At 41.8% G+C, this 105,000-nt stretch overlaps 3 protein-coding genes across 5 annotated transcripts; 2 read left to right on the top strand and 1 right to left on the bottom strand.

Annotated features, from left to right (window-relative positions):
- The first annotated feature begins 9,385 nt into the window (after positions 1 to 9,385).
- kcnip1b (Kv channel interacting protein 1 b) lies at positions 9,386 to 69,981 on the top strand. 3 transcript variants are annotated; one of them, XM_017725790.1, is made up of 8 exons: positions 9,386 to 10,338; positions 54,471 to 54,595; positions 58,158 to 58,227; positions 59,433 to 59,503; positions 61,918 to 62,025; positions 63,024 to 63,128; positions 67,576 to 67,638; positions 68,728 to 69,981. In XM_017725790.1, the coding sequence occupies exons 1-8, from the start codon at positions 10,251 to 10,253 to the stop codon at positions 68,773 to 68,775; spliced, it is 678 nt and encodes a 225-aa protein (XP_017581279.1). In that variant the 5' UTR covers positions 9,386 to 10,250; the 3' UTR covers positions 68,776 to 69,981. The 3 variants fall into 3 exon arrangements, with proteins under 3 accessions (XP_017581279.1, XP_017581281.1, XP_017581280.1); XM_017725792.2 differs by lacking the exon at positions 9,386 to 10,338 and adding an exon at positions 32,473 to 32,885 and having other exon boundaries at positions 68,728 to 68,801; XM_017725791.2 differs by lacking the exon at positions 9,386 to 10,338 and adding an exon at positions 42,625 to 43,225 and having other exon boundaries at positions 68,728 to 68,801.
- A 3,045-nt stretch (positions 69,982 to 73,026) lies between these two features.
- On the top strand, positions 73,027 to 80,865 carry npm1a (nucleophosmin 1a). The gene is made up of 11 exons (XM_017725789.2): positions 73,027 to 73,145; positions 74,869 to 74,948; positions 75,092 to 75,211; positions 76,113 to 76,206; positions 77,143 to 77,243; positions 77,344 to 77,393; positions 77,477 to 77,531; positions 77,625 to 77,705; positions 79,103 to 79,234; positions 79,989 to 80,063; positions 80,236 to 80,865. The coding sequence occupies exons 1-11, from the start codon at positions 73,106 to 73,108 to the stop codon at positions 80,284 to 80,286; spliced, it is 879 nt and encodes a 292-aa protein (XP_017581278.1). The 5' UTR covers positions 73,027 to 73,105; the 3' UTR covers positions 80,287 to 80,865.
- A 7,638-nt stretch (positions 80,866 to 88,503) lies between these two features.
- tlx3b (T cell leukemia homeobox 3b) lies at positions 88,504 to 98,092 on the bottom strand. The gene is made up of 3 exons (XM_017725783.2): positions 97,425 to 98,092; positions 93,898 to 94,135; positions 88,504 to 89,391 (listed from the first exon to the last, which is right to left on the bottom strand). Exons 1-3 carry the CDS (start codon positions 97,861 to 97,863, stop codon positions 89,181 to 89,183), a joined length of 888 nt encoding a protein of 295 aa, XP_017581272.1. The 5' UTR covers positions 97,864 to 98,092; the 3' UTR covers positions 88,504 to 89,180.
- Between the last annotated feature and the right edge of the window lie 6,908 nt (positions 98,093 to 105,000).

Raw genomic sequence — 105,000 nt, 5'->3', positions numbered from 1 at the left:
TAATAATCCAATTAATAGCTCAGTCAGGATAGAATACCTTCATGATCTTCAATCAGAAGAGACGAAGTTTAGCTTATGTGTCTCCTTAGTCTGACATCATTTTAGAGCGATTAGAAACACAAGCACTGCTCACTGCTGCTCATCTCACTCTGACTGGGCTCACATGATGCTGGTTGTCATGGTAACGTCTACACTAATCGGTTCTGTACGCATATGTGTAATCTTGTGAGAAAAGCACTGAAAAGTGGCCAGTTTAGCGTTTGGATGAGGTTTTGTTTGTTTGTTTAGAGAGAAGATAAAGTGTAATGTGTCCATCCTGAGCCCAGGGCAGTGCATGACATGCTACAGGTGCAGTGCGGCAAGTTAACAACTACTTCATTCTAGGTAGGTCACTCTCTATAGTCTCAATACTGGCAAGTCCTAAAAACATGTAGTCTGAAAGAAATTATGCGAATGCATCCCTAATCAAAATTCCAGGCTGAGGCATTATGCGCATATCAAGCAGAACATGAGATAATGAACATGTCACTATATCTGAACCAACAATTACTCAAATTATAATGCTGAACCAATAATGATACGGTGCTTACAAACAATTATCTGCCCACATTGCTGATTCATAAGCCCATATCCCACCATCTGAGCTAAAAGCAGACTGAAATCTATTTCTGCTTTTAGAGAAACAAGAAGGCACCAAAGCTGAAGCTGAGTGGATGAAACTGTGTAGCGTGTAATGTGGAGTGAAAGTTTAACTGCCTGCAGTAGTTTTTGCCCTTTAATGTAATTCTAAATGTACAACAAACAGCCTCATTACATGATTAACAGTAAAAATAGCCTTGCTGTTGGCTCAGGCAGTGCAGTGAGATAGCGTGTGAGTATGTATGTGGAACTGGTTGCATATAATTAGCATTTAACATCCACATATGTGACTATATTTCAGTGGTGAACGAAGTACATAAACCATGTACCTGAGTTAAAGTAGAGATACCCAAGGTAAAATATTCCTCCAGTAAAAGTAGAAGTTCCTCCCTTTAGACCTGCATTTGAGTAAAAGTACTAAAGTATTTCCCTTCAAATGTACTTAAGTAGAAAGTAAAAGTACTAAAGAGTAATTCTGGCTCTGATGTCCTGTTATCAATTTTATAACCAGACTGGCTTCATGAACTCATTTCAGGCGAAAGTCCTCCAGCGTCTCTCTTGGTAAACCAGTCTTTTAATAGAACGTCATTAATTAGTGACGCTGACGTCTATTAAAATGATCAGAAGCACAAAACACTGAAGGTAAACAGTTTCCATCAGGGAGAACCGAGTAGCTCTGAAATCACTTTTTACACACAAGCAAAGTTTCAGTTTCAGATTTATTTACAACTTAGTTCCAAGTTTAAGTTGAATAAAAACTGGCTTTAAACTCAGGATCACAGATGAGCTCCTTTACTATGTTGATCTGTAGGCGTCTGTTCATAAACATAAACCAGCCCAAACTCATTTACTATAAAATGAAATGGTGTTTGTAGAAATTCAGAAAAAAGCCGCGTCAGTCTCGACTGCATATGTGGACATATTTCTATATTGAGCTCTATTTACACAAAGTTAGGTTAGTTCATCATTTATGTTGAACAGACTCTCCCAAAGTTTTACGCTGCTGCGCTGACGTTGAACCGCGTGCTGCACTGGGTCGGTCTGACCAACAGGTCAAAACCAGCTCTAAACAAAGTGACCGCTGGGCCCTGATTGGTGCTCTGGCTTTGCGCTTCTTTCGTTTTGACATGTTACGTTTTTATACACACAGAAACCAAAAGGAACAAGCGCTTTTTACAGTGGATGTTGTCTCAAAGCAGCTTCACAGAATTCCAGAAAAGACAAAGTTTTAACAAGAATGTAAAACTCCCAGGCAAGCAAGCCAGGGGGCGATGGTGGCAAGGAGAACCTCCCTCAGAGCTGAGAAAGAACCCTTGGGAGGAACCAGGCTCACAAGGCGGGGACCGATCCTTCTCTGGTCAGACTCCCTTCAGAGTTATTATACTACTAACATTAATAGCAGTAGTATTAGTAGTAGTAACAGCTAGGAGTCTATGAGAAACTTCACTGCAGGGTGGGCAGCTAGTCCAAGGCAGGTGGCGGTAGCTGGAGGCAGCTGGTCTGAAGCGGGTAGCAGGAGAGTTCAACAGTCAGAAGTCAGATTCACGATGTGTTCTTAGACCAAGTACATTAGAACGAATCCCACATGAGAAACAGATGATGGTGAAGGTCAAAACCCGAAAATGGCATAAGATGATTTTAAGAATGGTTGGTGAATGAGGCCCATTGAAGTTTGCAAAAATGGTCAGTGGCTGCTCTAAGCCGACCCCAATGGACTAGGATAACCAGCAAAACAGAATCTAAGGCTGAGACAATTTCCTTCCCTCTCTTCCAGGGGAAAGGAGCCAAACTGAGCATCTACCTAGCTAGACTAACTCGTGTAGTGCTCCTCACCTAATGAATCATTTCAGCCACTTGAGTACCGCATGATCTCAATTTTAATGATGATATGAGGATAGTTAGCAAAGTTGTATGGTGATATCTGGCGTCCTGGCAGTTGGCTACCTGCCTCCTTCTGCATCTGTAGCACTGGAGGAGGTGAGTAGGCATGTTTACTACAGGAATATTGAACTTTTTACGTGTTTCAGTTCAGCTGAGGTGTCTCTTTAAGAGGTGCACAGCTTTATTTGCATGGTCCCTGTGTCTGATATTTGGCTGCCGTGCTATAAATGGGAGGAAGCATCCCTGGCTGGTCTTTTAAAACACCTATTTAAATAGAGACTCTGCTCAGATGAATTTCTTCTGGGTAATTAGGCTTTGCTGAGGTGGGCATTTTGAATTGGTTCAGCAGTCAGCGCTGATCTCAGGCCATCGCAGAGCTGCTAAACTGGGATTTGAACAGCCATTAAAGTTTTACCATCGTAAATTCAGCCCGTTTTGGACACAGTCCATTACTGGAGTGTGCTAAAACAACAGAATGCTGTCAGCAAATTTGCTCTTCCTGAATTTCAGCTAAAGAGTTTGGTAGTGCTGTATAAAACTGATCTGTTATGTTGTGTTATAACTGAATTGTGTTAGATTTTTATTGTATATTAAATGTATGTAATGGATGTTTACAGTGGCAACGTTTCAGCACAGCAGTGTTTGGCCTCCTTTACTGATGGCATAGGCCATATCATGATGGGAGGGGGCAGTTCTTCTTCAGAGGCCCAGATAAATGGCTTCAAATTCAAAGAGATCCATAATCATCTCATAATATCTCTAAATTCTATATTTGTATATATTATTAGTATATTACACATACGTCATTCAGCGTGTTTCACAATCAGCAGCAGATATGGTTAAATATTTAATCAAGAGGCCATTGATTTTTACAACTACCTCATACAGACACAATCAAATGCATGTGAAATCAGTCCCAGAGCACCTGTTAACCCAGTGGAGCGCTCTACGCTATGATATCAAACCCATTAGGAAAACACAGAATGACATTAGTAAATAAAAGAGACCATCAGAAACCAGCCGTAACGTTTAATATGGGGCATCTGGTGTTTTTGGGACTTATTTAGAATTTTTAATTATTATTAAACCTGTCATTTACCATAACAGGGTAAAAAGGTCAGGGAGTATGCAATTTCCAAGACGTCTCCTTCTATTTTTGCGATCCCTCCCCAACAGCTATTAAGAATAGAGAGACTTCGAAAGTAGAATTAGATGTCTGCCAAAATTAATACATACTGACATCTACTTCCACTTTAGAAGCCTCCTTAATTGTTATTATAAATTGTGGCCACTCTATAAACGCAGCCTATCATTTGTATAATGGCCCCAGAAGGTTCAAAGTGCTTGGACCCCTATGATTGCCACGTGTGATGCATGTGGCCTGCAGAAAACTTAAAAGCACACCTGTGTGCAATCAAGTCCACAGGCACACAGGTACAAAAATATGGCTCTTCAAGGGTTTTTTAGTAAAGAAAATGGTTCTATATAGAGCCATGAACACTAAAAGAACCCTTAACCCACTCAAAGAACCCTTAAAGGGTACTTTGCGTCATGAAAGCGTTCTTCAGATTGATGGAGAATGTGCTGTGGATGGTTCTCCGCCTTGTGTTAATACTCACTAATACCCACTCTACTCACTTTTATCCACACACGTCTGAACCTCGGTGACTCTTTACATTAATCTAGCATGTGAGGCCTTCAGTTCAGCTCCTGAAGTCCTAACCAATAGGCGATTTCGCTTGGCTGCCTATTCCTAGAACACACAGACAAAAACAAGCCGGACTGGATACATTTACAGCATTTGGCTGACGCTCTTATCTGGAGCGACTTACAATTTGATCATTTTTTACACAGGGAGGCAAAGGTGGTGTTAGGAGTCTTGCCCAAGGACCCTTATTGGTATAGTGTAGGGTGCTTGCCCTGGTGGGGGATTGAACCCCAGTCTACACTGTAGAAGGCAAAGGTGTTACCCACTACACTAACCAACCACACGTTATACGTTTCCATTGGTTAGAATAATTCAAACATTTAACCCCTTTGTTTCCAACCATGAAGTGAGTGCATTACTACAGTAAAAGTAGTTCAAATACAATAATGATGATTATTATTAAATAAGAATGAGCTGAAAACTACAGACATGTGTTTTTGAGTCTCCAGAACTCACGAGGCTCTTGCTGAAGGCCTAAATTGACCCGAGTGTTCCTCATGTTTTAGCACAGTGTAAATCATGTTAGCTTTGTATTGCTGTTGATGTAAAAACAACAGGCAGACGTACACACAAACACAAACAGCGTGGTGATCACTCTTCACCACAGGGAGCTGGGGGGTGTTTTTATCTGCGCTGACCTTTCTGCCTCTGGGCATCCACTGGACATTACAAGCTTATTTAAAGCACGTTCACCGAGCGCAGTCAGTCTACATTAGTGTAACTGACCCACGGCTGCCTTCCAGAAGATCCTGCTCTATGCGGGACTCATCCGAACCTCTCTTCTTCTTCTTCTTCTTCTTCTTCCTTTCTTCTTAAACTCCTCTTCTTTTCACTTTTTCTTTCTCTCGCCCTTTTTTCTGCCTCTTCTTTCTGCTGTCTCTTTCGCTCGCATTCTTTCCTCTTTTCCCTCGCTTTCTTTTTTCACCCGTTTCGCCCTCTTTCCCTCTCACCCCTCGTTTCTCTCAGTTTTTTCTCTTTTCTTTCTTTATTGCTCTTTCTCTCTTCCCCCTTTATCTCTGTCTCCTCTCTCTCTCTCTCTCTGTCGCTCGCTCTTCTTCTTTCTTTCTCCTTCGCCTCCACTTTTCACCATTGTCTTTCATTTAAAATGAGAGAAAATCTTTTCCTTTCTTTCTCTTTTCACCTCTTTATTTCTCTATCAAAAAGTCTTTTTTTTCTTTTCTTTACTTACTTTACTCTCTCTCTCTTTCTCTCATATAATCTCCCTCTCCAATCTCTCATTCCCTTTTTTTTCCATTTTTCTCTCTTTTTTGTTATGATCTCTCTTTTGTATATTGGGGGCAGTCATGGGCTGGAGGTCAGTGAACTGGCCCTGTGTCCGGAGGGTCGCCGGTTCGATCCCCAGAGCCAACAGTCCATGACTGAAGTGCCCTTGAGCGAGACACCTAACCCCCAACTGCTCCCCGGCACCGTGGCTTGGGCTGACCACCGCTCTGGGCAAGTGTGCTCACCCCCTCTAGTGTGTGTGCTCACTAGTGTGTATGTGGTGTTTTGCTTCACGGATGAGTTAAATGCGGAGGTGGAATTTCCCCATTGTGGGATTAGAAATTGTCACTGAAATATTGTTGTTCTCTCTCTCTCTCTCCTTCTCTCTCTCTCTCTCTCTCTTTGTCTATATTGAATCATTCTGTTTGTTAGCTTTGCTGTTATATAAGAGTAATACACAGCAGTAATAAAGCGCACAGTCATATGCAGCTGTTTATCATCATCTCCTTTGTTGCTGAAGCCGCTCGGCGACTAAAACTTCATTTTGTCCTTGTTTCTGTTTTACCTCCACCGATTTCAACCTTCCACACCACTGCTTCATTTTTCATCTGCGCCCAGCAGCGTTCGCCAGGGAATTCACATCTCAGCGGCTCCAGATACTGAATATAGTTCACATTCAGGCTGATTATTATAGTTTGTGTTAATCCACCAATCAATACAAACACAAATCACTCTGTATAACTATCCCTGAAAACGATTAAGCCTGTGTTTAATTAAAATCCCTCCTCCTCCCTGGTGGGTGCGGGTTTCGTGCCTGCTCCCACACAGTGTAAAAATATATCAGACTACATGTGCCGGGTGGAGGAGAAAAGCTGCTGTAAGAAAAGCTGTTGCAGCTATTCTGAGCGGCTCTAATAGAATAACATGTTGCTGAGGAACATGAGGAACGCATCCGTGTGTGAGTCTCAGGTTTTAGGCTCTTTACATTAAATCGCTCGTTAAAAACTGTTTAAAATGCATCCTTTATTTCAAATTACGATGCACGTCATTTTAACTATGACTGTTTTTCTTACTTGAACTCATTTGACTTTACATCATTACTTTTTATGCAAGTGATAAAAGGTTAACCTCACTATTTCATTAAGAAGCTGGTTGAGCTGCGACATGTATGAAGTATTATATTCATGAATATTATACATCTCGTTACTTAAAATAAATATTTAAGCTCAAGCTACTTAAACATAAAGGACTATACGTGGGATCACATTTTATTCCTTCACTCTCAAAACCACACAACTACATATTGATTACACCATAAACATGTATAATTATAATTGTAATTAGATAATGAATAATTCATAATAGATACTGAATATTTCATAGTAGATATTGAATAATTCATAGTAGATACTAAATAGTTCTTAATAAATATTAAATAACTGATAGCCGTATAACGTATTAATATGTAATGACCCTTTGCTGATTAATGCTCCTATACGGTTAAAGTGGGCCTGAAATGACCAGCAGGGTCAGTATAACTCCCGCATACACACACAGAAATGCAGCACTAGTGTGGCGTCTATCTGCTTTATCTGTGTGTTTGTCTCCTTAAAGAACATCTTCACCCACTTTAATGTGTCTCCTTCTTCAGGCATCATCATCCTGTCCATCACAGCTGTCAGCTCCGGTCAGTCCAAACAACACTAAGACTGTCTGTCTGGTAATTATTTGTGTTTCTTTGAGAGGACAAGGAAACACAAAGAAAGAAAGAAAGAAAGAAAGAAAGAAAGAAAGAAAGAAAGAAAGAAAGACAGCTGGAGGCAGAAAAAGAGAGAAAAGGGCGGGGCAGATAGAAAGAGAGTGAAAAGTGGGGCAGATAAAGAGAGAGGAGAGAGGTAACAGAGAAATGAAGAGATGACAGAGACAGATAGAGAGAGAGAGAGAGAGAGAGAGAATTAGAAAGAGAGAGAGAGAGACAGAGAGATGCAGAGGGAGAGAGAAAGAGAGAGACAGAGAGGGGGGGAGAAAGAAAGAGAGAGAGGGAGAGAGAGAGATTGACAGAGAGAGAGAAGGAGAGAGAGAGAGAGAGAGAGAGACAGTGAGATACACAGAGAGAGAGAGACAGAGAAAGATGGAGACAGAGTGGGAGAGAGAGGGAGAAGAAAAGAAGAGAGAGAGAGAGAGAGAGAGAGACTGAGAGAAAGAGAGAGAGGAAGAGGAAGAGGAAGAGAAAGGTGAGAGAGAGAGAGAGAGAGAGTGAGAGAGAGAGAGAGAGAGAGAGAGAGAGAGTGAGAGAGAGAGAGAGAGAGAGAGACAGAGAGAGAGAGACAGAGAGAGAGAGAGAGAGAGAGAGAGAGAGAGAGAGAGAGAGAGACAGAGAGAGAGAGACAGAGAGAGAGAGAGAGACTGAGAGAAAGAGAGAGAGGAAGAGGAAGAGAAAGGTGAGAGAGAGAGAGAGAGAGTGAGAGAGAGAGAGAGAGAGAGAGAGAGAGAGAGAGAGAGAGAGAGAGAGAGAAAGAGAGAGAGAGAGAGAGAGACTGAGAGAAAGAGAGAGAGGAAGAGGAAGAGAAAGGTGAGAGAGAGAGAGAGAGAGTGAGAGAGAGAGAGAGAGAGAGAGAGAGAGTGAGAGAGAGAGAGAGAGAGAGAGAGAGAGAGAGAGAGACAGAGAGAGAGAGAGAGAGAGAGACAGAGAGAGAGAGAAAGAGAGAGAGAGAGAGAGACTGAGAGAAAGAGAGAGAGGAAGAGGAAGAGAAAGGTGAGAGAGAGAGAGAGAGTGAGAGAGAGAGAGAGAGAGAGAGAGAGAGTGAGAGAGAGAGAGAGAGAGAGAGAGAGAGAGGGAGAGAGAGAGAGAGAGAGAGAGAGGGAGAGAGAGAGAGAGAGAGAGAGCGAGAGAGAGAGAGAGAGAGAGAGAGAGAGAGAGAGAGAGAGAGAGAGAGAGAGAGAGAGAGAGAGAGAGAGAGAGAGAAATGGGGAGGATATTAATGTTTATTGTCTATAGCTTTGGTGGTAATGTAGCTCTTTGCTTTGTGAGACCATTAAAGAAGCATGTACAGGAAATATTATATTAATATTTAATGACTGTTTTATTAATGCTTCATTAATGCTTTATTAGTGGTTTATTAATACCACACTTTTTACTCAGTGGTCAGTGCATTCCTAATAACATAACATTCATAATAATACAGAACTTAACTGAACTGAGAGAGACAGAGAGAGAGAAAGGGAGAGAAAGGGAGAGAAAGGGAGAGAGAGAAAGAGAGAAAGAGAGAGAGAGACAGAGAGAGAGAGAGAGAGAGAGAGAGAGAGAGAGAGAGAGAGAGAGAGAGAGAGAGACAGAGAGAGAGAGACAGAGAGAGAGAGAGACAGAGACAGAGAGAGAGAGAGAGACAGAGAGAGGGGGGGGATTAAAAGAAAGCAAATGAAAGAGAAATAGAAAGAGTAAAGGGAGATAAAGAGTGAGAGAGAAGAAGAGAACGGACAGGACTGATGAGCAAGAGAGTGAAACTGATAAGGAGAGAGTGAGGGAGAGAGAACAAAAGAGCTTGAATGAAAGATAGAGAAGAGAGAGATGGTGAGAAAGAAGGGGCCGAAAGAGCGATAAAGAGAGAGAGAGTGAGAGATCCGGAAAGACAGCAAGAAAAAGTGAGAACACGAGAGAAAGAGAATGGAAAGAAAGAGAGAAAGAAAGAGGGAGAGGGGAGAGAGGTGCAGGACAATAAAGAGCATGAGAGAGCAAATTTAAAAGAAAAGAGAGAGACAAGAACAAGAGGGGGAAGAAGAGGAGAGGGAGGGGCGAAGAGAGATAGAGTGTGTGTGTGTGTGTGTGTGTTTGTGAGCGAGAGAGAGAGAGAGAGAGAGAGAGAGAGAGAGAGAGAGAGAGAGAGAGAGAGAGAGAGAGCGTGTTCGTATCTCTCATTCAGTGCTGCAGGAATCTATTGGAAGGAGCAGCCGGTTCTGCTGCAGCAGCTCGAAGCTTTCAGCCACTCAGCTCACAATGTCTTAGACTACATTAGACTACATTAGACTACATTAGATTACATTAGATTAGGTTACTTCAGATTACAGTTATGTCACATTTGACAGAAGAATAAAAGCCACAAGAGATTTAAAAGGTGAGTGAACATCTTAGGTGTAGAATAACCTGCAACCTCTGGCAGCAACCATCCAGCAGAGTCCAGGATATCGTCCAGCAGAGCCCAGGAGAACACCCAGCAAAGCCCAGGAGATCATCCAGACCAGACTGGTGCTCGTCTTCATGGGCACCAGACTCTTACGGAGCGGAGAGGTGCGTGAGTGTGCATGGGTCTCGAGCACGTCCTCTCCAGCCGCTCAATAATTCAACACCTCTGGCAGCCTGCAGCACACCAACTTTTCCTCTCCAGAAGAACTTTCCGTCAGCAGGCGTTCCTCCACGCTCCCTCCTCCATCTGGAGAGAGACGAGGCTTCAGACTGAGCGTGTGAGGTGTGTGTGCTTTGAGCGGGTGTGTTTGCTCATGACGGATCATCAAACAAGCCAGAAAAGCAGTGGACATTATCGACTGGACTTTAAGAGTGCACCTTCTGACCACGCGTCAGAAGAACTGAGCCAAGCTCCTGAAGAAGCCTTCCTTTTCCTAATGAAAGCCATTTGAAATAAACAGCTCCGTGGACTTTTAAGGGGAAACCGCAGCCCGTTCCATATGGGACTGCCCTCAGACTCGAACCCAGCAAAGGGTCTCCAGCAGAAGGAGGTTTCTGCAGTGTGTAGGATCTGTTAGAAGGGGGAGAGGGGGCAGCTCAACCCCCTTCACACTCACCATGGCTGGCTGTACCAGCCGCTGCAGACAGGGGGTGCTCAAGCTCATCCAGTCTTTCCAAAGACTCGTCTCAGGAACGCTGACGAAAGGTAAGACGCCTGATAAAGACGCAGAGGAATGAATGTCTGAGACTGCAGGCTTATTGTCCACTCACTGACCTCTTAAATGGCCAGGAGCTCCCGGTATGCCCACACATCCACTTCTCACTTCTATAACTTAGGAGAAAAGCCAGTTTGCACTGCTTTCCATGTTGTTACTGAATACAACTTAAAATATAAATAATTTTTATAATAATTAATTTATTAAATGTATATGTAAGTTTTATATATTATAAGAGTTGAAGTCTGAAGGATAAATCTTGATTATTAAATGTTATTATTGATATCTACTATGAACTATCCATTATCTATTATGACTTATTCAGTATCTACTATGAATTATTCAGTATCTACTATGAATTATTCCGTATCTACTATGAATTATACAGTATCTACTATGAATTATCCATTATCCACTAATTCAGTATGTATTATGACTTACTATGTAACTTGTACTAATTATTTACTAACCGCTATGAATTGTTCAGTATCTACTCTGATTTTTCCAGTATTTCCTATGAATTATGGAAGGTTTATTCTGAATTATCCAGTATCTACCATGAATTAATAAATAACTGCTTTGAACTGCTCAGTATCTATTATGAATTATTGAGCATCTATTATGAACTTTTGAGTATCTACTGTGAATTATTGTACAAGTATTATAAATTATTCAGTATCTACTTTTAATTATTTAGTGACTATTTTTAGTTATACAGTATTTTCTATTAATTCCTGAGTATGTATGAATTATTCAGTATCAACTATAAATTATTGAGTGTCTGCACTAAGTATCTACATTCAGTATCTACTTCAAATTATTCAGTATCAACTATAAATTGTTCAGTATCAGCTCTTAATTATTGGGTATCTACACCAAGTATCTACGTTCAGTGTCTACTTCAAATTATTCAGGTATCCCTATGAATTATTCATTATCTACTATGAATTATTCAGTACCTACTATGAATTGCTCAGTATCAACTATAAAATGTTCAGTATCTACTTTTAATTATCGAGTATCTACACTAAGTATCTACTATGAATTACTCAGTATCTACTATGAATGACTCATTATGTACTTTGAATTCAGTGTCTACTTTGAAAGGAATGTTTAAGCTCTTCAGTTAAAGTGAGGAATTGGAGTCTGGGCTGACATACAGACTTTTAGAGTTTAAGGGGTTAAAAAAGAAGACGATGAAACAAGAGATGGCTTAATATTTACGCCGAATATTATATTTACTCTCACATCTGCTCTGGTTTGAGGAAACTAAGATTTGCTTGTCATTGCTTGAGTATTGAATGCATGGCTCTTGCTATCTGTGAAGCTGTGAGGTTGAGTTTTTTGATCTTGTTTGATTGGTTGTTGTAGGGATAACAAATGAAAGCTGAAATCTAAACAGCTGAGATTACCCGCTGCATTACTAGCACCTCGTCCTGAATGGCATACTGGCTCACTAAATAGTGTGGAAAAACAGCACATACACCTTTAGAAGTGCACTCATTAGTGAAGTAGGCGAAGCACAGAAGTGTGAGGATTGGAACGTATCAACTATAACATACCACACACCGGAATGTTCTGAGCTCTGGAGATGTGCAGTGCTGTACTGATCCAGTCCATCAATCTAGCTCATCTTCTGCTCGTGGCATTTTCTGGAGGTTCGTGGTCATTCCGGTCTATTTTGGTTGGTTTTTACACACCTGTAGGGCTGTGTCTGCAGTAACAGTGATGAGTTCATTAATCCTTCTGTAAAGACCTCAATGGGCATGAGTGCTCCCCAATAGGCGAGTGTCCTTCACAGCAACTGAAGCCATGCTACAGTAGCCACGCTGTTAACTCTGCTTGCTGGCACTCTTAAAACAGCCAGTGAACTTTCTGCTTATCAGATATTTACCACTAAATGCAGTGATAACCTGCACCAATGCCCACAGTGTGACATTTCACGCACAGCCACATTGACTTGCCAATTAATAAGGCATTGACAAAAAAATTGTTTTATACATCCAGGTCATTCTACAGAAATGTCCACTTCTCTAGCTATCCATAGGAGTCCCTGGTGTTACTGATCGTCATTGGTGTTACACGTAATAAAGGTAACACCAAAGACATTTTTAATAAAAAACGCATTTTACAAAACGGCTGCTACAGAAAATCAAACCACATGTCACGGAAAATCCACTAAAATGTGTCATTTAATCCATTTGTATTCTATGTTTTCGGGGTTGTCTAAGAATAAAGCAGGTGACACCGGTGACGTCAGCTAAAAGCCTCATATGAGATCCTGAGCTAAAAGAAAATCTCTGAGAACCGAAAGACACAGTGGACTCACCATGAGCTTTTCTCCATAGATCCTCAGAAAACAGGTCAAAGGAAGGTGTGACGTCATCGGCGTGACTTTTATTTCGAAATAAGAGACGCAGTGACACCAGTGACTCGACTCCCGGGGACCACAACTTTGACTGAATATTGTATAATATTTATTTGGCATTTGTTTTCTTGGTCATGAATCATATATTTCATCATCATGTACAGATTATTGCAGTGAAAATGTAGTTTTCTTCAAAATATGGCCTGGAATTCAATATGATTGATTTATAAACCAACATTGCTAAATTGATGCTCAAGAAGGTGTAACTGATCAAATAGCTTACGGTTTAATTTGGAAATATAAATAAATCGTAACCCAAACATGTTTCTCGATGTACACCTGTGACACAAAACTGGACGTTTCTGTAGAATGACCCACGTTCTTGAACATTACATGGCACCACCAGCCTGTAATGTGTTCTCAGGTCTCGTTGATCATAGAACCGAGCATTCCTGCTTTTGCTTTCTTCATTTCCGAGAAAAGCACGAGCCTCCTTTCGACTCGATGCAGCTGGAATTTCCAGTTATGATCAATACACTGTTGGTTTCACCGTTATATGTATTTTCCGTCCACAGAGGCCAAGTATAGTTGAATGTTGTTAAACTGGGTCTGCAGAAAATCCAATCCAATCTAATCGAATTGACCTGGCCACAAGTGCAGTCCCGAAAACGGAAGACTGTTCGGGTTACGTGGTGGAGATATGTTTACAGTCTCGGTGTATAGGTGCCACTGAAAGGGCCAACATTGGCATCTGAACTGCAGCGAATATAAATAATGCATTAGGTCCACGTTCTGCTCCCCTGAACTCAGCGTGCAGGAGAGTTACACACGCCTGGTTGAAGCGTCATGCCATGTCTGTGGTTAATGGGAACTGAGATGTGTGATTGTGTGGGTGGACAGATGCTGTAACACACGGCAAATAAACTCGAGTCAGACTCTGATTCAGTGCCGGCATGAACGGTGTAGAGCTGCAGTTAGAAGGTTGCATAAAAGCGTGTATGTGAGACTCATGGTGAAGCATGCTGATGCATTTTTCATGTTATGTATTATCTAGCATGAGTTCATGGTGGGACACAGAGATGGTAGCTCAGTCCCAAAGGCACAGGCAGGCGCAAAGTGTGGCGGCAACTGAGCTGGAGATGGTCTGCTGGCTGTGTTGCTATGAGTGGTATAAGTAGTCACTTAGGGTCCTTAATACCCTGAGAGTACTTATATACAAATGAGTTTATATATATATATAATCCAATAACTGCAGAAAATCAGATTTTGTCGATAATCAACGTGGACTTATGTAATCAGATAATGGGGAAACTGCAGGTCTAATGACTCAGGCAGTAATCAGATTTCTGCTTTTCAACCAGCCAATAAACTCAAATCAACCAAAGACGACGTGACATAAACAGAATGTAAAACTTCATGTCGAGGCTTTTTAAAAAAAATATTGCAGCACTTTACCTGAAAATATGAACATACTTCATCTAGAAAATGATGAATACTTAAATCCTTCATTTACTGAAGCATGTAGTCGGTTTCTACGTCGCTCCAAAACTCTATCTATCTATCTATCTATCTATCTATCTATCTATCTATCTATCTATCTATCTATCTATCTATCTATCTCACTACTTGTCTATCTATCTATCTATCTATCTATCTATCTATCTATCTATCTATCTATCTATCTATCTATCTATCTCACTACTTGTCTATCTATCTATCTATCTATCTATCTATCTATCTATCTATCTATCTATCTATCTATCTATCTATCTATCTATCTCACTACTTGTCTATCTATCTATCTATCTATCTATCTATCTATCTATCTATCTATCTATCTATCTATCTATCTATCTATCTATCTCACTGCTTGTCTATCTATCTATCTATCTATCTATCTGTCTGTCTGTCTGTCTGTCTGTCTGTCTGTCTGTCTATCTATCTATCTATCTATCTATCTATCTATCTATCTATCTATCTATCTGTCTATCTATCTATCTATCTATCTATCTATCTATCTATCTATCTATCTATCTATCTATCTATCTATCTATCTGTCTATCTGTCTATCTATTGATCTATCTATCTATCTATCTATCTATCTATCTATCTATCTATCTATCTATCTATCTATCTATCTATCTATCTATCTATCTATCTATCTATCCTTCTCTCAGCTGTATTTCTGTCCTGCTATGCGGTCTTTATGGCTACTATTGCTGTTCCGAATGGCTTCGTTCTGCAGAGGTTAGTTCAGACGCGTCAGGAGCAGAAACATAATGGAGCATGAATCCCACTCTACACTACTTACATCACACAGTGCATGTGTATTTAGACCTGTTTGGGGACCGAGTGTCCTCAGGATGTAGAAATCATTTTGTTGTTCATCTATCAGGAACCCAAAAAACAGGCTAATCGTTTGCTAGTGTGTGTGTGGCTACTGGCTTTAAACAAAGTGAGAAATCTTCTGAATGAAATAAAAGACCATGATTTTAACGTAAATTTGAATGGGATGGTTTTGTTCTAACACTAAAAAAGAGGACAAGGAGAGGGACAACTGCCACTGAAAGGCAGTCACACTGGGTGCCAACATTCAACACAGTGATGATCTCTTTAACACATGAAACTCACAGACACCCAGATCTTTTTCCTAAATGTACAAAACCAAAACCTTGTCACATTTTTAAAGGAGTTTTTTATTATGTACTTTAAAATATAAGTGATTTTAAAACATTGAATTTGGTGTTGTAGCAGAGTGTCCATGTCTGTCTGATTCAAGTTCAGTTTAATGCTTTCTATGACAGACATTTATATTATTTATTATTTTTTTTTTATCACATTTATTTCTTGTTTTAGGACAAAACATCATTTTCTTTGCATCACACATTAAGCCTTAAGGTCAGGGCTAAATATTTCACCCAGTGCAGAGGTCAGTTTTAAGCATAAGCTATTACTTTAAGTGTCCTTTAGTTAGACAGCAGCTACTGTAATAAACTGTCCCGGCAGGTCAGTGTGGCTGGTCAGTCTAAAGACTATATTAGGTTTAGTTTTATATCAGAAATGGGACCCTAATGAGCTGCAATGTCTTATATTGGGAGAAAGAAGAAAAAGAAAAGATTTAAGAATGAATGACATTAATGTTGATGTTGTAATTAAGAGCTCAGTTCAAATATTCACTATTTAATGACCTTAAAATACTTTAATACTTAAAAATATTAAGACAGTCAGACTTTTTAATGAGCTGTAAGATGACAGGCAGAGTTGCAGCAACGTTTTCGTGTTTCAGAAACTTTTATAAACTTTATAAACTGCAGCGGCACGACAAACCTGATTGGTCCTCTTGTGTGCATTCGAAGTGCTGATTGGCTCATACATAGAACCTTACAGAACTAAATGAATTACAGAATAGAAATAACAACCATTTGTCTCTGTGTTTGCACACTGTGGAATTGGACCTCTGCATTTAGCCCATCCGTGCAGTGAAACACCCACATACATGCACGCTAGGGGGCAGTGAGCTCACTTGCCCAGAGCAGTGGGCAGCCCTATCCGCAACACCCGGGGAGCAACTGGGGGTTAGGTGTCTTGCCCAAGGGCACTTCAGTCATAGACTGTCAGCCAAGGGGATCGAGCCGGCGACCTCCAGCCCACGACTGCCCTCCAGTTAGAGTTTGGCATTGGGGATAGAACCTGATTGTTTTCTAGATGAAGAGTCAAAAAATGCACACAACTTAGAAACACCTCACATAACGTTATGACAACCTTATCACAGAATTAGAATGGGAATAACTCAATTTTGACAAAAACCTCAGAGCCATATAAATCCAAGAGCTTGAAACGTCTATAAACAGTCACGGGTTGTCACAGGCTACGTTCACATTACCAGGCTGAAGTGTCACCAATCCGATTTTTTGCCCTAATGTGACTCAGATCTGATGTTTTCAGGGCTGTGTGGACGCAAATCTGATCTTTTCGAATCTGAACTTTAATGTGACGCTCAGATCGGAATTCACGTGCTTGTTTTCCACTGCGCGTGACCATCATTCAGAGTTACTCTGGCAGCAGCGCTGAACAGCCGGTAAAGCCTGTAAACGGTGGAAAAGCAGCTCATCTCACCTTCTTCTCCTCCGTCTGGCTCTAATAATGAAGCTGAGAGGTGATCAGAGTTAATGATCTTCTCAGCGAAGCTCGTTCTGCTCGTTAGTTTCTGCTGACGATGCAGTGATTCAGTCACGTGACGTTACTGAGTCGGAGGAGCTCATGAGGGTCAGTTCAGGACAGCGGTTCATCACATTAATGACGGATTTGAATCACTTACCCAAACGAGTGTGAACCAGCGTGTCAGAGAGATCAGATTTGGGCAAAAAATTGGATTTGGGTGCCTGTAATGTGAGTGTAGCCTTAAGGTCCTCAACATTATGGCCCCACATTTGATTTGGACTTCTGCATTTTTATAGCCAGCGTGTTGTTTGCTGTATGTTTTTGTGCTTGGCCATGAGCAGCATGAGCTGCAACCATGACAACAGATTCTCAACACATCTATACAACACAGACAGTGGAGCTGGCCCGAATGGTGTGAATAGGCCTGATGTCTTTCCTTCTGCCGCATCGATATGCGGGCACAATTAAGCGTTGTGCTTTTGTTCGCGGAGCTGCAGAGTCAGTGCACGGCGTGTATGTTTGGCTGTGGGCTGCGTTAGAGTGAGAGTGAGGCTCGCTCTGTTATTCCACTCATGGATAGGAAAACCTCTGGAGGCAGATGAAGAAAAAGCGCTTGACATTTAAAAAAAGTAGAAGTGGGATCGATCCTGCCTGCTCAGCAGTGGGTGCTAATCCACTTCTCCTTCACTCTCGGGGCAAAGCTCTGTAAAAAACCTGGAGCACTTTTACCCCCCAGCTTGGGAGGTGCAGGTATGAGTGTGGCGAGTGTATAAATTGTATAAAGTGTATAAATTAACATGTTTTCATGTAGTCGACTTGGTTAGGCAAATTTGGCACTAATCAGTTTGGATTAGCTTTATTATGGGTGGGTGGGGTGATGTGCAGTAATGTCCACCACGCCAGTAATGTTTATGGACTGCAAGCTCCCTCATCAATAAAGATCCCAATGCTTTTAACAGCTGTACAGTGAAGCATAGAAAAAAATCTGGTTTTCTTAATCCTGTGCTATAAAATATCCCATAGAAATTATTCCAGGTTATAATAACCCTGTGCTATAAAAGAAGCTATAGAAATAATCCCAGGTTACATTAATCCCATGCCATAAAATGTACTGTAGAAATAATCCCAGGTTATAGTAATCCCATGCTATGAAATATACTGTAGAAATAATCCCAGTTTATATTAATCCCATATTATAAAACAAACTGTAGAAATAATACCAGGTTATATTAATCCTACGCTATACAATGTACTGTAGAAATAATACCATTCTATATTGATCCCTTGCTTTAAAATATACTGAAATAATCCCAGGTTATATTAATCCCTTACTAAAAAATGTACTGTACAAATAATCCCAGGTTATATTAACCCCATTCTAAAAAGTGTCCTGTGGACAACAATCTTAGGTTATCTTAATCCCATGCTTAAATGTACACACACACACACACACACACAGATGCAGTGACTCAGTGTTTGTGCTTGCCCTGGAGGACGCTGCCGCTGCTCCAGTCAGAATGGATTTTAAGCCGACCTTAAATCCGACCTGATGTGGAATCAGCTCCTTTAATCCAGACCTGATCTCAAAACTTCATGCTGTGAAAAATGAGATCTTCTCAGTTTTTAGATGTAATGTTGATGGTAACACTTTCTTTGAGGCCTGCATTCATAGTTATGACTGTGCTTATATCTATATTTATCTCAGTAACAATGCTTTGCATGCTTATAAATTCTAATAAGGCATGAATAATTGAAATCAGTTAATATGTTGTATTATATATTAATATGTATATGACTTATTGTAAAAATGATCATTATCCAATACAACGCCCTCTAAAAGGCTATAACCTGTACGTAACCACACTCTTCAAAAAGATGGTTCTTTAGTAAAGGCAATGGTTCTGTTTAGTGAGAATTTATTAATGAATCATTTATTTACAACTAAGTTACTTAAAATACTTTCCTTGAATCCCTCAGTGATGGAAATCGAAATGTTTATAATGTCTTTATATATAAACACATTTATTATATTGTAAGTGCTTATTAGTCATGCACAAGCCATGTTGTTGGAGCTGAAGCATCATTAGAGTTTATGAATATGCTCATAAAACATTCTTACCAAGTTACAAAGAGTTACAGGAGGGACTATTTTGCCTCACAACACCCTGCATGTATCCCTCCACCAAGACTGGATTTAAATACATGTTTTGGGCCAAAACTGTCATTAAACAGCGCCTCAGTCACCAGGCAGTGAATTCAGAACCACCTCATGTAGGAACTTTCTGTGAGCAGCTTTTAGAGGTGGACGTCTGGTTCCTATCACCACCACTGTGAACGGTTCTGACTCGGTAAGTTTCTCTAGAACGGAGCGTTTCACACCGAACCGCTCTGAATGACTTTGTTTACATCTTCAAGAGATGAGAAAGAGAATTCTGCTGAATTTCTGCAGAATTAAATGATTAAGATGTAAACAAAGTCATTCAGAATTCTTTACAGTGGTGGTGATAGGAACCAGACGTCCGCCTCTACAAGCTCCCTCACAGAAAGCTACTACAGGGAATGGCTATGAATACTGATACTTTGTTTTATGATAGATTTCAGAAGGTTCTGGCCTGAAATGTATTTATATTAAGATTCTATATTATATGTATATATTAAAACATCAATTCATGGTGAAGGGATACATGCAGGGTGTTGTGAGGTGAAATAGTCCCCAAAGAAAAACGTATATATTCACTATTTTAGCATCAACATAAAATGTAGTATTTTTGGTTTTTAGGACAGGCTATATTTGTGCTGTATGGCAAAATCATAATATGCAGCCTGTAGTGTTAAAGTGGAATTCCACCAATTTTCAGAATTTGGTGGCATAATTAAATGGGATGTAAACAAATTCGTTCAGAGCAGTTCGGTGTGAAACGTTCTGTTCTAGAGAAACTTACCAAGTCAGATCTGTTCACAGTGGTGTTGATAGGAACCAGACGTCCACCTTTAAAAGCTCCTTCACAGAAAGTTACTACATGAAACGGTTATGAATTCTTATTATGCACACATTTGATGGAACTGTTCCTTTAAACTTCGGGCGGCCTGGTCTGTTCACAGAGCTCAGCCAAAATATCACCTTTCTTCTCTTTCTTCCTCCGTCTGCTTCTCCATTCCTCTCCCTTCACCCTCACTCCTTCCCTGCTTTCCTCACAGAGGACACGCGTGTGACCCCACCTGGAGAGGAAGAGGGAGGAGGGGTGGACGAAAGAAGAGAAAGAGGACAGAGATACAGGAAGAGGAAAGAGGAGGAAGGAGAGACGGAGGAGAGAGAGAGAGAAAGAGACATGCAGAACAGGAAGGAAAAGGAGAGAGAGAGATACAAAAAAGGAAAGAGAAGGATAAAGAGAGAAAAGAGATATAAATAATTAGATTACAGAGATGGAGAGAGAGAGGAAATAGAAGAAGAGAGGGATACAAAAAAGGAAAAGACAAGGAGAAAGAGGGGAAAGATACAGAGAAAAGAAGAGAAAAACTGATACAAAAAAGCAACAGAGAGGAATGGAAAGAAAGAAAGAAAGAAAGAAAGAAAGAAAGAAAGAAAGAAAGAAAGAAAGAAAGAAAGAAAGAAAGAAAGAAAGAAAGAAGATAGAGAGGGAGAATGCATCAATAAAATGTCAATTAAAAAAAGACCAATTCAGTTTCTGTTCCAGCCAAGATTTTACTGCATGTCTTAACAGTTTTGGGTTTTTTTTAGATATTTTGGGTCAATTTCTGTTACAATTGCAATTCTGAAGTATTCACATGTGACAGTCACACATGCCTTATTTTCAGGAGACCCTGGGCCCCTCAGATATGCCACTATTTCACTTGTAAGTTAATTAAGTGACCCTTATTAGTCACAACGGGGAAATTTCACCTCCGCATTTACCACATACACACTAGTGAACGCGCACACACACACACACACACACACACACACACACACACACACACACACACACACACACACACACTAGGGGGCAGTGAGCATACTTGCCCGGAGCGGTAGGCAGCCCTATCCGCAGCACCCGGGGAGCAGTTGGGGGTTAGGTGTCTTGCTCAAGGACTGTCAGCACTGGGGATCGAACCAGCGACCTTCCGGTCACAGGGCCAGTTCCCTAATCTCCAGCCCACGACTACGACGACGAATCTACGTGGCCAAATCGTAAGGCAAATTATTCAGTAACTGCATGAAGTCAAAGTACATTTTAATTTATTTATTTGTTTGTTTGTTTGTTTGTTAAAGTTTCGCTCAAATGAACAGAACAGAAGTTTAGAGCCCAGATTTGGGGAAAAACGGGTCGACTTTCAGTAGAAAAACAAACTTCAGCTTCTTTTATTATAAGGGTTTAAAATGACATCACCGTCTATTAGACTGGAGAGAAGAGCTACAGCCTCACACGACGCCCAGCTTCTGAACGGAGCTTATGGAATATGAATGTTATGAGGAACATGAAGTGCGTTTTGGAGCCACCGGTGGTCCCGAGGAGTTGAAGAGGCTACACTGGGCATTTAAATGGAGATAAACACAGGATCTGAACTGTTTTCTGAACTGGATTACTGACTAGACTGTGTCCTGCTGTCGCTGTTCTAAAGGCGCAGTAACGAAAGAAGCCTGTTTAATAGCAAGAGATGAAAAGAAGTTGGACAGTAGTCCCGGGGGACGAGGGGGGGGGGGGGGGGGGGGTAAAATACAATAAAAATGTGAAAATCCAACCTTCACATCTCTTAAAAATGTAACTGCGCTCAGAAGATGCAGTGCAGTGGATGGTGAGTGTAGCTGATGGTTGCCCAGCCTGCGGTGCTTTATTTTGGACGTGGTGGGTTTGAGGTTTCTCCAGGAGAACGCAGCTTTACATGAGCGTGTAGCCACGGTTACCATGGAAACCGTCATTAGCAACAAACCTTTAATTGGCTTTTTTAACAGAGAGATGATGAGGAGAAAGGAAAAGAGAGCCGTGCTGTAAGAAGTAGCTGCTGCTGTTTCTCTCTTGGTCCCAGAGGACATTCAGGTGTGATACGACGCCCCCCCAACACACACAGACACAGACACACACACACACACACACACACACAATCACACAGGACACACCGGCTGTCCTTTTAAGGGTCACTCACGCACATCGGCACACACTTGGTTGCGCTTTGTTCAGAAACAACTGGACTGCACTCTCGTCCTCCACCATGTGGGCCCCTCCCCTCACAGACCCAGCTATTCTCCCCTGTCACCTTTACCACAATGCACCACATGCTGCACGTGCACATTCAGGCGCCCCCCCCACCTGCAGTAAGAAACAGCCTGAGCTGATCTCTGTGCACCCTCATGTGTACGGCTGCGCTCATTAAAGGGCCCATATCCTACATTATATTTTATTTTACGTTTTATTTTTTACAGTTTATTACTTTTATGTGTGTTTAGTGCTAAAATGCATTTTAGCTGTTGTGGTCTGGAGGTTGGGGAACCAGCCCTGTGACCGGAAGGTTGCCGGTTCGATCCCCTGAGCCAACAGGATGTGAATGAGGTGCCCTTGAGCAAGACACCTAACCCACAACTGCTCCCTGGGCACTGTGGATAGGGCAAGTGTGCTCACTGCCCCCTAGTGTGCCACTGCACGGATGGGTTAGGTTGCGGATCTGAAATTTCCCCACTGTGGGACTAACAAGGGTCGTCTAATCTTAAAACAGGTCGTGGAAGTTTTCCCACCCGTTCACATTCGCATCCCTGTGTTTCCCCACCCGCCACTGGGGGACATGTTGGGGACGGCCCCTGTATTCCACTATTTTCCGCTATTTTGTATACTGTATGAATACTGAAGTGTACAGAATACTGAAGTGTACGGAGTACTGAGGTTATGGAATGCTGAAGTGTACGGAATACTGAAGTGTACGGAGTACTGAGGTTATGGAATGCTGAAGTGTACGGAATACTGAAGTGTACGGAGTACTGAGGTTATGGAATGCTGAAGTGTACGGAATACTGAAGTGTACGGAATACTGAAGTGTACGGAGTACTGAGGTTATGGAATGCTGAAGTGTACGGAATACTGAAGTGTACGGAATACTGAAGTGTACGGAGTACTGAGGTTATGGAATGCTGAAGTGTACGGAATACTGAAGTGTACGGAGTACTGAGGTTATGGAATGCTGAAGTGTACGGAATACTGAAGTGTACAGAGTACTGAGGTTATGGAATGCTGAAGTGTATGGAATGCTGAAGTGTACGGAATACTGAAGTGTACGGAGTACTGAGGTTATGGAATGCTGAAGTGTACGGAATGCTGAAGTGTACGGAATACTGAAGTGTACGGAGTACTGAGGTTATGGAATACTGAAGTGTACGGAATACTGTGCTCTTATGTTAGTCTGTGTTCTTTTAACATCCAGAGAACCGATAATACAAGTAAAACAAGCTAAACGCTAAATGCTAAGACAGACTAACAGAACTGATTTCCTCTTATAAGACGTCATGTTTATTTTTACCACATGTTGTTTGTTCTCCACAGACACAACAGACATCTACGCGACTCACCATGCTAACGTCTGTCACGTCCATGTGCTAACACCAGGTTTGCTGGTGAGCATAGCATCACCCCCTGCTTTAAGCTCCGCCTCCACGAGGTGCCAAATTAGCCTGGAAACTTCACACTCGGTTTGTTCCCAAAGGCGTAGGAGTGAGTTTGACGTTGAGGCGACACATTTGCTACTATGAATCTGCCACTGAAGTCACAGAGCTGAATAGCTGCTTGAAAACAATCCCGAAGAGACTCAAGAGGCTTAAACTGAGCATATTGTACTGTTTGTGTTTACTGAGCGGAGAAGCTGGCACTGAACAGGACAGAGACACTCGAAGAAGCGCGTACTTGTGTTCTCTGATGAAGCTGAAGTCAGCTTGTTGTTGTTGTTCTAATTTTCCTGTTCCACCTTAAATCGTGCACCAGGATATAACTGCTGCATCACTTAAAGTGGAACAGGCATGCAAACAAGAATGCCCAAGCTAATGGCGATGCCAATGATGGTTTTATTATATATATATATGGCATTCTGCTGAAATGAGACAACAAAACAATCTACATTACGATTAACACTGAGAGGTTCTGACATTACAAGACTGAGACCAGACTAACGTTGACATTAGACTGTGAGGCTGCGTCCCAAACCACACACCTTGAAACTTTACATACTGTGTGTGTGTGTGTGTGTGTGTGTATTAGGCAAAAAAAAAATTTTGTAGCTAACTACAGATTTTTGTAGCTAATAGTTGTAGCGCCTACAAATGTTTCTGTAGCCTCAGGCAATCCAAAAAGATATGAACTATAGACTGTAGCCCATCGACTGGGCTGGTGGCACCTGTGCAATCCTGACTGACCCCCGGACAGTTAGAGCAAGCGGTCACACGTTGATCACCCCTTACTAGCAGGCTTAGCTCAGGGGTCGCCACCAAAATGTAAAGAAGAGCCGTTTTGTCTGCTTTTCTCGCATCTCAGTCAGGAGGCTTTTCTGAGAAAACAGCTCAATAGTTTCTTGTAAAATGTCTCTCAACGTTCGTCTTCTTTGTGAGTTTTTTAGTGTTTGACAGTCTCTCAGAAGTCCATTGGTCCCCAAATGATCAAAGTTCATCTTAAAAAGTGCTCAGGACTAAAGGGTGGATTAGAGTTATACATCAGCTCCAGCGTTTAAGGCTATTTACTGTAAAAACGGTGTTTTACCTCAAAATCGAACTCTGCTGTGGATCCGCATCGGAGCAGTAATCCATCCATCCATCCATCCATCCATCCATCCATCCATCCATCCATCCATCCATCCATCCATCCATCCATTTTCCAAGCCGCTTCTCCCTCAGGGTTGCAGGGAGGTGCTGGAGCCTTTTCCCGATCTGGAATGATTGACTTTGCCTTTTATCAGCCCAATTTTGGTTGGATAGCACACCTTTGTGTAAGTTTGATTGTTGGTGTCACTTTGCTGTGATCTTTTTGTAGCTTTTCAGTTGTTTCTCTCTGGCGCGTGATTAAATGCAGTGTCTTGTTCACACTTTCAGTTGGGCTTGTTTGGTGTGTCAGGTGGAGATTCACAAACGTTCCTACAATCGCGCTTTGGAAGTAGCTAAAAGGTTCTGCACTAGCTACTAACTAACTACTACTACTAGCTTTTGGGACAGCAGCTCACTACTGATTCTTCAGTAGCTATCTCGACCCTGCCAACACAAAACACAGCATGAAATGGGGAGGTTGTCTGATTTGCTGGCAAACCTTGTTGTTGTGCTTTCAAAATCATTTTTTCCCCTTGAAGCATCATTTTGTTTGGGGTGGGGGGCACAAATGCAGCTGTTTCCAATCCCACCTTGTTCCTACACCAATGGTTCCCACCTTAATAATTCTATGCCCACATTTAGCCTGGCATCTGTTCCCGTTCCTAACACCAAACATGCCGTGACTGATCAACTGTCTTTGGGGAAAACAGATGGAAACTCTGCAAACTTTAGCAGCTTTAACACATCAGTTAAGAGACTGTACGCAGGAGAGCAGCTGAGGCCAGATGTTAAGCGCAGTGCAGGCGCTGCAGTGGAGATGCTGGATCACACTATGATCACACGCCGTCTGGCTGGAAGTGGTTCTCTCTCTCATTGCCGCGTGTCTCTGTATACTCACTTCATACTATATTCTAACCTAATGTCTTCTCTCTCTCTCTCTCTCTCTCTCTCTCTCTCTCTCTCTCTCTAATGGTAACAGATCGGAGCTGACAGTGCACATCCCCACTTTTAATTTTTAAATCACTTCTCCTCCCTTTTTACGTAATCTCCTTCCTCCTGGTTATTTTTATCTCCTGCATCTCTCCCCCCATTTCTGCCATTGCTCGCCCCTCTGCCTCGCTCTTCATCCCTCCTTCTTTTTCACCACTGTTGCCCTTTTCTCTTTGACTCTCAGTCTCATTTTAACATCGCTCTCTCTCTCCATCTCTCTCTCTCTCACTTCTCTCTCTCTCTCCCTGTATCTCTCTGTCTCTCTCTCTCTCTCTCTCTCTCTCTGTCTCTCTCTCTCTCTCTCTCTCTCTGTCTCTCTCTCTCTCTCTCTCTCCAACTCTCTCTCTCACTTCTCTCTCTCTCTCTCTGTTTCTGTCTCTCTCTCTTTCTCTCTCTCTCCATCTCTCTCTCTCTCTCTTTCTATATATTGTCGCTGTCCAATGAAAACCAGGTATCTCCATTTTTGTTGATTACATCATTTCAACACACCAGCTGCCCTTTACATTGTGTAAAAATTTCATGATGAATGAAAAACAACCATAAAACGGAAAAAAACAATATATATTATACATATATAGTGCTAATACAAGCAGAAACCAGTTATTTGTAAACTCCGACTTGCATTACATTAAATACAGTTAAAGACAGAAGCATGACATCATGATATTTGATGTTTTATCTTATTAATGTTTCTGTTTCTTGTAAATATACGCTCATTCTAAATGTGTTGCCAGAATCTCGTTCAAAGACATTAGGACAGGACAGGACAAGACAGGGCCCGTACCCTTTTTTTCCCCATTGCATCGCTGTCCCTTTAAAATAAAGCACCTAATAAATATTTGGGGGCTGAAAACATCAATCGATTTAGCTTGGACTGAAAAAGACATCATCTTGAAGGAAGCATGTGTCACTCCAAAATGTATATTTATCTTTCAGCATTAACAGTGTCTTCGCAGGTGTGCAGGTTAGTGACAAACACACCCTCCCCCAATACCATGACAGACCCTGGCATTTAAACTTTACACTGGTAACAATCTGCAGCTTCTTTGGGCCAGAGAACAAGGCGTCCATCATATCTGTGAACAGTCTGAAAAGTGGAATCGTCAGACCACGCTATACATTTCGACTGTACATCAGGCCACTTCAGGTGAGCTCTAGCCTAGAGAACTCAGCGGTGTTGCTGATATATGGTTTCCGCTGAGTGTGGTACAGTACTTGCGTTAGCGGATGCAGTGATGAACTGTGTTTATTGAACAGTTTGTCAAAGTAATCCTGAGTCCATGTGGTGACGTGTCCACCACAAGAGCATGCCGGCCTTTAACGGAGTGGTGTAAAGAACGCTGCCACTGGACTTTGGATTGGTTTTTCAGGGGTTGGCCTAGAACCCTTAGTTTCAGTGAAGGGAAATCTTAGTGACTCAGCACCAAGACATTTTGAACAATTGTACACTTGCATTTTTTTGGGAGAACAGTTTGGGGAAGAACCTTTGCTGTTCCAGCATGACTGAGCCCCAGTGCACAAAGCAGCTGCATAAAGGCCTGGCAGGATGAGTTTGGTGTGGAAGAACTTGACTGGCCCTCACAGAGTCCTGACCTCCTTTGAGATGAACTAGAACGGAGATTGTGAGCCAGACCCTCTCGTCCAACATCATTATGAGCACAGCAGTGGGACCGCGATCTACAGCCGTGGAGGAAATGCGGAAGATAATGTGGGAAATGCTGCTCCCTGCTGGTTTTCTTCTAGAATGGAGTAGTTATTATTGAGGCTTTTTATATATATATATGTATATCAGGCATAACATTATGACCACCTCCTTGTTTCTACGCTCATTGTCCACTTTATCAGCTCCACTGACCGTATAGTTTCACCCTGTAGCTCTACAGTTACAGACTGTAGTCCATCTGTTTCTCTGATACTCTGTCACCCTGTTCTTCAGTGCTCAGGACCCCCATGGACCCTCACAGAGCAAGTATTATTTGTGTGGTGGATCATTCTCAGCATTGCAGTAATACTGATGTGGTGGTGATGTCAGTATGTGTTGCGCTGGTGCGAGTGGATCAGACACATTTACTGTCCACTCTATTAAACATTCCTACCTCATTGGTCCAACTTGTAGATGTAAAGTTTGTGTTGGTCATCCTCTAGTCCTTCATCAGTGGTGACAAGACGCTGTCGGCTGGATATTTTTGGTTGGTGGACTATTCTCAGTCCAGCAGTGACACAGAGGTGTTTAAAAACACCAGCAGCCCTACTGTGTCTGATCCACTCAGACCAGTGCAACATCAGTGTTACTGCAGTGCTGAGAATGACCCACCACCCAAACAGTACCTGCTCTGTGAGGGTCCATGGGGGTCCTGACCACTGAAGAACAGGGTAACAGAGTATCAGAGAAACAGATGGACTTCAGTCTGTAACTGTAGAACTACAAAGTGCAGCTATACGGTCAGTGGAGCTGATAAGATGGACAATGGAAATTGTCTTCATCATCTCATTCCCATGCCTTACTAAGTCGTGGCCATGCATTATTTTTATTCATACAGGATGTCACCAGCGGGGCTCTGTAAGTTCCTACATTCTTCAGAGATCAGATTCATGCCAGCCAGTTAAAAGACACAGACGTTTTCACTTTCTTGTCATATCTGTCTTTAACCAGCAGAGGGCAGCACACCTCTACCGTTCATCTACATCTTCTGCAAATGCACGCAAACCCAAATGAAGAACATACAGTAAGTGCCGTGTTCTCATGATGGACTATTCAGAATGACACGACTGCTAGGTCTGCTTATCCCTCCTTCAACCTAAAAGCTATAAAGACTTTCACAAAAGCTGCTTTAACCGTCCATTACATTAATAACACCCACCTTGTTCTTCCACTAACTGGCCACTTTATTGGAAACACCTGTCTTGTACTTACACTAACTGGCCACTTTATTAGAAAGGCTTACCTTGTTCTTCCACTAACTGGTCACTTTATTGGAAACACCTGTCTTGTGCTTCCACTAACTGGCCACTTTATTAGAAACACCTGTCTTGTGCTTCCACTAACTGGTCACTTTATTGGAAACACCTGTCTTGTGCTTCCACTAACTGGCCACTTTATTAGAAACACCTGTCTTGTGCTTCCACTAACTGGTCACTTTATTGGAAACACCTGTCTTGTTCTTCCACTAACTGGTCACTTTATTGGAAACACCTGTCTTGTGCTTCCACTAACTGGCCACTTTATTAGAAACACCTGTCTTGTGCTTCCACTAACTGGTCACTTTATTGGAAACACCTGTCTTGTTCTTCCACTAACTGGTCACTTTATTGGAAACACCTGTCTTGTGCTTATACTAACAGGCCACTTTATTAGTAATGCCTACCTTGTTCTTTCATTTACCGGCCACTTTATTAGAAACACCTACCTTGTGATTCCATTGGCCATTTTACTTCCATTCACTCTCCAGTTTATTGGAAACCCTTACCTTGTACATCTACTCACTGGCCACTTTATCCGAAACCTTTACTTTGTTCTTAAACTACTCACTGGACACTTCATTGGAAAAGCCGACCTTGTACGTCCACTCACTCAAGAGCATCTCGTGGTCAGAAACTGACGCTGATGAAGGGCTGGGTGATGGCTAACACAAAATGTGCATCAACAGATGAGTCTCTACCTGCACACTGTCAAAGTGGAGCTACAAGAGAGGAGTTTCTGATAAAGTGGCGGAGAAATTTAATCCAGGGCTAGAGTTGCTGGATCCGCTGTGTAAAACGTTGCTTTAGAAACATTGCCTAACGTTTTTTTTTTTTCTGGGAAAAGAACATGTTGTACCACAGTTATAGAACAAAATGAAAGAGCTGCTGTGGGCGCAAAACAGCCTGCAGCTCAAGCCGCGTGGACAGAAGCAGAATGAAAGCGAGTTCAACCCACAGCAGCGGAGTTCATTAGAGCACGGCCTTTTGGAAGCACACAAAGAATCAGAGAACAGAAGCTGAGATAGCTGAGCTCAACTTAGCGCAGCAGAGTCTGTTCTGGAACAGTACGATCTCCTCTAGATCACACTGTGTATTTTCATTTATCCATCCATCCATCCATCCATCCATTTTCCAAGCCGCTTCTCCGTCAGGGTCGCGGGGTATTTTCATTTAGTACGTTTTTATTTTGAATGTCATTTTAATTCACTTGTTTTAATTAAGGAGTTGCTTTAAAGAATTTATTTGGGCTCTATATTATTTGTAGGCTAAAAACCCTTTGTTTATTTGACTGGCATATTTATAGATAGATAGATATTAAAGCTATGTAATGTTTGTGGATTTGGAGACCTCTCTGGTGGAAATATGTAACTGCACTTAACGTGCAAAAATCGTTTTGTAGCGTGGGTTGTGCTTCGGGCCCCCTTCCCCGAGCGGATGAATATGATGACTGAAAGAGAATTCAAAGAGAACTTAGTCAAAACTTGGTGAAGGACGCTTCTGCTGCAACAGAAAAGGTTCTTCCCCAAACTGTTCTCCAGAATGAAATGGAAGTGTACAATTGTCTAAAATGTCTTGGTGCTGAGTCATGAAGATTTCTCTTCACTGGAGCTAAGGGTTCTAGGCCAACCTCTGAACAACCAATCCAAAGTCCAGTGGCAGCGTTCTTTACGCCACTCCGTTTGACAAACTGCTCAATAAACACAGTTCATCGCTGCATCCGCTAATGCAAGCACAGCGGAGTCAAACTGAGTTGAATTGAGTTGAATTTGTTCAGACTAAGTCGAGGCAAGTAAAGCTGAGTTGAGTTGCTGCGACCAGTTGATTTGAACTAAATCGAGTCGAATTCATTTGAACTATGTGGAGTTCAGTTGAGTCAAACTGAGTTGAGAGGAGACAACGTGAGTTAAATTCCTTTGAACTGAACTGAGTTGAGCTGAGCTTACATTTACATTTATGGCATTTTGGCTGACGCTCTTATCCAGAGCGACTTACAGTTTGGTCATTTTTACACAGATAGGCGAAGGTGGTGTTAGGAGTCTTGCCCAAGGACTCTTATTGGTATAGTGTAGGGTGTTTACCCAGGTGGGGGATTGAACCCCAGTCTACAGCGTAGAAAGCAGAGGTGTTACCCACTACACTAACCAACCACTCAGTTCACTTGAGCTTAAAACGTCTGAGCGGAACTGAGTTTATTTCATTTGAACAAAGTGGAGCTGAGCCAAACTAAGCTCAGTTGAATTAAATTCCTTTAAACTGAACTGAGCTGATTTGGGCTGAGATGATTTGAGTTTAGTTGAGTTAAACTGAACTATGTGGAGTTCAGTTGAGTCAAACTGAGTTGAGTTGAGCTGGGAAACAGGACAAAGATCCTACTCTATCATCCTCACTTCTAATCAGCTCTCTACCCGTTCTGTTCTCTCTGTCTGGGTCCAGCCACATCATGCTCATCCCCTTCCAGCTGATTCTTGGCCCTCGAAAGCTCTCTCTGCTGAATCGGCTCTGACATGCTGGATGGAGTTTCCTCCTAGAAACTGAGCTGAATGGGTGTTTCACTGTCAGCGGAGACAGTTCCAGCTCAGCGTGTGGCTGAGTGGCCTGAATAGATAATTCACATTCACATGCACTTTAATCTGCACCGCTTTCATTTACAATTCAAAACTCTCAAACTTTATAACCAGGAGCAAGTCTGAGCTTTACAACTGTACTACGAGTTGTCATGCCAATGAAGAACTCCACGCTGAGTTGAAATTGGATCGAGATATGCCTGTGAGCCACTGGAGACTGATCTCAAATCCCAGTTTAATTTTATTAATATTGATACTGCTGAGAGAGCAGTTCAGTGATAACTGGACTCAATGTAGGCCACACAAGAAGAGCTACGCTTGAGTCTGAAGGTCTGAGCTCTAATACTCAAAAATCAATGTTTCATTTAAAACAGTGTAACAAAAGAGCAACAAATGTTAAAATATAAATAAATATAAAGCAGGAGTATATTTTAATAAGTTGAAATTGAAATGGATACTTTTCTAGCTGGTCATAATATGTTCTGAAAATAATCTCGTCCAAACTGTTTCTGATAAAGTGGCCAGTGAGTAGAAGCACAAGATATGTATTTCCAATTAAGTGGCCAGTGAGTAGAAGCATAAGGTAGCTGTTTCCAATAAAGTGGCCAGTGAGTAGAAGCACAAGATATGTGTTTCCAATAAAGTGGCCAGTGAGTAGAAGCATAAGGTAGCTGTTTCCAATAAAGTGGCCAGTGAGTAGAAGCACAAGATATGTGTTTCCAATAAAGTGGCCAGTGAGTAGAAGCACAAGATATGTGTTTCCAATAAAGTGGCCAGTGAGTAGAAGCATAAGGTAGCTGTTTCCAATAAACTGGCCGGTGAGTAGAAGCACAAGATATGTGTTTCCAATAAAGTGGCCAGTGAGTAGAAGCACAAGATATGTGTTTCCAATAAAGTGGCCAGTGAGTAGAAGCATAAGGTAGCTGTTTCCAATAAACTGGCCGGTGAGTAGAAGCACAAGATATGTGTTTCCAATAAAGTGGCCAGTGAGTAGAAGCATAAGGTAGCTGTTTCCAATAAAGTGGCCGGTGAGTAGAAGCACAAGATATGTGTTTCCAATAAAGTGGCCAGTGAGTAGCTGTACAGTGTAGCTGTTTAAGTGGCCAACAAGACAAATAGACCTAAATGACAGAATATGTCAAGCCTGCGTTCCTTCATTAGTGTTTCTTAATCCATTGGCTATACAACCTCCATCCTTTTCCTTCTGCCAATCACTTTACTCCTTCCACCCTCTCTCTCTCTCTCGCTCTCCTTCTCTCTCTCTCTCTCTCTCCTCTTTCATAAAGCTCAGAGAGACAGGAACCACCTCCAGAATCCATATGATAGACAGAAAGACAGGCTGCAGGAGAGAATCTTCGGTAAAGAGAGGTTACAGATAAAAGGGAGAGTGTAAGGGCATCGCGAGAGAGCGAGGAACAAAGCAGCACTCAGAGAAAGAGAGTTGTGATCAGAGTGCAGGGAAGCAAAAAGGTTTCTTCAAAGAGAGCAAGAAACAGGTGAAAGAGAGAGAGAGCGGGAGAGAGAGAGAGAGAGAGAGAGAGAGCGGAAAGTAGGAGTCAGATGCAACAAGGACGAAGCTACAGTGAGAGAACAACCTGAAAAGACTGAAAGTTACCATCGCAGAGGACAAAAAGAAGCAGAATCAAGTTTGACCAGTGGTCAAGATGGGCGTAGTGCTGGGGACGTTTTCCATACAGCCCAAACAGGTGAACTACAGGAGAGGTATGGAGAACATTATGGAAGAACTATTATATTTTCTCATAGCTTCATTAGTGCTTTTAGTCTGAACTGGCATTTTATCTCTATGCAAAAAAAAAATCAATGGACTTTCCAAATGAATAAAAAAGTAGCTTATATAAAGTCTCAGACACGTTGATGCTCCCAGGTCCACCCATTGGCTTCTAATGCTGACCTAAACGCTCATGTTTTACATTTGTAAGATTTTACAGTTATTATCATCACCATATGATGCTGGTTGTGAAGGATCTGTTTATGATGGTTGAGCTGCTTTAGGAAGATGTGCAGTGTTTCTGGAAGCTCACTGGTGAATAGGATGTCTATGGGAGTCACAGGTGTACAGTTGTGTTAGTAGCTATATTAGAGGTCTCTGTCAGCAGCAGAGCCGCCAGCTTGTTAATGTAACTAATATTTACAGTACTCCCACACTCTTAAAAAGATGGTTCTTCAAGGGTTCTTTAGTAAAGACAATGGTTCTGTATAGAACCGTGAACACTCAAAGAAACATTTGCATGTTTCAAGAATTCTTCGCATGGTGAAAATGGTTCTTGAGATAATTGGAGAATGTGTTGTGTACATAGAACCTTTTGAAAAGGGTTCTGCTACTGTTACAACGCCAAGCTTAGAACCATGTACGTCGCTTTCTCAGCATGCAAAGAACACTTTGAGCATGCAAATGGTTCTTTAAGCGTTCATTGGTCAATATAGAAGCACTGTCTTTACTAAACGCCACTTGAGAAACCATTTTTTGAAGAGTTCACTGTCGTGTATCTACAGTAATGGCATATTGTACTGTATTCTGTATATTGGAAGCATAAATATCCACATTTTTTAAATATTATATGAATGTACACACATGTTGGGGAATTAACAAGTTAAACCAGCTTCGTTTTAGAGACACTCAACAATAATGTTATGCTGTGTTGGTGGTAGATGGACGACAGCAAAGCAGATCTTTCATTGATTACAGTATAGCCATGATGCTAATGCTAGTGGCGACATTCCATACACCCCAGCCGTAAGTGGAAGTTGCCATTAAAAGCTCAAATTTCACAACTTTTGCCATCAACCGCAGCCGTGAAATAAACCAGATCTGGACTTTTTTGGGAGTCGCCGTTGCCAAACATCTCATTGTTGAATTCCAGTTTAACCTATTACTACACAGCAAAAATGAAGACCACAGAGCATCATTATGCCTTTTCCCACCTTAATTATAGTGGCTTCATGCCAATTAATATAGTATATTAATTATAAAACCCTCTTCTAACAATCATTCATTTTGGACAGTAATGCCATCCCCATGCCAACGTCATGCCGCCGTCTATCACACACAGCTATTGTGCTATACAATGACATGTGACAAAAAAACAAACAGTTAATGAACTCCCAAATGAATATTCATGCTTTATTTTATGGCAGCACAGGTTGCGTAAGCCAGCTAACTAGGCTAATGTTAACTAGCTTTACCACCGTTTAAGGATACGCTTGCAGCATTTACCCTGGTTCATAGATTCATGCACCTCAGTCGCTCTTTTATATATATCGCTGCTGTCGGATCAAAACCTCTTATCTCTGAATTGGTCACTTTACAGGAGAAAGAAGAAACCTACTGCAGTTTTAATGAAAGTCAATGGAACCAGACGTCTTTCCATGTCATTTTGGGCCATTTCTTTGGGTCTGTTTACCATGGAAGTTACCCACAATGTAAAGGGAAACAGGTCCTTTGAAATTAGGTCAAAAACTGAAAAATGACCAAAATGGAGATACAGGGTTTTCTTCTGACAGCAGTGAGATTTTTGAGACTTCACTAGATTGCCGTGAAGATGATGATCCTTTGGTGCTTCAAAACGTTGGTGCCTAGTTTTACAGCAAAGCTGATGATACAGCATGATTACGGCACTGTTAGAGTAGCCATACCATAAGGTATTTGATACAATGTAATCTGCCTGTACTGTAAATACTTTCCCAGAATTCAGCACAGAATTCTGTATAAGACTATAAACCACACTTAAAGTATCATGCTGGCTTCAATACAGCACGTTATTGTCAAAACGACAGAAATTCTTTACAGCGTCGCTGAATTTTCTGGCATGTGGCAATCCATGCCTGATCCTTTTCTCCGTGCAATGCATTGTGGGTTACAAAAGAGCCTCGTGGCAGCTTCCTCCGAAAGTATGAACGCAACCAGCCCCAAGCTGTTCTTTAATGAAGAGAGACGGGATAGAACGTAGGCGATCCTGGAACTAGGAGGAGGGGGTGGAGGAGGAGAAGGAGGGATGAAGCTGCATGTAAGCGATAAGATGAAAAGATAAAGAAGAGAGGGAAGAAGAGAGAGCGAGATAGAGATAGAGAAAGAGGAGGCATCGAATCTGGGGAAAAGCATCTGTTTGGCAACACTGCTTGTGCCTTGATGTTTAATTAAGAGTGCCTGTATGCAAAGTAGCCGTGTCGTATTCAAAGTTGCCGTGGCTGATAGGCCGGATGTAGGCTTTGCTATGTGGGTATGCTTTGCGCTCGGAGGTGCTACTCCCACTGCTGACTAATACAAAAGTAGGCAAACAGGCGTACCGGCCTGCGCTCACATGTTTGTGCACACTCTCACTCCCACAGAGCGCGAAAGATAGAGAAAAAGAAAGAGGGAGAGACCTGAAACGCGGGTATAGAGCCAAGAGGATTTGGAGTTCCGGGCATCAAGACAGAAAGTGCGTTTGAAGTCTTGGCTAAAATCCCCAGGAGTTCCTTCCTGACTGGAGGAGACGCAGCCTGTACATAAGCGCATGTCTCTCTTTCTCCATCTCTCTTATGCAACAGTGCTCAAAAGGGCCCACGGAGAGGTAGCAGAGGTGGCAGACGGCCGTCTTGCAGGGCTGAGGCGATGAACGCTCGGGGGGCTTCTCCTGACTCAATCAGCCAGCATCGAATTTTGTGGCGTACATTAAATTAAGCAGAGAAAACATTAAAACTGACCCCGGGTGTAGAGGTATTAGTTCCAGTCTTGCATAGCAACACCTGGTTTCACTAATGAGTTCTCTTCCTTAATGAAGAACAGAACCTAATTAGTCCAAACAGGTGCTGTGATGCATGATTGAAGAATCGGAGTGGAGAAGCCCTAACCAACCAGGCCTATCTGTGCCTTTACGTGACGATCCTTCAGAGATGCTGTGGTTGGTGTGGGTGTAGCGTAGCTCTATGCAGCTGACTGGGGTTCATTTATCTGCCAGGGCAGGCACACCAATAAGAGTCCATGGGCAAAACTCCCAATGCTACACTTGCCTACCTCTTATTAATAACTAAATAATCTCAATGTGTATGCTTTATGCAAGACTCTGAGAAAGAACCTTGAAGCAGCAAGACTTTACCTTAAGTGGTTATATCTCAAGGAAGGACTTGCTAAGTGCCCAGAGGTTAAGGATCTAGTGGTTCCAAACCAAGGTGAAGAGGTATTCTTGTTGTTCTTGTTGCCACTGGAAGCAAGTGTATTGATCTCAGTTGAATAGCCCTGTGATATAACTTCAGAAAGTTATGGACCAGGCAAGTACACTGCGGAAGAGAAATGCTTTTTAGCTGTTGTGAAAGAGGTCTGACTAGGTCTGTCTGATCGAGATTCAGTATCAGATGATGGGTTTCTGTCCAGTAAGAGATGGAAAGCAAGACATGATAAGGAAAACAGAAGTATATCAAGGTGTCATCAACACAGCCATGGCAGGAGAAGCAAATCCTAGTAGCTTCAGGGAGAACAAAAAAAAAAAACAGGGAGAACAAAAGTGGGCCAAGAACTGATCCCTGGGGGACACCAATAGTGAGGATATGGGAAGCGAGAGAGAACCTTTCCAGGCTAACTGGTGAGAGAGAGCATTGCTGCTAAAGATTGAATGTGATGACACAAGCATCTGGTGCTTCACAGTGTCAAAGGCAGCCAACAGTTCAGGAATAAAATTTCAAATTTATTTTGGAAGTCTCTTTTAACACCACATTTATCGTATATAACAATTTGGTTATGTCCATCAGCTTGAAGGTAAAGTTTACACCACTGTGAGTTGCACACTCCCAGAAAAAACAGTACTAAACTGTCACTGGGGTCGTACCCCTTTCGTCACCGGGGTCGTACCCTCAATGATACATCCTAAGTACCTTTAGGAAGGAAAAACATAGTTGTACCAAAATCTGCTGAAAATATGTTTTTGCATAACTGCCAGTATTCGGATTTCTGCTTTTAGCTGCATCTTGCGACAACAGGTCTAACTTATTTCCGGTACCACCATCTGTTTTCACACATGTGCAAACTGAGAAATCCGAAAGAAATCAGACTAAGCGTTTACATGCACTGAAATCTGATTATTGATCTTTTTATCAGATTTCCTAATCAGATTTCTCGACCTTACTCTGATATAAGAAATCGGAGTATTCTGTTCACATAACCGTTTGAATAATCAGTTACTTGCAGAAATCGGATTATGATCGGATTATTGAGTGCATGTCAACACACTCACTGTTTTGTTTAAAACATTAGGTTATGAAAAGGTACAAATAGACACCTTTCACATGGGAAACATTTCAGGTACACATTTGGACCTTCAGACCACTGTTGTACTTTGACGGTACATTTACACTGTAAAATGTACATATAAAGTACCTTTATTTATGACAGCATAAGAGAACGGAATTGCACATGACAACTGCAAAACTGACTGAGAAATTTTCACATCTAAGGTAAGAAATAAAAAGTTCAAGTTCTTAATTGAATCATTCATGTGTGTTTTTTTAGGTTTAAATTCTATTAAGCTTTGTTCTAGAGTCTGAGTACAGTAGCAAGTTAGTCTTGACCAAATTGCAAATTGCTAGCCAGTCCACATTTCACTCAAGTGCAAACACAATCCCAGTTGCTAACTCAAGCCCCCATTTCTGCAGTTCTCTTTATTAGAAACACATGCTTTCTAATTACTGAGCGCTTTATGAGGACCACCTACCTTAGATCTATTATATCTGTATATCCAGAGCCTGTCAGCCTCTGCTGACCAGTAATGAAGGTCTAGAGGACACTTGTGCATCATCCGATGGGCTACACTCTTTCACTGTATATCAGCAAAACAGGATTTATAATAAAGTAAAACTATTCCTATTGGCAGTATTGTATATGGACAGGGTTGAGAAGAATCAACTCCTTTAAAGTGCCATAAAGTGGACACTGGCATCTCCTTGCATAGTTTGCAGCTGGTAGGGGGCACTATTGCCCAACTGAATGTGAGATAAACCAAAGGGAAGTGGGCTTTGTGTTGAAGTTGGCAGTGTGGGATTTCCTGGCGATGTCTTGGCTTGGTTTAAGGGTCAGTTGTGCTGGGTTTGCTGAATGTGAGGCAGGATAGTTACATAACTGCTCATTACCATCTTCACACTCGACAGGCCTGTGATGTGTGAGTCTTTATCTTTTATTATTTATGAGGTTATGTAGCCCCTGCTTTGAATAGCACCACAAGAACTTCATGTACGACCCACGGTTTCTTATGCGTCCCACCCTCAGCTCCCATTTATTCCTCTCTCTGTATCTCTCTTTCTCTTTATAATGGGAGAAGCTTCTGCATGGGACCCCAGCGGCTGCACTAATGAGGGTGAATCCGAGTTGAACTAAAGGAGGTCAAGATAAATGTGTGCATGCAAGCAGAATACAAAGAACATATGCACTCAACACAGGAACAATTGCATTCTTGGGAGATGTATTTGCATTGCAAGCAAGCAACATTTATTTATGTAGCGCTTTTTACAACAGGTGTTGGCACAAAGCAGCTTTACAGAAAAATCAGCATTACAGAAAGAAAATCCCGGTTCGAGCCACCATGAGCGTCGCCAGCGGCGACAGAGGCAAGGCAAGGAAAAACTCCCTAAGAGCAGGAGGAAGAAACCTTCAGAGGAACCGAGACTCAGAAGGAGAACCCGTCCTCCTCTGGTCGACACCGGATAGCAAACAGCCTTATTATAAAATGTTAAAGTATTATAGTACAAAGTGGGAAAAACAGGTGGGCACTGGTTAATTTGATTGGTTTATGATTAGCAGCGGCACCAGGAGCATCTGAGGGTGTGGACTGCACAGTACTGTACAGCAAGAAGCTCAGTGGTGGTCAAGCTGGTCCAGAAGGCTGGTGAGCAGTGGCACCTGATAAAGGCAGAAGAGGCAGCAGCGTCAGACTTAAAGACTGAGGCTGTGTCTGAATCCTGAACATTAACAGGAAGGTTATTCCAGAGCTGGGGGGCTTTGTATGAGAAACGCTCTCCCCCTGTTGTATCTTTATTAATTCTAGGTAGCAGTAGTGAGCAGCACCTTGTGATCTAAGTAGGCGTGATGGTTCATAGTGGGAGAGGTCACTCAGGTACTGAGGGGCGAGCCCGTTTAGAGCTTTAATGGTCAGTAATAGGATTTTATAATCAATGTGAAATTTAACTGGTAACCAGTGCAGGGTTGATAAAACTGATATGGTCAAACTTTTTGGTTCCTGTGAGACTCTGGCTGCAGCGTTCTGGACCAGCTGAAGCTTGTTAAGGCTTTTGCTGGGACATCCAGACAGCAGGGCATTACAGTGATCCAGCCTTGAGGTCATAAATGCATGACCTAGTTTTTGTGCGTCCTGTAGAGATCATGCATTTCTTAATTTAGCGATATACATTGCAGGTTAAGTATTGCAAAGAACTTTCCATGCATGCACTGAAGACCCCAGGGATCAGCCACATGCAGCTCTTTTACTTCCCTTGTTGTGGCTCCACAGCAGACTTAGATTTTTACGTAAAAATAAAATAAACTTCTTTACAGTAAAATAAAGCTCTGCTGATCGTTCAACACATTTTTAACCCTAATTGGTCTTAAACTCTGGAGTTAATGTAGAACTCCTAATTCACCCTGAAGATTGATGTACAGAATGCTGGTCACCATAGCAACACAGACTACAATCTGGCCTAGCTAGTAGCTAATGAAACGGCAAAGAGAGAGATTTAAGATGAACATTGATCATTCGGAGACTAATGGACTTGTTTGCGTTTACAATCACTCCATTGAAAAGTTTCCTGCCGGAGATGCGAGAAAAGTGGCTAAAGCCTAAAGCAGAGCAATTTTGTTTGGTACATCAGCACGTAGTGTAACAATTTGCAGTCAAGATGGTAAAATTGACATAGGGACAAATCCCAAGGTGGTCTGATTTTTGTTGAAAGGACAAAACCGCTCTTCTTAGCGTTTGGGTTGTGACTCCTGCACTAAGCAGAGATGGGTAGTCAAGTCACAACTCGGCTTGAACTCATGCTTAAATGACTCTTGGCTCAACTCAAGACATAGACTCCTAAAATCTTTCATTTGCAACCTTTGCAAATTTTTCCTGCTGCGAAAATAATCCACACCTCACTACAAGGACTAGAATGATTTTAACCCCTTACCATTCAGTAACTACAAGGACATCAGTGCAAACTGGCTGAGCTACTCTTGGGTTATAGAAGCGTGTAATAAAAGTTCTATGTCATTTCTTCCATTCAATATGACCACTAAGGCTTTCGTTACATAGAAGCTTAATCAACTAAACATAGTCATTTTTTTCATTATTTGATGTGTTTATTTACTTTTCCATTCTTTTCAGGAGACTCAATTTAATTTTCTCAAAGAATCTGAAGCCACGCCTCCAAAGTTCAGTCTTAGAAGCTGGTTGATGATTCTCTGAAGCAATCAAACCCATTCAGTGGTGCTGAGGTCTGGACTCTGGGGCGGTCAGTCCATCGTTCAGCTTCTTTGTTTGATGTGTCCGTCTCCTTTTCTCAGCTACACGTCCTTTCAGACCCACAGCGCTGAGTGGTCTTCTCACAGTGGAAGGATGGGCAGAAACACCTGTGGATGTTTTCAGATCTGAAGCAGCTTGATCTTCTCCTCTCTCTCAGAGATCAAAGCTTTCAGTGCTGTTTATCTGATGGGGACAGCTTTGGTGTCTAGCAGGTCTTCCAAGTGGTTGTTAGGAGACACTTTTTCACTGGAGCTTTGAATCATTTTTTGAGCACTTTTAGAAATGCTTTTTCAGGTTTTCATTTATTTTACTTTGAGTTTCTCCTTCTTCAATCAAGTAGATTGTCTTATGTCTAATTTCCTCAGAAATAACTAATGAAAATTGTACCTTGTACTAAATGGCTGCTTTGAGTGACGAAGGGTGGTCCTGACTCCTGCACAGTACTGTACACTGCTGAGGTGTGTTTTGCAGCGTGCAGCAGTTCAGCAGTAATGTGGTGTCCATGTTGGGCTGCCCTGATATATGCACAGCATTCAACATGACTCATTCCTCAGAGAGAGAGAGAGAGAGAGAGAGAGAGAGAGAGAGAGAGAGAGAGAGAGAGAGAGAGAGAGAGAGAGAAAGAAAGAGAAAGAGAGAGAGAGAAAGATAGAGAGAGAAAGAGAGAGAGAGAGAGAGAGAGAGGGAGAGAGAGAGAGAAAGAAAGAGAAAGAGAGAGAGAGAGAGAGAGAGAGAGACAGAAAGAGAAAGAGAGAGAGAGAGAGAGAGAGAGAGAGAGAAGAGATGAGATGAAATTCTGTGGTGTGTGTCGGAGCGATTCATCCTCACACACTGCACTGCTTCACTGCTCTGAGACCACCAGCACAGCAACACTTAGAGAGAGAGGGGGGGGGGGGCGATGGAGAGAGAGATAGGGTGAGAGAGAGATGGTCAGAGATGAGAAAAACAGTAAGAGAGAGAGATAGGGTGGGAGAGAGAGAGATAAATAGAGAGAGAGAAAATGAGAGACAGAGATAAATAGAGAGAGGGGGCGATGGAGAGAGAGATAAAGACAGAGAGAGAGATAAAGAGACAGGGGGCAATGTAGAGAGATAGGGTGAAAGAGAGGGGGCGATGGAGAGAGAGATAAAGTGAGAGAGAGAGATAAATGGAGAGGGGGCGATGGAGAGAGAGAGGGTGAGAGAGAGGGAGATGGTCAGAGATGAGAGATACGGTGGGAGAGAGAGATAGAGAGAGAGATAAAAAGAGAGAGATAGGATGAGAGAGAGAGATAAAGAGAGAGAGATAGGATGAGAGAGAGAGATAAAGAGAGAGAGGGTGAGAGAGCGATAGGGTGAGAGAGATAGAGAGAGAGAGAGAGAGAGAGAGAGAGAGAGAGAGAGAAAGATAGGTAGAGAAAGATACGATGAGAGAGAGATACAGTGAGAGAGAGAGAGAGAGAGAGAGATAAAGAGAGAGAAAGAGAGAGAGAGAAAGAGAGAGAGGGTGACAGAGTGATAGGGTGAGAGAGATAAAGAGAGAGAGAGAGAGAGAAAGATAGGTAGAGAAAGATACGATGAGAGAGAGATACAGTGAGAGAGAGAGTGCTAGAGAGGCTGGTAGGAAGAAACAGAGAAAAGAGAGAGAGAGAGCAATAGGCAGAGAGACATTGAGAGAGATAGGCACAGAGAGACAGAAAAAAGTGAGTGAGAAAGAGAAGGAACAGAGAGAGAGAGAGAGAGAAAAAGAGAAATGGAAAGAGAGAGTCAGTGTAAGAGATATCAGAAAGAGAGCGAATGACAGAGAGAAAGGGAGACAGAGTGAACAACAGAGAAAGAGAAGGAGAGAGAGGCAGGGAAAGATAGGGGTGCAGAGAGAGGGATAGAGAAAGAGGGGAGAGCGCAAGGGAGAAAGAAAGACAGTGATAGAGGGAGAGAGGAAGAGAGGCTGCAAGGAGTAAACAAATGGAGAGAAGAAGATAAAGGAGAGAGGAACATTGAGAGAGAAAGCAAGAGGAGATTAAGAAGAGGAGGTGGGGACTAGAGCGAAAGAAATGGCAGAGGGAGAGAGAGATAAAGAGAGAGGGGCATAGAAGGAGAGCAATGAAGAGGAGGAGATAAAATTGAGGGTGAGGGAGAAAGAATTAAAAGCAAGATATAGATAGCGAGGGGAGGAAAGAAAGAGAAGAGGGGAAGATGAGCAGACGGCAGAGAGAAATAAAGATAGTGAGGTAAAGGGGGAGAAGGAGTGGGAGATAGAGAGAGAGAGGGAGAGAGAGAGACTTGTGGGAGGAGCGTTTTCATGGGAGGAAAAATTTTGCGCTGTTTTCATTCATTCACAACTCAGCAGAGAGAAAGAGAGAAAGAGAGAGAGAGAGAGAGAGAGAGAGAGAGGGAGAGAGGTGAGCTCATAAACGTGGGAATTACTCAGAGAGAACATAGACCAGACTGATAGAGAGAGAGAGAGAGACAGGGAGAGAGAGAGACAGAGAGCAAGAGGTGGACAGGCACAGTGGACAGTTTGTGGTGGACGCTGTCAACATGGGCGCAGTTGTGGGCACCCTGACCATGCAGACCAAACAGAGACAACCATCCAGAGGTACGTCAACAGTGTGGAGGATGCATGGCGGCGTGACTCCCACCCACCCACACGGCGAAGCTCAAGTTGGATTCTTAATCACCGCCTTCTTATTTGAATAATTCAAATTTTCCAGGCCACCTTAAATGATGCAGTACTTAACTCCCATTTAAGGTGGACCGGAAAATTTGAATAAGAAGCCAACTTCAGCGCCGTGTAGCTGGACGACAGCTGGACAAAGGGAGCACTGAGCGAGCTCAGAACAATAGCTGCGTGCAGTTTCACGCACAATAGTGATCACAGTTGTGTTGAATGGAATAACAAACCGTGATAGGCTGAATAGTGAAGTTGCACGCGATGCCGTTTCGATGGTGCAGCAGCCCTGTGTCAATTAAGCGGTCGTGGAGGGTGTGTTAACCTTAGCGCGTGTGTGTGTGTTTTGGTGCGTACGTGAGCTGAAGGTTTAACACTCTGCTCACATATCGTCCCTCTCCCTGTCCACATGCTCTGTGGCACGGTTGTCATGGAGACAGGTTTGTGAGGGCTCTGTGAGGAGGGCTGTGTTAATATGGAGTGATTGAGGGAGTGCGCCGTCTGATGAAGACCACTGTGACGCTGCTAATCAGAGATTTAGTTACTGATGCACGCATGGCACTTGAAGCAAATGCAACAGTTGGCATAACAATCAGGGCTGCCTCTTAACATCGTTGTTAAGGCCACTTATTGGCTACTCTGAATGGAAACGGGTTCGATATCTTTAATTAATATTACCGAATGAACTGTTTTTTCTCTAGAACTCTGTTGGCTCTCTGTTGCGACTCTACGTTGAGCTGCTAGTGAGCAATGTCATAAAAAGGCCAGCACACCTGCAGCTTCACTGGCATCTGAAAGTGCTTTGATAAAATTAGCATTTAAACACAATGTTGACTTGTGTGCTCACGCCAAAAAACGGGGATGAAAGGGTTGAAAGGGGCCAGTAAGTGAGGTGTTTCCAATGAAGTGGCCAGTGAGTGAGAGCACAGAATTGAGTGGAAGTCCAAAGTGAATGCTCCCAGTAAAGTGGCCATTGCATGGAAGTACGGAGTAGGGTATTTCCCATAAAGTGGCCAGTCACTAGAAGTTCAAGGTAGGTGTTTCTAATAATGTGGTGAGTAGAAGTATAAGGTAGGTGTTTGTAATAAAGTGGCCAGTCAGTAGAAGTACAAGGTATATGTTTCTAATAAAGTGGCCAGTGAGTGGAAGTACAAGGCAGGTGTTTCTAATAAAGTGGCCAGTCAGTAGAAGTACAAGATATATGTTTCTAATAAAGTGGCCAGTGAGTGGAAGCACAAGGAAGGTGTTTGTAATAAAGTGGCCAGTCAGCAGAAGTACAAGGTAGGTGTTTCCATTAAATTGGCCAGGGAGCGGAAGTACAAGGTACATGTTTCCAATAAATTGGCCAACGAGTGGAGGTACAAGGCAGTGAGTGGATCGTGAGTGAGCCACTTTAATCTGCAGTAGCAATCAACGATCTGCCAGTAATGCTGCTTGTCTAACAGCTGCTCATGAATATGTATGATGCTCTTTGAGCGTGAGCTTCTTCGGTTGCGATCAGCAGCTCCCTGGCCTGCATCCGGCATCCCTGGATGTGATGACCTTTAGAGGAGTAGTTCAGTGATGGATCGAATCCACACGTTTTCCAAATTTTTCACTCTTACCTCAAATATAGTGAGCCAAGACGTGACGGTGTCTGTGGTTTGCTTGTTTTCACACTGGAGCTACAAGCCTAACAGGTATTGGAAGTGTGTAGCTACCAAATAGCGTCAAACTGCACATCTAAGTCATTGCATATGTATCCCGAACCATGTTCAGTGTCTCTAACAGACATCTGTAAACATGGTCTGAAGTATGTTGGATTACTATTTAGAGAAAGGAGAAAATTGAATATCCAACTTTGATGCAGTAAAAAAGGAAGGAGGGATCTCCAGTAAGATCTCCAGTAATTGCTGGACAGTTTTAAAAAATGACTGACCTTGACGAATGCAAGCAACAGCCAACCATAGTTTGTGCAACAGGGCTTTTAAAGCAACTATTCTGGTTATCTTAGCCTCAGAAATGCCTGTTGGCCAGTCAGCACATATGTACTAAGCCGCTTATCCTCATGGGTTAACCCACCACATACATGCACACTAGTACACACACACTAGGGGGCAGTGAGCGCACTTGCCCGGAGCAGTGGGCAGCCGTATCCACAGCACCCGGGGAGCAGTTGGGGGTTAGATGCCCTGCTCAAGTGTACTTCAGTCATATACTGTCGGTGTGACTTGGTCACAAGGCTGGCTCCCTAACCTCCAGCCCATGACTGCCCCTGACATTCACACCTTGGGGCCAATTTAGCGATCTTCAATTTGCTTGACTGCATGTCTTTGGACTGTGGGACCCTGGTAGCCCAGCCGGGGAATCAAACCCAGGCCACAGTCTACGCCAATCAACATTCTGTTTTCAGTGTAAACCAATTCAAAATTCCCAAAATACCCCCAGCCAAATAGCACTTTGTTGATTAGCTAATTAACACATCCTTTAGAGAGAACACTTTTGAACTTACTGCCAATGTCAGAGCACGAGGTATTTGTTTGCTGAGTTTAACATATTGGGGAAAAAATATATATAAATTATGAATTATGTTTTTTTCCCAATGTATTCAGCAAATAAACAGTAATTGCGAGCTAAAATGTGCAGAAGTATGTTCTTGTGGAGGATGTGTTAGCTTATTATCACTTAGAAAATTAACAAAAGGTGATGAATAAATGAATATGCCACTTATTTCTGGCACATCAGCTACAAAACATCTAATCAACAAACCAAATATTATAAAAAATGTGTCAATTCTTGCCCTGCTCTAGCACAAATGGATGGTTTCAGTCTGAAGCCTGATGTACTCAGAGTGAATTCATGCTGCCCTGATATCTGCTGGGATTGCAGCGTTTCTGGCTGAAAAATTCATCTCAGTATGTGGTCCCTTATCACAGGTCAGTGGCAGATAATCTATAACAGAAATAACAGAGGCCTAGAGAAACTGTAACTGTATAGCTTGCTAAGAAAAGCTACAGAGGTTGTGAGCTCTCTCTCTCTCTCTCTCTCTCTCTCTCTCTCTCTTTCTCTCTCTCTCTCTCTCTCTCTCTCTCTCTCTCTCTCTCTCTATCTCTATCTCACTGTAAATAAATGAGTCAGACAGTAATCAGATAATGGGGAAACTCCAGGTCTACATGAGTCAGACAGTAATCAGATAATGGGGAAACTCCAGGTCTACAGGAGTCAGACAGTAATCAGATAATGGGGAAACTCCAGGTCTACATGAGTCAGACAGTAATCAGATAATGGAGAAACTCCAGGTCTACATGAGTCAGACAGTAATCAGATAATGGGGAAACTCCAGGTCTACAGGAGTCAGACAGTAATCAGATAATGGGAAACTCCAGATCTACATGAGTCAGACAGTAATCAGATAATGGAGAAACTCCAGGTCTACATGAGTCAGACAGTAATCAGATAATGGAGAAACTCCAGGTCTACATGAGTCAGACAGTAATCAGATAATGGGGAAACTTCAGGTCTACATGAGTCAGACAGTAATCAGATAATGGGGAAACTCCAGGTCTACAGGAGTAAGACAGTAATCAGATAATGGGGAAACTCCAGGTCTACATGAGTCAGACAGTAATCAGATAATGGGGAAACTCCAGGTCTACATGAGTCAGACAGTAATCAGATAATGGGGAAACTCCAGGTCTACATGAGTCAGACAGTAATCAGATACTGGGGAAACTCCAGGTCTACATGAGTCAGACAGTAATCAGATAATGGGGAAACTCCAGGTCTACATGAGTCAGACAGTAATCAGATAATGGGGAAACTCCAGGTCTACAGGAGTCAGACAGTAATCAGATAATGGGGAAACTCCAGGTCTACATGAGTTAGACAGTAATCAGATAATGGGGAAACTCCAGGTCTACATGAGTCAGACAGTAATCAGATAATGGGGAAACTCCAGGTCTACAGGAGTCAGACAGTAATCAGATAATGGGGAAACTCCAGGTCTACAGGAGTAAGACAGTAATCAGATTTCTGCTTTGCGACCAACCAGTAAACTCAGAGAAGACGATGTGACGTAAACAAAACATGCAACTCGTCGTTGTGCTGTGGCTTTCTTTAAAAAACAACGAGCGTTTTTACATGCACTCAATAATTTGAACATAATCAGATTTCTGCAGTTATCTGATTATTCAAATGGTCGTGTAAACACCATACTATCTGATTTCTTAGATCAGAGTAAGGTCTAGAAATCTGATAAAGAGGCTGGATTTTAGTTCAGTAATCAGATTTATCAGTGCTGTAAACTCTCACTCTGATTTCTTTCTGAGCACAGATGAGAAATAAACAAGTTGCCGGGAGACGCAGCAAAACACTTTTGGAGTGACGCTGAAACCAAGTACATGCTTGACGAAAGGAGGGATTTCAATATTCTTTATTTTCTAGATTATCTATTCAATATTCATATTTTCAGGCAAAGTGGTGTGAAGTTTGAGTTCACATTACTTTTTCGTCACATCTTCTACTGTGAATTTCTTGCAAAGCAGAAATCTGATTACTGTCTGACTCATGTAGCCCTGGAGTTTCCCCATTTTCTGATTACTCAAGTGCATGTAAACTGTTGATTGGATTACAGAGAAAATCTGATTTTCAGTAGTTATCAGACTATTAAGTGCATGTTGCTGGAGCAGAGTGAGACTGAGTGCTGCGTCCTCCACACCAGTGGGCAGATCTCCTCAGATCTCCTCACTCCTCACTCCCCTGTGGGTGTCCGCAGCAGCAGCGGCACTCCCTTGGCTGCACTGTTTCTCCTTTCAGTCCTCAGCCAGCCTTGATCTTCTCCACCGTTTCACCACTGGGTTCACTATTCCCCTCAAGACCACTTGGGGGCGATCCCACCACATACACATTAGTGAATACACACACACACTAGGGGCACACTTGCCTGGAGCGGTGGGCAGCCCTATCCACGGCACCTGGGGAGCAATTGGGGGTTAGGTGTCTTGCTCAAGGACTTGGGATCAAACCGGCGACCTTCCGGTTACAGGGCCAGTTCCCTAACCTCCAGCCCACGACTGCCCCCACTTGGACGGCTTGATGTTTAGACCTCAAATGCAAAATGAACATTATAACGATGAAGATTTGATGACAATTAGGGATGCATTGGTACCGGTTTTTCAGAGTCAGTGCAAGTACCCTTCAACTCCTGCTGTGTTCTGCTCCACCAGGCTCCACTCCAGCTAAATTTTTCATCCTGCCTCCCTCTGTCAGCTCCTCCACAGAACCAGGGGAAAACCAGTTCTCTCCCCCTCACACTTTCATGTGTTCAGATGGAATTCTCACTCACTTCCTCTCACCTCACTGTGTCTACGATCGGCACTTTTTTCTGGCACCTCCTTCACGTTCTTCACCTCTTCTTCCCCTCCTCCCTTTTTCATTATCTCTGTCTCTCAGTTTCCCCGAAGTGGTAATGAGAGGGATGGGGATAATTAACTGCTTTAACTCTAGCTAACAGTGTGAGGAGCGCCGGTGTTTGTTTTGTGGGGGTTTTCCACTCCAGGGAGAGATTTTCTGGAAGATTTCTCTGCCAGATCTTAAAAAGCTGAGCTGAGATTGTACTGCAGGAGAATGGCTAAGATGCTGTTGTTTTGGACCAATTTGACTTTATGGATTTGTTATTGCACTATAAACATATGACCCTTATTAGTCCCACAATGGGATAATTTCACCTCCACAATCTAATCCATCCGTGCAGTGAAACACCACATACACACTAGTGAAGACAATAGTGAAGACACATGCTAGGGGCAGTGAGCACACTTGCCCGGAGTGGTGGGCAGCCCTAACCGCAGTGCCTGGGCAACAGTTGGGAGTTAGTTGGGCCTTGTATACGGGCACCTCAATCATGTACTGCCACCTCAGGGATTGAGTCAGTGACCTTCCTTAACCTCCAGCCCACAACTGCGCCCCAATAGCAGATGTCCTATGTTTTTGCATTGTAGGCTGACCATTCAGGAATTTTCCCCTGTTGCTGTTCTGGAAAATAAAGGTGCTTTCACACTTACTTTCCACACTTCGCCTCGGGGGAATCACTGTTACCATTTTGAAGGTCATTCTGACTCTCAGAAGGATTGAGAGATTCTACCAGCAGCTCCTCAAACCTTTGATCTGACTCTATGGAGGGAGTCTACAATAAGGATGTGTATAAAAATCAAATAGTAAATTATGATATGCTAATTAGTGGGCAGTGCACTACTTGCATACTATGTTTTAGTTAGATCTGTTGAAAGGAACTAGCGAGGTGCTCAAGACGGCACAGTTTAGCTTCCGCTATAAGCAGTTTATGGACATCAACATCCACCAGCTTATCAACTGGTACTACATGAGATTTTTGCAGGATCTGCCAAAGATCACAATCAGTGATGTTTATCACATCATCCAGATAACTTTTGTTATCTTGACATCATTTATTATTTCAAGATAACACGTTTCTTATCTCAAGATACCAAGATGATGCTCTAATTCACTCCTTCTTTTAAGATGACAACTTTGCTACTGTGAGATCACAAGATAATTAACTCATTGTCTAAGATGACAACTTTATCTTGAGATCACAAGATAATTAACTTGTCATTTCAAGATGATAACTTTATCTCAAAATCACAAGATAATTAACTTGTTATTTATACAAGATAACACTTTTCATCTTGAGATCACAAGATAATAAACTTGTCTTTTCAAGATAACTTGAGATCACTTGTTATGTCAAGATAACCACTTTGTTATCTCAAGATACCAAGATAATTTACTTATTTCAAAACAACTTTGTTCTCTTATTTCAAAACAACTTTGTTCATCTCAAGATAACAAGGTAACTCAGATTGTTATCTCAAGATAACAAGATAACTCATTTCAAGATAAAACTTTATCTTGAGGTCACAAGAAAATTAACTTATCATCTCAAGATGACAACAAGATAACTTGTTGTTTCAAGATAACAACTTTGTTGTCTTAAGATAACAAGACAATTAACTCATCATCTCAAGATAACAATCCAGAAATTTAGAGCTACCTCATGGCTTCTCTGGACTTCTTTATCCTTCAGCAAATCGTTTTAGTGTAACTGTCCAACGGAAACCATGTATCTACATTTAAAATTTTCTATATCATTTTAACATCGTTTCATGATGAATGGACTAATATAGATGCTCTAAAATCACTGAAATGAAAACGTTTTACATTAACTTACATTAAAGGCAAGAGAGGTTTTACCTTTTCCTGTTTTGAAGATACTTGTTTTTCTTTGGACAGTGATGATATGCATAATGCAGATGCAGACGTTAGGAGGGTGGAGGAGGACTGGGGCAAATCACATAGGTTAACCTGCTTTGCATCACTTCTGAACATAAATAATTCTGCCAAAGTTTTTTTTGCAATCATCTTGAAAAGAGTGCCGCTCTTACACAGTTTGCAACTTTGTGAACTGCCCATGCTGCAGTTGGTCTCGCAGTGGGACGACTCACACAGATCGGCGAGATATGACACTTCTAATGAACACGGATCAGTGAGGAGCATCAGCCGTACTGATGTGGAACTTAGGCAAACGCCTGCAGTGCCATTTCTCGTTAGTGACTCATGCGCATGTTTGATTCCCAGCTGTTTGTGCGATTATTTACTTCGCCCTCCTGTCTGACTGTATATCTCGTGGGCGGATGAAGTGTTTCCATGGAGACAGCTGAGAACGGTGAGACGTGAATAGGGGGGTTACGAACAAAGGCAAACAGAACGAGAAAGAAACGAAAACAATGTCGAAGAGGAACAGAACGATCTTGGACTCTGGCACCAAGGAACAGATGAGGCTTAGGAGGATCTGTGTGCTGTGGAGAAAGGGATGGGGAAGCCTCCCTCACACCGAGCCCTTGATGTTGGAAGCCACTTGTGTGGAATGGTTTAGTGTTTTGCTTTCTTAATCCAGATTATCATAAACCTGACAGCTTGAAACGTATTAGCATTAGACATGATCAGCCTGGCTTTCATGCTGCCAACATTATTAATCTGCAACATCTTCCTCATTATTAAGCCCTGTTCACAGTCCAGAGCCCTTGGGAGAAGAGCTGGGGTGAAGGACAAGCAACTACTTAATATTCCTTCCTTAAACTGACTAAACTCTAAAAATAACTGTGGAAAGAAAGGATCTTTGGAGCATTGCCTTGGAACAAGGATGCAGAATTCCTAGTCCTAGAGTCCTAGAGGGCTGGTGTCCAGCACAGTTTGGTGATTTACTTACTAAGACATACCTGATTGCATGTATCTGTTGATTGGCAGCTTTACTGGGTGTGTTTAAATAGGTAGAACTCCAAACTATGCTGGACCCTCCAGCACCAGAGTTGTGCACCTCTGCCTTAAAACATCAGCTTGTGGTTCCTTCAAGAGGCTTTCAGCAGATTGTTATTTAAAAATAAGTGTAAAGGTCTATATCAACTTTTCCTTAGATCTTAGAACCAGGCCAAGAACCATTTAGTATCCTTTCTTATTAAGAGTGTGCTCATCATATCTATTAAAGCATTACATTCAGTAGTATTTGAATTGTATTCTGTCTACAAGAGCATTGCCCCCAGGTAGTTTTGTAAAGAAATGTGTGTGCAGTTCCTGAATGAGTGTCACTAAGGGGGTCAAAACTCCCTAAAAGATCCACCGAGAGGAACCCTTATGCAAATAGAAAAAAAATCCCTAAAATATGTTAGGAGCTGGAAGCTGGAGTGTTTTTGCAACAGGACTTTTGACTGGTTGTTGCAAATTAATCTGGAACTCTATCCAGCCAAAGCATTTTCAGATCTTACAGGGACTTTTTCTGTTTGAGTCTTAGGCTCCTCTCATGGTTCTTCCTCTGCTTTAAGGGACTTTTCCCGTTAAGGTCTTGGTTCTTATCAGCGGTTCTTGCTCCCGCTTTTAGGGACTTTTTCTATTAAAGTCTTAGATTCCTCTCAATGGCTCTTTCTCCTGTTTTTGGGGACTTTTTCCATTTGAGTCTTAGTTCCTCTCATGGTTCTTCCTCTGCTTTTACAGACTTTTTTCATTTAAGTCTTAGGTTCCTCTCATGGTTCTTCCTCTGCTTTTACGGACTTTTTTTCATTTAAGTCTTAGGTTCCTCTCAGTGGTTCTACATCCTGCTTGTAGGGACTTTTTCTATTTAAGTCTTGATTCTTCTCAGTGGTTCTTGCTCCTGCTTTTAGGGACTTTTATCAGTTTGAGTCTTGGTTCCTCTCAGTAGTTCTTCCTCCTCCTTTTAGGGTTTTTTCTATTAAATTCTTGGTTCTTCTCAGTGGCTCTTCCTAATAATTCTAGTTTTTAATGCAGGAAGAGCACCAGATCAAAGCATTTACTGATTACAGAAATCTAAGAATGGAAACGTATTGTTTTATTGTTCCCCCCTAATAAAACCCACTTCCAGCCCTCTGACCACCATGGACTCTGACCACAGCTGAAGGCAGAATTGCAAGTTTAAGTGGGAGAGAGTGAGAAAGAAAGAGACAGAGAACCAAAGATAGTGACTAGTGTTCTAACTAGCCATCACTGCTCACGTGTCGTATTGAATGAGATGTGACTCACTGCTAATCACACGTTGTCTTTCTGCATGATGTCAGTCTAGTCACAGCTGAGCTAAAACAGTGGCCTGTAAATGAGGTGGATGTCTAAGGAACAGTTTGCTGATATATAATTTAGACAACCGCATCCTTTAGTCCAAATGGCAAGCTATGGTATTCGTAGAGTCCTTAAATTCTCTATAATTTAAATCTAATTGACCCTTATTGGTCCCACAACAGGGAACTTTCACCTCCACCTTTAACCCATCCGTGAAGTGAAACACCACATACACTCTAGTGAGCACACACACACTAGGGGGCAGTGAGCACACTTGCCTGGAGTGGTAGGCAGCCCATTCTGCAGCGCCCGGGGAGCAGTTGGGGGTTAGGTGTCTTGCTCAAGGACACCTCAGTCATGTGCTGTCGGCTCTGGGGATTGAACCAGCGACCTTCCGTTCATGAGGCTGGTTCCCTAACTTCCAGCCCACGACTGCCCCAATCTTGCTATAATCTGGAGCTACGATGCTAATATGCCTGACAAACAGAAGCTCAGACTGCGCTAATTAGCATCAAACTACACACTTGCCTCAAACTGCATCGGGCTGTTATTCACATAGACTTGCTTCTGTGGCCTCTGACACTGTATGATATGCTGTAACAGCGCATTTTATCACAGATGAGTGGCAGTAGCGTCTCGTGTGCTCCGAACAAGAGCAGTGAATGAGAGCCTTCCGGTTCACTTACCACCTCACTTCCATTTGATTTATTAATAGAAGATATTGGATGTAAATGCATTACGGATCATTGCAAATACTTAAAGTACCAAGTCCTCAGAGAGTGAGAAAATAGAAGTCCAGTATAGTAAAAAAAAGATGCATCAATAATCGTTTTATAATCGCATCTCAGAATTGTAATCGAATCGAATTGTGAGGTGCCAAGAGATTCCGACCCCTAATAAACCTGGACAATAGTAAGTCACAGTGCTAAAAGCAATGATAGCATCTTAAAGTATGAATTCCACCCATCCTTCGGTCCATGCTTTTTTCAGTCTTTGGGGAAAATTTGAAGGTTTACTGTTTAAATTTCAGTCCTACAGAAATGTCTCGCTCCTACCTTGCTCCTCTGTAACCCATCATCTTAGCGCAGCTGACACAGCTAGAGTTGCACCTGCGGGGCACGCATGGGGGGGGGGCATGTGAGATATTGGAGTCATTCAAGGTTCTTTTCCACTCTGGCTTTATGAAGTTAAATATTCTGCTGCCGTCCTGCTTCGCCCTGAGCAGAATATGCTGCTTTTCTGATGAAAAGCTGTCGGCTCGCTCCAGGCTGCCACCGAGGAGCCATCAGCTTCTCCCGGCCTGCATGTAATTGAAATTTTCCAGCTTCTATCGGAACATATGCTCACGTCTGTACGGGGAAATTCTTTTTTTTTTTTTTTTACGAGTTTTCTCTACTTTTTACTGCTTTAACTTTCACCTGTGGCCCTCAACAGTAATGTACAGTAATCAGTACAACTCCCAACAGACCAATTAACCCACTACAGCACTCAGCCTCAGCCATTAAACTACTGCCTCTCTCTCCTTCTCTCTCTCTCTCTCTCTCTCTCTCTACAGATAAGGTGGACGATGAGTTGGAGATGACCATGGTGTGTCATCGTCCTGAGGGCCTGGATCAGCTCGAGGCTCAGACCAATTTCACCAAACAAGAACTCCAAGTCCTCTACCGCGGCTTCAAAAACGTACGCACGGCTGAGCACATCAGCAGACTCCACTCGAGTGAACTGATCACTGACCACCATCCCTGTCAAACACGTTTTAAAATGAGGTTTATTGAAGCTTTCATATCCACACTGACTCCATAAAGGGCAGCCTCACTATTTACTTATTAATCTTAAAGCTTATTAACTGGTATCTGCAGTACTATTACTATAAATTATTCATTTAGGCGACGTTGAATTATTTAGTATTTAGTATGAGACCAGCGTGTAAATGTTGTAGTTTTGAGAGAGTGGAGCTGTATTGTGGACACTTACCCTGTTCACCTTTCTCTGAAATTCCAAGCAAACGTAGGTCAGGCTATCAAAAGGTGCTTAGGTCATAATTAAATTCAACTCACTGGCCACTGCATTAGAAACACCTACCTCAGACTTCCGCTGGAAGAAGCATAAAGTTGGTGTTTCTAATAAAGTGGCCAGTTAGTAGAAGTACAAGATAGTTGTTTCTAATAAAGTGGCCAGTTAGTAGAAGTACAAGATAGGTGTTTCTAATAAAGTGGCCAGTTAATAGAAGTACAAGATAGGTGTTTCTAATAAACTGGCCAGTTAGTAGAAGTACAAGGTAGGTGTTTCTAATAAAGTGGCCAGTTAATAGAAGTACAAGATAGGTGTTTCTAATAAAGTGGCCAGTTAATAGAAGTACAAGATAGGTGTTTCTAATAAAGTGGCCAGTTAGTAGAAGTACAAGATAGGTGTTTCTAATAAAGTGGCCAGTTAATAGAAGTACAAGATAGGTGTTTCTAATAAACTGGCCAGTTAGTAGAAGTACAAGGTAGGTGTTTCTAATAAAGTGGCCAGTTAGTAGAAGTACAAGATAGGTGTTTCTAATAAAGTGGCCAGTTAATAGAAGTACAAGATAGGTGTTTCTAATAAAGTGGCCAGTTAATAGAAGTACAAGATAGGTGTTTCTAATAAAGTGGCCAGTTAATAGAAGTACAAGATAGGTGTTTCTAATAAACTGGCCAGTTAGTAGAAGTACAAGGTAGGTGTTTCTAATAAAGTGGCCAGTTAATAGAAGTACAAGATAGGTGTTTCTAATAAAGTGGCCAGTTAATAGAAGTACAAGATAGGTGTTTCTAATAAAGTGGCCAGTTAGTAGAAGTACAAGATAGGTGTTTCTAATAAAGTGGCCAGTTAGTAGAAGTACAAGATAGGTGTTTCTAATAAAGTGGCCAGTTAATAGAAGTACAAGATAGGTGTTTCTAATAAAGTGGCCAGTTAATAGAAGTACAAGATAGGTGTTTCTAATAAACTGGCCAGTTAGTAGAAGTACAAGGTAGGTGTTTCTAATAAAGTGGCCAGTTAATAGAAGTACAAGATAGGTGTTTCTAATAAAGTGGCCAGTTAATAGAAGTACAAGATAGGTGTTTCTAATAAAGTGGCCAGTTAGTAGAAGTACAAGATAGGTGTTTCTAATAAAGTGGCCAGTTAATAGAAGTACAAGATAGGTGTTTCTAATAAAGTGGCCAGTTAGTAGAAGTACAAGATAGGTGTTTCTAATAAAGTGGCCAGTTAATAGAAGTACAAGATAGGTGTTTCTAATAAAGTGGCCAGTTAGTAGAAGTACAAGATAGGTGTTTCTAATAAAGTGGCCAGTTAATAGAAGTACAAGATAGGTGTTTCTAATAAACTGGCCAGTTAGTAGAAGTACAAGGTAGGTGTTTCTAATAAAGTGGCCAGTTAGTAGAAGTACAAGATACGTGTTTCTAATAAAGTGGCCAGTTAATAGAAGTACAAGATAGGTGTTTCTAATAAAGTGGCCAGTTAATAGAAGTACAAGATAGGTGTTTCTAATAAAGTGGCCAGTTAATAGAAGTACAAGATAGGTGTTTCTAATAAACTGGCCAGTTAGTAGAAGTACAAGGTAGGTGTTTCTAATAAAGTGGCCAGTTAATAGAAGTACAAGATAGGTGTTTCTAATAAAGTGGCCAGTTAATAGAAGTACAAGATAGGTGTTTCTAATAAAGTGGCCAGTTAGTAGAAGTACAAGATAGGTGTTTCTAATAAAGTGGCCAGTTAGTAGAAGTACAAGATAGGTGTTTCTAATAAAGTGGCCAGTTAATAGAAGTACAAGATAGGTGTTTCTAATAAACTGGCCAGTTAGTAGAAGTACAAGGTAGGTGTTTCTAATAAAGTGGCCAGTTAGTAGAAGTACAAGATAGGTGTTTCTAATAAAGTGGCCAGTTAATAGAAGTACAAGATAGGTGTTTCTAATAAAGTGGCCAGTTAGTAGAAGTACAAGATAGGTGTTTCTAATAAAGTGGCCAGTTAATAGAAGTACAAGATAGGTGTTTCTAATAAAGTGGCCAGTTAATAGAAGTACAAGATAGGTGTTTCTAATAAACTGGCCAGTTAGTAGAAGTACAAGGTAGGTGTTTCTAATAAAGTGGCCAGTTAGTAGGGTGGTCAGTGACTGTATATATCATAGTGTATAAATCATATTTTGTCTCTGTTTGATATTTAGGCACTGATTCTGCTCGTGTTCCTCTCTGTGTATGTTTCTAATCTGTCTGCTCTAGCCTGCAGCAATAGGCACTCAGCCTGCCATATGTTATAACGCCAACAATTACACGCTGTAATGCGCGCACTCACACTGACACATATGGCTGCTGGCACCCCCCCCCCTCACAAACACACACACACACACACACACACACACACACACACACACACACACACACATACACACACACACACACACACAGACTGATGCATGTTTGCCATCAAAAGTGCAATAAATCACTTCTATTACTTCTTTGATTTCATCATATAGTGTTCATTTTCACTCCATCTTCTTGTAATTTCATGTTTATAAGCCACTTTTCCTAGATGTGCAGTACCATACATAAATATGCTTATTATTATTATTATTATTATTATTATTATTATTATTCAGAACTCATATTTATGCCTTAAATCTTTTAAACATATCATTTCTAATCACTCATATTCAGTTTGTAAGTGTTTTGGTTCATTGTTATTTTTGATTGTTTTATGGCTCATTTGTTTATCACCATGGTCTCGTTCCAATTGTCTTTTAATTTTAACCTTAATATAACTTTCGCATAGTTGTATTCACCAAAAACAATAATAAAAATGAAAATAAGTTATGATTTAGACCCTTTTCTAATCTCTCTTGATCTGTTAGAATTAAACAGGCTGTTTTTTGTTACGGTGCCTTCAAAGGGCCCGTTTCCAAGGTCAACGTACAGCGTTTGTGGGGACTTAAATACGAAGTACATTCATAATTAATTTTTACATTAATATTATCCTTAGAATGCAACGGGCTGTTTTGTTACTGCACCTTTAAGACAAATAAATAAATACTGTATGTAAATAAATACATAAATAAATAAATAAGATAAACGCAAATGATCTGATTGGCTGAGTGGGCGGGGCTTAGAATGAGAGTAACTCGGGTTTACATGCTATGGGCTCTTTCATCCTTAGTGATTCGACCACTTTTGCAAATGTCTTCAAAGTTTAAATCAATAATTGAATTGAACTGAACGGTTTGTCTCCACAGGAGTGTCCCAGCGGAGTGGTGAACGAGGAGACGTTTAAACACATCTACGCCCAGTTTTTCCCTCATGGTGGTGCGTCCTCCTCGTTTCTTACTCAGAAATGCCTTGGTATTGCTTTGTATGAATGTCACCTTTGTAAGCATCAATAAACACATTCATAGCATGTTATAATGCATTCATAAGGCATTATAAACAGGGCTATAAGTATTTATAAAAATGCATTACACGTTACAGCCATGCTTATTATGCATTATAAATTGTTACCATAATGCATTATAAGTACTCAAACATTATAAGAGCTCATAAGCTGTATTAGTCCGCTCTAAGTAAAGTGAAGTGTACTGGACTAAAGCCTCCTCCAGGGTTAAGAGTGAAGTATTTACTGAAGGATTTACTGAAACACTAAAACACAATGAAGCTCATTACAGGCTTCAGATGTCAGAGTTTAAATTAGAGCTGCCATCAGTTTTACCCAATGTGGGAAAGTCAATGTTCACCACTGTTAATGTGCACCACCGTTAGCCTGGCACTGACTTAACACTGCATATCCAATAGAACAGCAGCAGAAATCAGCACTACTGTACTGTAGTGTAGGGTTACAGAGTGAAGGGTTCTAGTGCTTGATGTTAGAACCAGGGAAGGAATATATTACAATGACAGGCCTCTACTGTCTCGCCTCTTACTCTCCAGGCCATCAATCCACAGTAACTTCATGATCAGTGTGATGTCAGAAGGGGTTCAGGGGAGGGGCTGATGGGTACTCGGTTTGGTGTGATGTAATGTAGTGTAGCATTTAAAGTGACAGCACTGGGTAAGAAAAGCTCACTGTAGCAGTGATTCTAGGCTGGGCGGCCAGTTGGAGCATCTGAATGTTCAGGACTGAAGCCCTGAAGATGCAGCTCTAACAGCTCCAGCACTGAGAAATAAAACACTGGAAATCTCAGTAAATAAACTCTGTATTAGTCTTTAATTTACACTCTCCAAGCTGGGACTGACTTCTTTGGCACTGACAGTATAACATGCCATTAACCCTACTTATAATGCATTATGTTAACAATTCATAGTGTATAATAAACGTGGCTATGAAGTCTAATCCAGTATCATTCATTTTTATAAAGATTTATAGCCATGTTAATAATGCCACATGAATGCGTTATAACATGTTATAAATGTGTTTCTAGATGCTTACAAACGTGACATTCATAGAAAGTGTTCCCAATGCCTCTTGTACTGAGTATAAATCATGATTCTCACAGTTTCTCATGTGTTTGTTACAGATGCCAGCACGTACGCACACTATCTGTTCAGAGCTTTCGACACCACAAACAACGGCTCCATAAAGTTTGAGGTAGGGGTCCACATAGACCATCCCGGTCCACTGTTTACACTCCATCTGCATGTCCACTTCTGTGGGAACGAGCTGAGGTCAACATGATTGAAGGCAAATTTATCAATGTCACAGTTTTTCTTTACACCAGCTGCTCAGCATCTCATGATAAATGGACAGTGATTTGGGACTGCTAGGGCTGGACCTTAAGTTCGGGCTATAAATCAAATCAAATCAAATTTATTTGTAGCGCATTTTACCACGGATGTTGTCGCAAAGCAGCTTCACAGAATTCCAGAAAAGACAGAGTTTTAACAAGAAGAGTTTAAAAGAAATGTGAATGTAAATTTTAAATGTGAAAATTCGGTCAAAAAATGAGCGAGAAAACACTCTTTGATAAGATGAGCTAATTATTGCTAGCACCCTTATGGCCCTCTAGTAGTATGTGCTAACGGTGATTCCTCTTTTTTTCCATTCTAGATTAAATCAAGAACATTCGAAGCTTGTAAAAGACATTTCATGTTTTATCTGAAGTTTTTAACAAATATGAACACATATTTGAGCTTGTATGTGTCAGTTTACAGTCACTCTTTCAGGCTCCTGACGTAGAGCTGCTGCCGCTGTTTTCCATTCCTAACAACTAACCGGAACCTGCTTAGCCTACAGCTCTAAATATCTAGAGCTTCCAGCTGGACTAGAGAGATGTTCTCACAAAGTTGGCCCCTCTGTAAATCAAAATATTTCACAGTTTCATGATAAATGGACAGCGGTGAACTGTGTCTATTAGAGCTGGGCCTTTGGTTCAGGTTGCTAATGTCAAAACTTGGCCAAAAACCAGGGAAAAACACCTTTACAACAATGGGAATTTCCATTAGCGCCCTTATTGGACTCTAATAGTATGTTTGTGCTAAGCTAACAGTGATTCACAGAAACATTTTTTAACAGTTTTAGATTTAATGTAGACATTCAAAACTTGTAAAACCCATTAACATACATTTGAGCTTGTATGTATCAGTATTAGTATCTGACATAGAGCTGCTGTTTTCCATTCCTAACAACTAACCGGAACCTGCTTAGTCTACAGCTCGTGTTCACAGTCAGTGATGTATCTAGAGCTTCTAGCGGGACTAGAGAGACATTCTCACAAAGTTGGCCCCTCTCGAAATCAAAATATTTAACGTTTCATGATGAATGGACAGTAGTGAACCATGAATATTAAGAGCTGTACCCTCAGTTCAGGCTGCTAATGTCAAAACTTGGCCAAAAACCAGGGAAAAACACCTTTACAATAATGGGAATTTCCATTAGCGCCCTTATTGGACTCTAATAGTATGTTTGTGCTAAGCTAACAGTGATTCACAAAAATAAAAATTTTTAGTAGTTCTAGATTAAACACAGACATCTGAAGCTTGTGAAAGACATCATCGTTTGTCTGAGCTTGTTTCTATCCGTTTTACAGCAATTCTTTCTCCTTTACAGGAGAAGAAATAAACATACTTTACTTTCAATGTAAGTCAATGGAACCAGAAGTTTTTCCAAGTCGCTTTGGGCCGTTTCTTATAGTCCATTCATCATGAAATTTACATACAATCTACTAGGTAACAGGTACTTTTAATGTCAAAAACTGAAAAACGTCAAAAGTAGAGGTACGAGGTTTTCCTCCGGCAACAGTGATGTGTTCAAAGTTCTTGTATGTATCAGTCCTGACATAGATCATAGAGTTTTCCATTCCTAACAACTAACTGGAGCCTGCTTAGACTACAACTCACTTTCGCAGTCAGTGATGTATCTAGAACTTCCAATAGCCCAAAAGTGACATTTTTGTCTCACAAAGTTGGTCCCAAACATTGTTGACTGGTTTTTCTTTGTCAGTTCCTCGTTATGTTGGAGGTTAATCTAACATGTAAGGTCTTCAGTCCAGCTCCTGAAGTCCTAACCAATGGTGGAGCTCACCAGCTGTATCTACCACAGAGAGAACGATCCTGTGTGGACAATTTACATTGGCCATTTTAAGATTTTAAGCCTTTTGTTTCCAGCCAAAGTTTAGCAATTAAATGGGAGTTTTACTACATTACTTGCCAGGTTCAATTACAGCAGCATAATGATTATATTCGTTAATTATATTAAATGAACTCAAAACATAGAAGCTCAGAAACCATTAGGCCTTCTCTGAAACCTCTTGACTTTGATATGACCAGGTGATGAGTCATTCTGGAGCATTTCCATTGCTCCATTCATCATGAAGTGTCCACACAATCTGAAGGACAGCTGATATTTGAAATAAATTAATAAATAAAATTAAAAATGAAAAGTTGCAAGGTTTTTCTATGACATGATGATGTTTTTTCTTGTTCTAATATGTTACAGTTTTGGCGTCAGATGATTTTCCTGTAGCAGGGAATATTTCGTTATAATTGTCTCTATGCCGTGTTTAGGAGTTTGTAATGGGGCTGTCCACTCTCCTGCGAGGAACGGTCAGAGAGAAGCTGGAATGGACCTTTCATCTGTACGACATCAACAGAGACGGGTTCATCAGCAAAGAGGCGAGTGTGAGGCTTCAGGCCGAACGCGGTGTTGAGAAAGTGGTTAATGATATAACCGTAAAACTATAAATGAAACAGTTAAACCAAAAACTTGTGATAACTAATTAAGATAGTAATTAAGAGCCGGTCAAAATTGAGAAATCAATCCATCATTAACGGCTGTTCTGATCTGTTCGTGTCTAATAACAAAATGTAATAAAACGTAAATGCCACAGAATTTCAATCAAATTTTGCATAGATACAGATTGGATAAACATTACATGAAATTTTCATACTTTTATTTAAATAACTTTTTAACTGTCAGTAGCCCTGATGTGACGGAAAGGATGAATTTACTGATAAATGAAAAATTAAGAGATAAAAACACAATTTTTAGGTTTTATCAGGTTAAAAAAAGAGACTTTTCGCTCAGATCAAAAGAATTTAACCCTCTACCACACGTTATGAGGGCAATCAAAAAACATTCGATTCACTTTTCTTGCATAAAATGGACCTGATTGTTACATATCAAAACATTTATAAAAAATAATGTGTGCTCAGTTTTGGGTATGTTGCCTTTAGGCAACAGTGCGCAATAACGGGAATAAATGATATAGAGCCATGTTCTCTGAAGTGGCTTGTGGCTGGTCAGATCCATTCCACTGTCACACAATGTTGCTTCTAGGCAACAAACATATTTCTGCAAATTCTCATAACAAAAAAAATATATACTGAATGTTAAAAAAAGAGGTTTAAAAGTGCCGACTAAGAGGTAATATGACCGGGAACGTGCGTTTTATTGACTTATTCAAACGTTCCTTTTATTGTTAACCCTGTCATTGTCTTTAAATATGCACAGTGTTATTGTAAAGTGAGGAAAAGGAGTTTGTTGCCCTGAGGCAACATTGTGCAATAGAGGGTTAAATATTCAGATATGAACATTAATAAGTTAAATACAAAAGCGGACATCCTGCTGTGTGTGTTTACCCTCTTTTTCTGACGCGCTGCTTCCATTATAGGAAATGACGGAGATTGTTCGGGCCATCTATGATATGATGGGGAAGTACACTTACCCTGCTCTGAAAGGAGACGTGCCTAAACAGCATGTTGATGCTTTCTTCCAGGTCAGTGCGCCACACTGTATTCCGTAGTCCACAGTATTCCATACTGTCACGTCTGTGAAATAATGTAAAGGTATAGTAGTCTACATAGTTAAAAAGGTGGTTCTTCAAGGGTTCTTTTGTAAAGCCAATAATGAAATGGCCCTTAACACTAGAAGTCCCAGAGAGGGGTCATTTAACATTTCTACCTCTGGAACCCAGAGACGGGTCGAGTGACCTGAAGGATTTTAGCTACATCCTATAATCACCGTCTTTTGTTGTGTAAATAAGGCCATTACTGGCGCACCACAGGAGGTTTGCCATTGAGTTTAGCTATTTAGTTTCTAGTTAGTTCTATTCAGTTTATTGTATTTGATAATATAAAGATTATACATTTTGTATTTAGTTTAGTTTTATTTGAGCAAAAAAGCAAACAAAGAATGATTTATTTTTTTTTATTTTAAATAGAGAATTAGAAATTTTACAGCAAGGTACAGCTGTGAGTAATGACCAGAAGCATTTGTGTCAAGAGGACTGAAATTTCAGCGTGAAAAATTTAAGAACAACTCTTATTTGTTTCCATGCTTTTTATTTTTTGTTATTAAAAATAATACAAAAAATACAAGGAATAAAACAATTCCACACATATTTACAATAGTCTGCAGTGTGGGGCTGAGTGTGTGTGAGTGGCATTTCCTTGTGTGGCTGGCATTTCAGCCCTCACTCAGCAGTCTGTCTGCACTGTCAGAACATACCTGGCACTGCCAGGGTCTGTCCCTGGTACATTTGCCACACGTGTATTTGTAGCAGTCGACACGTCTCACAGTTGCACAATTGTTCGTGCATCGATGGTTGACCTGACACTTCGCCCTTTTGCCAGGGCTGGGTGTGGAAGGTTGTTACCGAAGCAGGTTCTCCTTGCGTGCCTTCTTCTCACTCACATGAGAGTCACCCAACTCTTTTGCAAGTTCAACCAGGAAGTCCACCCGTCTCTCCTGCACCCCAGTGCATGCCTGATAAAGCACATGCGCATTTAGTGCTGCCATGTCAATCATGTTGTAGAACACGGCGACTGGCCATCTCCGTGTTCCTGCACACACGCTGTACTCCCGCATTTGGTCCATTACATCCACCCCGCACTTTGTGTTGTTGTATTGTGTGACCGTGTTTGGCTTCCTTTTGGTGGTATCCTCAGTCTCAACCACACTGTGCATGCTGCTGAGAATGTAGATGACCTTGTTCCATTTGGGTGCATACACTGTCAGTGTTGCACCAGTGGTTGAAAACACCTGAGTGGTGAATTCAGTGCGGTCCATCTGTCTAGCGGATTGAGGAATTTCCCAGTGACTCTTGTTGACTGCGCAGAGGATAGTGGTTTTCCGGCTAAGCAGTCGTTGTGCAAGTGAGAGTGATGTAAAGAAATTGTCCGTGGTTACAGTTCTGCCTTTGTCCATGAATGGTTCCATCAGCCTCATCACTACAGTCTCGGACAGTCTCTCCCCGTTGGGACGACTGGGGTCCTTGCCAAGATATGGGAGGACATTACAGATGTACTTTGATTTCAAGTCGCAAGCCACCCAAAACTTAATACCAAACTTGTCTGGTTTTGTTGCACTGTATTGCAGAAAACAGCAGCGAGTCAGAGATTGCAGCAAACTTATCGGTCTCCGCTCGCTCACTGCGTGTGAACATGTCATCAAAGCGTAGGTGTTGCATGATGTCTTGGAAGCGGTTTCGGGCCATAGTTGCAATGATCCTTGGGTTTGCAAGGTTTGCTGACCAGCTGTCACGTAGTGATGGAACCTTGGTCACCCCCCTCAAGATAATGACTGAAATAAATGCCATTAGTTCTGGGAGATCCATGAACCAATCCACCTGCTCCGTGTGACGTGCATGTTGTGTCGTCCATTCTTGAATGCTACAAAGCATGTCAAGAGTGATAAAACAGAGGAAGCTCTGAAGGCGACTCCGGACACTAGCTCTTGGCTCTCCATCTGTAGGGTACGGTTCTATTGGGGTGAAATGGAGACGTTTCCCCACTTGTTCTTCACGCCACACTGTACCATCTTTTGCGGTCTCTGTCGGCTCACTCGCCAACCGAGCTCTCTTTTTTAGTAGAGGAGGAGTTTCCTCATCTGCAAGATAAATAATTAAAAATGTAACATTTTGTTTTGGTTCTAAATAAAAAAGATAGTCAGAAAATGGAAATAGGTCATTTGAGAAATCTAACCTGAAGACAGCTCAGAGTCCGAATCCGGTTGAAGGACTATGTCTTCTCCATCTGAGTCACAAGGGTTGGTGTTACTCAGGATCCGTTCCAATGCCTGTTGAGTGGTGAACCTTCTCTGCATTTTGTTTCTGCTTCTTTGTTCCTATTTATCCCCCACAGCACAAAAGGCTGCATGCAAATTTGCTAAGGTGTTAGCAACCTTATGCATGTCCCCTGCACAACAATGCAGCTGGGGGGTGGACAGACACTCAGGAGCAACTTACATTCTTTTGCTTACACCCTGCAAGGTTTGCAAGAGGTTGAGGTGGATCAACACAATTAATTTGTTTTCTTTTTCTAAACTGTCATTTTGAGCCCACTTCTTCCACATCTTTTTAAAAAACTTTTGCATATTTCTTGAAACAGATTGGATGTTTTGCAAACTATATGTACATTTGGCAAAATGACCTGTATAATGCAGCACAACATCACAGATCAGCAGCGAAAGGTCACATCTTCCCCCATACACTTTATGTATGCTTCAAACCAAAATGTGTGTTTTATACAAATTGTCAGTTCCCTCAAAATGCCCAAAAAAAGTCTCTTGAGCTGTGTTTCACGTGGTGTTTTGAGAATGTCACCTCGGTTTCAAGAAATGAGCCAAACCAATTGAAAAAAAAAGATCAACTTTAATTTAAATCAACTTTAATTTGTTCAAAATGTGCACCACCATGCCACCATGCTCAGGACATGCCCCCTCCTTCTACCTAACCATTAGAGCACTATCAGTCCTCTTTTGGCATGCATAGGCTTGCAGGTAACACACTATTCAACCCCAGCTAATCTATGTTTCTGTATTTTGCTAGCCAGCACGGTCAAACAGTTTTCATCCTTATCCTTCTTTTCTTCAAAAAAAAAAAAAAAAAAAGGTTTTGTCTATTTATTCTTTTAAATTTTTATTTTTAACGTTTTCTTCACCTGCTTTTTTTTATTAGCCAGCATAAATTATTATTGGCCAGCTTATTTTGCTAGCCAGCATGGTCAAACAGTTTTCAAATAATATTCATATATACATACATGTAACAATGTAGAGAAAAGAAAGAAGGAAACGGAAGGGAAGAACAGGAGAAGAAAAAGCAGGTGAAGAAAACGGTAAAATAAAAAAATTAAAAGAATGAATAGACAAAACCTTGTATTTTTTGTGAAGAAAAGAAAAAGAAAAGAAAAGAACAAAAGGGGAAAGAATATGTGAGCATAAAATATGTTGAGTAATAAAAGACGTATTGGATGACAAAAAGAAAATAAAAAGAAAGGAATGAGAATGAGAAATATTTTTTCATGTTTTTGAATAAGGACTAAGATATGAAGTAAATATAATTAAAGGATATAAAGTAAGAAATGCATATATGTAAACTGCAGTGTGTCTATTGATGTTGTAAGATTTTTTTTCCTGTGAATAATCTTGCTGCCAATTCCTGTATGTTTCTTGAAACAAGCTCACTCAGGCCTGTCTGTAGAATTTGGGCAGAGGGGGATGAGAGGTGTTTGTGTGTAGGCAGGCTGTGGGTCCCCCTGCAGATTCCTCAGGTAATGGCCACATTTACAAATGAAAGGATGCTAATTGGAGCCATCAGAGTCATCAGTTTGGACTAAGGGTCTTTTGACCCACTTTCAGGGCTTCAGGGGGTAGGTTGAAATCTCTGGGACTTCTAGTGTTAAGACTGATAAATCAAGTGTTGCATGGTTCTGTATAGAACCTTTTTGAAAACGGTTCTGTGTAAGACCAAAAAGGGCTCTGCTGTTGTTGCAATGTCAAGCTTTGGTGCTATGTAGAACCATAACCAACACATTCTCCAACAATCTGAAGAACCATTTAAGCAAGAAAGTGTTTGATATAGAACTCATGGTTCATGGTACATGTGTAACAACAATCAACCTGAATAAAAAGTTTCAGGTTCAGAAACTCCAGAGTAACTTCTAGCACTGTAGTGGATTTTTCATTCCATTCAGCAACTATCAGCCTAGAAACGGACTTCGTTTGATTCTGTTCTTCTGTTTTTGGATCTGTTCGTCCTAAAATAAAATGCTCAAACTCTAAAGTGAAAGGAGTGAATGACAGTACAGCCGAACAGGAGCTGACCCACCACAACAAGATGAAATTAGACGTAAAAAAAAGTTTGTTAATTGAAGCTCTTGCAGTGAAAACACCACAAAAATGGACAGCTGAATGTTGTTTTCTCTGTTTACTCCATGATCTCACAGAAAATGGACAAGAACAAAGATGGAGTCGTGACACTGGAGGAGTTCATCCTAGCATGCCAGGAAGTATGTACTGCCACTACTACAGCACACTGACCCAACGTTCTCCAACTGGCTCCAACACTCGCCACCAAACATGATCATTATCCTCCAAACATCAACATTCACCAACAAATACTATCATCCTCCAACAAATACCATCATTCTCCACCAAACACCATCATTATCCTCCAAACATCATCATTCTCCAACAGCATCATTCTCCACCAAACACCATCATTATCCTTCAAACACCATCATTATCCTCCAAACACCATCATTATCCTTCAAACACCATCATTCTCCACCAAACCCCAAAATTATCCTTCAAACACCATTATTCTCCAAGACCATCATTCTCCAACAAATACCATCATTATCCTTCAAACACCATCATTATCCTCCAAACACCATAATTATCCTTCAAACACCATCATTATCCTTCAAACACCATCATTCTCCTCCAAACACCATCATTCTCCAATGATGTTTGTTGGAGAATGTTCATGTTTGTTGGAGAATGATGGTGTTTATTGGAGAATGGTGGTGTTCGTTAGAGAATGACAGTGGTTTAACTGTGAATGTTGGATAGCATTTGAAGGAGAATGTTGGTGCTTGGTGGTGAATGTTGGTGTTTGTTGGAGAATGATGGTGTTTGTTGGAGAATGGTGGTATTTTAATGGAGAATGTTTGTATTTGGTCCAGAATGATAGTATTTGAAGGAAAATGTTGGTGTTTGATGGAGATTGTTGGTATTTGATGTAGAAGGATGGTGTTTGTAGGAGAATTACAGTAATTGAAGGAGAATGTTGGTGTTTGTTAGAGAATGTTGGTGTTTCGTTGAGAATGTGGGTGCTTGTTGGAGAATGATGGTGTTTGATGGAGAATGATGACGTTGGAGAATGATGGTGTATGTTGGATACTGATGGTGTTTGACAGAATGATTGTGTTTGGTGGATGGATCGATGATATAGATGAAGAATTAATCAAGGAACCAATAAAAACAGCCTTTATTTCAATGAATTCAACATTACCGACACCGATGTGACGATTTGCAACGGTCATGGAATACAACAATAACACATTTTCATTTCCCATTTTCCAATCTCCTTTTAGGATGAAATGATGATGAGGTCCATGCAGCTCTTCGAAAATGTAATGTAAAAACAGCAGGCGGAGGGAGGTGGAGAATGAGAGATCAGAAAAGAGAGAGAGAGAAAGAGTCTGTGAAAACGGCCGCACACTCTTTCTGTAACTCTCTCTTTCTTTCTCTCCATATAAAAACCTCTCTTGGACGCTTCGCTTTGGGATTTCGGAAAGAACTTGAAGGACCCTCAATCTACTACCACCTAGGCAAGAACCTGGACCGATCCTATGAGGATTAAGCACTGTATATCAAACCTCTCATATGGACTCATATCTGCGATGTGTGGTTCATGGAGGCTGATGACCGGACATGCTCCATCCTTCATTTGTGAAAAAGAAGAGAAGGTTTGTAGGCACCCCTGCTTAGTCTTCTGCTCAGGAAAGTGGGCTCCAACTGTGAAACTCTGGGTTCTGGGAAGTGTGAAGTTCTCTGTGAAAAGCTTGGATCTGCATAGCACTGCTTCTCACTTCCTGGAGCTCCTTGAACTTCTTGAATCAAGCTGCAGGCTGGGAAAGTGGAGCTACAGCTCAAGGACTCCCTCTGCTGTCATGGACTTGAACTGCATCCATGAGGAGGCAGCAGTTTCCACTTCAGTTTCTTCTGTAATTGCCAAGAGTTTGCATGTTTTAACCAGCAGATATGCTCCCTTTGATTTACTTGAATGTTGGCCTATATAATATAAAAGCCTAATTATGTAATTTTATGCATTAAATGGTTTAATGATTATTTATTACATTCAGGTTATGCGGGATTGACTTCTGGACGTCTTTCTGTTGTCTTGTCTTGTGTTGTAGTTACAGAATTGCTTACTGTTAACTCTCTTTGTCCTCAATCTGTCCTGTTTATATGTCCGTCTATCTGTCTGGCCTCAAACCATTGAGCATCGTTTTGCGTGTCTAAAGACTATTCAGCAGAGTTTAAGAAGTGGCTGTATAATAATTGCTCTGCTTTATTTCACCAAGTGACAATCCAGCTCTCCATCTGTCTATTTTATTTCTCTGCGATGAACATATTTGTCATTATAGATCATTGAAGTTTAATTTATTATCCATTAAATATAATGAGAAGGAAATTAGGCGTGTTTGAGTGCAGTACCACGTCGTGACTCTCCACGGAGGCAGACGGACGGAAACGGGCTTGAAGGACTTCTGAATGCATTTTAATGCCGATCCTATTCAATGGCGATTGATGGTTAGAATAAAACTTTGTGATGAACTTCAAAATGTATCTTTGTGGTGGAAATGATCGTTTATTTAGATGTAAACAGAGAGATTCAGAGCGGTTTGGTGGTTCAGACGTCTTTACAGTGGTGGTGATGGGAACCAGACGTCACCATGACTTCAAGACAGATATAGACACTTTATTTACCATCCAGAACCACCAGAGAACCTACACGAGTCTTCTGAGTTTATATGGAATGCTGATGATGCGAAAATAGTGGAAAATCTGGAATCATATGATTTTTTTGGGGTCTATTTTGCCTCACGACACCCTGCATGTATCCTTCCCCCAAAACTATCATGACGCATATCACGTAACTATTCATAATAATTTCATGTGAGGGTGTTTACATACCCTTAAATGTATATACCCATAAATTATGCAAAACTTGTCAAATAAATATGTAGAATTCCCTTCTAAGGTCACCCATTGCTGACACGTGTTCAACTGACCACCCACTGCTTGTATAATCTCCATAGAAAAGCTTTGGTCAATGGAATGGGACGCTCGGGAGCAGCTGTGCACAAGCCTAAAGTCACCATGCCAAACAGCAAGAGGGGTATTTACACTGTGGTCATTTAGACTGCAGACAGTGATAGTTAGTAATGCCGTCTCATACCAAATAAGCAACACCCTCCAATAATATAGACCTAACAACACCTCAGCAACCACCTGGGACACGATAGCAATGGCCTAGCTACACCTTAGCAACCACCTGGGATACCATAGCAATGGCCAAGCAACACCTTAGCAACCACCTGGAATACCATAGCAGTGGCCTAGCAACACCTCAGCAACCCATCTGGGATACCATAGGAATGGCCTAACAGCAACTTAGCAACCCATTTGGGATTTAGTGACAACTGTTTTGTCAAGCCAACTTAAAGGTAAAGCCAACCTTTTCCATCTAGCTGTTCCCATATTAACTGCTGTTGCTCTGACTCTTAAGGTTGCTGTGTGAAATACACTCACCGGCCACTTTATTAGGTTCAGTTGCTTCTTAACACAAATAGCTGATCAGCCAATCACACGGCCACAACTCACTGCATTTAGGCCTGTAGAGGTGGTCAAGACGACTTGCTGAAGTGCAGACCGAGCATCAGAACAGGGAAGAAAGGGGGTTTAAGGGACTTTGAACGTGGCGTGGTTGTTGGTGCCAGACGGGCTGGTCTGAGTATTTCAGAAACTGCTGATCTGCTGGGATTTTCACACACAACCATCTCTAGAGTTTACAGAGAGCGGTCCGAAAAAGAGGAAATATCCAGTGAGCGGTCAGTTGTGTGGACGAAAATGCCTTGTTGATGTGAGAGGTCAGAGGAGAACGGTCAGACTGGTTCCAGATGATAGAAAGGCAGCAGGAACTCAAATAACCAACCAGAATCTCTGAGGAACGTTTCCAACACCTTGTTGAAAGTGTGGCATGAAGAATTAAGACAGTTCTGAAGGTGAAAGGGGGTCCAGCCTTTTACTAGCAAGGTATTGGGTGTACCTAATAAAGTGGCCGGTGAGTGTATGTTTGAAAGCCTTGTATTTGAAAACTATCTTTCTGAGAAGTATTTCTCTACTACTCAGCTCCCTCTACTGGCCATGAACTTGAATTGCATCTAAGAGGCAGCCACCAACAAATTGAGCACTCCAAATATTGCAACCGAGTAAGAGCAAAATGAATAATAATAATAGTAATAATAAAAAATAATAAGAAGAGGAAGAACAACAACATCAGCAATTCACAAATATATATATATATATATATATATATATATATATATATATATATCTTGGCAGGGATATAATTAGATAAATCTTAAGGAAATAATGGCCTACTTTGCATTATTTGTATATTGTTTAACAAAGCCACAGAAGATCACTAAATTTCATCAAGATCTAAGATCTGGGTTCATACAGCTTGGCTGAACTTTTACATAAAACACTTCAAACTAAAGCATCAAAACTAGACATCAAAAAGTAAACAGAGAGTTTATTCACAGTCTGAAACACACTCAGAAACGTCATGAACCTACATGAGGTGCCGTTTTAAACTCCAATAACTCGAGTTTAAAAGCTTTTCAGATAAAATAGCCGTGTTTAAATGTTTTATGCTGCCCTGTGTTCAGGAAATGATTGTATTCTTTTACATTAAAAATCTTCAGGCATTTATAAACTGTGATTTTGCTCAAATGCTCCAGCGCCCTCTAGTGTTTGAGAAACCTGGATCTAGCTTCTACAGCCAAAAGTGCACTATTTGTCGAGTTTGGGTGTGGCTGAATCACACACGATTTTATTACTACTTTAATGACCATTCTAAAGCTATATCACACAATGTCTGGCTGCAGGAGCCACTGTGTAAATCCCTAAGTAGTGCGCTATGTAGGTAGCAGGACGCCATTTGAGATCGAGCCCCAGCAGAGAAGACAGGGCCCTTGGTTTGGCGCTAAATATGGCTGGCGCCGGTAATTTGGTGACCAAAAAGTACTTAGAAATACAGATTTTTGTATTTAACACTGCTGTGTTATGATATGATCATTATTACACGACATAAAACTTACATTGTTCAGAAAATGACCGCAATATAATGTTACAGCGATGGCCCGCCAAACGTTTCCTCATGGTTGCTTGGCAACCATGCCTCACGCTAAAGGGACTACATTTCTTGGCGGAATACTTGTTTATATACATTATTATTCAAATAACTCCGATTATCTTTCTGAAAATATGTGTATTTTTATCATATTTAATGTTGGCCGCCGTTTTATAACCGTTTGTTTTGTTACCCGAGCTACCGGCTTTATAAAGCACCATAACACAGCACGTTCTCCAACAGTCTGAAGAACAATTTCACAGTGCAAACGGCCATGTAAGCACGCAAATGGTTCTGTAAAGAACTCAGAACCACTATCTTTACTGAAGAACTCGTGAAGAAGCATCTTTATGAAGTATGTAGTTAGTTAGGTTAGTTAACGGCTTCAGAAATTCAGAGCCGCTCAGCATGTGAAAGCCCGCCCTCCGCTCCTCCGTTCTCGTTTCTCATTGGTCGGCCTTTGGTCCCGCCCCCAGGTCGTGGGTGTGTATAAGTGTAGAGCGCAGGCTGCAGCTTCGGTTTCAGTGCGGTGAGTCTCCAGCGCAGAAATGGATGTGGAGCAGATGGGTCCCCAAACCTTCCTCTACGGTACATGTGACCACTTTATTTTACTCCACAGCGGCTTAAAAGCGCTTTATAACTGGTCTCAGAGTGGCAGGAGGTGTAGGAGGGACGTTAAAGGGTTTATATACCTGAGCTCGCTGTGTTAGCACCGCTCCTAGCCTCTCTATAGACCTCGTGGATCGTCCTCTGTGCTGTTATCAGATGTTATGCTGCCTGTAAGCTCACTAACACGAGCCACTTTCCAAATTGACAGTTTTTAATGTATTTGTTCAACTCGGCCAGTAAAACCGAACCGTAGTTGGGTAGCAATGAACTTAACCCAACCCAGCTAGAAACTTGAGAAAGCTAGGTTAACGTTAACGCCTGTCTAACCGCAGTCATAAACATCTTCAGCGCTGATGTTTACACACCTTATGTCCGTTTTATCTGATTATAAGCGCCGCTTTGTCGGGTCTGTGATACGCTGGGGTAACTTGGCGCATGTCTGCCTCCACACGAGGCTGAACTTGTGTTCTAATGGGAATTCCCCCGTTCCACCTTAAATGCTGCAGCAGATGCATTCTTGCGCCTCGGGTGGTAGAGCGCGACTGTTGCGCCGTTTTAAGGTGGAACGTGGAGTTCGAATGAGAAGCTAGCTTTAGCTTCAGCGTGTCCACACACGTTGGTTAGCAGGCCTGCTTTGTAACGCGCTGCCTTTTAACGTTATACAGCCACACAACATCGATTCGTGTCCATTTATTGCGTCTTTCGGGGTTTTTATTTCACCCCTAATGTTACTTTACGCTTAAATGCGCGATAAACAGACTGGCCTGTGTTTTAAACTCGAAGCCTTTTCGCTTCGGTGCTGCGCGTAAATCCGCACCCGCCACATCCTGCATCCTGTCTCACCTCACGATATGATTGGCTACATCAGACGTACGTCACAGGCTCTGAGCGAGTTTTAGTTGCCCATGCTTGTGCCTGATTGCACTTGGCGTTCTTCATAGGCGTGCAGTGTTAAACGCAAGTTACTCATGCTTAGTAGTACGGCTGTGATCGGGTTGTACGTGTAAATAAAACTAAAACTGTCTGGTTAACTAACTGACGTGGTCGAGCGTAGTTACCGTGGCCTTTTCCAAGCGAACGTTGGACCTTTACGTTTAGCCGTAGCATAGTCCGCTCCTGTATCCTTCCGTTTGACTGTAACGTCAGTTCAAGCCAACTACTGTATTTAATTAACGTTACAACTCAGATGACCAAGTTGAAACGCTTAGGGAATAGTCGGTGTGACCCTTAATTCGGCCGAAGACTAGCCGCTAAAGGGTCCTAGGGGTGCAGAATGTGGCGCTACACCGGTCTGCTCCACGTGCGCCCACCCGGCCAAGAACCACGTGGGCCTCCACGTGGTCTGCTCCCAGTAATAAGGGGAAATAGTTGCTGCCTTTGTGCTTCGGCTTTTTGATGTTATCGCTCGTGCGGGTGGGCAGTATGACGATTTTATCGTTATCGTGATGATTTGTCAGCTTTTCAGCACATATCGTGGACATCGTCAGTATTTAAAGGACGGTCGGTCACGGTTTCTTTACAAACTCAGGACAGTTAGGCCTGTTTAACTGGATTTAGTGCCGTGCAGTTGTTAACATTACATAAAGTATTTGAAGTTGTATTATTATCAGTAGGAGCAGCAGCATCACTGTTCTTGAGGCACTACAGGCTTGATTTCATCTGATGTGCTGAAATTCCTAAACATACTTGTCCCATTTTGCAGGCTGTGAGCTGAAAGAGGGGAAAGAAGTCACTTTTAACCCTGAAGATGATGACTTTGAGCATCAGTTGTCCATCAGGATGGTATGTAGTTGGTTAGAGCTTTTGAGCTTGTATGGTCACTTATGTATTTCCCAACAGATGCCATTAGCGTTTATGTTAACCAGTCGGGTTGTGAAAGCCTGGGTGACATGACTGAAGCTCAATACAAGTTCTCTTTACTGCAGGTTTGTGTCGACCCGGCGACGAAAGATGAGCTGAACATCGTGGAGGTTGAGGGACAGGATTCGGAGGGCCAGAAGGTTAAAGCAGTGCTGGCCACACTTAAGCCGTCCACCCTGCCCAGTGTGAGTGTTTAGATGTGTGCCCTTTGCTGTATTTTAGGTCATGATAAAGGGGAAGTCCACAAGTGTTTCAGAATTTGTGCGTAATTAGTTTAAATGTTTGGCGTGAAACGCTCCGTTCTAGAGAAACGTCAGTCAGGGTGATTCAGAGTGATGGTGATGGGAACCAGACGTCCACCTCTAAAAGCTCCTTCAGTTTTCTACATGAGTTGGTTATGAAATCACTGCCTGGCGACTGAGACGCTGTTTTACTGTAGTTTTGATGAGATTTTGGCCTTTTAAACTCCATTCATGGCGGATGGATACATGCAGGGTCTTGTGAGGCAAAGTAATCCCCAAATAAAACTCACTTTTTTTCCCCTTCAGTGTTTCATATAAATCTCAGACATATGTGGGTTCTCTGGTGGTTCTGGATGGTAAATAAAATGTGTATCTGTGTTGTAGTCATGGTGATGCCTGGTTCCCATCACCACCACTGTAGAGATCTGAACCATTTCACACCAAACCTTCTGAATCTCTCTGATTACGTCTTAAACACTGAATTATGCAGAGATTTTGTAAAATTTCTACCTCAGACGTAATTGACCAAGATGTATTTGGTCCGGGACAAAAGTAAAGGTCTAATGGCCCATTCAGTTTTTGCTCACTCAGACGTCCCGTTACCTTTTAGGTGTCCCTGGCCAACAGTGTTCTTAATGCAGAGCTTGTGGCTGGAATGGACGCCTGGTTTGCAGTTGAACTTCTACACATTCATAAATGTCCACTATGGAAAACACAGCTAGTTGTTGGGTGTAGTATTGGACCCTTTACCAGGAGCTGCATGTCTAGAATTGAAGTTAATGTAATGTCATGTAGATGAAATTGGTGTCGTCATTTATTGACCTGAATGGATTTCCTGTCTCAGGTCTGTTTGGGTGGGTTTGAGATCGCCCCGCCTGTTGTTTTCCGGCTGCGGTCTGGCGCCGGTCCAATCCACATCAGCGGGCAGCACCTCGTCAGTGAGTACCACAATTTTCCCTGCTTGCTTTTCTGTATACTTTGGTTCGTTGTACTGAACCGGTTTAACACCAGAGTTGCAAACCCATCTGTCTTTTAACTTGGACTTTAGTCTAATATTTTTTGAGCGATCCTCTCTTTTATTAAAATAAACGAATGTTTAATTTTGTCAGTCAAATTATAGCCCTGCTCAAACTGTACCAAATGTTTCAGTCGTGACCGTTTCAGTGACTATTGTAGCTTCTTTTAAGCAGAACTAACCAGAACAAGACTAGCAAACTGTTTTGAACAGCCTTAAACGCGTCATAAGGTGCTGAACTGCAAAGACGTGACCGTTTTTAATGTTCCACACTGATTTTCAGATTTTGGGGCCATTTACTTCAAAACAATAGGAGTGACGTGCTCAGTGTTCATGAGGGACAGGGATGTAGCATCTTCATCTACGGCATTTGGCAGACGCTCTTATCCAGAGCAACTTAAAAGTTGATCACTTTACACAGGGAGGTGAAGGTGGTGTTGGGAGTCTTGCCCAAGGACTCTTATTGGTGTAGTGTAGTGTTTACCCAGGTTGGGGGATTGAACCCCTGTCTAAAGTGTAGAAGGCAGAGGTGTTAACCACTACACTGACCAAACACTACACTTCCTGCACCAAAATGCAGGGGTGTGTTTAAAATAAGGGTCAGCCTACAGACTAAAACATCTCGAGTTGAGGTTTAAGACTATATTCAGCTTTATACATGTACAATGATGGGTCTGAATGTTTAAATAGGTTTGGTGAAGATTTGTGAAATCAGTTCTTTTAAAGGGTGAATTAGAGGGTTGAATATAATTTGGCTAAAACTTCTTCACTCCATGCCTAACAGTGTTTACTATTGCCCGTTTTTTAAAACTGTGAATCACGGTTTACCCCTATAATCTCACAGCCCTTTGTGTTTCAGTCACAGGAGCAGATGAGTCTTTTGATGAAGAGGAGGAGGAGGAGGAAGAAGATCTGAGGGCTGCCATGAAGAGGGCGGCTCCAGCGAGCATGAAGTCTTCAGTGAGTTTTTAAGCACATGTAGTTTTGCTTCAGTCCAAATGGTTTTCATTAATAAATGTGCATAAAAGCAACAACTAACTGGGTTTTTTATTCTCTAAAGAAAAAGATGAAGATGGATGAGGATGATGAGGATGACGATGAGGATGATGAGTAAGTGTAGTTTTAGAGGTAGAATTGTTTAACTTGGTTCTGTTGAATGTGAACACAAAGGCCTAAATCCAGCTGTCTTCCAGGGATGATGATGAGGAGGAGGAGGAGGAGGAAGAGCTCGAAGTGACACCTGTGAAGGTGATGGCACTTGCTTTAATCAGTGACTAGGCTTTTGATATTATTGTGCTTACAGGTCAGTTTAAGTTAAATGGTGCTTGCTTTCCTTCTTAGGCCAAGAAGCCTGCAGCTAATCCCCAGAATCCAGCTCAGAACGGCAAAGGGCCCAAACCCAACACGCCGGCTGCCAAACAGGTGAGACTCTCCCTGCCGCTCTGCGACGTTTGCACAAAACGAGGTTGCCACGTTTAATTCAGATCGTGTATTTAAACGCTACGGCTGTGTTCAGACTGCAGGCCAGTCTTTTGGGATGGCTGTCTGCACTGTGATTGCTACTGCTCAGTCTGGCTGTACCACTGGGTTCCCGTGGTAACGATGCAGGCGTCAGTAACTGTAGCTACGCTGGTGACGCTGATTTGAAACACGGGTGCCGAGGAGATGGAGGTGCATCATTCTCTGGCATAAGCGCAAATCTGTGGTGCTCTTCTTGAGTCGCAGCCCTTCGGCGGTCACTCTGGATTTGCCGTCCTGTGTTGCAATGCCAGTGACACAAGACTCATTGAAATCCTGTTTGAGTGGTCAGAGCGTCTAGACTGAAGTGTACGTATGGTTTTTCAGTCGGCTGTCAAAGATCAATGTGGATACAGTCTGATGACCAGTCGTATTAGAGCTGGCAGTCTGAACATAGGATAACTGGTCTCTCGCACTCAACACACTTTTTTCCTGAGTAGAAATTGCAGCATCGGTTTGTTCCTTGTCTGACTTTTGCAGTCAGCATGACCAGCATCGTTGATCACTTTGTTGCCATAGTGACATAATGGCAAAATTCATTAGCGAAATGGCATTAATATTAAATGGTGCTTTGACACTGATACAGTGCACCAATAGTGCCACATCTTAAAACTGCCATCGTAACTGTTGTGATTTTTATTTATTGTAATTAATTTTACATACTGTGCTGCACTAAGCTAACATAAAGGACTAATTGTGTTCTTTTAAATGTGGTCAGTCAGTTCTTTAAATATAGAAAATATCCACAATACATCATATAAAATAGAAAATTGAGTCATATTGCCGTCTGGGCTTAATCACTGATCAGGGTTGTTTTAATATGTTATTTTCTTACTAAAATACTGCATAAAGGATTTTAATGTTACATGTGGTATAAACATATTTCTCAGATAAGAGTAATAGAACTTTCTCAGGTCAAATTTGGGCAGCAGGCCACACTTCAGGCAGCACAGTACAAAATGAATTGGAGAGATGAGGCATTTTTAGATGCCTTCTCACAAACCGTGCTGTAGATGCAGATCATGGATAGTTTAACTGAGCCAACTGCATGTTTAACTTGATTTGGTGCTGTGCGACACTTAAATATAACATGATTACCGTTATGTTTCTTTGAATTGTTGCTGCTTCCAACTCTCCACACCAAAAAAAAGTGCTCGTGAGATTTCAAGACATTTTCTTAATGAACCAGTGTCATTTATGTTAAAGCTGCATCTCCTCTCATACTACAGTTCATTTCAGCCGGCGTCGTTTGTCTCAACGTCCAGTCAGATTAGTTATTTAAATGTTTTGTATTTTGGCAGAACAAGACTCCAGATTCTGGCAAGAAGACCAAGACCCCACAGACGCCCAAAAGCCCGAAGTCCCCCAGAACCCCACAGGCACCTCTCACCATCCCAGAGATTAAGGCCAGAATGATGGCCAGCGTTGAGAAGGTTTGTCTTTTGTTTTGCTGTAGAGAAGCGAGGGAGAGTCGTCAGACATGGAGTTAAAAGCTTTAACCACTGTCTTTAAACTGTTTTTAATTTAACATTCTGTAGCTTCTGTTGATCACGGTGGTTCTCCCAGTGTTAACAGAAGCCGTGCCGATTACAATCATTAAGAAGATATGACGTTCATGTAATTTAAGTTGTTTAAAGCGACTAGTTTAAACAAAGACCTTCACTTGGTCTCCAGTGTTATTAAAAGTGATTATGTCTGTGTGATGAATTGTAAATAGTATAGAAATGATGGCCCCTGCAATTAGCTAATTACAGAAGTAATTAATGGAGTCAGCAGTCCTCACTGTGTTGCTGCGCTCGTGAGTTTGAAGTAGTGCATGTGCACAGCAGTTTGGACTGTGACTGCATTTTAGTCACTTTCAATATGTACTTTTTCAGAGAAGAGGTCACGGGTGTGCCTATATATAAGAACCTACTTTATTTATTTGTGTGGGTTTATTTTAATTTAAGAAATAAAATTTTTTGCATCTTTGAAGTTGAGGGGGGGGGGGTGGCCTCGTGTTTGGTTTTTGACTAGTTGGGTGTGGCGTCTTCAGGATGTGAAGATATTTGTTTATACTCATCACTCCCTCATTATGAGCCTTTACAAGCAGCTCTCCAGATGATGTTTGCTTATGGACTGGGTTGGGTGGGTTGCAGTGCATAGAGCTTAAAGATATTTAAATAGCCTTTTGGTCTTTTTTTGTAGGGAGTGTCGCTACCTAAACTTCAACCCAAGTTTGAGAACTACGTGAAGAATGGCTTCAAAGTAACCGATCCAAAGGTATTCACTGGTTTTGATCGTTTCTCATGGATTATTCCTCACATATAGCTTAGAAAGGCCTATTCGCCTTCTTTTGTGAAGGATATCATCTCAGTAACATTAAAACCAATGCCCCAGTTATCCTAAGCAGTGCGGTGCGCCGTAACGGGTCTCTTCTGTTTCCCCTCAACAGGTGGTCGAAGAGCTGTGGAAGTGGAGACAGGCTGTGAAGGAGAAGAACTGAACCGTTTTATTCTGTTAAATTATATTCCCGCCTTTTTTCTCATTTATTTTACGTCCCTTTCATGAAATCCGTGCCGTTCCTTTAAAAGTGACTTTACTCAGACTGAACTCTGAAATCCATTCACTGCAGTCGTTTCCACTTTATTATTCCTGCTAACGTTCAAGACCCGTAGCGGGATGGTCACCGAGGGAGTGACGACGTTTGGGAGCAGATGCTCCTTTCCCTTTTTTATTTTTTATTTTTTTGATTAATTTCCGAAACTTGCCAGTTTCCAGTGCTTTTGAGGCTGTATGTTTTGTTTGGTTTCTTTTTTCCCTGCTCATCCATGTGTGCACATGTTCTTATAGTGCAGTTAAATTGTCTCTGAACATTTCAGGGTTGTATGTTTTAAAAGCATGACAGTCCAAACTCGGCAGCGTTAGTGAATATGCAGTAATATAACCAGAGAATTAAGTATGTTTGGTTCGTTGTTGGGCCTGTCGGGGGTACGGTTGTCCACGAATGCATACAACTTGTCCTGTACTTTTTGAAATGAAGTTCATTTTACTGCACAAGAATAAATGTTTTTGTGGAAAAATACTGCTGCTCTGTTTACTGCAGCACATTGGGGGGGGTGTTTCACACTGTGGGGTTTCTCAGTTAACCTGATGACTTGGGCCAAGGAAACAAGTCTGTTACAGCAGGCTTGATCTTGACACATGAGTTTATAAAAAGTGTTTATAAATGCGTATTCCAGTAAGCATCTTTTAGGACAGACTGCCTCGGCTGAATGATCAGAATTGGCAAATATAACCTTGACCAGTGACACTTGTTGGATTACGCTTTAATTTGGGGCAGTGGTGGGCCTGGAGGTCAGGGAACCAGCCTTGTGACTGGAAGGTTGTCGGTTTAATTCCCGACACTGACAGCAAATGGCTGAGGTGTCCTTGAACAAGACGCCTAACCCCCAACTGCTCCCCGGGTGCCGTGGAAAGGGCTGCCCACCACTCCGGGCAAGTGTGCCCACTGCCCTCTACTGTGTGTGTGTTCAGTAGTGTGTATGTGGTGTTTCACTTCAAGGATGGGTTAAAATGAGAAGTTTCCCTGTTGTGGGACTTGAGTATTTTTAACTTTTATGAACATTGGTGTAGGGTTATGTCAGTTGTCAAGCTTTGTAGATGTCAGAGCCTTATGAACAGCAAAGTGTTGGCAAAAATATATATTGTACAACAGTCCACTTCTGGTGTCGAGTTTTATAGGTTGAAGATGGTAAAATAGCAGAAAATCTGGGGGGGAATTCTATGAGGCCTATTTTGCCCTACAACACCCTGCATATTTATGTATCCCTCCACCGTGTATAGAGTCTAATGCTCTTCTATGTAGTGGCTTTAGCGTTTAGAGGTGGATGTCTGGTTCCTATCACCACCACTGTGAACAGTTCTGACGAGCATTTCACACCGAACCAATGACTCCACTTTGATATTAAATTAAGCAGGAATTCAGAAAAAATAAAATTGTGTAAAGCACTGCTTTAGCCAATTTCGCCGTTTCTTCCCCAGACTTGCCCTAAATCTCGCATCTGCCCCAAACACTGTGGAAATGATCTCTTAAATAGACGTGAATATGCTTGTGACATGCCTTTATATTCAGTTTAATGTTGCTGTATGAAACTAGAAATGTCTTGGTATTTGTTTTTTCGAGCTTGCACTGAAGTAGTTATGAAACTGCCCGGTCTGTGGGCTTCCAGAGGCAGCAGAACCGGCTTATGAAATGAATGATCATAGCTCGGTGTTACAAGCAAGCGTTTAGTATCAAAATTACAGCTTAAACCAGACCTGCTGCAGCTAAAATGGCAATAAATGGTCTGAAACGCTGGAGTTGATGTAGCCTGCAAATGCTAATTCAGCCTTTACCCCTGAGGGTTGGCGCGCAGACCGCTGGTCGCCATAGCAACGCAGGCCAAACCCTAGCTAGCCTAGTAGCTAACGAAACGGCGAAGACGGAGATTTAAGACGAACATCGATAATTTGAAGATGAAATGACTTGTTCTCATTTATTAGCGCTCGACTTGTTTCCTGATACTTTTAATCTGCAACAAGAAACTGCCAAACACGCAAAAAAATCTTCCCGTTCCACCTTAAATGGCGTAGCAGTTACGTTCTGGCGCCTCAGGCACCATTTAAGGTGGGACGGAAATATTCGGACGAGAAGCTAACTTAAGACTCGTAAACACTAGAAGGTCGAGAGACATTTTACAAGAAACTTTTCTATTTCTGCGGACGTTTAGTGCCGGAGATGGGAAAGAAGGGGGGCTGATGTTACAGCCGAGCTAAAGCTTAAAGCAGAACAAAGTAGCCAAGTCTGCGCTTTGGCTGATCTTTTTAGTCTATACTACTTGTTGGAACCTCAGTTTTTAAGGTGGAACGGGAAAATTCAAAGAATAGGCTGGCGAATATCTGACTTCATGTTCATATCACAGAGAAATTAGGGGGGTGATAATAAATAATTGCCCCCTCTTTAAAGGCATATGATGCCTGTAACTAAAGTCCAGCAGTGAGGAGTTGAACTTCCCCTCCTCTGCTGCCACTGAAGACGGGTAGCAGAGGGACTTAATGAAGTGATGCTCTTTTTAATTTGAGGGTCCCATTTCATAGAGGAAAGATTTCAACCACTACACTTCATAACTCAGTTCCAAGGGGCAAAATGACACTGGAAAATAAGGGGTAGGGATAAAAATAGGGAAAGGGATTGGGCCTTTATCCAGCTAATGATTGTCTTTGGAAGTTCTTGATTAGCTGGATCAAATTCTTGTAAAAGGTCTTTGGCTTGGACTTTTTGGAGTCTTATATTGGTATCTAATGTTTACATCATGTGGAGGTATCTTGAACCTTGTAATTGCCCATCTCATTTACAAAAGAACCACCAGAAGAAGTGGTTCTGGGGACCCCCAGATGGTCCACATTTTTGCTCTGGCCATACGTATCGTGAAATGGGATCAAAATAAATTGTAGGATGTTGAGGAGTCACTGACCTCATCCTTGTCCCCAATCATTTTCCTTAAAGAACCAACCACTGAGAGGTTCTTCAGGACAGTGGTTCTCAAGCTGGTCCTCAGGGACCCCCAGACTGTCCACATTGTTGCTCTATCCCTATGGTTGCAAGTTGGGTTGGAGCGCAGTTGTGGACCTTATGGGGGTCCTTGAGGACCAGTTTGAGAACCACTTCTTTAGAAACCCAAAGTGGTTCTTCTATGGCATCACTCCAGCAAGCTCTTTTGCCACCTTTGTTGTTGAAATCGTAACAGTGAGATTTTGGTTGGAGATAAATCTTCAAAACGTTCAACAGATCTCCTCCAGGACAAAGGCTGCTGACATAAAATGTGGCAGCCGAGGGGGTTTGATTTTCGTTGAAAGGACAAAATGTCTCTTCCTAACATTCCCACCCCTTGCCAAGCTATCAGCTAACGAAAAGACAAAGATTTATTACGAATATCGATAATTTGGAGATGAGTAGACTTATTTGCAGTTGTAAGCACTCCAGCGTTTAATGTACAACAAGAAACTGCCAAACATGAAAAATTCACAAAGGTTAAGTCACCTCCTTCCACCTTCTTGATCGAATTCTCCCGTTCCACCTTAAATGGTACTGCGGTAACATTCTGGAGCCTCAGGCACAATGTAAGGCTGGAATGGGAGAGGCTGACTCATGGAAAGTCAAACGTTGAGAGACATTTTATAGGAAAATATTCCACTTTTGTGAAAAAGTTTCCTGTCGGAGATGCGAGAAAAGCAGCTATAGCTGAGCTGAAGCTTAAAGCAGAGCAAAGTAAGTCTATGTTTTTATTTATATGTTTTTTTTTAGCCTATTCTAGAACACAAGCACATACTGAGACGTATTTACAGCCAAGATGCTAAAAAGGAACTCCCAAGGTGGTTTGATTTTTTTTGTTGAAACAACAAAATGACTCTTCTCAACATTTGTGCTGCGACCCGTGGCATAGTCGCACCTGGCTATTGGATTTCCCTGTTCCACCTTAAATGATGCTGCAGTTACAGTGCGCCAGAATGTAACTGCTACACTATTTAAGGTAGAATGAACGATCACAGAGTGTGTCACAGACGTATCTGAGGTAGATTAACTTGGGGAAACATATTAATATAGTATATTTTTGTTTGTTTTTTTTTCTTTTGAAATGAAAACAAATGAATACCTTTGAGCTAAAGGCCCTATTTATGCATATTGCCTTTAAATACTTTTGCTTTTTCAATCAGTTGCACTGTAATTATTTATTAGTATTAGTTTTAAATGAGTTTAATGCAAATAATTAGGAAAATTATCATTCCGTTTTACAAAGTAGACTTTCTGTTTTACTATGATTTGTGTTTTGTCAAAAAATGATTACTATTAACTGTAAACATGAAGACATCAGTCAGTCTGGGCCCTTCATTTGAGCTTTGTGTTCTCTTTCAAGGCAACTCTGATTCAGACCCTCAGTGAAGAGATCCAATTGCATGCAGTTACACGTTTCCACCAGAGAGGTCTCCAAATCCTTACATTTTACATAGTGCAGCTTTAAAGTGTGTTATCTAGTGTTGGAGAATAACAGCTTTGAAGACTGTTAAGAATGCAGATTGGAAATAAAATGACCTGATTTATACATTCTGTAAAAACCTGATGATGAGGTGGGATTTTCTCAAGGGGTCTTCTTGTCTCAATTAGGGGGAGCATCTTTCCGCCATGGTGACAGGCCTATATTTTTATTTTTGTGATATAAAACGTGACCCAAATGTTGTTTTAGTTTATTTCCTCAAACTGAGCGCTGGTCTATGCATCACCATCGAATAGATGCTGAAGTAGGGCATCTCTCCCTACATGGTTTTAATCTGGAAACCATGCTGACATTGGGAATCTGGCAACCTCTGAGAGAAAGCCAGCTTATTTTACATACATAATTTATTTAATCTAAGATCCAGTGCTGCATATTAAGACTTGTGATGTTTCAATGCGATATTTTAGCGTGAGGCTTCATGTTATTATAAAATGCAATTCAGAAGCATTAATGTAGGACTGTATTGTAAGGTTTTGATGTCTTTTGGTGTTGTTTTGGTGTTTGATGGTGTTGTTTTGTCTGGAAAGATGTTTTGTCTTAAAAAGAGTGCATTTTCTGTTTCAAACTTCAGCCACCAGAGGGCGCTACAGTACTGCACTGATGCTCCATCCATCTCGCCGAATGATCTCATCGTCCCAGTGGGCCTGGAGGGGGTCCAGCAGGTCAGAGGACTTCCTGTGTGGATTAGTCAGGTCAGTGAGTGTTTATTAATGACCGCCGTCCCAGACTGCACTCACTCAGCTCCTTATCAAGCAGCACCTCCTGCATGTTGAAGAGGAGCCGGCACGTGCCAGCGTTAAACATCCATATAGCCGGTCCAAAGAGCTCTATGGCGGGACTCCAGACTCACCTACCAAGTATTTTAATGCGAGGAGGGGTGGGAGGGGGGCTATGTTAAATCACTTTATAATGGACACTGCTCCATTTGCCCCCACCCAACTCTTTCAAGCGGGTCAATTCCTGAGAGTCAGCATTTGGAGGATGGTTGGGGGGGTTTGGGAGGGGTGGTAGAGGGCATAAAGGCATGTTTATGATCCCATAGGATCCTGCATTTATCTCAGCGAGGCACCTAAGTGCTTCTTTGCTGTGGCAGGCATAATCATCTTCGGCCAAACAGCGATACTGCATGTAGGCCTCATCGCTCACTGAGAGCCTCGGACTGAAGCACTAAAAAAAAAAAAAAATAGCCCAGACAACTCGGGTTAAAGTCAAAAAGGAGTTTTTAATTACATTTTGGCTATTTACATATGAATTACAATATATAATACACTCATTTGTATGCAACTGCGCTCCTATTTCATTACATTTACAGACATTTTATTCATTACCATTTTTATCACACATTTTTACCCTCCTTCATCACTGCACAACCATTTTTATAAGAGTTCAGTGCTTTCCCGCTCACTGATTTGGGTTGAAATAATCTCTTTAGTCAAGGAAAGATGATAAGCCTAAATCCTTAAAGGGCCCATATTATTGTAAATCAAAATGTCTTTGATAAACATTGTTAAAAGGGAATTCCACCCTTTTTTCCCAAAGTTTCTGCATAATTAATTAGTAATGTAAACAGAGTCATCCAGCGTGGTTTGGTGTGAAACGCTCCGTTCTAGAGAAACTTACTGAGTCAGAACTGTTCACAGTGGTGGTGATGGGAACCAGACGTCCCCCTCTAAAAGCTTATTACATGAACTGGTTCTGAATTCACTGCCTGATGACTGGGAAGCTGTTTTATGATAGTTTAGAGAAGGTTTTCATCTATAAATCCTTTCATGGTGGAGGGATACATAATATGCAGGGTGTTGTGAGGCAAAATAGTCCCTGAAGAAAATGTCTTATTTCCACTATTTTCCATCATCAACGCTCCATATAAGCTCAGAAGACTCGTGTAGGTTCTCTGGTGGTTCTGGATGGTAAATAAAGTGTCTATATCTGTGTTGTAGGCATGGCGACGTCTGGTTCCCATCACCACCACTGTAAAGACGTCTGAACCATTTCACACCAAACCCTCTCTGAATCTCTCTGTTTGCGTCTCAGACATTTAGTTATACATAACTTTCCATACAGTCCGTATTTGGAAATGAAGCTGCATAGCAGTCTGTTTCTGTGATGTCATGAAAACCCATTTACATATATCCGTTTTCAGCCGACAGAAGTTTAGCTGCTGGATTTAGCTGAGGATTTTTTTCAGCCGTTAAATGGGATACACTACAAGGCAGCCAGTCAGAGCAGAGCTCATTTACATATGTCAGTCTTAAAGGCACGGGCTGTTTAAGGGGAAAAGACAGGTTGAAAACAATGGTCACGTAATAATGAATTGTGACATAAAACCACGCACAAACAGTAAAATACGTAAAAAATAGTAGAATATGGGCCCTTCTGGGACTGATGTACAAAGTAAAATTAGTGTTATAGCAGAATAGCCCTTGACTTTACAAAAATCTAAGCATTACTGTAATAACGAGAGTGACTAGCGATTTGTCAGCTATGCTGTGCGGGATGGATTATGTGTCTTAGCCCATTTGCGTGTCCTCATGTGTTAATATGCTTGTTAGCTTTTCCACCAATGGTCAGATTGCCCAATACAGGGCCATAAGACGTCAGGCAACTGACATTCTGAATAATTTATCCTCCGCTATGTGTCTCTCCACCGTTAGTCCTGTGCGAGATGGAGGTAAAGATGGAGAGACATATGGGCGCAGTAGCAGATACGTGAGGCATCGGTCTGTCAATATGTTCGCGTGGAGCGGAGGGCCTGGCTGACCTACTGCACACATATGGGTCATTTATAACATGTCATTTTAACTGGAGCAAAAAGGATAATCCCTATGTCGGCCTTTCCTCATTCTGCTCGCACAGAAAACGTCCCCTGCTTCAGAGGGTCTTGCTGTTTGCTGGCCAAAATCAGTCGCTCGTTGTTTTTTTTTCTGCTGGAGTCCTTGACTTTGGGCAGCCTGGCCATCAAAGTGCCAGTACTTCATTCCAGTCCAGTGGTCACCAGCCCTTCTCCTGGAGATCTGCTGCCCTGCTGAGTTTTAGCTCCAACCCAAATCTTCCACACTTTGGCCCAATCCCATTTCAGCCCTCGCCCCTACCACTTAGGCCTACCTCTCCGTTTTAAGTGTTCACGCCTAGGGCTAAAGTGTCTTAGTTTTTTGAGGGATAGAGGGGTAGGGCGAAGTGTTGGGGCTACATGACCCTCCGAACGAAGGTTTTTCAGAGGCTCATTCCGGAGTGTTATGGGAAAAAACAAAAAACCGGCAAGATGGAGCACCAGAGACCGAAAAAACCCACAAATGTGAGAATTCTCTCTGTTTAAAAACGACGCTGTATCATCTTAGTTTAATGCTGTTTCAGTGTGTCACGGCCCTTTTCTCCATAACGAGCATGAAAATCGGTAGTAGTTTGTTGATGCTTCGGTGGTTAGCTAGCTCAATTTCCCGTTCCACCTTAAATTGTGCAGCAGTTACTTTCTGGAACCTCAGATTTAAGGTGGAATGGGAAAATTCGAACAAGACTCTGGAGAATATCTGACTTCAGCTTCATATCACTGAAGAATTAGGGGGGTGGGGGGGGGGGGGGTAATAATAAATAATTGCCCCCCTCTTTGAAGGCATATGATCCCTAAATGTAGTGAGGAGTGAGCAGTGAGGAGCTGAACTTTCCCCTCTGCTGCCACTGCAGACGGGCAGGGTTGCCTACAGAGCAGCGCTGGTAGCTGTTAATGAAGAAAACCTCTTCTTATTTGAGGGTTGTCCTGTTCCATAGGGAATTATTTCAACCCCTACACTTCGTAACTCAGTTCCAAGAGGCGAGGAGACACTCGAAAACAAGGCGTAGGGATAAAAATAGGAAAAGGGATTGGGCCTTTATCCAGCTAACGATTGTCTGGAAGTTCTTGATTAGCTGGATCAAATTCTTGAAAATGTCCTAAAAGGTTTTTTTCTTGGATTTTTAGAAAGAGTCTCGTATTGGTATCTGATGTTTCATGTGGAGGGTCCTTGATCTTTATAATTGCCCTTAAGGTTCTTTAGAAAAGTGGTTTTCAAGCTGGTCCTCAGGGACCCTCAGATGGTCCACATTGTTGCTCTATCCCTATGGTTGTGAGTTGGGGTGGAGCACAGTTGTGGACCTTATGGAGGTCCCTAAGGACTTATTTAGGGAACCCAAAGTGGTTCTTCTGTGGCATCGCTCCACCTTTGTTTTTAAAATCGTAGCATGTGAGATTTGGGTCAGAGATAAATCTCCAAAAAGTTCAAGAGATCTCCTCCAGGACGAAGGCTGCTGACCGCTGCTCCAAGCCTGTAGTTCATACGAGTGCTGCACCCAGTTTGGCGCCCTCGTCGCCGCACGCCCATGGCTGTAGGTTCTGCAGGGCAAACAGCGAGGAGTTGTGGATGCAGAGGGGGTCGGCAGGGACTGAGTCGCTCAGGGACTTCTGCAGGGCGTCGTGCTGGAGCTGGAGCATCAGCCGGCTGGCCTGCTGGCGCTCCGCCTCCCGCTCCTCCGCCGTCTGTCGCCTGGCAGAGAGAGAGGAGAGGAGATTGAAGGAGAACAGAAGAGAAAGCCAGGGATTTTAGTCTGACTTCATTTGTAACACCTAGAACATAACGGTTCTCCATCTGACGCATACAGAGACATTAAAACCACAGACAATGTTGGTGGTGTGAAATTTAATTTCTACAACTGAAAAATTCTATCGCGTTCAGCCTCAGCCTCAGTTTACAGTATAAACTTGAAGCATTCTGCATTTCCCACTCAGATTAATGCAAAATATAAAATAAAATGTATGTAAAACTTTTAGCGCCTCTCGTCAAATAGCACATTTTGTTGATTTTCTAACATTTTACTGCACAGTTACTGCTTATTTGGTGAATTTTAAATATTGGGGGGAAGAATTATACAAAATATGACCTGTGCAAGATTTATAGCACATTTTATTCCCTGTTGGATTCTTTAAAATATATGAAATATAGAAAATATTTCCCAATTTGTCAAATTAATTTTTAAAAATTAGAATTGCACACTAAAATTAGCAGGAAAATGACATTGTGTTGTTTTTTACATTTTACTATTTCCATGTTTTGGTAAAAGCTGCATTTTACGTTCTCTTTAATGATGAGGACGTGTTGACTTATTTTCACTTAGACTATCAGCATGTCATATGACTGGGGATGCAAACTTTAGCATTACATTTTCTTCTTTGCACAAGCAACACGAAAATAAAAAATGTCAAAATTCACAAACTCATAAATCACCACTCGCAAATCACGAGTCAGTACTTTCAGTTATGCCTGATTGATTCCCAGGCCTAATTGTTGATGTACTGCATTGTATTAGAACCAGCTATCAGGGTCGTTTGTGTTAGTCCTGCTTTGTAACGTAACCTAAAATGTTTTATTCTTTAGTTCGTTTGAGTTGGTTGAGTTGTGATCTTAGGTTAACCGGACATTTTACAAATTCAGTGAAGTGAAAATGTGAATCCTGGTTACTTTTTCTACCATTTCTTTAGTGAACAGGGCTCCAGTACAGAAATGTAGCTCATCTCTAGAAACGCTGCCTTTGTCAGAAATTTAGAAATGAATTGCATCACCCAATAATTTTAATGGGTGAGGTTCAGTCCGCTCAGTCTACGTGGCTGATAATGTAAACAATGACTGCTCATTTCTTCTATTTAACATACACCTTAGTGTTCATGGCTTGAGCTCGAATTACAGATGCAGCGGTAAGGAATACATTACAGTGCCAGCAGGATCTCAGTGGGATTGACCCCAGTAGCTTAACTGATCTTAAAAATCAGAGATTTTGTTTTGAAAACCGAAGCCGGTTGTCTTTAACGTGACGCGACCAGGGTTCATTCTCACCGAAGCTGACCGAAATGTAGCAGCTCATATTGTCCAATCGGTCAAGTGTTGTGAGACGCGCGTCTCGTGCTTCTTATTGACGAGTCTTAATGACGTTATTACTATTTATGATGAGACACATTGTGAGAGTCAATTTACTCCGTGGCTTAAATGCATCATAGTTCTGTAATTAGGCTGCACCTTTAAAAAGAGATGGTTCTGCAAGTGTTATTTAGGAAAGAAAGTGCTTCTGTGTAGAACCATGACCACTCAAAGAACCCTTTGCAGGACTAAAAAGTTTTTGCATGGTGAAAGGGATCTTAAGACCGGTGGAGAATGTGCTATAGATGCTTCTATATAGAAACCTTTTTGAGAAAGATTCTTCATAGCACCAAAAAAAGGGTTCTTCTTTTGTTACAAGCTTGACCTCAACAACCGAGGAACCCTTTTTAGAGTGCTTTTCGAAAAAAAAAAGGACCATCTACAGCACGTTCTCCATCCGTCTGAGGAACCTGGTCATGATGCAGAGAATCTTTTCATCACGTAGAGGGTTCTTTGAGGGTTCATGCTTCTATACTTTACCAAAGAAGAAGAACTTGAAGAACTGTCCTTTTCAAAAGTGTGCTATCAGAAGATCAATGGAAATTGGTCCTTGTTTTGAGTCAAAATACTAAGTAAATAAATAAATAATGATAAGTAAATGATGTCTTGAAACTTTGACATTCCAGTGTATGAAATTCCTAACCAAGCTTTGAAGTGGCAAACATGACTGCACATTTATTTGGTTGGTTGGTTGGTTATTTTAGTTTCTACCTATCTAGAAATCACTACTTTCAAAAATAGGTGTTTTTCTCTTCATAGCATCAACATGTAAATATCCACATGTAAATATCAAGAGAGCCCAACTCTGGGTCTGGAGCGTCGGAGTGATTTTCCTTCTTAGACGCACCCCAATCGCTTTCACATTATGACCTAATTTGGGAGTAAACCCAGCTCGTATTCAGCCATCAACTCATGAAAGTGCTCGCAAACAAGTGCTTGCTGAACAGAGCAGACGTAACGTAAGACTTATCGTGCCCTACACTCGTTAAAAAGATGGTTCTTCAGGGGCGCTTTAGCAAAAGGAGTGGTTCTGATTAGAACCATGAGTTCTAGAACTATGTTCATGCTTAAAGTGCTCTTTGCATGGTGAAATTGCCAGTGAGCTGCAGACCTTCGGTTCTAACTTAGTCAAAAGAAATGAACTTTGAAATATTCCAGCTAAACAGCACATCTAAACGGCAAAGTGCTGAACTTGCATGAACATGCAAACATGGTTCTTCAAGGGTTCCTTAAGAAAGGCAATCGTTCATTTTAGACTCATAAATTATATATAGGCCTTTTTTCGACATGATTCTTCTAGTACAAGCTTGGTATCATACACACTTAAAAAGAACCGTTTTCATGGATCAAGTGTTGTTTGCGTGGTGAAATTGTTCTTCATGTTGGTGGAAAATGTGTTGTATTTGGAAAAGGGTTCTTCTGTTGTTACGTCATGCTTGTAACAACACAGTTCATTTAAGCATACACATGGTTCTGTGTAGAACTGCAGATACATTCCCTTTAAGAACCCTATTCCCTTTCAGAGCCGTGTTCTTTAAGAATGCATGCCAGAGCTGAAATAATATGAAGTTAGACAAGAACCTGACTTCACTGTTTACAGCACATCGGTGAGAACGCCTCATGGCTAATACACCCGAAACACGTCCTCAACTCGGTAGCTGGTGCAACGATACAACGTTTTTGTGTCCGTTGAAATGTTCTGACCGGACCGGAACACAGCAGGCCAGTGACCAAACTGCTGGACTCTCTGGACCTGCAGACCTTCGGTTCTAACTTAGTAGAAAGAAATGAACTTTGAAATATTCAAACTAAACAGCAAAACGCTGAACTTTAACATGCAAACTCACGTAAAAACACGGTTCTTCAAGGGTTCCTTAATAAAGGCAATCATTCATTTAAATTAAATACAGACCCTTTTTGAACATGGTTCTACACAGCACCAAAAAATGGTCTTCTAGTACAAGCTTGGCATCATACACACTTAAAAAAGATGGTTCGTCTAAGGCTCTTTAGTAAAGAAATTTAAGGAGAATGCGCTGTAGATATTCTACGTAGAACCTTTTTGAACATGGTTCTACATAGCACAAAAAAGGGTTCTTCTGTTGTTACAAGCTTGACATTATACATACTTAAAAAGATGGTTCTTCAATGGTTCTTTAGTAAAGAAAAGAATCATGAACGCTCAAAGAACCATTTGCATGACTGAGGGGTTCTTTTCATTGTGAAAGGTTTCTTGAGATTGATGGAAAATGTGCCGTAGATCTGTATAGAACTTTTTGAACATGGTTCTATATAGCAGAAAAAAGGGTTCTTCTGTTGTTATAAGCTTGACATTATACACACTTGAAAAGATGGCTCTTCAAAGGTTCTTTGGTAAAGAAAAGACCCATGAACACTCAAAGAACCATTTGAATGATTGAAGGGTTCTTTGCATGGTGAAAAGCGTTCTTGAGATTGATGGGAAATGTGCTGTCGAACTATGTTCTATGGTTCTATGTAGAACCTTTTTGAAAATGGTTCTATATAGGACCAAACAGGGTCCATCTCTTGTTACAAGCTTGATGTGGTCACAACAACAGAACCTTTTTGATGCTATGTAGAACCATTCTCAGAAAGGTTCTCTACAGAATCGTTCTTTGCCAGTCTGAAGAACCATTTCAACCATGCAACAAAATGCTTTGATATATAACTTATTGTTCTAAATAGAACCATTTTACCAAAGAACCCGTGAAGAACCATCTTTTTAAAGTATGCACGGTAGCTGTCAAACAATGAATAGGGTTTATGGAGAGTGCTTTCTGTGTCAGACTCGAGAAGATGTTACGAAATTAGCAGAAAAGTGAAGTTGGCGAAATGGGAAAAATTCATAATAATTCTACTAATTCATTTTTACAGAAGGCCTCACTCCTCGAGATCTACCTCCATGCATAGTTTCAGCTCCAGACGACATCCACCACACCAGCTCCAGCTCATAAGCATCTCCAGAAGAGCTGGAGGATCTGGATTAGGTTATGGCTGGAGGTGAAACCTGCAGGAAGGTCAGCAGGGGTGCTGATGTGCTTCATTGACTTTCCCCCTCACCTCCATTTGGTCCTGCGGTTCTGGAACCAGGTTTTGACCTGTGCGTCCGTCATCTTCAGGGTTTTAGCGAGTGCTGCCCGCTCTGCGCTGGCCAGGTACTTCTGCCGGTGGAAGCGTTTCTCCAGCTCGCAGATCTGCACACGGGAGAAGGATGTGCGGGGCTTCTTCCTCTTGGGGGGTGTGCGGTTCTGGTAGGGGTGACCAATGCGCCTGGCCACGGTGAAGGGCGCCAACGCCGCTGGAGCCGGGCAGCAAGGGGTCATCGAGGGAAATAAGAGGGAGGGTTAAGAAACCTTTAGTTGGCACATGATTTACCCTTGCCGGTCTCTGAGTGGACAAGGCTAAACCTGGACTGACCTTTTTGTCTTGAGGGACCAAAAGACTAAATACTTAAATAAAGATGCAGATAAAGTAGGCAGGTACAACACTGCACTCTATTATGCTCTCGAAAAACTTCAAAAACACAATTTTGGAAGCAAAATAAGAATTTTAAGTTATATATAATAAATATTTTAAAATATATTATGCTTGTCCTTTCACTGGGTAAGGGGATTTGGGTAACTTTTTGGTGGGCCAAAACTTTACGCTTTGCTGAACTCAGAAATAAACCTAATTCAAGAAATTCTTTTTATTGGAGCAATTTCAAAATTCAAATGAATCAAAATTTCCAACATTTATTTCAAAATTAAAAACATTCAGATGGCTAATGTGTTCTAATATCTTGTAGATGGTGGAGGCCTTTCTCTACGCATGTTTTGGCCTTGGTTTTGGCACAAAGGGCTTTGCTTAAAAGCTTAAAAACGCTCAAATCAAATTTTGAACTTTCGTTTTTTTAGGAAACGCAAAATTTGCGAGGTGTTCGGATGTTTTTCTTTTTTTGCAAACGGCTTGTTTGCTTCGTTATTGTGTGATGTCTGGGGCGGGGGGCATAGGGTGGCATGCGTTCTAGAGTTCTAGCCCTTGGTGATGGCACACTGAGTGAACAAGGTTTCATTGAAAATCGAATCATTCTCTGAGAAAACGATTTTTGACGAGACCACGATTATTCATTGTTTTGGAGATCGCGAATCTCGCCGGTCAGCTCTTACAGAGTTTTACACGGTGATGAGGGCACTAAAAGGGCCAGAACGTGCTAGTCTGTACAGTTCTAGCTCTTGGTGGTGGTTCGCTGAGTGGACAAGGTTCCATTTAGAAGCTTGAACGTGTAATAGGTTCTCCTTATTTAGGAATTTGGATTTGGGTGGAGATCGTAGTGTAGAAATTCGTCAAGTGCAGGTCGTGCTGTTAATCCTTCTCGGTGCAAGTGACTGTATTCTGTAGGAAAACGCGCATTACTTAGTTTATTCAGTAAATATATTGGCTTTGGTGATGTTCAGGCTTTGAGGAAAAAAACGTAAATCTGAAAATTTTCATTTTTCTTTTTTTTTTATAAAAAAACGAAGCTTTAGTAGCGAAAACGTGGCATTAAAGCGCAGTTTGGCGGGCAGGTGGTGCTGTATTTAAAAGTTTAGGCGCAATTCTTTAAAAGAAATGCGGTCCTTTTTTCTTTTTTTTCTGTTCTTTTCTCTGAATCTTTTTACAGGAATTGTTTCAGTAGTTGTTTTTTTTTTGTTTGTTTGTTTTTGTTTTTTTTTTTGTTTGTTTTTTTGCCACCGTCTCTTTCTATATTTCTTTGCCATTGTTAATATATTGCATTTATTTCATTTTTATGTTTTTTTTTTTTTGCAGAATGTGCGAGCTCGAGCTCATTTTTGGTCAGAAGGTTCTCCGCTGATTTTCATGTAGGAGCTGAATATATTCATGTCTTCATTCAGCTGTGAGCTAAATGAGCTCTACCGAGAAAAACGACCCCCTCTATTAAATTACACTCACCTCTAAAGCCAGAGCTGCGCGTGATGTCATTTTGGACATTCGGTGTGTTTCTGGTGTATTTATTAGTCAGTCTGGACCTCTCTCTATCTTTCTCTCTCTCTATCTTTCTCTCTCTCTCTCTCTCTCTCTCTCTCTCTCTCTCTCAGAGTGGAGAGCGCCTATAGGCATCCATAAATAACCCTGCTGAAATATTGATATGTCTTTATAAGAGCAGAGCGCTGAGATTGGCTTTTCTAAAGAAGACAGCGCTTGAATTCTTTATCAATCAGCCCGTTTTTACAGGCTTTAATAAAACTCCGAGCTACGGCCTGCCGTCAGCTCCCGTGATGGAGCACGTGCCTCAGACAGCACGAGCAAAATGACGTATGATCGGGGTCTGATCGCCTTTCCAGAGCACATTTTTTTATTTGTGTAGATTTCGAAAAAAAATTGCGGTTCGCGTTTTTTTTTTTTGTTTGTTTTTTTTTGCGGTAATTCAAAAATTACGTGAAAACAGCGCCATTGAAGCCCGTTCGGTTCACCACTAGAACCACCGAGTTCTGCTCTTTTCTTCTTTTACAGCTCAGGTTCCTTCATCCTTTACCGGCTCTGCTGTTGTGGTTGTGTTTGTTGTTGTTGTTGTTTTACTTCGTTTTCAGCGAGTTTTATTGGACATTTTAAACCGGCCGTTCATTTGCAGGTGGGTGTTTTTTGCGTTGATCCCACACGGTTAGAAATTAAGGTTCTGTGCTGGAACATTTTCCGTTCATCAAGGTACAGACACTGTAAATATTCTCTCAAAGCTCCAGCTGTGGGTTTAAGGTCTGATTGTGGAGCTTAAATCAGTTCCTCCAGGTGAAAAGTTGGTATTTGTTCCTTTTCATAACCGAATGTTTTAAAACAGAGCAGTAGAGTAAAAGCCTGGAGGCGAGGCGAGGCAGGATGTGTGGAGTCAGTCCAGCTTAGAACAGATCATCTCAGTGGATTATGGTTCAGTTATGTTCCCTGACTAAAGGTACTGAGACGGAGCCTTGAGGGTCCCACCCCAGTGACGAGAGGGGAACCGACCCAGAGACAATCTAGTACCTTTATTTCTGGGAGTGCAGGCTGAACACTGCGGATTATTATTATTATTATTATTATTATTATTATTATTATTATTATATCGGGGGTTTATTGCTTTTTTGTTGTTTTATTGTGATTTTAGGGCTTAATTGTTTGTTTTAGATTATTTGTGTTTAATCTATAATATTACGAAATTTAAATTAAAAAAATGTAAATCTCATTTTAAAAATTATATATATATATATATATATATATATATATATATATATATATATATATATATATATATATATATAAAAGAATATATGTAAATATATGTTTTTTATGTTATTATCCTTTAAATAATAATATTTAACTTCGTTGCGCAATTCAGTCTTTTTTGTTACTTATCGAAAAATGAAATATGAAAATATTTGATTGGTTAAAAATAGGAGCGATAATAACTCCTCAAAATTAATCTACAGATATGCAGCTGTACACAGAAATGTGACGCTCGTGCGTGGATCCCTTTTTATTTGTCACAGTTTCGCCTTATTTGATCTATTCCATAAACCCCGCGCACCCTGTGGACGCTACATTAAGCTGAACCAGCAGTCGGCGGGGTTATTTACCTGCAAACCGGTCCTTGGCGAAGCGCTGGCTGCTCTCCATCCAGGGGAAGCCGATGCCCCCCAGACCGGGCGCCGCGCTGGCCAAAGGCGGTGGGACAGCAGCGGCCAGGGGCCGGTGGGCCGGGACCCTTATGACCCCACCAGGGGTGAGGGTTAGGTTGACCCCGTATGGCCTGGCCTCCTCATACGGAGCTGCGATGCCGTGGAAAGCACCGGTCACCGCTGGGTACGGGGTCGCGCTGGCCCCGGTCGGGCTGCCCAGCGGGTAGCCGCCCTCGCTGACCCGCTCAGAGTCCGAGCTGGCCTTCGAGGAGTTCTGCTGAGGTTCCTGGTCCGTTCCGCTGAGGATCTGGTCGATGCCGAAGCTGATGGGCTCGTGCTGGGTGGGATGGGGAGTGTGGCCGGTGCCGCTCGGGCTGGAGCTCGAGGGTTGCTCCATGGCGCAAATTCGACTCGGCGCGCTTTTCTTATTTACAGCGTTACTGTCGCGAGCGCAGTTTGAGAGAAATCCCGGATCTCACCCGCGCCGTTTGGAGCTCATTCCACCGACGCGGAGGAGACGCTGCGCCGCTGAGATGCTGCGCAGTAGAAAGTGCACTTTTAAAAATCCAGCTCAGATGATCTTCTCGGATCTCCTGGTCTTCAGCATCGGATCTGCTGGGGCTCGTTGCTCCGCGGCTGGAAAAGTTTTGGCGTCCTTTCAGCGCGCAAACCCCCTGCACGAGCTCTCCTCCGCGCTCTTCCCTCTTCTCATTGGTCACTTTCTGGCCTCTCCTCTCCCCATTGGCTTAAATGCCCGGATGACGTCACTCCACCCCGGTCCCAAACAGCGCTCCTGCTTCCTTCTTTCTTCTGGTCTCACAGGGCTTCTCTCTGAGATCCGTCCGTCAGGATGACCCTCAGACAGACGCGGGCTAACAGCGCGCGGTCAGCGCGTGCTTGGTGTTTTCTTAATGACAAGAAAGAACTGAAACCACTTTCTGTCCAGCAGGACTCCTTAAGTGCTCCTGAGGAGAATTGACCTCCTACAGCTCTCAGACAAATAAGAAACCCCAGTTATTACTATTATTATTATTAGTAGTAGTAGTAGTAGTAGTAGCAGTAGTAATAGTAGTAGTGTTAGTAATAGTAATAGTAATAGTGTTGGTAGTAGTAATAGAGTAGTAGTAGTAGTAGTGGTTGTAGAATAGTAGTAGTAGAGTAGTAGTATTATTAGTGTTTGTAGTAGTAGCAGTGGTAGTAGTACTACTACTACTAGTAGTAGTGTTTGTTGTAGTAGTAATAGTAGTAGTGTTGGTAGTAGTAGTGGTAGTAGTAGTAATAGTAGTAGTGTTGGTAGTAGTGGTAATATTAGTAGTGTTAGTAGTAGTAGTTATGGTAGAGTAGTAGTAGTAGTTGTTATGGTAGTGTAGTAGTAGTAGTAGTAGTAGTGGAGATGTAGTAGTATTAGTGTTTGTAGTGTTAGTAGTAGTAGTACTAGTGGTGGTGGTAGTGTTAGTAGTGTTAGTAGTAGTGGTGGTGATAGTGTTAGTAGTTAGTCGTAGTAGAGTAGTAGTTCTATATAAAACAATATGCATGCTTAATGGTTCTTTGCATGGTTAAATAGTTCTTCAGATTGTTGGAGAACGGTTCTATATTGGACCAAAAACAATTCTTCTATTATTACAAGCTTGACATCTTAGCAACAGCAGAACCCTTTTTGGTGCTAACTCAAAACAATTCTGTGTAGAACCATATACAGCACATCCTCCATCAATCTGTAGAACCATTCACCATGCAAAGAACCAAGCAAAGAATTTAAGCATGAAATAGTTCAATAAGGCATTCATGGTTCTAAATAGGACCATTGCCTTTAGTAAAGACCTCTCGAAGAACCATTTTTAGGAGTGTAATAGTCGTAGCAGTGGTAGTACACTTTTAAAAAAGATGGTTCTTCAAGGGTTCGTTTGTCACCATAGTTGTTCTGTTTAGAACCCTGAATTTCGTAAAGAACAATTTGCATGCTTAATAGTTCTTTGCATGCTAAAATAGCTCTTTAGGTTGAAGGAGAACGGTTCTATATCCCACCAAAAAAAAGTTTTCTGGTATTACAAGCTTGGCATAACAACAGCAGAACCCTTTCTGGTGCTATATAGAACTCAAAAAGATTGACCATGGAACCATACACAACATATTCTCCATCCATCTGAAGAACCACTTCAGAACCATTAAAGCATGAAATTGTTCTATATAGAACTCACACATGGTTCTAGAATCTTTGTCTTTACTAAAGAACCATTGAAGAACCTTTTTAAAAGAGTGTAGCAGTGGTAGTACACTAAAAAAAGATGGTTCTTCAAGGGTTCTTTAGTCAAGGAAGTTGTTCTATTTAGAACCACAAGTTCCATATAGAACCACGTGCATGCTTAAATGGCTCTTCAGCTGGTGTAATAGAACCACAAAGGGCTCGTCTATTGTTATGAACTGTTAATGTTGTTATAGGAACCATTTCACCATGTACAGAACCATCTGAGCACGGAATGGTAGACCTCATGGTTTTAAACAGAACCATTGGCTTTATGAAAGAACCCTTGAAGAACCTTTTTTAAAGAGTGTAATAGTAGTGGTGGTGCGATCTTGGTTATAGAGTATCCAGTTTTATTGATTGATTGATTGATTGATTGATGTATTTAGGACTTAATAACAGAACCCTAAATAGAACCATTCGCAAAAGAAGGTTCTTTGAAGAAGAGCAGCGTTTCACCGCGCCGAGGAACCCCATACGTGTTCGGAAGGTTCTTCGAACTGCCTTTTCCAAAGAACCCTTCGAGGAACCGCTCTTGAGGGTGACGTCACGCAACCTAACGCTAATTCAGCGTTCAGAATTTTTTTATTTATTTAATTTTTTAAAAGTCCTTTTTAAATAGTTTCCCCACTGTCACGTGACCTGGGACGGCACTAAAACACCGAAGATGCTTTTATGTCCCGTTTTATTGTTGCTTGTTTATGGAATGCGAAGTGGGCAGCTTGGGCGCGCGCGCGCGCGCACGTCCTGGTGCTCTCCCACCGTTTAGACTAATCAGATGAGCGCGAGCCTCTTTGAGGAGACTCTAATTTGATGAGCTTCATATTTTGGCCATCGATCCTGGGCGAGAAACTCGAGCTGCGGATTAAAAGCAGCTCCGTCATCCGGGCCTGCTGTGGCCTGAAGCGGCAGGAAATTGGTGCTTTTGCCCCGGTGCCGCTCACTGCGCACTGCGCCCTGCGCTTTATTGGCTGGAGATGTTCTAGATTAATGCTGCATTTATTGATTGCTGCTGGCTGAGGGCCGCGCTGCTGCTGAGACGTCCTTAATAATGCACTTCTAATTAATGGCTGTTGATAGCGCATATGCTGTGCATAATAATAATAATAATAATAATAATAATAATAATAACAATAATAATAATAATGATGCTGATGATGATGATAATAATAATGATGATGATAATAATATGTGCACGCTTATGGTGGTAAATCACGTTATTTCATTCTTTCGATTATAAATACGTTGTGCTTTCTAGGAAAGTCTTTCTAGGAACCCATTTCTAATTATTTGAACTGCGTCGTCTCGCTAGATGTTCTTAGAACAGTCGCGCGAATCCGCATTTATTCAAGATACTTGTACCTCCGTTTTGGCTCTCTGTGTGACTAATGAGCCTTAAATGCTGATGCTGATGCGCAAAAAGCGCCGTGGAGAGCGCAAAATGTGGCGTTTTGGCGCTGTTGAGAACAGCGCATTGCGCAAAGTTCGCCAGGGCAGAACAGAAGAGCGCGCAGCGCAGCCGAGGCCGCGTAGACGCTGAAAGAGAAATGCGCAGAAGGCTTCACGGAGAGCACGCGAGCACGCGCACACCAAGGCTCAGCGCAGTGGGAGAAAGCAGAAATGCGCAAATAAAAATAAGTAAATAAATAAAAAAACAGAGCTGTGGAGCCACGCTGTCACGCGCGGGGGCAGCTGATCTAAAGCGGCTCCTCGGAATCCGCCGCGTAAAAGCGCGCGCGCTGCTCCGGCCCGTAGCCGCCGTGTTTGATTAGCTTCAGGGGCCGAGCACCAAATCCGTTTACTCTCCAGCAGCGGGCGGTTTAATAGACCATTAGCGAGTGTGCTGATGCTAAAAAGCCCCCCCTCACGCCTCCAGCCCCCCGGCCCCCTGGGAAAGGGCTGAAGCCTTCGCCCCAGAGCGAGTGTCCCGGCAGCCACTCTGGCGCTCTTTTCATCACCAGCGAGTTTGACTTCACGCACTTTCACCGATGTTTGGCGCAGTTTCTTTACGTTACAAGGCAAAAAATATATCATTTTATGAAGCGCACAAAACTTGAAACACACACACACACACACACACACACACACACACACACACACACACAAACACACACACACACACACACACACACACACACACACACACACACAAACACACACACACACACACACACACACACACATACATACACACACACACACACACACACACACACACACACACACACACACACATATATATATATATATATATATATATATATATATATATATACATACATACACACACAGGAACACTATTACAATTATATGCTTATGGAGGTGTATATATACATAGATAGATAGGTGTATGTGTTTGTGTGTGATAATAATATCTTATATGTATTATATACTTGTAAGTACTTACATGGAACTATATATATATAGTGTGACATCGTACAACTCTGTATTATTATTATTATTATTATTATGGGTAATGTGATGATTTGTTGTTGGTTATCGTTGTTGTCGTTGTTGTTGTTGTTGACGACGGCCTCTGGTTGATGTTTGTCCTCCTGGTGTTGCTGCTGCTATGATTTATTATTGTTGTTGTCGTCTGTAGCCGCGCGGGAGTCACAGCAGAGCGTTTCGCTGCGCGTTGTTAAAGGACCAGATCTCCACAGTAAGTCCAGCGTTAACCGAGCGCATCAATTAGCGACACACGCACGCGAATTAAGAGAGAAACGTCGCGCGGAAAGCCGACGTAGCGCGCTCGTGGAGGTTTTGTTTGTCTTCATCATCTTCGTCTCCGCTAAGGCTTCGAAAGCAGGGCTGAGTGAAAGTCCCTCCATCAGGCCGCGGCTAAAAATCGCTGCCGTAATTAAGCTGATCGTGTGCGCGCTCCCGGGGGCGCTGGGTTATTATTGCGCGCGCTCCCGCGCTCATCAATCCTGCGCTTTAGAGCATGTGCGCAATCTGCAAAGGGGGGAAAAATAATAAAAAATAAAGTAAAAATAGAAAATAAAGGCAGCTGTGCCGCTATTGCTGCTGGTGGTGGTGGTGCTGCTGGTGGTGGTGGTGAATAATGAATGAGGCGCTTTTAGAGCGCGCGCTCAACTTCCTCCATGCTGCAATATGAAAAGGCCACGATAAGTAATAGTGCATTTAAAAAAGGATCGAGTACGATTTTATTACGAAATTTTAAAGCGGGAGAGATGGAGAGAGAGAAGAGGAGGATAGGGGGAGGAAGAGGAGGAGGAATGGAGAGAGAGAGAGAGAGAGAGAGAGAGAGAGCCATCAGCATTACTGCAATAAAAGAGTGAGATTCCCTCCCAGCCAAACGGCTGCTGCTTAATGAAAGTTTAGAGGCTCTCTCTATCTCTGCCTATGAAATATTAACTAAAGGCTTCCACACGGCTCTGAGCCCAAAGCCCCTCTGTTTCTGCTCCTTTTTCCTGCTGATTATTGGTGGAGCTGCTTTTCATTTGGGCTTACATGCTACAGTGCTGTGCAAAAGTCAGAGACCACATCCCCCCCACCCCCCCTTTAATTTCACCTTCACTTAAAATGGTCATTAAGTACAAACTATTCATGAAAAAACTGTGTATATATGCAGCTTCCATTCAGCCCCTCAAAGGATCTGCAGACACACCTCCAAAGCTCTTAGAAGCTGGCTGATGATTTCCTGAAGTGATCAAACCCATTCAGTCACATTGAGGTCTGGACTCTGGGGTGGTCAGTCCATCGTTCAGCTTCTTTGTTTGATGTGAGGCTCTTCTTGATAAGCTACACGTCCTTTCAGACCCACAGCGCTGAGTGGTCTTCTCACCGTGGAAGGATGGACAGAAACAGCTGTGGGTGTTTTCAGATCTGAAGCAGCTTCATCTTCTCCTCTCTCTCAAAGATGATGTTTATCTGATGGGGTCAGTTTTGGTGTCTAGCAGGTCTTCCAGGTGGTTGTTAGGAGCCCCATTTTCTCTGTAGCTGGTTTTTGGCAAATAGATTCTCTCATATCTAATCTAAATGTCTTACGTTCAACTGCTTCATGATGGTTCAGGGTTCCACCAAGGTTGAATTCCCTCATTCGTCAATGAATTATCATTGAACGGTAGTAAAATGAGATAAAAGTACGTTGATCCATAGAAGAGCACTGACCACACAGTTAGCCATGTCTAATGCCAAACGGTTAGAGGGGTACAAAGCCCCCCAGCACTGGGCTGTGAAGCAGTGGAACTGCGTTCTCTGGAGTGATGCAGCTCCATCCAGCTCCTTTCGGATGTGCTGGAGTGTCCAAAACTGACCATCTAACTTCAGTACATGACCAATGCTCAATCAAGTCCTCACAGCAACGGTCCAACATCTAGTGTAAAGCCTTCCCAGACGTGTAGAGGCTGTTACTGCAGCTAAGAGGGGCAAACTCACTATTCATCCCCTTCATTTTAGAAGAACAGCTGGATCAGCAGGTGTCCACAAACCTCTGGACACAGTGCCTGCTTAAGTTAATGTTATATATGGACCAGAGAAACAATCAACAAGAGACATCGCAAGTGTGCGCTCGCAATCAATTACAGCGTGTTAATTACAGCAAGGCTGCCAGTGGACCACACTAAACCGCCCCCGTTCACCCTTGGTTTATTCGGCTCGTTCACTCGCTCCGTAAAGCTAATAGTGTTGTATCTTTTCTAATGGACAGCGCCGTCACGCTGAACGATCCAATATCACACTCTCCTAACACACCCTCGGCCCTTCACCCACTGACAAACACCATATGGCCGAACATGAGTGCGGTGTCACTATAGACGGCCCCCACGGACTCGTCTCTGGCTGAGAGCGTGTTCAGGGTTGTAGGACAAATGGGTTAATGCTGCCTGACACTGCAGCACGTTCACAACACCAATGCAGTCATCAATATCAATATGTACTTCTAGAGTTAAACGCACGGCTGGTCTGCCCTCAGCTCACCTGAGCAACACACACTCCTGCACGGTGGTGGAGTGGACATTTTAATGTAAATATTCTCCCACATTCAAGCAGTAATATATATATATATATATATATATACATATATATATATATATATATATATATATATATACACACACACACATGTACTGGGGTGGTCAGTACATTGCTATAGAGCTCACACATACATGTATATATATATATATATATATATATATATATATATATGTGTGTTATATATGCCTGAAAAGGACCACAGTTACGGCAGTAAATAGGATGTTTGAAACAGCTGGAGCCCCAGTGAGCCGTCCTGGAGGAGGACGCCTGTTTATTATTATTCCACACGTTGAG

This window comes from Pygocentrus nattereri, chromosome 18, assembly GCF_015220715.1.
Source record: "Pygocentrus nattereri isolate fPygNat1 chromosome 18, fPygNat1.pri, whole genome shotgun sequence".
In the NCBI taxonomy this organism is placed as follows: Eukaryota; Metazoa; Chordata; class Actinopteri; order Characiformes; family Serrasalmidae; genus Pygocentrus; species Pygocentrus nattereri.
This window is presented reverse-complemented; position numbering and strand designations above follow the sequence as displayed.

Coding starts and splice junctions, on each gene's coding strand:
- tlx3b (XM_017725783.2), bottom strand. CDS start 97,863: ATGGAGCAACCCTCGAGCTCCAGCCCGAGCGGCACCGGCCACACTCCC. Junction 94,136..97,424: donor CGCCAAGGACCGGTTTGCAG/GTAAATAACCCC, acceptor GCCCGGCTCCAG/CGGCGTTGGCGCCCTTCACC. Junction 89,392..93,897: donor AACCGCAGGACCAAATGGAG/GTGAGGGGGAAA, acceptor TCTCTCTGCCAG/GCGACAGACGGCGGAGGAGC.
- npm1a (XM_017725789.2), top strand. CDS start 73,106: ATGGATGTGGAGCAGATGGGTCCCCAAACCTTCCTCTACG. Junction 74,949..75,091: donor ATCAGTTGTCCATCAGGATG/GTATGTAGTTGG, acceptor TCTTTACTGCAG/GTTTGTGTCGACCCGGCGAC. Junction 79,235..79,988: donor TGATGGCCAGCGTTGAGAAG/GTTTGTCTTTTG, acceptor CTTTTTTTGTAG/GGAGTGTCGCTACCTAAACT.
- kcnip1b (XM_017725790.1), top strand. CDS start 10,251: ATGGCTGGCTGTACCAGCCGCTGCAGACAGGGGGTGCTCAAGCTCATC. Junction 54,596..58,157: donor TCTACCGCGGCTTCAAAAAC/GTACGCACGGCT, acceptor TTGTCTCCACAG/GAGTGTCCCAGCGGAGTGGT. Junction 63,129..67,575: donor ATGTTGATGCTTTCTTCCAG/GTCAGTGCGCCA, acceptor ATGATCTCACAG/AAAATGGACAAGAACAAAGA.